Genomic DNA, 144,179 nt, shown 5'->3' with positions numbered 1-144,179 from the left:
TACTGGGAGTAGGTCTGATGTCTTAGGGCCTGATTCACAGAATGAATTTAAGACTCAATCCTAAACTTACTACTGTTTTGGTATTCACAGATTGCACTTTGTAGTGGTCACTTTAAGTTGCTCGCGCTATTCACGCGGCGCATCGCGTGAATAGCTATTCCATTTAATGTAATGTTTTGAAATGTGTGACCACGCGTGTGTGGTCGCGTGTCATGTTATGATTTAATATGGCATCCTCGTGCGATGCGGCCGTTCAGCTGGTTTCCCTAACGTATGTCCAGTCTCCGTTGGGATCTACTGCTGAACGGAAGCATCGCGCATCGGGTGGAGTTTATCTTATTTCATGGAATAAATCTAATCCATCTACTTCCAGTTCTCGAGTGGATTATTTATCTTTTAACATTTGGCGACGATCAGGAACTAAACTCCACGCCATACCCACGCAACATTTTCGTCTAGTTTTCAATTCTAGACCCACCTTGTCTTGCCAACGAAGCTTTTCTCTGAACCTTTCTGCTTTTACAAGGTACGTCGATTTCATTATGCGCGACTGACTCATACCAAGCGTCAGGATTGGCCATTTCAAGTTTTCTTCAATTATTGGTCAAAAGAAGACGTCAGCGAAAAAGACGTCAGTGAGGATTGGCTATTTAAATCTAAAACCTGCAAATCTAAAACCTGCAAGTCGTCTATATTTCCTTCTTATACGGTGATTTGCCAGCGTTTCATCCAATCACTGAGGCGCTTCAAACAACCCGATTTTGATTCGCCCCTACCTTCATCGACGAACTCACATTTCTTTGTTTATGTTGAGAGTTCAACTTGAAGTGAAAGACAGCTTACCTCGACAGAAATATACGGTAAAATTCAATCCTCAGCGCATTGCTTCAGCGATGCGCACGCTTTAAAATTTACTGTTTAACTATTCATTTTGGCAATTCAATCCTCAGCGCATTGCTTCAGCGATGCGCACGCTTTAAAATTTACTGTTTAACTATTCATTTTGGCGCATTGCTTCAGCGATGCGCACGCTTTAAAATTATCTATTTAACTATTCATTTTGGCGCATTACTTCAGCGATGCGCACGCTTTTAAACTAACTGTTCATTTCAGCCATTGTTTCAGCAATACGCACGCTAGAAAATCTACCTGTTTGACTTACATTTACTGCAGCGATGCGCACGCTTTAAATTAACTGCCTCATTTTACATTTACTTTTACTGCACACCTTTCAACGATGTGCCCGCTTTACTAACTGTTACTTAATAAGTTTAATTTGTATTTTTCATCTGTTTTCTTCGTCATATATTACGGTGAAACTGTTTTCAGTATGGATAATCTTCAATTACAACAAATCACACAACCTCCTCTTTTCTTAAATAAGCCAGGAAGCCCAGAGATAATTTGGAAAGAGTGGTTTTCATTATTTGAAAACCACATTGTTGCTATTGATGCGGTTGATTTTTCTCCTGAACGTAAATTTGCCATTGTGTTTGGCGTTTGGGCCAAGCAGCTCAACGTATTTTTAAAAGTATACCTCCTATACCTCCCCCTGCTGGCCAAAGTGGTGATCGTAATTGGAACTTATACATTGAAGCTGTAGCCAGGTTAAAAAAACAATTTGCTGAAGAACCGAATATTATGTTAGAAAGACATAATTTTTATTCTAGGAAACACAATGAGGGTGAAAAGGTTGAGGAATACATTTCAGCTCTCAGAGTCCTGGCCACAACATGTGAATTTGGTCCCCTTTGTGACAATTACATCAGAGACCAATTCATTTTTAATTGTTCATCTAGGAAGATTAAAGAGAGAATTTTAGGTTGTAAGAACCCTTCCCTTAATGAAGTAATTGAATTGTCTTTAAGTATTGAACGTTCCGCAATTACCAGCAAAGTTATGTCAGAGGCATCTAAAGGTAGTATTAATGTAATTAGTTCTCCTGAGTCCAAACCGGACAATGATGTATGCTCAGTAAATATTAGAAACAGAAATCCTAAATTTGGTCAAAAAAGGCAAACACCTATTTGTTACAGATGTGGTTCGAAGAATCATTTAGGTAATTTCCAGGGATGCCCTGCTATGAACAGACGCTGTACTTCCTGTAAAAAAATAGGTCATTTTCAAGGGGTGTGCAGGAATGTGAAGAAAAGTCCTTCTGTCAATTATATTGAGTCCAATGTATATGATGAATGCTCTGATGCTTTTTCTAATATTGTGGTTACGTTAGATGACAATGGACTAGTGGATGACATAAAAGGCCCTTTGTGTTCTGCTATTATTGACAATGTTCCTTTACAAGTCATGGCGGATTCTGGCTCACCTTTTACTATCCTAAGGGATTCAACCTTCTATGACTTGTGGAAAAGAGAAGTAAAGTTATGTAAGCCAGATGTTAACCCTAAAGCATTAGGGGAAAAAGACATCGACATGATTGGTTACTTTGAGGGTCTAGTACAATGTCTAGGCAGAGAGACGATTACCAAAATCTATGTAGTTAAAAAGGGTAAAAACATAGTTGGTTGGAAAGACCTAGCTCGTATGGGTCTATACTTAGTTCCTGGCGATGACAATCCAGTTAAGGTTGGTGAGTTACCAATTTCTAGAATTGACTGCATGTCTATTGAGCAACCTCTTGATGTGAAACTTCTAATGGAAGAATTTAAACCTGTATTCAGCGACAATGTCGGCAGCGTTGATGGTTTTGAACATAAAATAAGACTTATTCCAGGAGCCCAACCTATAGCTCATAAAGTCAGATCTGTTCCTTTGAGTGTACGTGCAGAATTGGATAAGTCTTTGAAAGATTTGTGTGCTCAAGGAATTATTAAGCCAGTTGATTCCTCACAATGGGTCGCCCCTATTGTAGTTGCTCGCAAAAAGACTGGCGAGATTAGACTCTGTGCCGATTTACGGGGCCTAAACAAAAATATTATTGTTGATTGCCACCCCCTACCGAAGATTCACGAACTACTAGCTAATCTGGGTGGAGCTAAGTGGTTCTCTCTGATTGACTTAAAGTCAGCTTACCACCAAGTACCTCTCTCAAAAGAATCACAAGAGTTAACCACTTTTATTACACCCTTTGGTGCATTTAAATTCTTACGGCTCCCTTTCGGCCTAGCTTCAGCTGGGAGTGTCTTCCAGAAACTTATGGATTCACTATTTAAAGAAGTACCCGGGGTTCAGGCTTACCTTGATGATATATTAATATTTGCTAAGTCTTTTGAAGAACATAACACGATTTTGAGGCGAGTCCCCACCATCTTGATGTCTAAAAACATGACTGTCCGTGGTGACAAATGCAAATTTGCAGTAAAAGAACTGGATTATTTAGGACATACCATATCTCGGGAGGGGATTAAACCAAAATTCTCTGTGGTTAGAGCAATAGAAGATGCCAAACCTCCATCAGACAAGGATTCTCTTAGATCCTTTCTTGGCCTAGCCGAGTACTACGCTAGATTTGTCCCTGCTTATTCTGAGTTGGTAGAACCCCTACGGAATTTGTTAAGAAAAGGCTGCAGTTTTACCTGGTCTCCTGATCTAGATAAAGTTTTTAACGATGTTAAGAAACTAATTGTGTCTGCCAAAGCCCTCCACGCATTTAGGGATGATTGTCTTTCTTCCATAACTGTGGACGCTAGTATGTCTGGTCTGGGCGCAGTATTAACTCAGAAAGTTGGAGGGAATGAGCAAACAGTTGCTTTCGCTTCCCGCTCACTTAAATCATTTGAGACTAGGTATAGCACAATCGAAAGGGAAGCTTTGGCTTGTGTGTGGGCCGTACATAAGTTTAGAACATATATTTGGGGGAGGAAGTTCGAACTTGTCACTGACCACAAACCACTCGTATACATTTTTGAAAAGGTTGATTCTTCCTGTATGTCAGCCAGATTAATGAGGTTAGTTAGTAAATTACAAGAATTTAATTTTGAAGTCAAACACATTAGCGGTGGCAAAAATTTTAGAGCTGACTGCCTTTCAAAACTTTCTATGATTAAAGATGATGATGATGACATGTCTCCGGAGGATATTGAATGTGTCGCTTTGGTTGACGCTGTAGGTAATCTTTCTTCTGTCTTGTCAGAGGTTGATTGGAAAGAAACTGGCACTAATGATCCTGTTCTCCAAAAAGTCATGCACTACACAACTCATAATTGGCCTGAACCCAGGTGCTTGGAAGGCGAATTACGCAGATTTGCACAAATAGCGGGTGAGCTTTCAGTTGAGAATAGCATTGTCCGTAGAGGGGACAAATTTATTCCTCCTTTCAAACTACGACCTTTAATTATTGAAGAAGCTCATAAAGGTCATTTAGGGATCACTAAGACCATTATGAGGATTAAGGAACACTACTGGTGGCCTTCTTTAGATATTCAGGTCAGGAGATTAATTGATTCCTGTCCCGAATGTCTAGTTTCTGATAAGCATTGGCACACGATGAAAATGCCATTATGCCCAACTGAATTTCCTCAAATGGCGTGGGAAAAGGTTGGCATTGATTTTTCAGGGCCTTACTCTATCCTTGATCAAGAATGTAAGTATGTCATCTTATTGGTTGATTATTATTCTAAGTGGATGTACCATGAATTTGTTAAATCCCCTAATTCTGATTCAACCATTTCATTTTTGAAAAAGATTTTTGACATAGAAGGATCCCCTAAAGTATTAGTTAGTGATAATGGTACACATTTCATTTCGGATAAAATGAAGGAATTTCTTGGTGGTCTTGACATTAAACAACTTAAGGTTGCATTGTATTCCCCATCTTCTAATGGTCTAGTAGAAAGAGGAAACAAAGTGATCAAAGAGGGTATACAGACAGCAATAGCTAGTGGTGCAAACGTAGTTAATTTCATTAAGGAGAAAGTTTGGCATTATAATACATCTCCCCACTGCACTACAGGAGTTTCTCCTTTTGTTTTGTTGAGGAACAGGAGTTCACATTCTAAATTGTTTCCCTCATGGCTCAAGAAATTGTCTGGAGATGAGAGTATCGATTTAGACACTGTTCGCAAAAATGTTGTTAAAAACCAATTGAGTATGAAAAAGAAGTTTGATTCTAAGTCTAGCTTTTCATCTGTGGATATTTCTACAGATGACTGGGTTTTGATCAAGAAACCTATTAAAGGTAAAAAAGGAGAATCAAAGTTTTGTCGTCCATTAAGGGTTCTCAAAGTCAGTAAGGGCGCTGCTTTTGTGGATAATAAGGGTTGGTGGAACAAACGTCACTTAGCTAAGGTTTCACCCCATCAAGCAGGCATTATCAAGGACTTTAAGAGGGAACCTAATGAGGAATTTGAGTGGTTTCATTGGTTGAACGATCCTATTTCTATCAACAACAGTGTTGATAATCAGGCTCAACAATCCAGCAACCACGTTACCGTTCCTGTTTCCATTCCTGACAATGCTCTCCCTTCACGTGTTATTTCTTCACATGGAAGAATTATCAGAGAACCTTGTAAATTTAACGATTTTGTCAGATATTGATTGTTGTTACACTTTTCTTTTATTTGTTCATTTCCATTGTTGTAAGGGGGAAGGTGATGTAGTGGTCACTTTAAGTTGCTCGCGCTATTCACGCGGTGCATCGCGTGAATAGCTATTCCATTTAATGTAATGTTTTAAAATGTGTGACCACGCGAGTGTGGTCGCGTGTCATGTTATGATTTAATATGGCATCCTCGTGCGATGCGGCCGTTCAGCTGGTTTCCCTAACGTATGTCCAGTCTCCGTTGGGATCTACTGCTGAACGGAAGCATCGCGCATCGGGTGGAGTTTATCTTATTTCATGGAATAAATCTAATCCATCTACTTCCAGTTCTCGAGTGGATTATTTATCTTTTAACACACTTACTACTTTTGGTATTCACAGAATGAACTTACTACTTTTGGCATTCACAGAATGCACTTACTACTTTTGGTATTCACAGAATGAACTTACTCATTTCGGTATTCACAGAAGTTAGGACTCCTAACTTTAGGACTCTTAAATGCCTTCTGTGAATACCGAAAGTCTTAAAATTAGGATTTTTCGAAATTTAGTTATCAGGTTGAGATTTTGGCAGTTGTACATCTAATTTGGCAATGAGTGGCTGCTGGTTGGTCTGATTAAAAAGCATATCAGTATCTCTGCAAGCTTGAGCTTGCTTATCGTAGAGACTAATTTAGAAAAGACAGATTTTAACTCCCACACTTCAGGCTTTAGTTCCTTGAACAGAGTAATACAATCCACACTTTGATGGGTAGGAGGATCCATTAATGTAACATAGGGCCAGATTTCCAGGGATGGCGGATAAAGAGGCTTCATAGGGGTGGGCGGAATTTGCGTAATCGTGTTACGCAAATCTCTGCGAAATGGTAAAAAAGCTTCGCGAACACGCAGAAATTCCGCGAGCATGCGGAATTGGTTGTTCGCAATGCTTTTTTACTGTTCGTAATCGCTGTTTGTGTGCTCGGGGGAAAATATCTCGCGAACACGCATTTGAGAACGCGAACAAGCAACAAATTTCACGAAGTCACAGAATGCAGAATTTGGGGCACTTTTGCGTTCTCCGCGGAACGCAAAATTACCCAAATTCCGCAAATTCAGTGAACGGAACGGAATTTACCACCCAGGCCTACTTCATTGGTCATTTCTATTAGTGGTAGAAACCGGTTACTACAATGTATGCTATCTACTCAAGAGGACAAATGGGAAGAGACAGTTGCAAACGAACTAGATGACCCACTCTAAGTAGCAGATACTAATGCAGACTGTTTCCCAATTTTTCCAAACATACTTGTTATTCTGGGTTGCAGCATAGTTGTAATGTTTGGAAGAGAAGGACTCAGAACAGGTAAAGAGTCCTGGAGCTCAGATGAGTCAGTTCGTAGCAAATCTTCACATGCAACAAAGAGGTTGGCAATCCGGTCAATACCACAATTCCCCCTGGTGGATTTTGGTATTCTTTTTGCGTTTTTTGTTTTTGTAATGCTGTTTAACCCCTCAGTAGCTTCCTTTTTTCCCACGGTTAACGCAATCATCGGGGAATTGATTTTAAATGAACTGCACAGACAGATCAAAAATTAGGAACCCTGCTGCCATGTAATAAAATGCATCTCCGCTATTAACAAAGGAAATAAAAACAATATGGTTACAAGCTGAGTCCCAGTGTCCTGGTTGGTAAATTACAGCCTTAAATCTACCAAAAAATAAACCAAACGCTTTCACAATATTGTTAAGCTTGAAATGGAAATTGTATATTTGAACCCCCCAAAGTCCAACACTTTTTGTACTATGGGTACACTTGGAGTGAGAAATGTAACTATGGACCCCCCAAAGTTCAACACTTTCATCTGTATCACTCTTATAAAGGCTACCTCATTTCCAACAGTCTTCAACTAAAGTCAAAGAAGGTTTTGTTTATTGGGTGTACTGTATTCTCAGATGATTCTAAGAAAGTGGATTTTGCTGGAGAAAATAGACTCAGTGAAGTGTCCACTTATTTATGGGCTTTACTCACAAAGAATTTGATTTGTTTTACTCTTGCAGTACTCCTGACTTATGAATAAAACAAAATTAAATCAGGAACACTACTGTCGTACTCGTAGAAGTCAGGAGTGAAGCGGGAGTACTACATGAGCAAGTCACACCTAATCAACTTCTATTAGGCCCATGCTTCTTTTTTAAAAAAACAGATCTACCTGAAATCATATGCTGCTTAAACATTCAGACTAGGAATGCAGTATGGGAAACTGCAGGGTAGACTATCTTGAAAACTCAAGCGCCTGCTTTTTAAAGTATATATTTTATTGTTCTGTATGTGTCTCCTAAGAATCTCTCTAATCTATTCTATGCAGCAGATACCAGCATGTGGCCATGTAAATCCCACTGACAAGCTATACTCACAATTTCCGATACCCATTCACCTAGACACTTTATATCCTTATCCATTTGTCGTCCATCCAAAATCTGGTTTAGCTATAAACATTCTGAAAATAAAAGGCATCCAGTGACCCCATGGAAGATGTTGTACCTAGATTAATTTGTTTTACGTTCAGCTACTAGCTCACATCTCACCAACAACTCCATGACTGTAATTGCCATATTTGTCAGTCTAGAGAGGCTGCAGAATTTGCTGAAAAAAACTTAGAGGTGGTCAAATGAAGGCACTGAATGTAAACATACACATTTGTGGTTTGTTTCAACCCAAAAGCTTTTTTTTTACTTCTTTTAAATATTAAGATCACAGTAAAATTAACACTTCATAGACATACTGTGCGTGCCCAGAGAACTTACCAGTCCATCATAACAGACGACTGCAAAGAAATAACTTGAAAACGAATATCTGCTGTAAGTTTCTACTTTTTACATGTATACCACCTTCCAGACCCACACTCACTGAGACTGGCAGAAGGAATTCTGCTGTTAATTCGGCAATATGTTTTTCTGGTTAGGCATTTGTGTTTTACATAAACGTTTAACTCCATAAAAAGGTAAAGGGCTGCAAGCACTGGAGGACACGCCATATCTCTTTGTCATAAAACAATGATCAAATATCAAACAGTCAGGAGAGAATGTCCACGATTATAAAATATCAAAAAATCAAGAGGGAATGTTCATAATACAATCTCATCTAAAATATTACTTTACAATGGAATCGTAACGCAATCAGGCTGCAAGAGCTTTACCCCCGTTGACATATTAAAATATTGTCAAAATATTGTCACATTGCTGTAAAATTGTATTGGCAACAGACTATGCTTGTCATGCCCCCCTTTAACATAATGCAGTTATAAAATATAAGTCAGTAAAAAACAAAGGTTAATGTTTAAAAACACAATCACTTCTTACATAACAATGCATATTTCATTCTTAATTTCAGTGCCAGGGTAATAATATTCGGAACTGAGCTGCATATCAAAGGAGACTCAATGCGCTGGAAAAAACATTATTCCTCCTAACGATTATTGAAAAATCTTCCAATAAGAATTGGACATAAAAACTGTATTCTAAACAAGGATAAAGTGTTTGGTTGACCAGTGTGACTTACTATCACATGGGCAACAGGGGAAACCAAGTGCCTGTACCAGGAAAGGCCACTATAACATGTATATTATTCCCTCTAAGCTCTCTGAGGTAAAATCTAAGCTCCAGCACCTTTATCTATGTTAAATAGGGCTCCGTGCCATTGGTTGTGGACAATGGCATATATGATTGGACCTTTACCAGGTCCAATGCTTTCGCAAACCTAACATCCTCTTTGATTGCAAGAAACTTTTCCTTGACTTGGGTTTTAAAAGGTGGACTTATCTTGTCTGGTTCTTCCAAAAGAATGTTAAATCCCAGGTCTTGGAAAGTATTTTTATTATACTTGAGCCAAGCTCTCAGCAAGACAATCTCCCACTATTCTTCATGTAAAGTCCAATTCAAGAATGGACCACATTTTGATTCACAGTTGAATAGGAGCCTGGCCTATGTTATCTTCCAAAAAGGCGTCCCCCAGTTTGTTATGAGTTATGAAACTTGTGGTAGATTTGGAAGTCCCTACCATCCTATTTAAAAATGCCCACAGCAGGACCACTACTGTTGTGGGTCCCCAAACACCCACCCCATATGTAACCACGCTAAGGGTTTTGGTTTTATAAAGCATAATCATTCGTTTTAGGGGTTTGTGTCCTAATTTCTGGGCAAACCTAAACATTTATTTGCAAGAGGCCTCCATTCCCTGAGACTTATGGGTTATTAATCTTTCCCACTATATATCCTTATCAAACATGAGACCTATGTAATTAAAAACCTTTGTCTTTAACATTCAGGTTTCTCGAAGAATTGTTTTTCCGACCAGGTATTTTTGGGGACACAGATCATGACGTTGTAGTGTAGTTCTATATTCCCAATATGCTCTGCGCATTGGAATAACATAAACGATAGTTTAGACGTAGGACTGAAGTCAACTAGGTCTCTATTGAATATGTTAGACTTAATTATGAATGCCAGCTAGCTCAGAGGTCACTAGAAACTTTCTTGAATACACAAGAAGGGATTAGTTTCTGACAACTATATACCATGACAACTTTGTTCCCAAAGAATAAGGAATATATCTCCAGAGTCGCGGAAACAATAGATGGCTATTTCACTCAGTCAATCGTGCGTGCTTAGTTTCACCAGGGTTTTTGCAGAGAAATAGAGAGACAGGCGTTTTCAATAAAAAGGTTATTTATTGAGCAGTCTTCTTTCTCATGCAAGAGAAGTGAATTGCTACAATCGTAAAACTTGCTATGAAATAAAGTACGTACAGTAAAAAGAATATTATGAAAAAATACTGTAAAAGCATGATATGGTTTCTAAACCATAAGATACATAAAAAAAATAAAATACATACAATGATACATAATGACTAAAAGTACTCAACTGGTGCATCTAAAATACGCCTACCCCGGTGTACCTAACCTAAGTCTAGTACAAGGGAAGAAGTAAGTGAGGTGTAGCTTGAGTTAAATAGTTTCTGCCAAGAATCTATCCAAGAATTCTCTAAGGGTCTAATCAGCTCCGTACCTTGGTTATAGAATGAAGGAGGTCTTGTATCTCTCTCTCAGGACTCAATCTCCCAGTAACCCGCAAGGGTAGCAGGGAAACACTGGAGCTGGATTTCTCAGCAGGAGAAAAGACAGCGTCTCTCTCAGTGCGTCAGCTGGAGGGTCGGCTTCCTTCGGCACTCGCTACAGCAGGGCGTCGGGTAAGTAGTTAGTCGATCTGCTCCAAACCACTGTGTGTTTGCTAGGGCAGATGTGGGCATATTTATACCTGGAAGGTGCCGATTTTGACGTAAGGGTGGACATAATAACGTCACTAAGAACTCAAAGTTCTTTACACGCTCCAGGAGTTCTGGGACAAATCAATACTGAAGCAGGGGGAAGTCCCGTACTGCTGAAGGCTGGTTGTCTTCAAGAACTCATTGTACTCTAGGAGCTTAGTGGAAGTAGCCATGCCGTATTTGGACGGAATTGGCTGTGTCTAAATATGGTTATGATTCTTATGCCTAAATGAGGATATGATAAGTTATACCTATATAAGGGCATGAATCAGGAAATTACACTAGAGCCCTAGATACGTTTACAACACCCACTCCACATAGAATGTCCATCTTTACTAAATACTAAGCAGTTATAACATTTCTAAGCATGTGTTTACAATCCCACCCCAAAAATACATAAAATGCATTTGAAATGGTTTGTACAAGGAAAATGAGTATTGTACTGTACGTTTCTAAGCAGTGGTATCATTCAAACAATGCATATAGGTTTACATTTGAAATGCTGGCTGAACGATTCACTAAGATTACATTTATGAAATGGCTCTTAATACAGAAGAGAAGGTCGAGACCATTTTATCACAGATTTATATAATACTGTACACGTGCTAGAGGCTAAGTTTAAATATTGTCTCTAGGTTTCAAAAATAGAAATCTTGTTCTCTAAGAATAGTTCTACATTAAGCAGAGTACTCTGTGCCAAAAAAAGTAAATATTTTGGTAATGATAAAAAATAATTTTGTTGTAGTAAAAAATAGTTCCAAATTTTAGAAGTTCTGTTTATCAAAACTGAAGGCCGAAATCAAAGTTCAGGGAAGGCAGTGTGCTTGTTTCTCTAGAGTTATTCTCGTGGGTAGGAGAAAACATTAACTCAGATAGGCTGGCAAAGAATTCGTCTACCACAGTAGGTGGAAGTTGGGCCATTTCCGAAAAAAGTAGAAATAGTGCATATGTGAGATGCATTACCGTCAGCGTTATCTGGATTAGCAATGTTCACAGAAGGTTGTACCTGCGTGCCGCTTTCATCTTGTACCTCACCGCCACCTAGTCGTAATGGTGAGGTCTCAATGAATGCCGTCATCAGAATTGGTAGCCGGTGGGGACAACACGTTGCATGAGCTGTTACCGAACCAAGCAAAGTATCGACATCCATAGGCACTGCTGATGGGAGTGAGAGACAGATGTCTAACACGCATTCTTCTCCGCAGAGCAGGCATCGTAGAACAGGTAAGATGCAATCTTGCCAGATTGGTCTGAATGATAGAAACCATGTGGTATTCAGATCTCCTAGACGAGCCAAGCCGAGGACCTGTGTTATCTTATTTCGGTACCGCATTGCCTGGATCGTTAGTTCCATGGTAATCTGGGTATCGCGGGTGACTGGACTTGCCATATAGGAGCAGAAGGAACAAAAATAGAATTCCTGCTACAAGTCGCAAAATGAGAGGCAGGCCGCCGAACACAGAGTGCACGAAATTCGGGAAAGGCTCAGGATTGCTTCAAAGGGTGCTAACAGTCCCGAAAAAAATGTCTTAAATACATGTGCAATGCCACTGGTATCTGACATGTTTAAAATTTGACCTAACATTTCTACGAAATGTACGGGGCAGTTTGTTGATAATAATGTATGTATCTCTGCTGAGGTCCTTGCAACTTGCAGATCATACATTTCTCTAGACGAGTTCAAAGGCACAGATTTTTGTAAAAGAATGGCTTTCATTCTGCTTAATGTATCAATTCGAATAGAAGAGATATTCAATAAAGGCCAAATCGTTGCCTCCTTGTCTGGCTTGCTATTTGGATACAATACTTGCATACAACAAGTGACCCTGGATGTAACACTGACAAGATAGGCCGTTCCTCCTGGCAACATGCCACAACAGCCGTGGTCACCTAACATAATGTAGCTGCCGTTGGAAAGCTGCCTGAAAACAGGTTCTATTTGTGTGGCTGGGGTGCCGTGTAATATGGTTATGATTCTTATGCCTATATAAGGATATGATAAGTTATACCTATATAAGGGCATGAATCTTGGTGTAGGCTTTTAAAAATATACTATAAAGGGGATCAACCCCTTTCCGGCCCATAATGTCCCATTGTTTGTCTCTGTCCACTAAGTCAAAGGCATAGGATAGGTCCATAAAAGTCATATGTATGGCCCCCTCACCTGGCCTTGACATATTTACCTTGTACCAGAGATACATTTAGGGCTTGGTTGGTAGTGCCCAGGCAAAATCAGTATTGGCTTCAGGGAAAAAAGATTTTTCTGCTGCCCAGTCTACTAATCTTGCCAAGATAACTCTACCAGATATTTTGACCGAGCTATCTTGGAGTGAAATGGGCTGGTAACTTGAGGGAGAATTTCTTTCACCTTTTTGAAAAATTGGGACTGTGATCAATTCCCTGCATGTCTCTTTAAACCCCAACCTTAACTGTCACTCCAAAAACATTTGTTTCAAAGGGGGCCCAAAAATCAAGGTTGTATTTAAAAAGCACAGCTGAGACACCGTCTGATCAGGGTGCTTTTCCTGTCATTGAACTTGAGACCTTTTTCTATACCGACCGAGATAGTTTCACTAATTTCTACAAGATCAAGAGACAAGACAGAGAGTCAGTTTTACTGGAGACTTGATATCGCCATTAGTCAGGTTAACAGTATGTGTGAAATGCTCGACCCATTCTTGTTCTAACTTGTGGCATTCTATACTTGTAGGCTTTTTTACAGAAAAGAAGGGTTGATTCACAATTGTTTTGAAAACCCTGTTATCTTTTAAGCGAGCAGCAAATTCCAGGTCCTTCCAAGCTTTTGTTCTAATCTCCGCTTTTTTTCTCAATTGCTTGGTTATACTCCTGTGTAGCTTTTTTAATGTTTTATAAGCATAAGTAAATTCGGAGTTGACCAAGGATTGCTCATGGCACTCTATCCGGGGCTTATCTGAGATTAGCATTTCTGTGCTACAACTCAGGGAAACAGCAAGGCAAGCCAAATATAGGCACAAGGATGATAGGAAGTGTCTGAAGTCAAACAGTGATCAGCCACACATCTGTCTCAACTTACTTGACATGTGTATGTCATCAACACAACACACATGGCTCACTGTCACACACCCTGACTGTCAAACACAAGTTGGATCCTTCACACATACCCCTCCTCCACCCACCTTACACCTGTACAACTCAACACCAGTGTTAAACACACAGAATGGTGCAAATAATGTCCTGGGAGTACACTGACAAACAATCACACTCCCTGGGGTGCATCCACAAACATCACACACACACTCAGGGATGCCTGAACCAATGCTGGCACAAACACAATAGCCAAACACAAACCTCACAAACAACATACACAAAAGTCCAACAAGCCCACATATCGCCAGTCAAACAGCGTAAAGGCGATGAGAACCCAGACAGAACAGGAGTACGCACCATTGTCACTCAGGACGAATGCACAGACACCATACCCCAACACAAACAAGAAGTTGCATCATCTCAAAACAATCATGGACACAAACTTGGATCAATGGGACAATAAGCTAACATAGAGAGAAATGCCACACTACCCATCAAGTCAACATGGTGTCATAGTGTACCACATGCATGCACATGCACAATCCTGACAAGGGACAGGTCCAAAATAGGAGGACAAACCACCAATGGGCACTCAAAACAAGTTCAGGAACAAGAATCCCACTTCATGCACGTGACAGACACACAAGTAATGCACACTACACCTGCGACACACATCTGAATGTATCACAATGCACAAACAACTCACACACAATGTCATGCACATAGAACATCACACACAGAGCATCTGTCAGCTGAAGGAGCCAACAGAGGGCAAACACTGCATACATCCACAACAAAAACTCAACAGATGCACATGCCAATTCATCACATTGCAAACTCAGCTGGACATCAGGGGATGCACACCAGGGAAGTACAAGACAAAATACACTCACAGTACTGCATGCACAACAGGCAGTGTGTGCACAACAACCAAATCAGTAGCACACACATCTCAGTGCCACAACATGCACTCCCACAACACAAATCAGCACAGCACACAGACAATATCACACTCAGGAAGGGTAGCAGTACCTCAGTAAACACACATACAGCTAAACCAACACCCACAGGTGCTCAACTCAGGGACATCCAGGTACAAACAACATGGCCAGACGACTGTGGTTCACAAATAGTTGCAGTGCACATGAACAACCATGACTGCAAAACAGTACAATAAAATCACACATAAATATTTGCGAAACTGTCATGAGTGGCACAATGGTCCTTTGCACAGATCAGCACCACAAAGCATAGTGTAACAGATGAAGTGGTGGGGAGGCACACACACTGCCAACCCAAGGGGATAGGTGACATGAGAGTGAAGTGGTGTGTACATCAGTAGTGGACAGGTCAGGAGTGTACCAGGGAAGGGAAGCTGAGGTAGAGGTGAGCCCTGACTCCCCCGCAGTGCCTGCCTCTCCTCCACCTGAAGAGACTCCAGAGGAGGCTGATACCTCTCTGTCTGGTCGAGGTCTATCCCAATACAGCCTGAGGAGAAACCCTGCACCCTCATCATGACTACGAGGCTATGTAATGTAAGACTGTTCTTTATTAATTATTTCGTTCCCTGAATGGCCTGCTACAGATGCAGGGAACGACCGTCCCCGTGGGACGATCCAAGTTTTGCACCTGGTGGACTAGAATGTGTAATGTCATGTTGTTTAAAACCTTGTTGGGGAGGAATGTAATGTCGCGATATGTGATGGTGTGTCTACGTCACGACGTAGAACACACGCACTAGCCAAGTTAATAAAAGGCCATGAGCACATCCACGTCGGCCTCTTGGCGACGGAGACAGCTATGTGCAGTTACACCTCATACAAGGCTCCTGTATTTATTAATGTGCTAGGCCCAAAGCCCCTGACCGTCTCGCCCCTTCATCATGTCTACACTCCCCCAGTGTGGACACAACAGAAGGCACAACATGTTAGAGGAGTACTGTTATACCTTTTCAGGGGTAATTCTGTAAAAGTTATGTGATTTCTTTTTTTAAGTTGTCCTTTACCAAACGCTCAATTAAATTAACTGTTAATTAGAACTCTGTGTCCATAATTACAGGGAGCTACATCTGGATAAAAAACCCTGTGATCATAAGGAGGAAAAGAAATAAGCATTGCTCGTGGTTCATAAATAGTCAAATTTGGTGAGTGTTGTGCTATAAGTATTTAAGTATTTTGTTAGATGAGAAAGACAGCTTATACAAACAACGTTTGTCAATATAATCTAGATCCACCTCTTTTTGATCCTCATTTGCATCTTAGTGAAGAAAAAGAGCAGCCCTTCATTAGAACAACTCCCAAGAGCAGTTAAAAGTAAATTATTGTCATTTCTGACCTAGGGGTTAAAGGCATCATTAGGGAGACTAGTGAGATTTCTCGATTCGGCCCAATATAACACCAATACAAGGCGGCTTATCTTCCTTAGCAAGCTCTACATCACAAGCAAAAAACAATGTAATCTGAACAAACAAGTGCAGTTGCCACAAGCAGCATACGTTAGAATGTGTGGTAGAACAAACCCTTGGAATGCCTATCTAGAGTCTATGTTAGAACTTCTGAAAGTTATAGATCATTGAGATTGAACTGAGGAATCTGCAATACTTAGATTTCTAATAAATAAAGCCCTTAGGGGAAGCTGGGAAACTTCAAACGGTTCGACTCGGTTCCAAAAGGCATTGGGAGTAACAGAGTCGGTCAAAGCAGAATCGTAGCGGTTAACGAAGCGCGCTTCTAGGCGAGCGATTACGATGTCAGATTCGGACAGCCTTTCCAAATCGGTTGTTGCAAAAGGAATCGGCTGTGGGAATCTGACATTAGGGGCCCATAGCAGGCCCCCTTCACCTGAGGCCATCTGAATGGAGTCCGTGGGGGTACCCATGGGCCCTCCTTTCCATCCATGCACTGTGTGGCAGACACCATTGAATGCCCGCCAGAGGGTGACTGATTTTCCCCAACCACCCCTTTTTTCAATAGGAGCCTGTGTATTTGGTCGGAACAAAGGCTCTCATTGAAGTCAATGGGAGTCAAACCAAATTGTATCCTGAAGCATAGGGATGCATCAAAATCGGTCGGTCTGACTCCCCGGCTCCGAGTCGTTCGGAAAACATTCTGAAGCCGATTCGTTCAGAATGCTTTCCTAACAACATCGTAATCGACCCCCTTAGTATTGTCTTTCCCAGCAAGGTTTAATGTAAAATTGATGACATTGCAATTTGATATAACACCAATATTTGATTTTTAACTGTCAGGCATTGAAACACGCATCCCAAAAACTTGTAAACAATGTAACTATAAAGATGATTTATTCACGCATATTTTTTGTGATTGCCTTGTGTTTTCACTTGAGGACAAAAGATGACGCAGCGATCCATTAAACTATCTACAGATGCCTACATTCCTCCATCCAGTTATTACGTGCCGGATGAAACAGCCATCTTCTGTTGACAACTAGGTTTGTCAAATTTATGAAAATTGCTGAGCAGCATTTCATTAAAAAGGGAAGGTGACAACAAGGGAAAACAAAACTGTAAAAAAAAGTGAGTTCCACCATATTACTAACAATATATTGGTATCGTTTTTTTTTCATGCAACCTATGACTAATTGAGTTTTTATTTTCTGCATTTTAGCAACAGGGCTGCGTGAAAGATATGCTGATTTGGTATTCAGTTTATAGCTTACTGTACTATCTGGTTTTAAGCTACTATGTATCATTGTTATTTTTAAGTATTTCTCACTTGCTGTTTTGTAATGAAGTTAAACAATTATACAAAAAATGTAATAATGTTTCATAGGAATAGCACAGTTGTGCATTTTGAAAAGCCAGCCCTATTGTACCAAGGAACATTTTTTCCTTTTCTTGTCTTACCTGCAGCAAAATAGTTTTGCTGAGATGAAACGCATGCCTCTAGGCGGTGAAGTTTGGAGGGTTTTTACTGTTTCCCATTCAGGATATGGATTTACTGAAGCCCATGGCTAGACTCAAACTTTGACCTTTTCCAGAGTGGAAAGGATCAGAAAAGAGTTTGTAAATGGTCACAAAACTGACATGAAGCAAGTTTTTAAAAACTAGCAAGTCTAGTCATGCTGTGAATTAGCCTTTCGTTACTTCTTGATTGAAATTTTCAACAACAAAATATTATGAAATCATGAACTACTGTTCCACCAGGGTATGTACAGAAATATAACACAAAGGTGCTGCTTGTGAATTTGTTTCAGTTCTAAATAAAGGCATTTACTCTTGTAAGTCTGATATAGGACCCTAAAAGGCTTTTTGATTGAAGTCTTACAAATAAGGAGTTTCTTGCTTAGCCTTTGCCTCTTTGTATGTAAGGAAGTTCAGATAAAATAGGAACATATGTCCCATCCTTTCAAAGTTCAGCCCTTACATTGACAAGGTTTAATAATGAGGACTCCCTTACATTGACAAGGTTCATTAATGAGGACGCCTTCTTTCTGCCTCTATGACTGGAGAACTTCAAAATGTTTGGAAATTGTCTGTAGACCCTCCACCAAGCCTCTGGTCCTGGCCCAGCAAAGTCTGCTACATTTGTACCCTATTTGCAAAGTCCTAGGGGCCCATTGTATGTCAGGCGGATTGCCACTGCCTGCATGGCGGTGGCGATCCTCCAGATATTTCCTCCTGCCCTCATGCAAATTCCCCCTGCCATGTTACTATGGCGAGGGGTACCCCGGCGGATGGAAAGTCTGTCCGCCGGTTTTCCGCCCGTACAATGAGTTGACCGGGCGGAAAAGCTGTTAATATGGTGGCAATGTCTGGTAGACACCTCCATCCATATTAAGATACATGCAGGGTTTTGCCTCGTTGCCGCCACGGAAAGGCATGCGGTCTTAAACATTGGGGGCCTGTAGCGGGCCCCCAGGTATTCAGTGGGGTGGAGTGTGCATATCGGGGGTACCTATGGTACCACTGGCATTTCAATGTACAACATGACAGGCACAGTGCGGTACCTGTCACGTTGTGCATTGAAATGCACAACTTGCATATTTGGCATTGCGTCGGAGGAGCTTTCAGCACTGCCCGCCGCAATGTTAAAAATGCCTGGTGCGTCCGCCTGAGTGTCGGGCACATCCTAATTGTAGTTGCAGGACCGCCGCATGCTTTGCGGGCTGTCCCATTTCCTGGGGGTATGGCGAGCAGACAAAGTCCGCCCGCCATACTAATGAGCCCCCTAGTGTTTTGTGCTGTGAAGATTCAGCTTGACTATTCTTGCGCTGTACCAACACCATACATTTTTTTTTACATATATCACACAAATATTTGTTTTCTAAATCCCTCTGTAAACCTAATGCCATTACTGAGCAGTTCACCTGCATAAAAATATGTTTGACTATTTAAAAGTTCTCCTTCCATTTTGACTATCACCTTTGACATGGAGTTTCAGCTAAAGCATTAACACCTTAAGTGCTGCGCCTATTCCAACGGCCGACGGCACCACTACCTCGGGAGTGCTGCCGTCGGCCGTTGGACGTTCCAACTGCACCTGCGCAATGGAACGTTCAGCACTGGAGCTGGACGTTCCATAGCTGCTAAGGTGTTAAGGATCGACAGGCAAAACTCTGACATTATTGCCTGCATTACATCTGAACAATGAAAGCCCAATGACTTTTCTATAGTAGTCATTCAGTTGGCATATGGGTAGACAAGCCACCTAAATATAAAAGTGGTGAAAAATCCATTACTAAAAGGAAATTCTTCTGATAGAAATGGCTTGTTTAGTGGGAGGATGGACCGACCATTTTCCATAAATTAGAATCAGCTTAAGCCTCCCATTATGTTGTAGGCATGCCAAGTAACAAAACGGATTGCTTTGCACAATGCCAGGTCTAAGTTAAGATCATTAGAGTGCATTTCCCGTCTTTTTCCAGTTTCACATAGTACAATGACCATGAATGTTTTACAATTTTGCTACCTAACACCAACATTTTGGTTTTTCTGCGGTTTGTAGCAATTTACAAAAATCACAGTAATCTCTCCATGCATCTTTTATGTACCACCCCAAACCTAGTCCAAAATAATTTAAATTCCTTACTTGTGAATTTAAAAATCATTGTCTAATGCAAGTTTCTCAGGTAAATTCTCCCTGCAAATAATTGTGTTCAGAAAGTCAGTTCAACAATTAAAGTCCACTCTTTCCACCATTCTTACTGCAGGCCATTTTGAAAATAATCCATCAAAACTTGATCAAAAACAGATCACTAAGGAAGAACAGTACAAGGGCCAATAATATCAATGCCAAATTTCCTCCATGGCAGTCCAATAGGTTCAGACACAACAGTATGTGCCTTAATAGCCTTTTGACTATCAGCATATGGTGCACACTTCTTCACCAATTTGTCAAATCATATTCTGCATTTTAAGCCACCACTAAAACTCTCAAATTCTTCATTTAGTAGAAGACATAATTAGATGCCCTTCATACACCAAACAGAAACTTTTCCTCTATAAAATGTGAGGTCGAATCCCTTTGTCACCTCATACAATAAGGCCATCGCTGGATATTAATTAATCCCTAAATTTACAAGGTTATCTTAATTCCTCACTAAATTAATTAATCAATTAATAAAAGTTTATTCATTTTTTCCAAACCATCAAAATATACAAAATCCATACATTTGAACAATCTCATTAACATTTTCATTGAGAAAGAAATGAAACCCTTTTAAATAACATCATAGATCTATATCAAAAATAGGGATAAAACATACAAAAGTCAAACTTGCATTAGAAGAATTCACAGCCGTATAGAAGTAAGAAAGAGTACAATTTAGGATGCAAAAGACAGTTCACTATTTCCCCTAAGCACAATCTTCCTCAAATATGCTTAGGCTCCACGGTTGTAATAAAAAGATTTACTAATACACCAGGCACATAACCATCCTAATCAGCCTGGGTTACAAGCTTCCGGTGCCTAATCCAGAAGTTGAATAGGAATCAGCTTACTGCAAAAACTATTGGCTCAGACGTTTTGGTCCTCAAAATTCAATAGGCATCCCAATATTATCTGATTCCTAAGTTCAAGCATTTTGACTGTATCCACCTCATTCGGATCGTATAGTATTTAATACGGAAAAACTAAATGTGTTTCTCAGATTATTGTACAAGGTCGCTTGCAGGACATATTTCTGTTGCTGGATCAATGACCTGGTTGTTAGGAGTCTTTAAAAGTAAGCTTCCCAGCCGAAACCTAACAAATAGACTTTTAGCTAGGGGCGGTGAGATCAAATCCAAAAAGGGTTTAAACTTGGGACAGGGCTTAAAACTTAAAAACTGGGTTATTAGGCAACTGTTGGTCATTCTCCCTGCATATTACTCTGCCACATACGCCCAATAATTGGTCCTTACTCTAATCAGTTTGTCTATGCTAGCCCTCTCTGTACAATCCCACAGACTTGGCATTCCCAATAAACTACACAAATGTGCAATGTGTTAAACCATGGTAAATTGTTTGTGGATCTCCCGTAGTGACACATTGTTACCTGTTGGCTGGGGCGTGGTCCACAACCATACCCAGTACATTCAGGATTTGAGCGAAACCACATCCCCAATTCTTTTCATCCCCAAATCAAAAAATAATGGATTCAGAGGGGTGGTAACTGGCACAGAGGCAAGTGATCTGATTAAAATATTTCTACACAACATCAGTTTGTGGGTATAAACATGGCCCCAGATCTCAACGCCTTCAATGCGCAACTTGGGCTTTAGCAGTGAAATCCTCCAATGCTTGGGTCAGAGGCCACAATCAGGACGGTCTATGGAATCTCACTATTGACTGTGACCTATGGCATACTGTAAGATAGCTTTTATCAAGTTGTCGCTCCAATCTGAGTGAGTCATTCAATCTTATCCCTAGATAGTCAGCTTTCTACCTTCTCAGGTGGTTCAACTGCGATCCTGACTGCTTGTGATTTTCCCTTTCCCTTCCCAAATACCCTGAATTTTGTTTTTGCAACATTAACTTTCAGGAATCTTTGCATGCAGAAGACAAAAAATGTGTATATTAGATTTTGTAGGCTCATTGCTGTTGGGGAAATAAGTAGGGAGTCATCTGCAAAGAGCAGGATCTGTATTTTCTTACCATTCAGGAGGGGGAAATCATTTCAACAGTACTTGAGCCTGTCAACCACTTCATTAATGAACAGAGAAAACAAAGTAGGAGCAAGTACCCACCCCTGGTTTATCCCACAATGTATTGGGATCTTGTTAGTTAGTTTACTGTGGTTCCCCCATCGTACACTGGGCATAAATATCCTCATGCATTCTTGCTATCAAGTTTACCAAATTGGTCGGAACACACATGCCTAGCATGACTCTCAATAGCTTTTCGTGGGGCACAAGATCAAACGCAGCCCTCAGATCAACAAATGCTACATATAATTTCTATTTGTTTAACAACACTTACTTCCACAGGAGGAATGTGAATCTGAAGGCCTGATTGCATGTACTTATCTTGGTGTGGAAGTCCGCCTGATAGGGGGACAAGATTGCACTTTCATCTATCCTGGCTTGGAGTTTATCTAAAACTTGCCTAGCAAAAACCTTTTGCAGATTATCGATCAAACTAACTAGTCTGTAATTAGAATGATTGAAACATCTCCCTTCCTATATATAGTAATTATCTCAGCTCCTTTCCAGGTTGTTGGGATATTTCCTGCAGCTAATATACAGTTTGACAAAAGATTTATATAAGTGGACCCTTACCACAGGTTCGGATTTATACAGGTCACCTGGTATCCGATCTCGTCTTTCCTGCTTTCAATCTGTGAATTACTGATATAGTATCATCTAGGCTAAAACCAGCTCAGTACCTGTAATATTAGAAGAAAAAGAAGTGTTTAGAATATTAGGATTGGTGCCTGTAATCTCTATGGAAGTATCCCCAACCCTACCATTTACAGCAGAGAAGTGGCTAAACCATTCCTCTTGCTGGATGTGATGACAGGGGGTCATAATACTGTCCAGATTTCCATGTGCGATGATATGCCACCTTGCTTCTAGTAAGTCTTGCTAATTTTTATCAGCTAAGTCTTGCTTGACATTAGCAAGCATAGCTTTGTATCTGCGTCATGCCAGAGCTATCCCAGGTTGACTATACTCACCAAAGGCTCTCTTTAGGGCCCTTTTTGTTGATTTGCAATTATACTGTTTGTGATTGTTTCCACAAATAAGTTTCTTACTGGCCACTTTTTTAAAAGAAATAACCTGTAATGCCTCATTGAAATCCTCATGAATTGATAATATTGTCCCCTGTGACGGGTGGCACTATCTAGGCCAGAAAGAAAATTCACAAATGTTTCATAGATCTTTGAATACAAGTCACTGTCGGCAAGGACACTGGGCCAGGTAACTCCTCCATGATTATTAGCTCCTGTTTCATTAGAATGTGGTTAAGTGGATTTCTTTTAAGAAGGACACCCTCCAGATTTAGAAGCAGGGGATTATGGTCACTATCAGACCTTGTGACAATCACCATATCCTCTATTAGTGACCAAATTCTAACATCTTCTAGGATCTAATCAATAACACTGGAGATGGAGCCCCATTTAAAAGTAGACTGCCAATTCAAGTCTGAGTATGTCCTGCCATTAAAAGCCCTTAGGCTCCTCCCCATAACTAGGAATGCAAGCTGGAGGGTTAAAGTTGTAGAATAATAATTACAAGCATGCAATGCTAAGTTTGGTATACCCCAAATCTCCTTTTGTTCTTTAAGAAAAATATTCAGTAGAGGGGACAGTTCAAAAGAAGCATTAAAATCCCCAGCCACCAAAACTTTTGAATCGTTAGATATACACCAATTTGATCTTCCAGCAGGGATAGCATCAAAGACTCATTACATGGGGATACAGACCTAGCATAAACATTAAGCACAGTCAAGATTAAACCTGTAAGAAAGGTAAGCTGAATCCATAGTTTTTCAGCAAGATGATTGTCAGCTCTTTGTTTTTACAGGCAATAGTATTATTCACAAAGATTGCATGTCCCCTGCTAGCTCTACCTGATTTCCTTGGTGCAATTGCTTCAATGCTGTAGGTTATATTACTACTAAGATGCACCCTGTCAATGGCCCATGTCCCCTGAGAAATGCTAATCTAATTTCTCTCTACAAAAGCAACCCATCCTGGATCAGAGGTTAAAGTGGATCCCAGCCATGTTCCAAGAAATCATAGATACACCTAAGCATGCTCCATTGTTCTGCATGGTACCACTTCTCGGGATTCCTGCCTCATTAGAGCTTACAGTGCCTGTACTGGATTGACACTTTCGAACTACTAATTCTGGTTTGGTCATTGCAAAAGAAGCATTAATTGCATCGGAGTAGCAGTTGAGTGGTACTTTAGCATTGGTTATAGTTTGCCTTGGAGGGGTAGGTTCTTCGTAACTAAAAATATTTTCTGTAGGAATACTAATGGCACTAATGTTGGCAATAGACTTCGATGAGGAAACAAAAACAGTGTAAGCTTTGTCCCTTTGGCTATATGGGATGGTGTTTAATTGGGTTTCTTCCCCTACAATACTCATGCATGGCAGAATTGAGATGGCTTTGTCTGACCCCAATACACACTTACTGCTGCAATACTCACATAGAAAGACTGGAATAGGGTGGGGGGAATTAATAGAGTTGCTAAGTCAATCTACCTCTGACACAACTCAACAATAAATCAGTTCCTTGTCTACAGTATTTAAACTGAATGCATGAGTTATTTGAAGGGTTTGTCCTAATATCTAGAGCCACTAAATCCTCCACAAACATCTCATCCTTTAAAGTTAATTCAATCATGTCGTACATTGGTCATGGACCTCCTGCAGGCACTAAGAATGTCTTCTCAGATTATCGAGCTCCAGCACCTAACCTGCCTGATCCAATGGATGACTTTGCTTTTAAATGAGTCTTCAGGCTCAGATTTTGCGTGGGGTAGCAGATTCGACACCTTTACTATCGCAACTTTTTTTTAAGCATATTAGTCCTACTACCAGTCTAGGTAACAGGCCTTTGACTCCACCCTCTGACAGTTCTTACATCAGGGCAGTAAGGGTTCCAAAATTATCCAATAACTGTGTGTGGCAATGGTAATTGTGTTATTGCTCCATCTCGGCTGTGGGTTGGAGCCAAAATTGTACTGGGAGTAGGTCTGATGTCTTAGGGCCCGATTCACAGAATGAACTTAAGACTCAATCCTAAACTTACTACTGTTTTGGTATTCATAGATTGCACTTACTACTTTTGGTATTCACAGAATGAACTTACTACTTTTGACATTCACAGAATGCACTTACTACTTTTGGTATTCACAGAATGAACTTACTCATTTCGGTATTCACAGAAGTTAGGACTCCTAACTTTAGGACTCCTAAAAGCCTTCTGTGAATACCGAAAGTCTTAAAATTAGGATTTTCTCAATTTAGTAATAGTAAAGTTGGACTACTAACTTCACTACTACTAAATTGAGAAAAATCCTAATTTTAAGACTTTTGGTATTCACAGAAGGCATTTAGGAGTCCTAAAGTTAGTAGTCCTAACTTTACTACTACCAAATTGAGAAAAATCGCAATTTTAGGACTTTCGGTATTCACAGAAGGCATTTAGGAGTCCTAAAGATAGTAGTCCTAACTTTACTACTACTAAATTGAGAAAAATCCTAACTTTAAGACTTTCTGTATTCACAGAAGGCATTTAGGAGTCCTAAAGTTAGGAGTCCTAACTTCTGTGAATACCGAAATGAGTAAGTTCATTCTGTGAATACCAAAAGTAGTAAGTGCATTCTGTGAATGCCAAAAGTAGTAAGTTCATTCTGTGAATACCAAAAGTAGTAAGTGCAATCTGTGAATACCAAAACAGTAGTAAGTTTAGGATTGAGTCTTAAGTTCATTCTGTGAATCGGGCCCTTAGAGACCCATAGCCAATACTCACCTCCTCTCGTGGGCGAGAGATATCAGGTTGACATTTTGGCAGTTGTACATCTAATTTGACAATGAGTGGCTGCTGGTTGGTCTGATTAAAAAGCATATCAGTATCTCTGCAAGCTTGAGCTTGCTTATCGTAGAGACTAATTTAGAAAAGACAGATTTTAACTCCCACACTTCAGGCTTTAGTTCCTTGAACAGAGTAATACAATCCACACTTTCATGGGTAGGAGGGTCCATTAATGTAACATAGGGCCGGATTTCCCAGGGATGGCGGATACAGAGGCTTCATAGGGGTGGGCGGAATTTGCGTAATCATGTTACGCAAATCTCTGCGAAATGGTAAAAAAGCTACGCGAATACGCAGAAATTCCGCGAGCATGCGGAATTGGTTGTTCGCAATGCTTTTTTACTGTTCGCAATCGCTGTTTGCGTGCTCGGGGGAAAATATCTCACGAACACGCATTTGAGAACGCGAACAAGCAACAAATTTCACGAAGTCACGGAATGCAGAATTTGGGGCGATTTTGCGTTCTCCGCGGAACGCAAAATTACCCAAATTCCGCAAATTCCGTGAACAGAACGGAATTTACCACCCAGGCCTACTTCATAGGTCATTTCTATTAGTGGTAGAAACCGGTTACTACACTGTATACTATCTACTCAAGAAGACAAATGGGAAGAGACAGTTGCAAACGAACTAGATGACCCACTCTAAGTAGCAGATACTAATGCAGACTGTTTCCCAATTTTTCCAAACATACTTGTTATTCTGGGTTGCAGCATAGTTGTAATGTTTGGAAGAGAAGGACTCAGAACAGGTAAAGAGTCCTGGAGCTCAGATGAGTCAGTTCGTAGCAAATCTTCACATGCAACTAAGAGGTTGGCAATCCGGTAAATACCACAATCCCCCCTGGCGGATTTTGGTATTCTTTTTGCGTTTTTTGTTTTTGTAATGCTGTTTAACCCCTCAGTAGCTTCCTTTTTCCCACGGTTAAGGCAATCATAGGGGAATTGATTTTAAATGAATTGCACAGACGGATCAAATATTAGGAACCCTGCTGCCATGTAATAAAATGCATCTCCGCTATTAACAAAGGAAATAAAAACAATATGGTTACAAGCTGAGTCCCAGTGTCCTGGTCTGTAAATTACAGCCTTAAATCTACCAAAAAAGAAACCAAACGCTTTCACAATATTGTTAAGCTTGAAATGGAAATTGTATATTTGAACCCCCAAAAGTCCAACACTTTTTGTACTATGGGTACACTTGGAGTGAGAAAAGTAACTATGAACCCCCCAAAGTTCAACACTTTCATCTGTATCACTCCTATAAAGGCAACCTCATTTTCCAACAAAGTCTTCAACTAAAGTCAAAGAAGGTTTTGTTTTTTGGGTGTACTGTATTCTAAGATGATTATAAGAACGTGGATTTTGCTGGAGAAAATAGACTCAGTGAAGTGTCCACTTATTTACGGCCTTTGCTCACAAAGAATTTGATTCTTTTTACTCTTTCAGTACTCCTGACGTATGATTAAAACAAAATTAAATCAGGAACACTACTGTCGTACTCGTAGAACTTCTACGAGCACGACAGTAGTGTTCCTGATTTAATTTTATATCCTTACCCATTTGTCGTCCATCCAAAATCTGGTCTAGCTATAAATATTCTGAAAATAAAAGGCATCAAATGACCCCATGGAAGATGCTGTACCTATATTCATTTGTTTTACGTTCAGCTACTAGCTCACAATTCACCAACAACTCCATGACAGTAATTGTCATATTTGTCAGTCTAGAGAGGCTGCAGAATTTGCTGAAAAAAACTTAGAGGTGGTCAAATGAAGACACTGAATGTAAACATACACATTTGTGGTTGGTTTCAACCCAAAAGCTTTTTTTTACTTCTTTCAATTATTAAGATCACAGTAAAATTAACATTTTATAGACATAGTGTGCATGCCCAGAGTACTTACCAGTCCATCAAAACAGACGACTGCAAAGAAAGAACAAACAAATATCTGCAGTAAGTTTCTACTTTTTACATGTATACCACCTTCCAGACCCACACTTACTGAGACTGGCAGAACGAATTCTGCTGTTAATTCTGCAATACGTTTTTCTGGTTAGGCATTTGTGTTTTACATAAACGTTTACCTCCATAAAAAGGTAAAGGACTGCAAGCACTGGAGGACATGCCATATCTCCTTGTCATAAAACAATGATCAAATATCAAACAGTCAGGAGAGAATGTCCACGATTATAAAATATCAAACAATCAAGAGGGAATGTTCATAATGCAATCTCATCTAAAATATTACTTTACAATGGAATCGTAACGCAATCAGGCTGCAAGAGCTATACCCCCGTTGACATATTAAAATATTGTCAAAATATTGTCACTTTTCTATTAAATTGTATTGGCAACAGACTATGCTTGTCATGCCCCCCTTTAACATAATGCAGTTATAAAATATTAGTCAGTAAAAAACAAAGGTTAATGTTTTAAAACACAATCACTTTTTACATCACAATGCATATTTCATTCTTAATTTCAGTACCAGGGTAATAAAATTCGGAACTGAGCTGCATATCAAAGGAGACTCAATGCGCTGAAGAAAACATTATTCCTCCCAACGATTATTGAAAAATCTTCCAATAAGAATTGGACATAAAAACTGTATTCTAAACAAGGATAAAGTGTTTGGTTGACCAGTGTGACTTACTATCACATGGGCAACAGGGCAAACCAAGTGCCTGTACCAGGAATGGACACTATAACATGTATATTATTACTTCTAAGCTCTGTGAGGTAAAATCTAAGCTCCAGCACCTTTATCTATGTTAAATAGGGCTCCGTGCCATTGGTTGTGGACAATGGCACATATGATTGGACCGTTACCAGGTCCAATGCTTTCGCAAACCTAACATCCTCTTTGAGTGCAAGAAACTTTTCCTTGACTTGGGTTTTAAAAGGTGGACTTATATTGTCTGGTTCATCCAAAAGATTGTTAAATCCCAGGTCTTGGAAAGTATTTTTATTATACTTGAGCCAAGCTCACCGCAAGACAATCTCCCACTATTCTTCATGTAAAGTCCAATTCAAGAGTGGACCAAATTTTGATCCACAGTTGAATAGGAGCCTGGCCTATGTTATCTTCCAAAAACGCGTCCCCCAGTTTGTTATGAGTTATGAAACTTGTGGTAGATTTGGAAGTCCCTACCATCCTATTTAAAAATGCCCACAGCAGGACCACTACTGTTGTGTGTCCCCAGACACCCACCCCATATGTAACTACGCTAAGGGTTTTGCTTTTATAAAGCATAATCATTCGTTTTAGGGGTTTGTGTCCAAATTTCTTGTCAAAACTAAACATTTGTTTGCAAGAGGCCTCCATTCCCTGAGACTTATGGGTTATTAATCTTTCCCACTACATATCCTTATCAAACATGAGACCTATTTAATTAAAATCCTTTGACTTTAACATTCAGGTTTCTCAAAGAATTTTTTTTCCGACCAGGTATTTTCGGGGACACAGATAATGACGTTGTAGTGTAGTTCCATATTCCCAATATGCTCTGCACATTGGAATAACATAAACGATAGTTTAGACGTAGGACTGAAGTCGACAAGGTCTCTATTGAATATGTTAGACTTAATTATGAATGCCAGCTAGCTCAGAGGTCACTAGAAACTTTCTCGAATACACAAGAAGGGATTCGTTTCTGACAACTATATAACATGACAACTTTGTTCCCAAAGAATAAGGAATATATCTCCAGAGTCGCGGAAACAATAGATGGCTATTTCACTCAGTCAATCGTGCGTGCTTAGTTTCACCAGGGTTTTTGCAAAAAAATAGAGAGACAGGCGTTTTCAATAAAAAGGTTATTTATTGAGCAGTCTTCTTTCTCATGCAAGAGAAGTGAATTGCTACAATCGTAAAACTTGCTATGAAATAAAGTGCGTACAGTAAAAAAGAGTATTATGAAAAAATACTGTAAAAGCATGATATGGTTTCTAAGCCATAAGATACATGAAAAAGATAAAATACATACAATGATAAATAATGACTAAAAGTACTCAACTGGTGCATCTAAAATACGCCTACCCCGGTGTACCTAACCTAAGTCTAGTACAAGGGAAGAAGTAAGTGAGGTGTAGCTTGAGTTAAATAGTTTCTGCCAAGAATCTATCCAAGAATTCTCTGAGGTTCTAATCAGCTCCGTACCTTGGTTATAGAATGAAGGAGGTCTTGTATCTCTCTCTCAGGACTCGATCTCCCAGTAACCCGCAAGGGTAGCAGGGAAACACTGGAGCTGGATTTCTCGGCAGGAGAAAATACAGCGTCTCTCTCAGTGCGTCAGCTGGAGGGTCAGCTTTCTTCAGCACTCGCTACAGCAGGGCTTCGGGCAAGTAGTTAGTCGATCTGCTCCAAACCACCGTGTGTTTGCTAGGGCAGATGTGGGCATATTTATACCTGGAAGGTGCCAAGTTTGACGTAAGGGTGGACATAATAACGTCACTAAGAACCCGAAGTTCTTTACACGCTTCAGGAGTTCTGGGACAAATCAATACTGAAGCAGGGGGAAGTCCCGTACTTCTGAAGCCTGGTTGTCTTCAAGAACTCGTTGTACTCTAGGATCTTAGTGGAAGTAGCCATGCCGTATTTGGACGGCATTGGCTGTGTCTAAATATGGTTATGGTTCTTATGCCTATATGAGGATATGATAAGTTATACCTATATAAGGGCATGAATCGGGAACATTACACTAGAGCCCTAGATACATTTACAACACCCACTCCACGTAGAATGTCCATCTTTACTAAATACTAAGCAGTTATAACATTTCTAAGCATGTGTTTACAATCCCACCCCAAAAATACATAAAATGCATTTGAAATGGTTTGTACAAGAAAAATGAGTATTGTACTGTACATTTCTAAGCAGTGATATCATTCAAACAATGCATATAGTTTTATATTTGAAATGCTAGCTGAACGATTCACAAAATTACATTTATGAAATGGCTCTTAATACAGAAGAGAAGGTCGAGACCATTTTATCACAGATTTATATAATACTGTACATGTGCTAAGTTTAAATATTGTCTCTAGGTTTCAAAATTAGAAATCTTATTCTCTAAGAATAGTTCTACATTAAGCAGATTACTCTGTGCAAAAAAAAGTAAATATTTTGGTAATGATAAAAATAATTTTGTTGTAGTAAAAAATAGTTCCAAATTTTAGAAGTTCTGTTTATCAAAATTGAAGGCCGAAATCAAAGTTCAGGGAACGCAGTGTGCTTGTTTCTCAAGAGTTATTCTCGTTGGTAGGAGAAAACATTAACTCAGATAGGCTGACAAAGAATTCGTCTACCACAGTAGGTGAAAGTTGGGCCGTTTCCAAAAAAGATGAAATAGTGAGATGCATTACCGTCAGCGTTATCTGGATTAGCAATGTTCACAGAAGGGTGTACCTGTGTGCCACTTTCATCTTGTACCTCACCGCCACCTAGTCGTAATGGTGAGGTCTCAATGAATGCCGTCATCAGAATTGGTAGCCGCTGGGGACAACACGTTGCATGAGCTGTTACCGAACCAAGCAAAGTATCGACATCCATAGGCACTGCTGATGGGAGTGAGAGACAGATGTCTAACACGCATTCTTCTCCGCAGAGCAGGCATCGTAGAACAGGTCAGATGCCAGATTGGTCTGAATGATAAAAACCATGTGGTATTCAGATCTCCTAGATGAGCCAAGCCGAGGACCTGTGTTACCTTATTTCGGTACCGCATTGCCTGGATCGTTAGTTCCATGGTAATCTGGGTATCGCGGGTGACTGGACTTGCCATATAGGAGCAGAAGGAACAAAAATAGAATTCCTGCTACGAGTCCCAAATGAGAGGCAGGCCGCCGAACACAGAGTGCACGAAATTCGGGAAATGCTCAGGGCTGCTTCAAAGGGTGCTAACAGTCCCGAAAAAATTGTCTTAAATACATGTGCAATGCCAATGGTATCTGACATGTTTAAAATTTGACCTAACGTTTCTACGAAATGTACGGGGCAGCTTGTTGATAATAATGTATGTATCTCTGCTGAGGTCCTTGCAACTTGCAGATCATACGTTTCTCTAGACGAGTTCAAAGGCACAGATTTTTGTAAAAGAATGGCTTTTATTCTGCTTAATGTATCAATTCGAATAGAAGAGATATTCAATGAAGGCCAAATCGTTGCCTCCTTGTCTGGCTTGCTGTTTGGATACAATACTTGCATACAACAAGTGACCCTGGATGTAACACTGACAAGATAGGCCGTTCCTGGCAACATGCCACAACAGCCGTGGTCACTTAACATAACGTAGCTGCAGTTGGAAAGCTGCCTGAAAACAGGTTCTATTTGTGTGGCTGGGGTGCCGTGTAATATGGTTATGATTCTTATGTCTATATATGGATATGATAGGTTATACCTATATAAGGGCATGAATCTTGGTGTAGGCTTTTAAAAATATACTATAAAGGGGATCATCCCCTTTCCGGCCCATAATGTCCCATTGTATGTCTCTGTCCACTAAGTCAAAGGCATAGGATAGGTCCATAAAAGTCATATGTATGGCCCCCTCACCTGGCCTTGACATGTTTACCTTGTACCAGAGATACATTTAGGGCTTGGTTGGTAGTGCCCAGGCAAAATCAGTATTGGCTTCAGGGAAAAAAGATTTTTCTGCTGCCCAGTCTACTAATCTTGCCAAGATAACTCTACCAGATATTTTGACCGAGCTATCTAGGACTGAAATGGGCTGGTAACTTGAGGGAGAATTTCTTTCACCTTTTTGAAAAATTGGGACTGTGATCGATTCCCTGCATGTCTCTTTAGACCCCCACCTTAACTGTCACTCCAAAAACATTTGTTTCAAAGGGGGCCAAAAATCAAGGTTGTATTTAAAAAGCTCAGCTGAGACGCCGTCTGATCAGGGTGCTTTTCCTGTCATTGAACTTGAGACCTCTTTCTATACCGACAGAGATAGTTTCACTAATTTCTACAAGATCAAGAGACAAGACAGAGAGTCAGTTTTACTGGAGACTTGATATCGCCATTAGTCAGGTTAACAGTATGTGTGAAATGCTTAACCCATTCTTGTTCTAACATGTGGCATTCTATCATGTAGGCTTTTTTTCAGAAAAGAAGGGTCGATTCACAATTGTTTTGAAAACCCTGTTATCTTTTAAGTGAGCAGCACATTCCAGGTCCTCCCAAGCTTTTGTTCTAATCTCCGCTTTTTTTCTCAATTGCTTGGTTATACTCCGGTGTTGCTATTTTAATGTTTTATAAGCATAAATAAATTCGGAGTTGACCAAGGATTGCTCATGGCACTCTATCCGGGGCTTATCTGAGATTAGCATTTCTGTGCTACAACTCAGGGAAACAGCAAGGCAAGCCAAATATAGGCACAGGGATGATAGGAAGTGTCTGAAGTCAAACAGTGATCAGCCACACATCTGTCTCAACTTACTTCACATGTGTATGTCATCAACACAACACACATGGCTCACTGTCACACACCCTGACTGTCAAACACAAGTTGGATCCTTCACACATACCCCTCCTCCACCCACCTCACACCTGTACAACTCAACACCAGTGTTAAACACACAGAATGGTGCAAATAATGTCCTGGGAGTACACTGACAAACAATCACACTCCCTGGGGTGCATCCACAAACATCACACACACACTCAGGGATGCCTGAACCAATGTTGGCACAAATACAATAGCCAAACACAAACCTCACTAACAACATACACAAAAGTCCAACAAGCCCACATATTGCCAGCCAAACAGCGTAAAGGCAATGAGAACCCAGACAGAACAGGAGTACACACCATTGTCACTCAGGACTAATGCACAGACACTATACCCCAACACAAACAAGACGTTGCATCATCTCAAAACAATCATGGACACAAACTGGGATCAATGGGACAATAAGCTAACATAGAGAGAAATGCCACACTACCCATCAAGTCAACATTGTGTCATAGTGTACCACATGCATGCACATGCACAATCCTAACAAGGGACAGGTCCAAAATAGGAGAACAAACCACCAATGGGCACTCAAAACAAGCTCAGGAACAAGAATCCAACTTCATGCACGTGACAGACACACAAGTAATGCACACTACACCTGCAACACACATCTGAATGTAGCACAATGCACAAACAACTCACACACAATGTCATGCACATAGAACATCACACACAGAGCATCTGTCAGCTGAAGCAGCCAACAGGGACCAAACACTGCACATATCCACACACAAAACTCAACAGATGCACATGCCAATCCATCACATTGCAATCTCAGCTTGACATCAGGGGATGCACACCAGGGAAGTACAAGACAAAATACACTCACAGTACTGCATGCACAACAAGCAGTGTGTGCACAACAACCAAATCAGTAGCACACACATCTCAGTGCCACAAATCAGCACAGCACACAGACAATATCACACTCAGGAAAGGTAGCAGTACCTCAGTAAACACACATACAGCTAAACCAACACCCACAGGTGCTCAACTTAGGGACATCCAGGTACAAACAACATGACCAGACGACTGTGGTGCACAAATAGTTGCAGTGCACATGAACAACCATGACTGCAAAACAGTACAATAAAATCACACATAAATATTTGTGAAACTGTCATGAGTGGCACATTGGTCCTTTGCACAGATCAGCACCACAAAGCATAGTGTAACAGATGAAGTGGTGGGGAGGCACACACACTACCAACCCAAAGGGATAGGTGACATGAGAGTGAAGTGGTGTGTACATCAGTAGTGGACAGGTCAGGAGTGTACAATACACAAATACAATGGAGGAGTCACTCACAATGGGTAGGCATCAGAAGCAAAGCTAGAGGATTGTGTAACTCCACAACCCACATACCATTCTGGAGCCTCAAATTGCTCAAGTGACAGCAATGCATGAGAATACTCACCCACAATGTCAGTGTAGCTGAGCAGGTCTGCACAGTGAGCACAAACCATAACATGATCCATGGCAGATCAACAAAACACAACACAGACTTCGTTGTCACACACTCTGCATACTCACAACTGGCAGCATCAACAAGTAGGTGTCCCCAGAAGTGCAAGAACATACCAACACACTGCACAGTGCACAACCTGCAACTACCACATGTGCACACAATGACAAGTACCGGGCCGACAAATCAAACTAACAGGCACTCAGCTCCTGGGTGACACATGTGCAGTTGCCATTGCAGGGGCACACACACATCAACGCTACTGACAAAGTCACCCCTTCACACTGCACACCTCATGACCACTCAAGTGCAAACATTCAAATGTACTCATGCCTAGGAAGACAGGCCATCACAAGATGACCATGCACCAACACTGCTGTTCATAGATCACGAAAGATCACACAGATATGATAGACCCTGGCCAGCCTGCCTGCAATCCTGTGGATAGAATCCCCCTCTGTGCTGGCAGTGCATCCAAGCATGACTTCTGTACAATTTAGTAAACCTAACTATAGAATGATTAGGATAACGGTAGGTCATCACAAACAACCATCATTGCACCCCCACGCCTCAGAGTCGAGAAGAACTGAAGTGCCTGTCACCTCTGCCAAACTCTGAAAAAGTGAACCAAGCCATTGGCAATGTTAAAGCTGGCATACAGGGTGTGTGTCACATTAAACCATACCCATACACAAAACCATTTATTTATCAAGGACACTGACAAAGCAAAGAACAGGAATAACTGTCTTAATTACATATTACACAGATGGGCATAAAAACTAGACAAGAGCAAGGCCAGTGGCCAGTCCACAGTTCAAAGTAGACACATGTGTGCATGAGAAGCTGCACAGGGAATGGGCATCGACAGTGATGAACAGCAAGGCCATTGGCCAGTACAAAGTGCATAGTAGGTATATGAGAACCTGAACAGGGAATGGGCAAACACAGTAATAAACAGCAAGGCAAGTGGCCAGTCCATAGTTCAAAGTAGGTACATGTGTGCATAAGAAGCTGCATAGAGAATGGGCATTAACAGTGATGAACAGCAAGGCCATTGGCCAGTACAAAGTGCAAAGTAGGAACATGAGAACATGCACAGGGAATGGGCAAACAAAGGAATGAACAGCAAGGCCAGTGGCCAGTCCACAATTGAAAGTAGGCACATGCGTGCATGAGCACCTGCACAGGGAATGGGTGAGACCGTACCCTGCCATGGTTAGCAACACAGCTAGGGGAATAACAATGGGCAGTCCAGGCGCCACTGTGGGAGAGACAGGTGTGTGAGGAGGACTTTGACTCAGACTTGGCTGTCAGTCGGACTGGCAGGTGGCTGAGTGTTTGGGCCAGTTGGAGGACTGGACCTGGGAGAGAGAAGACCAGCTGAGGTAGAGGCATCCGTGGCTTTCGGAGCCAGAGGGCTGCTTGGACCGGGTTGTGTGGTGGCACGTGAAGGTGGAGTCATGCTGCTGTGAGACACAGTGTGGGAGGGAGAATGTGGAAGGGTGCCTTTCCACTTCTTGGGGACTCGATATGGAATTATTGTCTCGGGCGGAGTGGGAAGTGGGGCGGGCACAACAGACTCAATCTCCACCACAGGTGAATCAGGAGCAGGTGGTGGATCTCCCTCTGGGGAGCGGCTGGTTCCGGCGGTACGCTTGGCCTGGCCTTGCCTTTTCCCCCCCATCCCCTGTTGACCAGGTGAACCCCCTACAGTGCCCTCCTTTCCCAGCTTCACAGGGGTGTGGATGGGAGTTGACGTTGTGGGTTAATCTGCCTTAGAGGGCTTTTTCTGCGAACTCATAGCAGACACCAGCTTCACAGCAGGCACGGCAACTGTTGGCTTGTCTTTGGTAGATACTTTAGGGACGGGAGTACCCATGGAGGGGGGTTCTCTTGAGGCATGTGAGCCTGAGGCCTGCTTCTTGGCTTGATGCCCCTGAGTGTCACCTGAAGGGTTTTTGCCTTTGCGCTCTGGGGTGACTTTGGTTTGTTTGGGGGTTGGTGTCTGCACTCTGGCCCGCTTGGGGGGCTGCTGTTATCTGCTGCGTGTGGTGTATCTTGAGCCTGAGGGCTGTGGTGTGTGGTCACTCTCGCCAGATGTAGCCACTGGCAGTGGTGTGGCAGAAGGGACTGGAGCTAGGCTCTGAGCCTGGGAGAGCGACTGGCTGCCGTCACTATGGAGGATAAAGACTGGACAGTCCTGTGTAGCCTGCCCACATCTGAATGAAAGCCCTCCGTGAAGACAACTACCTGTGCCAACATCTTGTCATGGACTAGTAAGGCATTCAGGAGAGTGGTCTGCACACAGCTGGTGCAAAAGGTCCACAGACTCAACGCTGAAGGCAGCAGGTAAAACAGGGGCGGGGCAGCGGTGCCTGGGGGGGAAGGACACTCTTCCCTTCTTACTGGTACGAGAACATGCAGCATTAGTGGAAGGAGCTGGGGGGGCGGGCACTGCACAATATGTGGTGGAAGAAGAGGCAGATTTCCCACTCTCTGTGCCAGCTAACATAGAGGAGTCACCACTGGGGTCAGATGGCGCTGAAGTTGGTGTCTCTGACTGTGATTCCTCAAGCAAACTCCTGTCCCCCTCCGAGGTGCTGGTCACATCAGTGTCAGTGGGCTCATGTGTAGTAGTCGTGCCTGAGCCTCACCACTGGTGTCCGTCCCCTGTCCTTCTGTGCCCTCTGTAGATGCTACGAGAGACAGAGACATAGGTTCATTTTAGTGCCATTCAAACAAACATCATATGGAAGCAAAGCACAAAACAAGATAATGATACCCGCATGGTTCACACCACCCTGCGCAGTCCCATTGTGCAAGCTTAATTCCAAAGTCAGAAATTGCTTGATATCATGCAACTTGGCATAATTGACCCATGTGATGTCCACACAGCCAAATCGCTTGCCCGTGCCTCTGTGTAACCTAACATACAAATCCCTCTGAGCATACCTAGGTCTCTGTGACTGAAAAATATGTGCCTCCCAACATGTTGTCACAGTCATATATGGAGTTACCATAAGGGGACAACACAGATACAGACTCCTAAATAACAGTTCGCAATGGCCATGAGCTTGTGTCAACCACCATGTCGTACTTTGGGGCACAACTACAGTGGCACATTGGTGTCAGATGTGTAGTTCTCTCAATTTTGAGGTCAAGCAATGCACACATTGATGAAAGCACACTCAGATGAGGCACACTCTCAATCACTGCCATTGGATGTCCCTGACTCCCTCAATGCAGCTGATGCCATTAGGCCATAACTCAGAATGCAACGTCAAGGGCCATTACATCAATGACATGAAAAAGTACATGTAGTGAATATGCATGACAGCTGCACCCAACAAAGAGGCCACTCACAAGCCATTGCATCACACTAGAAACATCACAGAGGTCTGCACTGGCTAAGGCTTGGAATACTTGCAGTCACTTCACACCCAAAGTCACCCTTCACTGAATACTCACCCCCAACGTGCTGCTGATGGGTCCTCAAACTACATCCAGCTCTGGCTGTGTCACAGCCAAGATGCGGGCCATTAGTGGTGTCATGCTCCTGCGCGTCAACCTGCCAGTCCGAGGGAGCAGTCCCAGCATCTTCTCTGCCATGTTTTTGCTCAGCCAGCAGATGTCATCCCATCTCTTGAGACAGTGTGTGTGTCATCGGTTGGAGACACCCAGAGCCCGCACCTTGCATGCAATGGCCCTCCATACGGCCTTATGCTGGTGGACTTTGAGCTGCAGGCATGGGAGACAAGAGGAGGAAATTTCAGTGACACTGGGCTTTTTTGTGCTACTATCTCTCAGTACAGGAGCATGCACAAACTCAGCACAACTTCACAGATATGTTTAGCAGAGAAAATACATGGACTCAAAAAACTTCACGCAGTGTGAGATGAATCTCAAATCCTCCCAACACGCAACCGCGTGTTAAAATAATGTTCGATAAAGTAATTTGTAATGTTTTTCCAAGGTTAATGGTTTATTTTGAACCACTCTTCAAAACTTGAAAACAGCTTAAATTAACATTGAAAATTTCGAAAGTAAAGTAGCTGCTTCATTATGATGTTTTTCAACAATTTAATGTGTACATATTATTCATAAATGCATCCCCTATGCATTTCGAGCTGGAGCTCTTCTTAGGGGGGAATATCTGTGGAAAAAATAGAGATAATGCGGGGGATATAGCGCAGGTAGGGGCTAAAGAAGTCAAACCGTGTTGATGTGAACAAATAAAACGGACCGAAAAAGGGGTAGGATTGCTACTAAGTTGTAAAAGATAACGTGCTTTAAATTAGACTGTAAACGTGCTGGTTCTTAGTGGGTCGCATGCCGATTAAGTGTGTTAACTATAAGGAAAAAACTGGTATATAAGTGAAGTACGAACGTTAGCCAAATAGACAGCAAGTACCACAAACGTGCAGTGGAACAGATTACGCTTCACCTGAACGTACTTAAAACAGTGCAGCGAAAGCTAAATTAAACATAGTGATTCCTCGCAGCCGTGTGTAACTAAAGATACCAGGCATATTCAGCACTGAAGCTGAAGCTTACCGCAAATACAAAAGATGTGAACACGAAATCTGTAGCACGGTGTAATCGCAGGGGTTGCCATACGCGCTAAACGCGTGTGCGAACCAGGAAGGTAAATGTAGGTTACGAGCTGGGGGCATTGAAAGCGGACTGTGGAATCTGTGTTGCACCGTATAAAAGAAGGTAAATAAAGGTTGAAAAAATGAAAAAAAGAACCAAAACAGCGTGATAAAGTGAAAACAAGATTAGTGTGCAAACTAATTGTACAATGAGCTAAAAAATTAAGTCAAACACAAAAAAATGTGAAAAACGGAAGAAATAATGCAATGAAGCAACAGAGTCACGTACTTAAAGTGAAAAAAGTAAATGACAGGTGGAAATGGTGTGTTGAAACTGAAAAGATGAGTAAAAACTAATGTACAAGAAAGACTGTCACAGGAAAGCCACAAATATGGCGTACGAAAAAGGTAGAGCAAATGTAAAGTAAAAAAAGGTAGAAAGGAAAAGGAAGGTCTAGTGGAAATGTATACCAAAAGATAATTCGAGGTGATAAAAGATAAAATAAAAGTAGAATAGAAAGGTAAACAACAGGGAAAGGAGGTGGAGCTGATAAACCAGTAGAAAACCCACCGGTGCATGAAAAAATTGAAAACCTTGGTGAAAATGCTAAAAGGTAGAAGTGAATCTATAAGTGAAAATAAACAAGTAAAACAAGCGTGCATAAGTTAAACTATGGTTGACTAGGGATCAAAACACAGAGGTATCTGCAAGTACAGAAAGGCATATCATAAATAACAACTATATTCTAATCTTTTGTTCTTTCAGGTGTATGGAATTTAGTTTATGCATCCAAAAGAGTTCTCTTTGTAAAATAAGTTTCTTATTGTCTTTGCCTGCGACTTTGTTCCCGACCTCCAAAACCAGGAAACGTAACTGGCTGACGTTGTGAGAACGGTTATTGAAGTGTGCTGATACGCAAGACTTAATGTTCTTAGTTCGAATGTTACTCCGGTGTTCAGTAAGTCTGGTCTTGTTTTTTCTTTCAGTTTTCCCTACGTAGGGTGAGCCGCACAGGCATTTCAGTAGATATACCACGTTGGTGGTATCACATGTGGCATTTACTTTAAGTTGTATAGGGGTGCCCTGTGTGGGATGATGTAGAACCGAACCTTTCATGATACTGGTGCAATTAGCACAGTTGTGACATGGGGTAGTGCCGTTATAGTCCATTACTGAAACCTGATGCTTCGCTTTCAACAACTGATGAAGATTTTTGCTGCGTTGGTACGCAAAGATAGGTTGTGATTGAAAAATATTTTTAAAATCAGGTTGTAATTGGAGTAACTGCCAATGTTTTTTGATAGCACCCTTGATTTGGTTACTTGGGGTGTAATACAAAGCATGGCCGACTCTCTTTATTTTCTGCATATGGTTTAATGATCAAAGGTTCTGTTCTAGTTTTCTTAGATGCACGTAATTCAGCTGCTTTAACAATGTTTTCCGGATATCTTCTTTGGTAGAACTTGTTGACTATATTCAAACTGTCAGATTGGAATGCGTCCATGGTAGATGCAATACGTTTAGCTCTGATGAGTTGTGAGTAGGGTAAATGTCTTTTCAGGCTCATCTGGTGAAAACTGGTGAAATGTAAATAATTGTTACGGTCTGTGGGCTTGGTGTAAATGGATGTAAGCAGCTGGTTATTCGCAATCTGAATGTTGACATCCAAGAATGAAATTTGTGTACGGTTGATAGAGTAGGTGAACTGGATGCTAGAGTCTCTTTGGTTGAGTTGATCGATAGATGTTGTCAATTGTGATTCTGAACCTTTCCACATCAGAAAGATGTCGCCAATATAGCAATAATAGCAAGTAAGATGATTAATCCAGTCTTGGTTATGAGTGATGTGGTCTGATTCGAAATGATGCATGAACAAATTAGCATATGAAGGTGCGGTGCAGTTGCCAATAGCTGCGCCGGTTAGTTGCATGTAATATTTCTCAAGACAGATGAAATACAGCATGACACGGGATAATCATACCAAAATGCATGCAGGTATGAGGATGGACACAGTACCTGCCATCTCATACACATGCAGAATGCCAGAACAAAAAGCAGTGTGAAGGAGGCCCACATCTGCTATCCAGTTTGTGAGTGAGCAAGACATACATTACATTGGAAATGATATGGTGGGGCAGACTCATTGTATCAAACACTGCACACCCCTCAATGTCCTTGCCCTGTGAAAGGCTCACTGTGTCATGGAGGTCAGATTTAGGGACATGATCTTCCAATTTCACACACTTCAAACAAGGTCTGTCTTGTGCAATCTACAGGCCTGAGATAGCTCTTTGATGGATAGGGTAGAAGACAACCCATGTGTCTCACTCTGTCCATTAAGTGGTGTCCTTGTAAAATTGGGCAGTGACTGTGAAGACCAGGGGGGCTCACACTGATGTTAAACGTGGGGCATCAGAAATGTCACATGTAGGGACAATATGAGAGGGCAAACAGTGCCGATACATGCGAATCAGCACTCATAATGATGAAAATGGAAGGGGACGTTTCAAAAGAACAATAATCTGCTGTGTCATAGGTTAATTTACACCAAGAGTGTGACCCTCTAGCATTTCACTCTTGTGCATAATGCTGACATATCCATGGTGAAAATATTAAGTCAGACAAACTTCCATCAGTACACTCTGGATGATGACTCTTGGTAACATCAGAGATGAGCCTGTGAAGTACCTCATGGAACAAAACATCCATTAGCAAAGGCAATTTTGTTCCTGACTCCAGCTTACCAAACTTGCAGTGTTACTGTATGGCTGCAACAACACTGCATGTCCCTCCTATCCTGATATGCAGAAAGGGAAATGTGTAAAATAGGCTACAAACCCCTTTCCCCTGAATTCAGTCTGATAGGCAGTGTATCACACAAAGCCATACTCTCAGACACATACTGCAGCAGATCAACCTCATGTGTGCACTCCCTGCACTCTCATTTCCACTATGAAACACTTACCATGACATCTGGAGCACCATATAGCCTCCCATACTGTGTGAGCACCTCGTCCACCAGGACCTCCAGCTCCTCTGTGGTGAAGGGACGGGCCCTGATGTTCTCAGTCTTCGCCATCACTGGGTCCATGAGACAGAAGCAGTAGCAGTTAGTGGTGAGGAGTGTCAGGCAGCAGTGTCTGGGTCCAGGAGACAGGAGCACCAGCACTTGGAGGTGAGGAGTGTCAGGCAGCTGTGTCTGGGTCCAGGAGCAGCAGCAGTTGGTGGTGAGGAGTGTCAAGCAGCAGTGTCTGGGCCCAGGAGACAGGAGCAGAAGCAGTTGGTGGTGAAGAGTGTCAGGCAGCAGTGTCTGGAAGCAGTGGAACTGTGAGGCTCTCTCCCATACATATATAGCCCACTGGGGTAGCTTCAGTGCTTCTAAGCTGCTGCAATTGGTGTTCCAGGTCCACTTTTTTCAAATGCATCCAATGACTGGCCCTGCGATGGCGGAGCAGGTCTTCCGCAATTTTCCAAATTGCATTAGGCTACCGCAATTGTGGTTCCCATTGGCTGTAAGGGCTTGGGCATTCGCGGTGACACACTGCAGCGGCCAGTCAGTGACTACTGCAATTTTGCATCTTTCAATTGCATCCAATGACCGGCCTGTGGTGGCGGAGCACACCTACTGCGATTTTCAAAATTGCATTAGGCTACCGCGATTGCGGTTCCCATGGGCTGTAAGGGCATGGGCATTGGCGGTTACACACCACAAGGGCCAGGCGGTCGCTACCGCGATATGGCTGCTATCCTGTGGTGCCAATGTCCATGATTTGGGTGGCGGAGCATGCCAACTACCCTTTCCCAATGTGTACATCACTACCTCAATTGCGGTTCCCATGGGCTGTAAGGGCATGGGCATTGGCGGTGACACACCACAGGGGCCAGGCGGTCACTACCGCGATATGGCTGCTAGCCATATGTGCCAATAACTGTGATTTCTGTGGCGGAACATGCCAACCACCATTTCCCAATGTGTATATCAGTACCACGATCTCCATTCCCATGGGCTTTAAGGGTATGGGCATTGCTGGTGACACACCGAAGGGGCCAGGCAGACGCTACCACGATATGGCTGCTATCCATTGGTGCCAATGACCGTGATTTGGGTGACAGAGCATGCCAACCGTCATTTCCCGATGTGTGTATTACTACCGCAATTGCAGTTCCCAGGGGCTGTAAGGGCATGGGCATTGGTGGTGACACACTGCAGGGGCCAGGCGGTCACTACCGCGATATGGCTGCTACCCATTGGTGCCAATGACCTTGATTTGGGTGGAGGAGCATGCCAACCGCTATTTCCCAATGCGTATATCACTACCACGATTGCGGTTCCATTGGGCTGTAAGGGCATGGGCATTGGCGGTGACACACCGCAGGGGCCGAGCGGTCGCTACCACGATATGGCTGCTATCCATTGGTGCCAATGATTGTTATTTGGGTGGCAGAGCATGCCAACCGCCATTTCCCAATGTGTATATCACTACCATGATCGCAGTTCCCATGGGCTGTAAGGGCATGGGCATTGGCGGTGACGCACCACAAGGGCCAGGCGGTCGCTACCGCAATATGGCTGCTATCCATTGGTGCCAATGACTGTGATTTGGGTGGCGGAGCATGTTGACAGCACCAATGGACACATCATGCAGTGTCAATGGCAATGGCCAGTTCTCAACAGTGCATAGTAGACACCTGATTCATGGCACAAGATAGTGCACACAATGCCAATGTAAAATTAAGACCCCTGCTGACTACAGATGCCATGTTGGTGCACATGATTGAAAACATTGGCATGTACTCATTCACATCTCACTTGTGATATTGCTGGGCATGCACACAGATCAGTGTTGTGATGGACTCTCCAATATGTACACATGTCAATAAGTGATATGGCTAAGCAACACACCGTGATGAATGTCTAACTACACAATGTGCATATTTCACTGTGTAGTTTGCTTTGCTCATGTACAAACTTGATCTTAATGCACAGACTGTGCTCATTGTTTTGTTGATGTGTGCCCTGTTCAACTTACGTAAGAAGGTGTGGCAGGTACTGCAGCTAGGTAGGAGCCAGTAGTGTTGCTGTTTCACACATATGCAGTATGAACTACTGTCAGGGCTGGTTATGCAAGATGTGGACATATACCTTTGGGCATTCACAGAGTCAGATTTTGTTTCGGAGGTACTCACTGTGTGAAAAGTGGACAAGTTCATGACTAGTGTAGCTGAATGTGTCCCTACATGTAAGTTGTGCTGTAAGCTGAAGTGTGATGCCAGTCATTGTTGACACTGTGGCTGTCAAAACATAAGATGTTCTACACATCTCATGGTGGATTGCAATGACATGTGTCCCCTTTCATCTAACCTAGGAGGCAACCAAATGTGCATATTCCCTTCACAGTGCTGGCGGACATGGAGGATGAGGACGTCATATGGAAATTCCATCTGGATCGACCCTCCCTACAAGACCTATGTGCTCTTTTGGAGCGCCACCTGCGGCCTCACAGAACGTATCCGACTGCTTTCACACCAACATCTAAGGTGATGGTGACCCTGCATTTCTTTGCTACTGGATCATTCGAGTGCACAGTGTCCATTGCAGGTGGGATGTTGCAACCTATGTTCCTAGTAACAAAGGAAGGGCTGGCTCTAATCAGTAAGGCTGAGCCTGGTATAATACAACACTCAGCCATGGGAGATGACCACCCGCAGACAGCATTACAAAAACTAGCGGTGTCTCCTATCTTCAACTTGTCCAATAGAATATTAACTGAAGCTGAGGAAAGTGTTCTTGCTAAAGGATTAACATTTGTGCAATCCACAAAAACTGATTTTGTGAAAATGAAAACAGAATTTATCAAATTCTGATGGAAATTAAGATTGACTATGTTTTTTGCTAACAGTCCTGCAACAACATCGCTTGAAGTCACAGGGATACGCAACAAATCTACTTTATGCCCTCTAGGCAGTAAAATACATTTTTCTATTTGAAAAAACTGTTCTGTCTGCCATCTCAGATATGGAGAAAAATAAAAAGTTTGTGAAATTTAACACCTCTAAAGAACAAACAGATGCCTTGATCACAATAAAGCAGGCGAATAAATGGGGATCTATAGTAGTTTGGGACACTGTTGAGTACACCGCCGAGGTCATGAGACAGCTTAATGACCCTGCCTGTTACCGAAAAATCCCCAAAGACCCCACTGCCGATCTCCAGAATCAATTATTTTCCAACTTGAAGGAAGGTTTTGAACAAGACTTCCTAGGTCGCAAAGAATTTGACTTTCTACAAAATAAACACCCTGAGATCACAATGTTTTACATCTTGCCTAAGATTCATAAAAATCAAACAAACCCGCCCGGAAGACCTATTATGGCGGGCTGTGAATCTTTGCTTGAACCAATTGCAAAATATGTGGATTGTTTCTTAAAAGAATTCATGAATCTCGTGGTCTCTTACCATCAAGACAAGACCGACTTTATAAATAAGTTGGATGAGGTCAGTTTCAATAAAGAGAAGGATCTTTTGGTTACATTGGATGTGACATCCCTTTATACTCAAATCCCCAGGACGAAGCAGTGGTAGTGCTTTCTCATTTCCTAGAAAAAAGTATTAGACCAGTACAGGTGCCAACCCAATTTTTAGTTGACTTGGCATCTTTTGCCCTCACAAAGAACTATTTTTCTTTTGGAAAGGAGTTCTTTTTTCAAATCAAAGGAGTGGCGATGGGGTGCCCATTCGCCCCAGGGCTGGCCATACTTTTTATGTCGTTGTATGAAGACACCTATGTCCACAATAATAATCCATTCTCAGAGTTCATCGGAACGTGGCTACATTAATTTAATGACGTGTTTCTGGTTTGGACAGGTGGTGAGGAAAAACTCAAACTTTTCCACGATTGGTTGAATTCCAGAATAGGGGATATTCAGTTTAGTATCTCGAATTCGGCTAATAAAATATCTTTTCTGGATGTTGAGGTATACCTTGCTGAAGGAAAGTTGGTGACTACACTTTATACCAAACCAACAGACAGAAACAAGGCCCTGCTATTTTCTAGTAATCACCCTAGAAGCTTAAAGGAAAATCTGCCATACGGCCAATTTTTACGCATTCGCAGGAATTGTTCCTTTAATGAAGACTACAACTTACATGCGGGAAACTTGGTAACTAAACTATGTGAATGAGGTTACCCCAAAAAATTGGTCAAAAATGCCATGAAAAGAGCTAGATGGACTCCAAGGGAATGTTTACTAGAACCCAAGAGTAGACCAAAGACACAGAGACAAGTCTGTGTCACCACATTCTGTCCCAGTTCTAACAAACTAAAGAGAGTCATTGGACAAAATTGGCATTTACCGCCCAATTCATCAATGAAAATAGCGCTCGCAAAGGGCCAGACTCTGAGGGCCCGATTCACAGAATGAACTTAAGACATTTGGTATTCACAGAATGCACTTACTACTATCTGGTATTCACAGAATGCACTTACTACTTTCGGGATTCACAGAATGAATTTACTACTTTCGGGATTCACAGAATGAACTTACTACTTTTTGGGATTCACAGAATGAACTTACTACTTTTCGGGATTCACAGAAGAGACTTACGACTACTAACTTTACGTCCGCCGCCGGGCCGTAATTTCCGCCACAGGGCCGGATAGTACGGCACTTTGGCGGACTTTACCGCACATCTGCGCAAATTCCGATTACGGGCCATAAGTTACGATTACGGGCCGTATATTACGATTACGGGCCGTAAATTACGATTGCGGCCCGTTTGTCATGTTAGCCAAGAGGAAACACCTGGCCAAGGTCCACCCATCCCCCAACATGGACCAGCTGACACACAGCAGCCAATCCCAGCCAACAGCTCCATTTTGCCATGGTGTATGCTGCCACTGCCTACCATCCCCCACCACGCTCCAGCTGAAGCTAATTAACACTAATTGACCAGTACCACAAAACACATAAAAGCAGCACACAGTGAAGAAACAGGTTTGGACACAGAGAGACTGTTCCTACAATGCTTTCAGTGACAGTGAACATGGAGCAGAGACGGAAAAAAAAATTCACTGCAGAGGAGACCACCATGCTAGTGGAATACATTGTAAGGCACCACAATCGCCTACATGGGCTACCACCATATTGCACCAGTGGGGCACAGAAGCAAGAACTATGGCAGCAGATAGCCACTGCTGTCATAGCCCTGGGGGTGGAGAGGCGAACCATACAGGACATTAAAAAAAAGTGGCAGGACGAAAAGCAGAGGGTCAAGGAAAAATATTCCACAATAGAACTGCGCAGAATCCTCCCTGCTGCATGCCCTGGACCCCGCATCCACCTCACCCGACAGGAGGAGGACATCCTGACAACAATACACCCCCACTTGGTCCATGGGCTGCCTGTCAGTGACGTCCGCCACGTGGTACCAGGTAAGTGGAATGAAAAGAAAATGTGCATGAAGAGATTGTCTGTGTTACACTGTCATAGTGATCATGGAAATTGTCCTAAGTGCATATAAAAATATGGTTAGTCAGAGACTCATGTGTCACCCACTACGCAGCACCACAAGTCCCAGAATGCTTTGCATCAGAAAAGGCTAATACCCCCCCACCCAATTAAAAACATGTGCACAGTACTGATGCCATACATACACAACCCAGCTAATTCAATAACTGTACATATTGACAGAAAATGTGCAATGACAAATGGAAATTTAAAAGTAAGTTTAATAAATAAATAAGCTAAAGACAAACATTAGCAGGGAAGCGCCAGTACCAATGTGACATGTGACCAATTCAAGCCTTGCGCAAACACTGATGTGTCGTGTACATATGGTTGTGCACTGTGGTGCAGGGATAGACAGATGTGTGTTGAATCTGATGGTGTGTAGGGGGGGCTTTGCTGAAGTTGTGTCGGAAGAGCTTTGCAACTCCAACAATATCCATGTACTGCCCATACCTAACGTGCTGTGCCACTCCTGACATCTGCCTCAAGCAGGCGTATGGTTGCGTCACAGCAGCCTCTGATAGGTGATACTGTGAAATAATGTAGATCAGTGTATCCCAAACTGTGCTTCGCAGAACCCCAGGGGTCCGTAACACATTACCATGGGGTCCATAGGCATCATTTTTTAAAGCACAGAAATTTTCTTGTATAATTAGCAGCTTACCAGCAACAATAAACGTGTCAAGATAATGCCAGTGATCAATGTACCTGCTGGAGCATGAGGAGAATGTTGTTCTGTGGCAGCTGCAATGTAACAAATGTAGCACAGAGTAGAAATGTGCCTACTGCAAAGAAAGTATAAAATTCATCTTGAAAAGCAGTATTGTATGTACCTAGGATTGTGGTTACTGCTTTTGTCACAGAGATTCATTTGTTACTGTGCTCTTCATGAGTGACAATCATAATCTAGCAGAGGGACCTATAAACTGTCATCAAAGAGCTGCTTGCAAATTGCATGGTACCAGTTTGTAACTTAAACATCTCCCAGTTATTATTTATCCTGATGCTGCTAAGAAGAAATTATTGGGTAGAAAAACGTTTTGTATGCTAAAGTCAATGCTAGCCCCTGTGTCATGTTCTGAATACTGAGTTTGTGCTTTTCCAGACCAAGAACTCTTAAAACACTTCATATACACACATTTACATGTACGATTCTATGTCTCTATATGTGTGTGCTGGAAAGTGCTCTGACATTCTACATTGGTATGAAAGATGCTATAAAACAAATGAAATACATTTGACAGAGGGCCTATTACTTCTACATAAAACACTAAGGGCCAGATGTACGATCGGTTTTCAAATGCGCAAACGGGTTCGCTAACCCGTTTGCGCATGCAAAAACCTATGGGGCCATGTACATAGCCAATTTAGCAAGTTCAAATTTGTTTGCAACTCTCTAAATAGGTTTAGCAACTTGCGATTTGGAAGCAGCATTCCCTTCCAATTAGCGAGTCTCAAAAACATGTACAAATGTTTGTGGTCGCAAAACAGTCACAATTACCACCTACTTCAAGTAGATGGTAATGCATTTGCTAATGGGAAGGGGTCTCCGGGGGACCCCTTCCCCTTAGCAAAAGCAAGCAAAATAATATTTTAAGGGCAGGCAGTGGTCCCAGGGACCTCTGCCTGCCCTTAGCAAAATGTAAAGACAACTTTACAGTTACTTGATTGATTTTACAAAATGCATTGTAAACAGGCAGCATTTTCTTTTCTAAACTGCTATATTGAAAAGTTGGCCCCGACATGGTGGCCTGCAGAGCCCAGCAGGCCACCATACCTGGGAGGGCTGACATTCCCAATGGGCTTGCAAATTGCGAGCGGCTCAATAGTATAAATGAACCTCGCAATTAGCGACCCCATTGGGAATCCCAGACAGTGTCAAACACACTGTTGTACATTTAATTTAGTGACTCGCAAATTACCACTTGAAAAGTGTAGCAAATTGCGAGGCGCTACATTAAATAGTCGCACATCTTGACCCAAAATACTTAGTACTTTGAGTATTTGTTTTGTGTGCACACGTGTGTATTTTTCTCAAATTACTGTTAAAATGATTGAAATTTAACTCATACTAATTGCATGGGGGTCCTCGGCTTCCAGTGGTGACTCAATGGGGGTCCTCAGGAGTCAGAAGTGTGGGAACCACTGATGTAGATTACACTGACTCACTTGGATGCGGCATACTCCAAAGGAGTGCACACCCTGCCACCTCCAAGCTGACGTAGCGCAGGGCCTCACAACATGACGATTCACCATAGTAGCGTCACGGTGCAAATACTCCTAAATGTGTTGTCTGTTGTACACCACTGTTGTGTCACAGGAGTGATGCAACCACAGTGTAAATCTATTTTCCCCAGGGGCTTGTAAACCTGCCACTAAAGTCTCCAAACAGTACATCACCCTGTGCTGGCCTAAATCACAAAGCAGATGGTGAGAGTATCCTCTGATGTAAACATGTTCAACACCTATCCTGTTGTCCAATTTCCAATATGCCACGCCATTACATCCCCAACACACCACTGCTCCTACCTGCCCAGTCTGCGGCAGTTCCACGCAATACTGTTATCACACAGAAGATATGGGCAAATCCCAGAAACTTTACACAAGCACATTTCCATTTGTCTACTTTTCTCTCTTCTCACCCATTGACACATCCAGCCAGAGCACCGACAACTTCAGTAGCAGAGGTCACCGCATCGCATAGGAGGATTCGGCAACGTACCGATGAAGGCATGTCAACCACACTAACTGGTAAGTCAAAGGAGATGGTCAAAAAGCATACATGGTCAGTAGACAACAGAGGGACAAATAGTGCCCAGCTATGTAAGACAACCATTTATGCTACATTTGCTGCATGACAATTGGAGACGTCAATGGACATTCACCGTTTACATATGACATTTGTGAACAGCGAAATACAAATTATAACATGTCTTGCCTCATCATACCTTTGTAAATGTGGCACACAACATGTATTACATCAACAGACCCAGAACGGGGAAAGCAATCCTGTAATCGAGGGCCACAACAAGTCAGAAGGGTGTATACACCATATTGTAATAGTGTTTGTAGACATAATCAAGAAGTAGCATTTGCACCGATACGGAAATGAAGACCAAACGGGGAGATAGCAGTCTCTGTAGTATTGACAATGCATACACTGTCCAACTTCAAATCTTTCATACATACTTTGTTCAGCACAGTCCACAGAGCTGATCATGTACTGCGTACATTGGATGGATAAATTTCGGACTTCAACAAAACACGATAGTGGACTTTACCTCTGGAGTCGTAGGCATGTCATTGTGCTATAGGTAGCATCAAGGTAGTGGGCCCAATCTAAGTTATATGTGGGATCACACATTACATAATGTATGACACACTACTGCAACGGTGGTGACCATGACTGCTTGTGCCCGTCCTGTGCCAGGAATCCAATGCATCACATGTGGCAGCAGGAATGTAAAGTTGCCAAACAAACTTATCATTCTAGGTACAATGCCGTCCTCCCATAACCCCAGACGCCCACTGACTCCTGCTACTAGGTTGGACTTCACATCTGCCCAGGGACCACAGACTGATCCGGTGCTGGGCCATGGTAAGTCAAGCTTGCTGAATGCCTATGAACTGTGCCTTTCACCTCCACCATATGTGTTGTACAACACTGTTATCCTGCATCACAATATGCTCACATGGGGCATTTGAACACATGGCCGATCAGACCCTGGTGGCAAATGAGATGCTGACACAAAATGTATGCCAAGTGTGTGCACAATGGACATACAATAGAACAATGTGTCATGAGAAACCTCCACAACACAACAGGCTTGCAAGTCAATGATATGCTAAATACCTAGGAAAATTAACATGCACAAATCAATATGAAATTGGCATGGCTGAGGCACACACTGGTGCCAGTTGTGTACCTGTGAGATGGGTGTAGGGGCTGCTGAGGTGATTCTTCATGCAGTTACACCTGCAAAATCATTTTGCTGAAGAGCAACAGGATAATCCAGTGCAGGTGCGAAGATTCAAAGCTTCTCACCTCCTCTGCAATGTGTGATCAAATCCAAATGTTGTCTTCTGCTTGCCTCCCTTCTACCATATCCACATGTATTGGTGAGTGTATGAAATATGAGGTTTGGATGTCTGCTGCACACACAAGACACTATCTGTTGTCATGTGAGTAGTACCATGATGTTGGAAATGGAGCATGGGAACAGAGAACACTCAAAGGATGGACATTAGTAATCTGCGTTCTCTCATTCAATAATGAGCTGTGTGACCTCATGGGTAGGGAAGCACATATGGGCAACATCAGGCCCCTGACAATTGCACATCTCACACATGAACTCCTTTCTGACTTCTCAACACACAACATTACACCCATGAAAATAGTCAGTCACAATGGTAAGGGTGAAATCAGTAACCTTCTCATACAAGTCTGTCAGTTGATGTGTCATCTAATTGATGTAAGTGCCGCATGGCTGTAAGGTTGCAAATGCTGCTTGTGAGCAGGTGCCCACTTGTTAAGTCAATGAGCTATGCATGCTGCACAGCGTCCTTGATTATCCACAAATGGCTAATGAGAATGTCATTTGTTCTCATAGCTACAATCTGTTGTACGAAAATATGGACATGTATTTCTCATCACAGGTGCTGACAGGATGAGACCACTGCAGCGGACACCATCCCGGGGGATGCATGACATCCTGGCTGCAGCTGTGAAACTGTCACGCACCTGTCCCTCAGGTAAATTGGGCATGAGGAGTGTCAAAAGCTCAGATTACAAAGCCATTACATAGATCAAGATCCCCTTCTACATGGAATCAACAGTTGTTGATTACTAAGTGAAATACAGACCAGGAGTGACACATATGCATGTCTGTCATTTGGTGAGGCAGATTGTTGATAATGTTGTTTCTACCCTCTACAGCTATGTCTACAACTACTATGGTGAGACAGGTGCAGCAGGATAGACTAGGAGGGAACACAAAGGGACAGAGAGTTGTGGCTGGAACTGGTGAGTTTGCTAGTATCATGTAGATCTCTGTGTAACACCTCAGGGCTATGGTGTGAGCGGCCATTTTTGGTGGTATCCAAACCAGATCACATGATCCTCATCTGCTGATGCAAGGTGCAGTAAATACAACCCTGGTGTTGCTGCACATGTAATACCTGGTCAATCACCAATACAGTTGCAACCTCTGTGTTTCAGATGATGCTGTTAAAGAGGCTGACAGACCGACAACCAGTAGTGGCAGACGGGAAATCCGAGGGGAGAATCCCCTGATCCTCCAGGCAGCAATGTCGGCTGCAACTCATGCCCGAGAGGAGGAGGATCAAGAGCAAGAGGACGTTGCCTTTAAGGAGGATGATGAGTACAATTTGTTAGACTCCGGGGATGACAATACTGACGTCCCCGCCTCACATCTTCTGACAAGCAACGCCCGTCTGCCTCCTCTCAGACTATCAATACCACGGCAAATATCAACACAGACACAGCTACCACACATCCACTCACAGACATCACTCAATCACAGCCCTCACGTCCGGGACCGACATGGTGGTTCCCCTACCCACTCTTCCCTATGCAGTGAATCCCTGCCATTCTCTCCACCATCTGTGGGAAGTGCCAGCCCTGTTGTGGACCAGGTATCCCCTGGGAACCCTTCTCCTGCCCACAGACTTCTACCTGCCAGCCTCCCTGTTTTTGGACCTGCTCATCTCATCCCTGGCAGACACCAGCAGAGGGGGCCTGCACATGACTATGGTGGCCAGTGGGAGCAGGACTTCTTCCAACAGCAGGCAGATGTGAGGCAGGACATTCGGGCCATAGGGGCTACCCTGTCTGACATATCTGGGTTCCTGCAGGACATGGCCCAATTCCCTCAGGGGGTGGACAGGGTGGGCCAAGCTTTGGACAGGATGGATAGCACTTGGCAGGAAATGTCTAGAAATACAAGAGACCTGATATCCATCCAAAGGGAAGAGAGTGCAAGACACCATGCCTTGGCCATGAAGATGATGGAGGGCATGGTGAGAGTGGTCCAAAGTCTACCTTCACAGCCAACGCAGGGAGGGGGACAATCATGTCGGCCTGTAGGACAGCACATCCCCACACCTGTAACACAAACTGCACAGCACCACAGCCAAGGTACACAAACACACCCGCACCCTGAACAGTCACTCCCACCACCCCCACTACCTGCCCAACCACCACCAACCGCTGCACAGTCACTCCCACCACCCCCACTACCTGCCCAACCACCACCAACCGCTGCACAGTCACTCCCACCACCCCCACTACCTGCCCAACCACCACCAACCGCTGCACAGTCACTCCCACCACCCCCACTACCTGCCCAACCACCAACAACCACTGCACAGTCACTCCCACCACCCCCACTACCTGCCCAACCACCACCAACCGCTGCACAGTCACTCCCACCACCCCCACTACCTGCCCAACCACCACCAACCGCTGCACAGTCACTCCCACCACCCCCACTACCTGCCCAACCACCACCAACCACTGCACAGTCACTCCCACCACCCCCACTACCTGCCCAAACACCACCAACCACTGCACAGTCACTCCCACCACCCCCACTACCTGCCCAAACACCACCAACCGCTGCACAGTCACTCCCACCACCCCCACTACCTGCCCAACCACCACCAACCACTGCACAGTCACTCCCACCACCCCCACTACCTGCCCAACCACCACCAACCTCTGCACAGTCACTTCAACCACCTCATCAACCAGCCCTTGTCCAGCCACAGACACCTAATGTGCAGACACCATTGGCACCTGCACCTCTTGATCAGCCTGGACAACACCCACAGACACGAAGGCGACGACCTCACCCCTCACCGCGTTCCTCCCCCCCACGATTGCGGCAACGCAAACATGACCGCCATTAAAATGGCTTATTTGTTTTGGGCTCCTTAGGAGTATTTTGACAATAAATATCTACTACTGTAATATTCTGTTGTGTAGTATGTCTCTTCTGACGATGTAGGCATGTGTGTGTGTGTGTGAGACAGGTACAAGTGTAACACATCATGGCAACACGTTGTAGTATGCATAGCATATGACTTACTAAATATGTGTCTATATTTGGCAATAGACATTCAAAATGAAGTCAAACTAGTCAGACAAAGTATAATACTGCAAAGTCATTTATGTAGGAACACAAAGAAACCGTCGGTTTGGAAGGGAGAAAGGAAAACAAATGATGATCTTAATGCAGAAGGAGAAGGGAACTTGGATTTGGGTGGGGCAAAACAAATATAATACGTCAGGTAGCGTCATGGGAACCAGTCTATTCACAAGGGGAGAAATAAATCATCGTCCAAAACAATGTCTCAGTCCAACAGTCAAGTGTCTTTCTGGTCATCATCCAGGAGCACAATGTCTAGCTCCTCAGGGTCAGATACATCCACACGTCTGGCTGATGCAGGAACAGGCACCACACGGGAACGTGACACACGAGGCGTATGGGGGGAACCAGTGTGGGCCAACGGACAGGGGGACACATTGACGGTGGTATGGGAAGGCACTTGGGAGATGAAAGAGGTAATGGCTGTGGTCAGGGACTGGAGTTGGATGCCGATGTTGTCCATAGATCGGACTAGGTCCGCTCGCATCGAGCGTATCTCCAGACACACCTGTAGCAAGATGCGAGCGGACATGTCTGGTTGACCCTCGACCATCCAACTCAAGTCCCCTGGCACAGCCACAGGAGGAACAGCACCAGCACTGGGGGGGGGGGGGGGGGGGGGGGTGACACAGAAGGGACGTGGTGCCTCCGGTCCGGAGCCGATGTGTTTGGCTTGGCGGCCAAGAGTAGAGAGACCGGTATCAGGGGATTGAGCAGGAGCCCCCGATGGCATGGGGGACTCTAGAGGTACGGTGGGGCAGATGGCAGGCCCAGATGGAATGTTGGCCTTCCCCGGGGACACCTCTTTGTGACCCACTGGTGATGTATGTGTGGGTGAGGGGCCATCCCCCACATCATGGTCCGAGGTGTCCGGTTCGTCACCCCCCCCTTCATTGTCCACAGCCTCCACCTGGGACATAGTACCGGTGTACTGTTCGTCTTTATCCCGGGTGGGTGAAACCCTCTGGCCTGCAGATGTTGATGGCTCCTCCCCCTCCTCCTCCTCCTCCTCCCCTTCATCGCTAGTGGAAAGAGGGTTTAGCCGTCGCCGAACAGATGGTCTAATCCTCCGGACTTCTTCCTGCGGATCTCCTGTCTCATCAACCGTGCCTGCAGAAGTATAAGCAAAATCTTGATGTGGTGGTTGTTCCATGCATGACGCTACACATACATAGAATAGCCTAGGTCCAAATTTGTTTAACTCTAATCACACTGTACAGTTATCAGGGGGCGATTTGCAACTTCTGGCGCATCTCCGCTAATCAGCAGAGGTGTGTCTGATGAGTTGTAACGCATCAGCCCACCCGTGCGTCACCCCTGTTGGACCACATGTACTAAGCGGCACACTGTGGCGCTTGGGTGGGCAGATGTGTGATGCATCCCCGGTGGAAGAGCCGAGCTTTGCTGTAGTGGCGTGGCAATTGCGGAGCCGCCTCCAGCAAGGCTCGGGGGTGCACGATCGCTGACATGCTGCGGCAATCCTAACACCTGCTTCAAGCAGGTGCGTAGATTTGACTTCGCTTGGCCCTAATAGTGACTGAGTGGTATCTTGTAGTTTCACTCAGCCACTTTTAGGATGCAATCCTGCACCGTATGCGTCACGTTGTAATAATCCAGCAGCATGGCGCTTTGTGTGCTCCGCCGCTGCGTCACTAAAGTGACCCAATGGCGGTGCAAAGAGGCGCAAGTGCCTTGTTGATCTGCCCATCAGTCCTTATGGACTAAGTGGTGGTTGGGAGCACACTGCCTCACAGTCCCAGCACAGTTTGCCCCTTTGCATCCGGGTATATGCTGTGTACAGTACTAACTAACTCCTGATTCATCTGTGTTTGCTGGGAATGCTGCCAAGTTATTCTGAGGTCACAGTAACACTCACAGGAACACAGCAAAGCAAGATGATTTACTTTGCTCTCCATGAAACTGCAGCTCTCTACTGATGAAGCGCTCATTCCAGGAACACGTGTCTAGGGATATACAGCAAAGTCAGCAGCAATTTTGGTGTATCACTCCAGATTATTCCAAAGTGAGTTTGGAATGTGTACTGCATTTACCAGGATGCAAAGGGACAAACCGTGCTGGGACTGTGAGGCAGTGTGCTCCCAACACCCATTCTGTCCATGCACTTACATTACATGTATGCACACTGTCATATACTGATTTGAGTTTGACATGGACATCTCATGTGTATTATTGTGGCTTGCGCAACTGAATTATCCAAACCTCAACCTTGGCATTGTTGTGATCTGTGTGTCGTGTCACTGCTGCATGTACCAGTTCAACTACAAGTCCACCAGAGGAGAACATGAAGAGTCCAGATATAAATGATATTGGCCATTGATATTGATTTGCAGCTATTTAACGTCTGGACAAGTGTCATCTGCATTGTAGCATTGTATGGGACAAGACAAATGTGGGTCACACATCCACGTGGGGTCTGGAGTACTCCTCTAGCTACATTGTGTGTCTAGCCTTTTGATGTCCCCACACATCTTCAGACAATCCAGTGCCACATAGTGACTTACTTGACTGACACGGTAGTGCAGTATCACCGCTGAACAGTGGTGGGCAGTTGTGTCAGCTATCTGTGCATGTGAAATGTCATACAGGCCACTGAGGGTCAGACGTCTGTCAGTGGTCACACCTTGCAGACCTATGAGAACTTGTGAGTGATGCAAGGATCTCAATATCTGTCTTGACTCCAAGGCACATGATGATCTGTCTCAATTGTAACACAACGCTACAGGTGCAATGCTAATCACAACATCCAATCCCCCATGGCCTGCCATGTGCAGACTGGACCGTCTCTGTACCATCGCTCATCCAATGCACACATCCGTTATGATGGACTTGGTACAATTGTAGTGGTGCTGGCAGAGCAGAATTCAATATGGATGCATGAGTGTGGCTCATTTACCCAGTTGTCATGAGAACATTACAACTCTCAAAGTGCACTCTGGCCTGTATAGTCCATATGCCACAGTGTGCCTATCAAAACTTGGTGACTGCTGCTTGGACATGGAATTGGCTAATGGAGGCATGGGACACACAATGGTACAGCACTGTTTCACTCACATCATACTCCCAGACTCATATTGCATATGATGAACTTACTAGGTCTATGCTGCTCGTGCTCCTCCAGCTGAGCATGGAGGGTTGGCCACGCTGCTCGCAGGACCCTCCTGTACAGTGGTGAGAGGCGAGGACGATGTACATGGTGCTGGGTGGACAGGCCAGCCAGCTCCATAGCCTTGTGACGGGCCCACCGCTTCAGGTCCTCCCAGCGCTTGCGGCACGTCCTAGCCCTCCTGGTGAACACTCCCACTGCACTGCAGCGCTCGGCGATGTTGGCCCATACCCTGCCCCGGGCTGCAGTGCTCAGCTGTTGCTCAGGGTCCCCATATAGCTGAGGGAATTTCTCTAGCACCCCCTCCACCAAGATGTCCAATTCCCTGTCTGAGAAAGGGGGGGCTCTCTCCTCATATTCCTCAGCCATTATGGGGAAATTGGTAAGATGAGAGCAGCAGGATGCCTGTGGATCTGATCAGTGAAAGGGGATGACTCTGAATGACCACAAAATGGCTGCCAAGTACTTCCTGTAAAGTATTTCCTGTCTCCCACTTGATGTATCACCTTGCCTGTATGCAATGATGTGGTCTAGTTTATTTTCGTAATTTACGGCCCGATTTCGTAGTTTCCGGTTCCGGAGCGTCGTTTACACGCACGCGCACTACGATACACAACCGGAAACTACGGTTTGGCGCCGTAACTTGCGAAAATGACCCGGAACACATTATTTCATACAGGAAATGTTATACAGGCAGTGGGAGACAGGAAACACATCACAGGAAGTATTTTGCTGCCATTTTTTATTCATCCTGGGCCATCCACAATCAGTAAACAAATCCACTGCCATCCTGTTGTTCTGATGTAGGAAAAAGTGAAAGGACAATGCAGGTGTTATGCATGATTATGTAGCAAAAGGGGGAACAGTTCATTTCATGTCATTTATGCACTGACAGGGGGTAGGGGGCTGACAACATCCATCCGACTTTCCTATTCTCATACTTTGCATTATGGGACATGTAGTTCATATTGAGTACTCAGTATCAGAGTTGCACGACGTGTCATGTAACATTGGTGTGGAGAAGTGTGGATATGTCAGATACATATGGGGGCCGCTGTGTGCCCCAATTACGCCACAGTAGCGTAAGTTTATTGGCGCAGCAGCGCTACGCCAACTCCATGCTGTGGGGTATCTTCAACGTGACGCATCTGTGAAATGTGTCATATTGTATGGCCCTGCACCGCAGTTGTGCGGCCTTCCAGCACACATACGCCACCAAACAGTGGGAGCATGAAAAGTACAAAATTACACTGTCATTTTCGTAGCCATGCTGCGTCCCAACCCTGCACCTGCTTGTAGGAGACGTGAGAATTGATGCTGCATGTTGGGCATCGGCTCGCCGCTTGCCTTGCTGGTGCTGCGTTGCGCTTGCGACCCAACTCCAGTGGTGCTTCACCTTTATGACAGCATAGGCTTCACACTTCTGTCTATACTTGGTCCACAGCGCACAGCTTTGTACATGCGGCACAGCCATGATGGCGCAAGGGATGTCTGCTGTGAGGCACAATTACTTGGCCATCCCTGCTGATATGCAGAGATGCAACTCTTATTGTAAATCTGACCCATGGTGCATGATTCTAACATGACATCATCACTCACATTCTGGGCCCATCATTTGTGGGGGAGTCAATTCTCTAGTGGTCCTAGGCCTGAGCATGCAAACTTTTGTGATTTGGTGACCCATCCTTATGAGGTCCAGGTATGTCTCTCAGGACATGTATTGTTTGTCATCAGCGTGAATAGTTTGTTTAAGGGATGTCCACTACGCTGATCGCTGACATGGGCACGTGACCTGAGGCACAATCCACCTTTTGACTTCTGTCAGCAGCTGTGATTTGCATGCAGTTAGTGTGGTTTGGAAAGTCGTCTCAGGGTAGGATTTATGGACACTGTTGTGTCTGTCCACATTTCATCATTGACAACAGACAGCAAACCACATGTTGTCCGTGGCACTACAGGTTGCTCATGCAAAATATGTGGCAACTAGCAGATCACGGACTTGCATGCCCTGACGTCGGTCATGTGCAATAGCTCAGGCTCCCACATTCAGAGCTAGTCGAGGGTCGAGAGGCATGTGTAAGCCATGCATTCGAGCAATGTTGTGCAAAACACAACAGGCTAGTATAATCTTGCACACAACTACTGGGGAGTACAGAAGCACACCCCCTGTACGGTCGAGACATCTGAATCGCGACTTCAACAGACCAAAAGTGCGCTCGATGATGGCTCGAGTACGTATGTGTGCCCTATTGTACCTACGCTGAGGTACAGTGTTAGCACGCCTGTAAGGGGTGAGGAGATGTGGAGAGAGTGCATACCCAGCGTCACCTGAGGAGGGAAGAATGGGAAGTTGTTAACATTTCACTCTTTGACTTTGACAGGACATGATCTATACATTCATACATGCAGTGTCTGTTGGGCCATGTTTCTTATTGTACAATCGTTACTATTGGGGGGCATTCATATATTTACTTGACGCATATCACCCATTTTCAGTGCTTGGTACTTACCCAGTAGCCACATGTTACCAAATTCTCCAGCATCCATACGCCGAGCAAGAGGTGACATGCGGAATATGAAGCTGTCATGTGTACTGCCTGGGAACGCTGCATGCACATTGATGAACCTTCCACTGGCATCACAGACTGCTTGAACATTGATGGAATACCATCTGTGTCTGTTGCAGAAGATGTGTGCAATGTGGCGGGGTGGCTGAAGGGCCACATGGGTGCAATCTATTGCACCCAGCACACGTGGAAATTGTGCAAGGAGATAAAAATCTCTTGCTGCCTTTTGTCTCATGTCCAGTGTATATGGCATTTTGATGTAGTTGGGGGCTCTCTCAGTGATGCATCTCAGTACCTGATGCAGGCACCGCGACTGGCTCGCCTGGGAAATGCCCACATGGTCACTAGTGACCCTTTGGAAGGAGCCAGTAGCAAAGAAGTGGAGGGCAGAAAGGATCTTGAGGTATGCTGGTATAGCATGTGAGCAGCAGGTCACAGAGTCAAGTTCCTGCTCCCACTCACATACCATTTCCAGGATTACTTCAGGTGGGAAACGGTACCTGGCCAAATAGGTTGATCCTCTGCCTGTAGATCCTCTGTGCTCTCCTCCTCCTCCTCCTCAAGTAGTTTTGCCGCATGGCAAGGGGTAGTGCTACAAACACGTTCAGTGACATCCTGAAAAGGGTTTTTTGTGTCTGCTCAGCATTCATACATGCTGCAGGGCTGGGATTGGCTGCTGTGTGTCAGCTGATCCATGTTGGGGGATGGGTGGACCTTGGCCAGGTGTTTCCTCTTGACTAACATGGCAAACGGTCCAAAATCGCAATTTACGGCCCGTAATCGCAATTTACGGCCCGTAATCGTACTTTACGGCCCGTAATCGCATTTTACGGCCCGTAATCGCATTTTACGCAAGTGTGCGGTAAAGTCTCCTAAATGCCGTAATATCCGGCCCGGTGGCGGAAATTACGGCCCGGCGGCGGACGTAAAGTTAGTAGTCGTAAGTCTCTTCTGTGAATCCCGAAAAGTAGTAAGTTCATTCTGTGAATCCCGAAAAGTAGTAAGTTCATTCTGTGAATCCCGTAAGTAGTAAGTGCATTCTGTGAATCCCGAAAGTAGTAAGTGCATTCTGTGAATACCAGATAGTAGTAAGTGCATTCTGTGAATACCAAATGTCTTAAGTTCATTCTGTGAATCGGGCCCTGAGAATCTGGCCCTTTGCGAGTGCAATTTTTGCATTTGGGATTCAACATCCCAAATACAAAAATCGCTATTTGCTAATTCGCATATTTGCGAGGATTTACATTTAAGGAATCTCTATTTGAGATTCCTTAAATGTAATTCATCATCCATTTTACAATTGCGAAATCGCAATTTCGGGCTGCAATTTACCGCGAGGTCAAACCTCGTGGTAAATTGCGAAAACTCAGAAAAATGCATTTCAATGCATTTTTCTGAGTTGCATGTTACATACACACATGTCCTTTGGACTTGTGTGTGTGCAACACCTGTGTTAATTTCCATTGCAGGGGTGCTACAGGGTGTCCTTTGGACACCCCTGGCACCCTTGTACTTGCAATCTCATTTGCGATTAGCTAATTGCTAATCGCAAATGAGGAATGACTCCCCGTGCATTCCTATGGGCCTTTTGGCCCATAGGAATGCATGGGGAGTTATTGCTTATTTGCGATTAGCAATTAGCTAATCGCAAATAAGGAATCAGTGGGAATCGCAATTAATATTGCGATTAATATTGCGATTCCTACATGAATACCGTTTTGCGAGTCTCAAATACCGATTCCTTATGATTCGCTATTTGAGCCTCGCAAAACGGCCCGTTCATGAATCAGGCTGTTAGTGAAGAACTTGGATACCAGCTTACAGTCACCACCTCTGTTTGCTTTAAAAAAAGAAAGCAATATTTCCAATTACGTCGTTAAGGCAGCAGCCCCCAAAGAGGTACAGCCCACACTAAGACAACAAATGGGCCTTACCCCTATCATCGACCATCACAATTACGGAACATGTATGTGTTGTGATCTCACAATGGAAGGCTCACTGTTTCAACACAAGGGGAATCTTTTGGAAACACGACTCCTATAGTAATTGCAAATCTAAATATGTCATCTATGGAGTACTATGCCTGTGTGGACAACTTTACTTCGGCAAAACCAACCAGGAATTTCACCACAGAATCTCTCAACACAAATCTCGTATTAAGAACAAAGTCGAGACTGCACCCCTGGTGAATCACTGGATGAGACAAAACCATCTAACCGGCGATCTCAAATGGACAGTTATTTCTAAAGATGAAAGAGATCTACGTGGAGGGGATTTAGAGCTAAAAATATCTCGAAGAGAGGCCCTTTTGATTGTCAAATTTGACACAGCTGTGTCAGGTCTCAACGAGTTGTCAGAAATTTATAAATTGTAAATATTTACAGCATTCTTGGTCGTTTATTGTGGTTCTGATTCTTGTGTGTTTTTTAATCTCCCGCAGATTGACCTCTGCCCGGTGACACTAGTCTTTTAACACTTGTGGAATATTCCCTGACCCCCTTTCCGGTCGTTTGAAGCTACAAGTACCCTAAGCATGGGCGGAAAATCCGTTTCGCTCGCGGATTTTGCGGATTTTCGGTAAATTCGCAATCCGCGAGATTCGCAAATCTCCCGCAAAATCCGCAAATCCGCGAGCAGCGGATTTTGCTCGCACTGCTCGCACTGTTCGCGTGAGTTCGCGGCTTCCCAGTACAACTTCGCGCCCCGCGAATAAGTGCAAAATTGCAGAAATACGATCTTAGCAAAACTGAAACTACTTACCAGGTTCAAAAGTTCAGGCTCATCATTAGTAGCCATTTCCTGTAGTGCTTCCTCAGGGGCCCCTCCAGAGTTCAGTTGCCAGTTGCAACTATTATGTGACCCTGCTCTGAACCTCAGAATAGTTACACATATGCCACAAAGGTCCTGAATTACAGCTAAGGGAGACAAGCAGGAGCCAGGCTGGAAGTTCAAATCCATTAATCAGCCCCTAATTCATTATTGTCAGTTGGGGCAGGGCAGGTGTTGTAACTAATTTTGCAAAAATGAAAGCACTTAGCAAGTGCAAAAGATCACTAATCAGGAAGCACTAAGGAAGCAGGTGCCAGCTAAAAAAATATTCTGTGACACATTAATCAGCCCCAAATTAATTCAGGTCACTTGAGGCAGGGAAGGTGTGCTTGCATTGCCACAATAATGTACACTGACTGGACAACCAGAGGGTGCTGTGATGAAACAGAGGGTGGCATGGGTGGGCCAGAGGGTGGCATGAGTAGTCAGAGAGTGGCAGTGGTGACAGAGAGTGGCAGTGATGAAGAAGAGTGTCCCAAACAGGCTGGACACGTAGAAACAACAAGTTTGCGAAACTTGCGACCCGACAGGTAAGTTCGCAATTTGCGAAAGTGTACAAAACCCTCGCGAACTGGCAAAAACCCGCGCAAACACAAAAAAAAAAATCCGCAAATTCGCGAGAATTCGCGGATTTTGCGGATTGCGAGTTCGCAAATCCGCAAAATTCGCGAACGCGAGATTCGCAAAATTCGCCTATGCTTAAAGTACCCTAGTCCTGGATGCCTGTCATACTGTATTTTCCATATGAGCGCCATTATTTTCATTTGTATTTGGCTGCTGTGCCTTCAAAGATATGAGCACTCAAGGTATACTCACATGTTTTGATCGTAAATATACACTCTTGGTCATAGCCTGTGAAGAAGTTGACTCTACCCACTGTCCATTTTTGAACTCCTCAATAGTGCCGGATCTTGTGTGAGGCACTCATGGACAATTACATATTCATTTGTGCTTATAGTCTTTCCCTGTGCATGCACAAATTTGGACTACATTACCCAGTACCCCTACTGGGTGTGCTTACATTTCGGGTTCGGTTCCCCATTCCGAATATAAAGAATACCTACAATTCCAATCTCTGACATTGCATCGTTGCAAACTCGGTAAGTGATACAGACCATTTAGTAACTTATGTAGGGACTTTCTGCCTCCATACAAACCTTCCTCACTACCTCCTTGTGCTTTTCAGCTCAGCGATTGAATCCCCGCCTGTCCGTCCTTCAAACTGGTAGTCGGAGCATTTTGAGCATCTCTTTACCCGGACGCACTTCCTGGAGTTTCATGGTAAGAGGCCTCCCGGGTTTTGTTTTATGACCCGGTTTTGTTTAAAAACCCGGTTTTGGCTAACTACGGGAATTAATCTCCGGTCTAGTATAACTCTATGCAAACCGTTCATTTCCTCACTCCGATCTCGTCCTTTGACATATCACCCTGGCTCTTATGGGGCCAGTGCCTACTTATCGAATATTGCGCACCACCTGGACACACGGTGGACTTTACTGAGGTAAGCCGTTAGTGCTCTTGAAATAATTATGATGACAGTAGGCTAACTAATGGGTACACTCATGGCCGTCTCTATTTTTCTTCCTTGTTTCCTTCTCTACTCTCTTTTCAGGATGACCTGATTATGAAGTCTATTATTTGTAAAGCTTGTACTGGTAAGCTGGAGTGTTTTCTTAAAGGTGTAGCACTGCTCATTTGGTTTTTTATTCGGTGTTGTCAGACACATGGTGTTTTTTTGTTTCCTTCTACAAAGTTGTTTGGCCCTGAGGAGAATCCCAAGATCCATAGGGATTCGAAATGCGTAGGCCGTTGGGTCTGCTGGTTTTGCCCTTTTGCTAATTTGTTTATGCAATTGTATTGGCAATATTACTCCCAAACCTTGTTGCATATGTCTATATTTAGTTATTCAACTGAATCAGATATGGGGTATTTTTCTTAATAATATATATTGTTTTTCATTCTGTGGCAGACCAAGTACTCTACATATTGGTGTATTCATTCTCCAGTCATTTGAGTACACTGTTTGAATGAATGGATGTCAGAGGTTTGATTGCGATATGATTGAAGATTTATGAGTGATGATATGTGTGATATTTTGGTTCATTTTTGTGTCCTGCTTTTCATTTTAGTCATATAAATTTGTCTGAGTTGCATTCTGTATTTCAAAAATTATTTGCATGTCAAGTATTTTTGAATAAATAGGTATTTAATAGCACCCAGATGTATTGAACTGTGGTCCATACATTTTGTACCATTGTTTTGCTGCAACGTATGTTCAGCATGGTGCTACCTGATGTCCTGTCTGCTATAATGACCTACAAGGACAGATATATCCATTTCCCCAGGAAGCATTCATTAGCGGCTGTGAAGGTGATTTGTATGCCCTTGGACACATCCCTAATGTTGTTGGTGCCATTGACTGCACACATGTTTGCCTGGTTCCACCACAGCCATGTGAGCACATCTACAGGGATAGGAAACATTTCCATTCCATCAATTTGCAAGTGGTGTCACATGTCTGTGCCAAATTTCCCGGCTCTGCCCATGACTCCTACATTCTGCGTAACAGCATTGTGCCACAGTTGATGGCAAATCTGCTTCCGGAGCATGCATGGATTGTGGGTGAGTACGCAGAGTCAAGTAGCGTGCCGTATGTGTGACATGCTGTCCTCTGCCACAGTTGTACCACAAAATCGGTATGTGTATCTCACACCTAGGTGACTCTGCATATCCCAACCGGCCTTGATTGCTGAGCCCACTATGGAATACCAGGACACCAGCTTAAGCCGCTACAATGATGCCCATGCGAGGCACGTCGTGTGGTGGAGCGTGCTTTTGGTCTCCTGAAGTCATGATTTTGATGCCTGGACAAGACCAGAGGTGCACTGATGTACCTGTCCAAAAAGGTTTGTCAGATTGTAGTTGATGCTGCAAGCTCCACAACCTGGCTTTGCGCAAGGAGATCCCCTTGCTCCTGGACGCTGATGAGAAGCCAAGGGCCCCGCCTGCAAACCGATACATGTCCAGTGACGACGATAGTGGAGAGTAGGAAGGTGTCGACCTGGATCAACAGCTCGTCAACTGCTACTTTCCTTGAAGGTGATTGAAAACGTACAACGGGGCCATTGTCTGCTGATGTTGTTGGTGAAAAGGCCTTGGAGAGCTTTGTGACTGCTGCCTGTTGCTGCCTCTGAGCTGGATGCTAATATTTCTGGGACAGGGTAGTTATGCACAGATACAGGATGTCTATGTCGGTACTGTTGCTCATTGTAATGTGTGCAGATTGGAGTACCTTGATGGCAAGTGTTATGTAATGGCTGTGATGCCACCGCCTGACAAGTGAATATTGTTCTCTTCTGTTTTCCTAGGTCCCTTCAGCCTCTCATTGCCTACAAACAATCCGTGCTCCTGGTACATTGTAATCATGGTCAACATTGCATATCCTGTGATAAACATGGAGCAGACATGAAAACATAGGTGTGTAAGGAGTGTTTATTTACAATGGATATATGTGAAAGGAAAGTGAATATTACAAAAAGGGGAATAGGGAATCAATGACTTGTCAGTGATGGAAAATGAGACAATCGAGTAGTCACCACATTGATGTAGTGACCCAGTCCAACAGATGGATGCCATGAAACCTGGCAGTGTGGGGAAGGACAGTCAACAAAGTCAATGCAATAGTGAGGAGGGGTGCCATCATGGCTGGCTTCTTGACTGAGTTTGGCTGATGCTTTGCCACAGGATCCTCCCTAGGATTTCCTTGGACGGCCCCTTGATTGTTTGGCAGGGGGGCCTCTGCTGTGGGCTCAGTGGGGTCTGAGGACTCCCCCCTCTCTGTGGCCGCAGGGGAGGTTGGGGAACTGTCATCCTGCGGGCCACTGGAGGGAGGTAGAGCTGGTGTTTGGGCGGCAGGCCTGTCTCTCAGAACCACAACAAGCTGGCCCAAGATGTCCACGATTTGGCCCATCCGGGTGTCTATGGACCTCAGCAGCAGACGGAGCTCACTTGAATCTTCCAGAGCCTGGCCTGTGTGTCCCTGGGCTCGTTCATAGGCCCTAAGGACTCTGGCGATGTTGGCCAGGGCTTCGGTCCCAGTGTCCGGTTGTGTTAGACTTCCACTTGCCCACCCACCTGCCTTGCTGTCACGGACCTGTGAAGTCACCAATCTACGCACCCGCCTATTCTCCCTGCCTTCCTCAGTTGATGGGGTGGGGTGGTCATCCTCTGCAGCACGGAGAGTGTTGCAGGTAGCACTAGAGGGGGTGGTGGGGGCAGCACAGGTCGTTACAGCAGTTACAGCAAGGGTCAGCATAGTTGCTGTTGCTGATTTGGTGGCGGGGGACAGTGGGGTCCTGGAACCTGTTGCGCCCTGGCATGCCTGATGGGACGGCTTCTTGCTCCACATTCTCGAAATCCAGGGAGTCATCATCAGAGAATCCATGTTCCGGGTTGGAGACTAGCTCTGCAGGTTGGTGTCATCATCTTCTGCTGTCAGTTCTTGGTCACCTTTGGGACAGAGGGGAAATGGTCATTGAAGTGCACCCCTCAAGCTTGGTGTTAGATGTATCTTATTTAAAGGTTATGCACCACACAGTTTACTAGTTATCACATTGTATGTTTGCACAGTACTGTGTAACATGACTTGATGTGGAGGTACATACATTACTTGTCCATGGTGTGACATGTCAAAATTAACCAATCACCACGTGCAGATTTTATGATTATAAGGACATGTTGTCATCTAACGACTAGCGGCACAACAACTTTATGTGAAGCATCTTTGTCAATTACTCTGCCTGGCAGACATTACATCTGAGCATGAACTAGACGTTGTTATCTCATGCATACCTTTGTCATGTCATGTGCATTGCTTTACTTGTACTACAGACCATGCTTGATTTGTTTTCATATGTTCCTTGAAGCTCTGCCCCCATGACACTTACAGATAGCATTCAGTGCTGTGCATTATTGTGCCCTGAATTTCTTCAACATGTGATTTGGTGAGTCACACTTTGGTTGCTGTGACAGTTACATAAGTTAGCTGTCTGCATACTGAAAGTGGCTATTGGACCTGTGTAAATTTTGGTGGGATGTGAGGGCTGGTGTTGTCATATGGCTCAATGCTTTTTGAGAGGAATGGTGGGGTGCATGAACTGTCTACTTACCAGTTCTGTTGTCACATTAGGGTGGAATTTATGATACATCTCTCTGGGTGTGTGGTGGAGTGCTATATCCTGCTCATGGTTGGGACAAGGGGGCCTGGCGGGAGTTGTGGTGCAGGCCTCCCACCCCCAAATACCCCTCCCTGTGAAGATGGCTACCTACCTGTTAGATGAAGGTAAAAAATACAATGGCTGCCAAATGCTTCTGGGTGGGGGGGAGTGCTACATCTTGCTGAGCTGTGGAATAAAGGTGCCTGGTGGGAGTTGTAGTGCAGGCCTTCAACCCCCAAACACCCCTCCCTGGGAAGTTAGCTTCCTATCTGTAAGTTTGGTTATTGTAATACAATTGTGGAGAAGTGTGGCTCAGGGGTTAGAGGCGGCAGACCCGGAAGCTGAGATCGGCCCTGGACCAGGGTTCAATTCCCCGCCTCGGCGGGTCTTGGGCTCAAAAATTCCACGGACTTGATAATTCTCGCTCCGGTGCCTTCTCGACTCACGGATTCACACTCTGCGACTCTGGGCAATAGCTTGCTTAATCTCCACAACGGCCCCTCGCGGCGGGATGCCTGGCTTTCACCTTGTGGATACCCTGCCGGGGTTATCTCACAGGGGAATACCAGGACGGGTTCCCTAAGCAAGCGCCGGGAAACCCTTTGTGGGTAGCTGTGCGCTATATAAGCTCAAATACATTTACATTTACATTTGCTGACACATGATTTTGGGAGGCGGGGATGCCACAACCTGCTCAGGGGTAGGACAGGAGAACCTGGTGGGAGTTGTAGTGTATGCCTTCCACCCCCAAACAGCCCTCCCTGAGAAGATGGCTACCTACCTGTAAGTTTGGTTATTGTAATACCATGGCTGCCACATGCTTCTGGGAAGGGGGAGTGCTCCATCCTGCTTCGGGGTGGGACAGGGGGGCCTGGTGTGAGTTATAGTGCAAGCCTCCCACCCCCAAACACCTCTCCCTAAAAAGATGCCTACCTACCTGTTAGGTGAAGGTGAACAATGCAATAGCTGTGACATGCTTCTGGGTGGGGGGACTGCTCCATCTTGCTGAGCTGTGGGACTAGGGTGCCTGGTGGGAGTTGTAGTACAGGCCTCCCACCCCTCCCTGGGAAGATGGATACCTACCTGTAAGTTTGGTTGTTGTAACATAATGGCTGCTATATTCTTCTGGGTGGGGGGAGTGTTCCATCCTGCTCAAGGATGGGACAGGAGGGCCTGGTGGGAGTTATAGTGCAGACCTCCTACCCCCAAGCACACCTCCTTGGGAAGATGGCTACCTACCTGTTAGGTGAATGTGAACAATGCAATGGCTGCCACATGCTTCTGGGTGGGGGAATGCTCCATCTTGCTGAGCTGTGGAACAAGGGTGCCTGGTGTAAGTTGTAGTGCAGGCCTCCCACCCCCAAACACCCATCCCTGGGTAGGTGTTTATCTACCTGTAAGTTTGGTTGTTGTAATACAATGGCTGCCACATGCTTCTGGGTGGGGGAGTGCTCCATCCTGCTTAGGGGTGAGACAGGGGGGCATGGTAGGTGCAGAAGTGCAGGCCTCCTACCCCCAAACATCCCTCCCTGGGAATATGGCTACCTACCTATTAGGTAAAGGTGGACAAGAAAATGGCTGCCACATGCTTCTGGGTGGGGGGGTGCTACATCCTGTTCAGAGGTGGGACGGGGGCTGGTGGGAGTTGTAGTGTAGGCCTCGCAACCCCAAACACCCCTCCCTGTGAAGATGGCTACCTACCTGTGAGTCTAGTTGGTCTAGGTGATACAATGGCTGCCACATGCTTCTGGGATGGGAAGTGTTCCATCTTGCTGAGCTGTGGTAAAAGGGGGCCTGGTGGGAGTTGTAGTGCTGGCTGCCGGTACACATGCAACCCTGGGAATGTTGTTGGCTACCTTTGGGGTGATTCAGTTGGAGTGAATGTTACATCTGTGAGACATGTGTTGGGGAGTGTGTGGTGTAGAAGAATGGAATTGGGCCTAACATGTGTAGCTTTGTAATTGTGTAAGACGGTACATAGTAGTGTAATGGTAGACATTTGTTTGTACTTACCAGCCTCCACTCCCCTGGCTATTCCTGTGAGACTCTCTGGATGCAGTATGGCAAGCACCTTCTCCTCCCAGGCAGTGAATGCTCATGGTGGAATGGGAGGGCCACCGCTATCATCTGAGCCAGCTGATGGTTCTTGTATTTCTTCTGTTTCACCATGCTCTTTAGGTCATGCCACCGCTTCATGATCCTGCCCCTGGATGTGCATTGTGAGGTTCTGGACCTCACCGCCTGTGGTTTTGGCACATGTACCTTTTGGCTAATAAGCCGGGACAGAGGTGGTGAACTGCAAAAACCAAAATTGGTTGTGCATTGAACATACTGAACAGACTAAAATTCACTGGTTAAGTATTATACCATTATTTGTTGCACATGTTTTTCTAGTTTTGTTCACATCGCTTATACTTTTCTATTACAGTTAGCTATATCTTTGACCCTGCAGAAGGCCGTGACACTTTTATAGGTCTGTAGGTCGAATCATGTTGGTCTTGATACAACACAGAAGCCTCAAATGTCGGCACCTGTGTTATCAGCAAGATTCTGTTTTTAATCCTGACACCGGGTAGTGGAATAAAAGTTGCAGCAGAGCTAACCCTGTAGTTAGTTTTAAATCACTCACATTATAGCACTGCACAATCTTACAACACACCAGGCTCACATAGGGTTTTAGTACACCCACTAAACTCACAATAAAACATCCCTGAGGTCCTCCCTCGCAGCGAGGGGTTTGTAGCCCACGTAGAGACTAGGTCTCTCATGTAATTAGTCACCCCTATGATGAAGCATGACACCTCTGGTGTGTGAGAGGAACCATCCTAAGAAAGGAATACTCTGTTGCTCGTAAAAGTACACTCAGCTCTCTGCTGAATAACCCCCCCCTTAGCAATACGGACCTGTGATCCTTTTTTGTGATAAGATTAATGATTTTGGAGCCTGTTCAGGCTGGTCCCCCTTGTGTGACTTACTGCTTCATGATTACCTGCTTGGTGCATTGGGTGGTCCCTACTGCATTGACCTTGTCGACTATCCTTCCCCACATTTGTGCTCTAGTGACTAATGGTGTCTGTTAGACCAGATGACCAAACAATTGTGGTTCTACTTTGATTAACACAACTGCCATGACTAGCAACTCACTATCAGTGAATTTGGACGTTTTCTTTTGTGCCATGGTGTGTGATTTGCAAATGGTTTGAAGTATAGTTGTGAGGGTGGTGGCGGTAGTGTAGGTGGTGTGTGTGTGTGTATTCTTGTACTGTTGAGATGTGTGGTGTTTTGCCCATTCAATGTGCTGCAGGGGTTAGTTCCTTCAGGGCTGGAGTAGTGCAAAGGATTCTGGTCACGGGGAAGGGCTTGTTATATACTCAGCTATGTGGGTATGTCAGAATGGAGTATTGCTGCCAGGTGTGTTGTGTGGGTTGTCCTGGCTTTGTATTTTTTAAGTTGCCATGGGGGTATATCATTGGGGTGTGTTAGGTGTTTTGGAGGGCTGAGCTAATTTGATGTGTGAACTTGGTGGCCTTGTTGTGTGTGTTTTTTTTGTCTACCAAAATATTTGTCACGGAGCCACCATGGCGGTGGCTATGAAACAGCCCTTCCGCCGGCTCTCCCACTGTTTGTGATTGCAGCGGTCGGAAACAGCGGATCGCCCTTCTGTCACCTCAATGGAATCCTAATTTTACATGCAGTCACACAGTTTTGTGTGTTTCTTCCGTGAATCAGACTGCCAGGATCAGATTTTCACCAGCTCTGCCCGCTACCGGCGGTCTTTCCTTACATTGTTCCGCCACAGTCAGAATTTTGCGGCGGTTGATCCTAATTGGACCGCCGGTTTTGCCGTGGTACCAGCGGACGGTTAATTTTCGCTACCATGACGGTCAGGATGGTTTTCTGACCACCATCCTACCAGACCCCTTAGTAAGGATCTTAAGAAAATGACATGTCAAGCCTTGTCTGGTTGCCACCAATACTTCTTTCCAAAGTACTGGTAATCTGCGGTACTCCCCATGCATGTAGGCGAGTGCCAAGTACACCACATTTCCTCAAGCATAGATCAGAATTACCAGGAAATAGTTTACCCCGTTTATCCAGAATTGGATACCAACTTATTATTTTAAAGAATGACTTCCTGTGATAGACAGCCACATTGTTTCCATATAGCACATATGGGCATATGCATCAAAAATCGGTAAAACAAGTCCTTATTAGCGAAAAATAAGGAATCGCATACCGCGATGCATCAAAAGATTCGGTATTAAATCCCGAATCCCAAAAAATGTCTAAATAAATCAGAAACCACGATTGCGAGACTCCAAATTAAAGAATAGCAAATACCGAATTAGCAAATACCGATTCGGTATTTGCGATTTCGGTTTTAGCGAATTCTCAAAAAAAATAATAATCGCATCGGAATCAGGTTGATAACATCACAAGCAGGAAGTAACCCAGCCCATGCTTCATTCAGTGCCCTAAGGAGCTCAGAGGAGAAGGCAGAGCACAGGAGCTGATGAGTGAGACAGTGACAGCACAAACCAGCTATTGTACAGCCAACCAGGATGGAGAAGGATGCACCCCAGGACAAGGACACAACCAGGAAGAGGAAGCAAAAGTTTTCTGATAAAGAACTTGAACTACTCATCGAGGGGGTGAGCAGCAAACATGACAGGCTGTTTGGCAAGCTGTTCCTAAAGGTGCCTGAGGCAGAGAAGCACACAATCTGGCTGGGCATCAAGGAGAGGGTAAATGCTGTATGAGTCACCCACCGTGGCATAGACGATCTGAAGAAGAGGTGGTATGACCTCAGGAAAAGGGCAAAGGAGAGGATTGCAGGAAGGGTGAAGGATGCAGCTGGCACAGGAGGGGGAACATCCAACGTTACACTAAACACAGTCCTCGAGGACCTCGTTGAGGCTACCATTGAGCCTGAAGCTGTTGTGGGGGTCACCTAATTGGACAGTTCTGGGTCTTGCTGCAGGAGGACAAGGTAAGATGCATGCCGGTGCAGATACGCAGTGTGTGTCTGCCCCTGTCTATTCCCCCAGGCCAAACACAGTGCACATGTAGCCGTGCCTAAAGCATATACCCTCACCAGAGTGTTGCATCATGGGAGTCGTAGTCATATCATGAAAGTGTGCATGTCTGATCCCTGTTGTTAATGAAATGAGACCAGCAGCACAAGGCCAATTGTCAGTCCAAATATGTCCTTTATGTAGATGAAAGTACGCACCACACATACAACCTGACAAAATAATAACAATGCACTGTTTCACACACAGATGCATCACCCCTGGATTCAGATGATAGAGGACGCCTCATCATCTCTGAAACCCCAGTAGTGACCGATGCTGAGACTCCGCAGGGACCTCAACCCAGGACACCACCCACACCATCACCACCACCACCATCACCACCACTGCGGACAACCCCACCATCACCACCACCACCACGGACAACAACACCACCACCACTGCGGACAACAACACTAAGCTGCAGGGCATATGTCCCATCCCTGCAGGTGATGGAGACGGAGCAGAGACCAGCAGCCGCAAATGTTCCACAGCAGTCTGTTGTCACTCCGCCAGCTCCAACACCAGCACGTGTCCGAGTTCAACAGTGGGGCAGGCCCCTGGGTAGAGCTGCAGAGAGATCTGAGGATCCAACACACTGCTATGTTGTGGTTGAGACATGGATGCTGCGGGTCCAGCGCCTGCAGGGGAGACACATGGGTGCTATAAACATTAATATATCTAAATTGGCAAACAAAATTGGCACCATGACTGACGCTGTGCGTGAGATGACCACAGCCGTTGCTGAGGGTAACAGAGACATGAAACTGTGCCTGCAGGATCTCACACATGCTGTCATAGCAGGGCAACAGAGCGAGGGCAAGAGGCATCGGCAGAACATGCTCAGTTCCAATGACTCCATTAGGGCCATCACTAAGCTGTGCAACAGCACAGCTGTACTATCACGCAGATCTGTGTCCCTGCAGGTCGACTTGGGCCATTACTGTGAAGATGTGGCAAAGTCCTTAGAAAGAGTGACCACTGCAGTGGAGCATCTGCAGTCTGGGACTTTTAGTGCGAGCAGTTTGGGAGTGGAGGAGGGGAGGGAGGCTGCTTCAAGCGTCAGCAGTGTCTCTGTGCCGGAGGCCAGCGAGAGGAGGCGCAGTGCGCGCAGCTCCACAGCCACTGACACACATCGCGGTGATGTGGAGGAGTCACGCAACAGGAGGCTGGGGGTACGTGGGAAGCTCAACTAGCCATGTTCCATTGGCTCAATGGCCATAGTGACATAACCATGGGCCACCTATACTACCACAAGATACTCCTGTGATGACAACGGACATGTATCCCAACCTATTATTTTGAATCTGCGTCATGTTGGCGTCTCATTTATATGAACCTGACAAGTGCTCACGTGCATTAAACATTTGCAAACAAGATCATGTTGTGATGGCTCATTCATACCTGTCTCAGAAGTGATGTTGTGTGATGTATGCCCGCCTCCTTTGGCCTTCAGCTGTGTTAGGCACATGTTATGTTATGTTATGTTATAAAACATTTTATTACGCGCTCTGCTACTACAAAGTATCCTGGCACGATATGTAAGCACTAAGCTGACCCAATCCAAAAGACAGAAAGAAACAGAAAAACTAAATACTGAGGTTGAAAAGATGGGTTTTTAGCCCTTTCTTAAATCCTACTAATGTAGTTGATGATCTCAAAAAAAGCGGCAAGGCATTCCAGGCCCGTGCTGTTTGGACAGAAATTGACTGACCACCCAATCTCGCATATCTGACTTTAGGCATAGACATCAGACGGAGATTGGCCGATCGAAGAGCACGATGAGGAGTGTAAAAGGTGAACCTCTTGTGCAAGTATTGAGGGCCTTGCTGATGCACGGCCCGAAAGGCCAGAACCAGTGATTTGAACAAAATGCGGTGTGCCACTGGGAGCCAGTGGAGCTCTCGGAGATGGGCACGTGCACTAGTTCTTCGTGGAAGATGGAACAGAAGTCGCACGGCCGCGTTCTGAATGATCTGCCAACGCTTAATGAGGTATTTAGGGAGACCACTGTAGAGAGCATTGGCATAATCGAGCCTTGACAGAATCAAAGCACGCAAAACAGTCTCCTTCGCCTCCCTGTGAAGAAGTGGAAGGAATCTCTTGAGTGACTTGAGGGTCGCAAAACAGGTCGCAGTACGTTTTTTTAGATGAGCTTCAAACTTAAGATCCTGTCCAAACCAGACCCCCAGGTTTTTGGCCGGGCCTCCGTGATAGCTAGGACATGCAAAATCAGTCGGCCAAATAAGCTCCCTAAAATTGGCCGGAAAATTGCCATAAAATAGTAGCTCTGACTTGTCCTCGTTGCATTTGAGCTGAGCTGAGACAAGCCATCGGAAGACATGGGTCAAACAAGAACAGACAGCCTGAGCGTCTAAGCAGTCCTTAGGCCAGGTGAACAACAGCTGTGTGTCATCAGCGTATGACATTATTTTGGCTCCCCACTGCTCAGCCAGATAGATCAACGGGGTCATATAAACGTTGAACAGCAGTGGGCTTAGCGTCGAGCCCTGTGGTACCCCGGTGGTGAGCTTCTTGGGTGATGAGGCAAATGGGGGCAGCCAAACTTGCTGCGACCGCTCAGACAGAAACGAAGACAGCCAGGCCAGAAACGCACCTGACAACCCCACCTCTGCCAGCCTAGTCAGCAACTGGCCATGGGGTACCGTGTCGAAGGCGGCAGATAAGTCCAGCAAAACCAGGACCGCTCTGCCGCCTCCGTCTAGACACTCCCTAATGGCCTCTGAAACTTCCACCAGAGCCGTTTCAGTGCTAAAAGCAGCAGGCCCTACACCCGATTGAGCCGGGTGTAGGGCCTGAGAAGACTCAATGAAACTATTCAGTTGCCTAAAGACGACTTTTTCAGTCACTTTCGCTAGAGCCGGGAGCAGTGATATCGGACGATAGCTGGAGGTAGCCAGGGGGTCCAGGCCGGGCTTCTTCAACAGAGGAAGAAGCTTCGCCTGTTTCCAACAGAGAGGAACTGAGGCAGAAGCCAGAGACATGTTAACAACCTGGGTAACCTCCTGATACACCACGCTAGCCGCTCCCCCCAAAACCCTAGCAGGGCACGGGTCAGAGGGTGAACCAGATTTAAGCGACTCCAAAATGGCCAGCACATCAGCTTGCTGAGCTGGTTCAAAGGTGGAAAATTGGCTAACATGTTGCTTCACATCCATATCAATGATAGGTGGTGAAAGCAGAAGAGGGCCAACGGAGTTTAAGAGCTCCTCTTGAATTTTTTGATCTTATTATCAAAGAAACATGAAACATGTGCCTGTTGGTGTTGTGGGGGGGGTTGCTGTGCACCTAAGTCGTCCTCTCCGTCCACCTCTATTGGTATCCCCCTTCTTGTGGCAATGTTGTGCAGAATGGCACAGACTGCTATTATCCCGCAGCAGGTCACTGGGTCATACTGCAAGGCACATCCTGTTTGTGCAGTATCCTGAAGCGACTCTTGAGGATGCCAAAGGTTTGCTCCACCACATTCCTGGTGCTGATATGTGCTGTGTTGTAGCGCTGCTCCTGAGGTGTTGCTGGGTTGAGGTAGGGAGTGAGAAGATATTCCCGCAAGGCGTAGGCGCTGTCACCTGCAGGGTGGGGAGCAAAGGGTTAGCAGCATGAATGCAATTACATATGTGAGGATGGAGTTAATCATGAGGCATTATTATGCACCTAGTAAGTGTCCCTCTCCAAATTCACCGTTGATCAGATGCCTGTGGATGCCACTGTGTCGGAATATGTATGCGTTGTGTGTGCTTCCTGGAAATTGGGCTGCAATGCCCGTTATGATGTGCTTGGCATTGCACATGACCTGCACGTTGATGTAATGATATGACTTCCGGTTGCGGAAGATGTATTCGTTGGCTGAGGGGGGACAGATGGGGACATGCGTGCAGTCAATGCATCCTATTTCATGGAGAAATTGTGCCACCTGGTAGAACTCCTGTTTGGTGCGGTTCAACTGCTCTGGGGTTGTGGGGAAGGTGATGTGGTGATGCATCAATGTCAGCATGGCATCTATGAATTTGTGTAAGTAGCGTGAGAGTGCGCTTTGCGACACGCCTCCGGTTTCTGATATGACCCCCCGGGAAGCTTCCAGACGCCAGCAGGTGCAGGCTGTATAGGACCTGGACATGGGCTGAGATGGCGTTGGTCCTACGGGTCTGGTGCTGCAGTAGTGGTTCCAGGTCAGCAATGAAGCGCATGATCATAGCCCGGTTCAGTCTGTACTTGTCGTAGATCAGTTCCTCTGTCTGACCCAGCAATGTGATGGGCACCCTGAATACCCTGTCCTTTATCATCCTCCTGCACTGTGCAAGAGCGTTGATTCTCCTCCTCCTAGCAAGCACGTAGGGGGCAGCCATTTTGGTACACATACAGGGTCTCCAGAGGCATATTTGAAGGGTTTCTGATTGTCTGCACCGGTCTTTTTTATTTTTTTCTTCCTTCCAACAACTTTACCTCCAGTTTGAGATTCCCCTTATTTTGCTCATGCAAAATAGCGATTTTGGGCATTTTCGGTATTTACGACTTTTGATGCATTTCGTTGCGATTTTTTAATAGCTCTTCGGTATTTCCGGGGTCTGATTTCTTTCTGGGTATTATCAATTAGCTAATTTGCGATTCGGTAATTTACCACGTTTTTTTTGCGAATCTTAATTCTTGAAGGAATTGGGGTTGATGCATTGGATTTTCAGGTTTTGCGTTCGCTAACGGCCTGTTTTACCGATTCGCTATTTTACCAGGAGCTATTTTGTTTGATGCATTTGCCAGATAGTTGTTTATTACGTTTGTTTATGTATTAAATGAATGCCTGTATCACGCATTAGTTGCACACAGAATTTATTTATTGTAGTGACTTTACCTTGTATGTGTCATCTCAGAAGCCAATGCACTCGACTCTAGCAATCAAATCTCAATCAAATCTGTAACTATGCTAATTGAATTATATTTTAAAACATCCCTGGTCTTTCTTTCTTGTCCATACTTTCTTCCTTTCAATTGTACCCTCTCCCTGCTTCATTAGGATAATATTCCTGTGCACAGTTTTCAGAAAAATCTGAAGATATGTTTTTAAAACGGGGTGGCAGCAGAAAATACATAAAAATGCGTAAGTGCGGGAAGTAGTACTCTTTTACGTCCTCATACATGTATTTGCGAATGGGCCCTATAACGTCCAAATACCTATTAGTACAACTGCAAAAATGGCAAAGTCCTGTCTGTTTTCCTAGTTGTGTATGAATAGTCCCTGAATATTCCCTTTTTTTATTCTAATGCTAGCTGTTTTGGGAGCAGTTCACAAGGCATGTAAGAGTATGCAAAAGAGTACTATATGGGTTCTACTGTGTGCTCTCCAAAATTCCCTTGTGAATACACCCTATGGAACCTTTATTTTTCCCATGTTAATGCCTTTTTCTCCAGCTTATTTATGTTTCTTAACACATTATGACTAGTTGTTGCTTAACACCTCATTTCCATGTTCTTCCAATCTCCTATCTAATGAACATTACTGAAAATGCCTATTAACTTGTACGGTACCTCATTTTGTATATATATTTTTGTGTGCACGAACACGTGTGTTCACCGTGGTTTCCCTAGATTACATGCACACTTGCTTAGTGTGTTTTAATTCTAGTACAATGGTTTATTGTCAGATCCTGAGCACCGTGAGAAGAAGGTCTTATTACACAGCCACTTGTTTTGGCCTCCCTAATAACGCCATATGGTTGATAGAGGACGGGGTTAGCCTTCTTAGTAACAGGAACACCAATTTTTCAGATCTGGTAATTTTCCTATCCTGACCGGTCATGGAACATTAACTGGAGAAATGTCCATTATTCAACCCCCTGCTAATTGCCTATTCCCAGGATCTTGCCTGCAAAATGACTTGCTGTGTCACATTTATGTCAGCTTCTCTTCAATAGTAATTAGTCAATGTGGCCCATTTTTACTGATAATTTAAAGATGGAGTTAGCGTGCTAACGAAGGAATATTCTGAAACTTTCAGACTTTCAATTTGGAAGTCCCTATCGAAAGAGCAATTTCTTATTTCCATCTGTAACATGATGAAATGTTTTGGCTCTGCTTCTGGCAGTATTTCAAACTATGGACATTTGAAAAATAATGTTGATCGCCAGTTGTATCACTGTATCTATTGTTAGTTTTTCGATTTACCTTCGTTTAGCAAAAGTGAATTTTGCACATTAGCAAATTGACAAATTAGATAATAAATGGTGTCTTATAAAAGAAATTACATTTTCACTGCTTCAGAACTCTAAGCAAATACATTTTGCGACGTTTTACTGTTTATGTAATATGGAATGGGCCATACCAATTTTAACTGGCCCATATTACAGAGATCCTTTTCAACCAGGACAAAAATTGAGAAAATTGGTTGTTGAAGAATCGCTAACTAGGTTTTGTTTCTAAATCATTTTAAACGTCCACCAGAGTCTTTAACGAAAAAATATTGGCCGCAGCAATTTTTTTTCAAGAATTTGCACTCTTTGCTGTTCACATGATAACAATGGTTCACTGTGGACAGTGGGATTTCTTCTCAAATGCAATTGTGCTCGCCTTCTACAGGCAATATCCAGCGTAGCTAGAACTTTGAGAAAACGAATCCATATTTCACCCATACTGATCTCACAGAAAAGGCTTCCCACTGACGCAGGGAGTATATTCAAACCGGAGTCCATTACAATAAAGCACCAAATGCAGCTGACCTGACCTATCTCGCCCAAAATGGATGGCTTCAATAGGACAACCTTAGGTACAGATTTACAAAGACTATGCTCTGGTGCAAAGTGACTCAAAGTGGGTCAAAGTCTTGCAAAAGTACGAATTTCCAGTGCAAAAGGTATTCTGAGGCTTGAAAGATGTCTGCTTCTGGGAGCAAAGATCAGTTGATGCTGCTTGGTGCCACTTTGTGTCAAGAGGGCATTACTTGGGGGTCATTGGGCGGATCTGGCAAAGCACCAAACGTTTTTGATGAAATGCATGATCTACAACGAAAGCTAAGGCCTTCTACAAGCAGGCGCGAACAGAAGAAATACTTCACTCCACAGCACACATACAATTTGCTGAATATTTGAGAATGTGTCTAGGTATAGGATTTTGTACTACAAGAGTATGCTTCCAGTAAAAAAAAAGTCCTGTGCTAAATATCGCAAAAATATCTCTGCACCATTGAGCAAAATTTGTGCGTAATACTAGGCATCCTTAGGGCACACAGGGAAAGAGAGGAGGAGTGGACCATTTTTATTAAATATATCTCTGTGCTACCTTCACCTCCTTGCACAAAGCAGCATCTTCGGTTGCTATGCTGAAAACATAATAAACCTATCCCCAGGATCAGGAAACGTCCACATATATGAACTTGAAATCAATAAAAAAACATTATTTTCAGGAAGTGTGCTTTAATTCTGGAACTCCATTCCATGTGACACCAAGACACTATCCTCATATGAACCAATTGAAAGCAAATGTACAACCCTATTGTTCTTGCAACATTTTGACTTAACACTGAATCAATGATCAAGGGTGTGCAGCATCAACATTAGTTCTGTTTCCAAGCCTATTGTACATGTTTGTGACTAGTGTTTTACAGTTGAAATGTGGATATGTTGCTCTAGCTCACTCCAAGCATTACTGCTAGCCAGTTTAATTGAAGAAGTTTTAGCATGCCCATATAGCTGTCTGTATGATACATGAAAGTATTTTCTGTAAGCATGGGTTACGATATATGGCTAGGGCCAGCCTTATTTAACTGCCAATATCCACAAAGTAACCAAAAGCACATCTTCTTTGAATATTCAGGGATTTTATAAAGGGCCTTAAGTGGGCTGAAAGGAGTGGGGGGGGGGGGGGGGTGTTGGACTTTGCCCTCTTGGCAGGGCCATACTCAAACATTTTCCCTTCACCTTTCTGTTTCCTGGACCTATTTCTATTGGCTTTTAGTACTCTGCACACTTTACCACTGGTAACCAGTGGTGCTAAAGTGCGTGTGTTCCCTCCTTTAAACATGATAAAATTGACATACACCCAATTGGAACATTTATTTTACCTAAAAGTCCCTTGTCAAGTGGTACTACATTTACCCAGGGCGTGTAAATTAAATGCTACTAGTCGATTTGCAGCACTAAACGTTCCACCCACTTATGTAGCCCTTTACCATGTCTCTGGCCTACATTTCAGAGCCTGTGTGCAGTTTTAAACTGCCATTTCGTCCTGGCAAAATAAACCATTTGCCTGGCCTTAACCTTTCTTTTTAATACATATAAATCATCCCTAGTTTATGCCCTAAATAATCCCTAGAGGAAGGAGCTGTGTATTTGACAAGTTGGACACAGACTGTTAACTTTTACATGTCCTGGCAGTGAAAAACTCTTAAATTCGTTTTTCACTACTGCAAGGCCTGCCTCTCCCACAGGATAACACTGGGTTCCTTTCTTGCATTTAATAAGTGGTAACTTTGAATTGACAGCGGATAGGAATGTTGAGTTTGGTGTCTAAAGAATTATAATTCAAAACTATCTTTAATGGTGCAATTAGATTTTGAGTCACAGTCCTGAAAATGCCACTTTTAGAAAGTTGCAATTTTCTCATCCTAACCATTTGGCCCCTGTATCCTGTGTCCTGGTTCACATGAACAGGCATAACTGGAAGTTGGTTTTTGTGCACTCCCCCTCGACAGTGAGACAAAGAGAAAATACGTGATGGCAGGATGGGCCATCTCTGACTCGATAGGAAGAGGAGCTGCCACCTATCACAGTTGCACAACACAAACTCTCTGTCTGAGTACACTGACAAAGGGTTTAAAACTAGTCTTTTATGGCCCCAGACAAGCTGGTACCAGGGCAGGGAGGCAAGAATTCCAAATACCTTTAGGGTGGAAACATTCAGAACCATCTCCTACTCCAAAGCTGGCACCAAGTTTAATTATTAGACCCAACTCTTCAGTGCACTCTGGGCTAGTGGAAGACTTAGAATGATGGCTGTGCTGCTCTGCAAGAAGGACGGCTACTCTGCTGCCCTGCTACCAAAGTGAGAAGGACTGGGCCTGCATTTTGAATCCAGGACCACCAGAGTGAGTCCAAGGGCAAGTAGGCTTGCCTCCAGATCAGAGTCTCAGGGACGGAAAAGGCTCCAACCACCTTTTACCCAGCACGTGAACTCTGCATTCTGTGAGTCCTGTCCCCCAGGTGGTGCCACCCCAGTCCTGAACCCATGGAAGTGGCCCTGAAGGTGTTCTACCAACCCAGCTGTGGTCCTGTGAGCAGAACTGATGCACTGCAATGCAACCCCTCCCAGCCACTTTGAAATCATTTCATCTGATGTAGGACATAGCATCATGGCTGACAGCCTCCTCGTAACGACTGCTGCTTGACACATCCTTGATGCAGACCTTCACATCGAAGGCACCTCATCAACAGCATCCTTGACAATGCAGGACTCCGCATCACAGCCCCGCAGCTTCCCAAAACCGCTGCTGTGTGACTGTTTGACCTGTAATTCTTAGGATGGTCTTTATCCCTTTTTGTCTCTCATTTTTGCTTATTTTTTTTGTTGCTCTTAGGACTCTGAGCACTTTACCACTGCTAACCAGTGCTTAAGTGCATGTGTTTAACCCCTAGACATGATGACTTTGGGGTATACCTGATTATCATATTTGTTGTACTTGTATGTCCTTTGTAAAGTGGTATACCATATACCCAAGGCCTGTCCTTCAAATACCACTAGTGGGCTGTAGCACTGATAGTGCCACAGTCAGAAGTAGTCTTTCAAATCTGTGTCAAGCCTGCTTCTGCAGTGCCTATGTGTGCAGTTTACGGCCACTTTAAATTGGCATTTAAAACTGCTTGCCATGTCTTAAACACCCTTTTTATTACATGTAGGTCACCTCTAAGGTAGGCCCAACCCTAAGTGCGGGGTACCATGTAAGTAAAAGGCAGGACATACATTTATATGTTCTGAATATCCTGGAAGTGACAAACAGCCTATTTCATTTGTCACTACTATGAGGCCTACTCCACATATAGGCCAGCATTGGGAAATCCCTAATACACTTTTATGCTGTAATTCCTGATCAGAGAGGAATAGCTTTTTCATGTTTCATAGGTTTGGAATGGTAATGATAATTCCTCCTTATTGGCGAAGTTGGATTTAACATTACTGTTTTAGACATGCCACTTTTAGAAAGTGGACATTTCCCCGTACTTACAGCTCTTTGTGCCTGATAGCCTGTCTCTGATACACGTCTGACTTGAGTGGCAGCTATACTTTGTGCATTCCTTCTAGACAGCCACAAACACAGGAAGGTGAGGATCATCTGCATTCTGAGCACTCATTTGCATTCTGATGGGTCTTCCTAGGCAGAGAGGAATGCAAGGGGGTGACACTTACACTTCAATAGGTAGATTACAGTTCACACACAAAGCACTGACTTACCCCACAGGGTTAGCCAAAGGGATCACTGACAGAACATTGACAGACAAAATATCGAGATGCCAAAATATCGAGGATAAAATATCGACTGACAGAATATCGACTTCCTATCTTCAAACAGGTAAGTACAAAAATATCGACTTCAAAATATCGAGTGTAAAAAATATAGAATGTCAAAATATCGAATTTTTTAAGTATGTTAAAAGTAACTTAAAAGTAATATAACAATAAATTAAATTAATATAAACATATTTAAAATACTTAAATAAACGTAAAATTAAGAAATAATTAATGTAACTTAAAAAAAAAAAATAATTATTAATACTTATCTATATATCTACATATTATTAACAAAACATATACAATATTTTTACCGTAGGATAGCGAGAGGGTTAAATGTACTCTAACGACTCCAGTAAGTGCAACAGTAGTGAAAGCGTTGGATAGCGTAAGGGTAAAACTTACTATTCCAACTCCAATGAGTGTAATAGTAAGGTAAGCGTTGGATAGCGTAGGGGTAACATTTACTATTCCAACTCCAGAGAGTGTAACAGTAGGGTAAGCGTTGGATAGCGTAGGGGTAAAATTTACTATTCCAACTCCAGAGAGTGTAACAGTAGGGAAAGCGTTGGATAGCGTAGGGGTTTAAATTACTATTCCTACTCCAGAGAATGTAACAGTAGGGAAAGCGTTGGATAGCGTGGGGGTTAAAATTACTATTCCAACTCCAGTGAGTGCAACAGTAGGGAAAGCGTTGGATAGCGTAGGGGTTAAAATTACTATTCCAACTCCAGAGAGTGTAACAGTAGGGAAAAGGTTGGATAGCGTAGGGGTTAAAATTACTATTCCAACTCCAGTGTGTGCAACAGCAGGGAAAGCGTTGGATAATGAAGGGGTTTAAATTACTATTCCAACTCCAGTGAGTGTAACAGTAGGGTAAGCGTTGGATAGCGTAGGGGTAAAATTTACTATTCTAACTCCAGTGAGTGTAACAGTAGGGTAAGCATTGGATAGCGTAGGGGTAAAATTTACTATTCCAACTCCAGTGAGTCTAACAGTAGGGAAAGCTTTGGATAGCGTTGGGGTTAAATTTACTATTCCAACTCCAATGATTGCAACAGTAGGGAAAGAGTTGGATAGCATAGGGGTAAAAATTACTATTCCAATTCCAGAGAGTGCAACAGTAGGGAAAGCATTGGATAGCATAGGGGTAAAAATTACTATTACCACTCCAGAGAGTGCAACAGTAGTGAAAGGGTTGAATAGCGTAAGGGTTTAAATTACTATTCCAACTCCAGTGAGTGTAACAGTACGGTAAGCATTGGATAGCCTAGTGGTAAAATTTACTATTCGAACTCCAGAGAGTGTAACAGTAGGGTAAGCGTTGGATAGCGTAGGTGTAAAATTTACTATTCCAACTCCAAAGAGCTTAACAGTAGGGAAAGCGTTGGATAGCGTAGGGGTTACATTTACTATTCCAACTCCAGTGAGTGCAACAGTAGGGAAAGTAAATACTTCTATTATAAATATAAATAACATAAATAGTAACATCTATTACAAAATATTTTAAATATTTTATAATTGTGTAAATTATATTAAATAATCTATTAAATTGTAAAATACAAATTATTTAATAATATAAATTACCTACTAATACTAATAATGTACCTATTAACAATCAATTATTTAATTTTTTTAATTATTTTACAAAATAAACTCAATATATTTAAAAATAAAATGTAATTACTTACAATTAAATTAATTCCAAAACTATTCCTCTATAAACACACAACCCAAAACAGAAATTAAATTAATTAAATTAACATATTTATCAATTAATCATTTAAATGTATTTACCTATTATATTGTAATTAATTACCAATTAATAATTATTGAACTATTAATTCTAAATAAATAACTTTTAATAATTTACATATTTAATTAAATATATTTAAATTACTTCCCACCCTATTCCCCTAAAAACCCACAACCTGCTAAATTATCAATTAATCAATAAAAATTAATTACCAATTATATTTTAATTACTTACCAAATAATAATTAATTAACAACATTTTTAAATAAATAACAATTAATTAAATAACATATTTTATTAATTATAATTAAATTACTTCCCACCCTATTCCCCTATAACACCAAAACCCGCTACAGAAAATAAATTACACAAAATATAATATATATCACTTAATCAATTAAAATTAATTACCAATTATATTTTAAATAATTACCATTTAATAAGTAATTAACAATTAATTCTTAATAAATACCAATTAATTAAATAACATATTTAATTAATTATATTTCAATTACTTCCCACCCTATTCCTCTATAAACCCACAACCCGCTACAGAAAATAAATTACTAAAAATAATATATTCATCAATTAATCAATTAAAATTAATCACCAATTATATTTCAATTAATTACCAATTAATAATTAATTAACAATTAATTTTAAATAAATACCAATTAATTAAATAACATATTTAATTAATTATAATTAAATTACTTCCCACCCTATTCCCCTATAAACCCACAACCCGCTACAGAATTATATTATACAAAATTAAACATTAATATTAACTTACCTTAAATTCGATTTTTTTGGTTGTCTATATTCTGTCTAGTCAATATTATGTCTATTCTATATTTTTGAATCGATATTATTGCTATTCTAGTCGATATTACATTTTTCTAGTCGATATTTTTGTAGTCTATATTATGTCTAGTCGATATTATGTCTAGTCGAAATTAAAAACTCAATATTATGTCTAGTCGAAATAAAAAACTCGATATTATGTCTACTTACCGGTTGAAAGGGACCATTGTGCACTTCAGAGAGATCTTTTGAAGTCACCCCCTACATCAAAGGCACTTTTGAGTATAAGTACTTGGTCTCTGACCACCTGAAATCAAACACTTCTGCATCTTGTAGTGAACCACTCTCAGAAGGACTGCTGTTCTTCTTTATGGACTCAACTGGATTTCTTTTCTGCTTTCTGCTTTCTACCCTGCCACTTTCCCTTCAAGTGATCTCCAAGGGATGGCTGACTTTCCCCCTGTTTTCTTCAGTCTCAGAGTTGCAAAAGGCTGCCTATAATTCTGCTGGTGCTGCTGGACTTTGCCTTCTATAAGTCCTACCCTTGCCTGAGGTGCCCCCTCCAAGTACTGGGCCTCATAAGTGGGTTCTCTAGCTGTTTTCATCAAAAACTGATGCATTGCTGTGACTGCATGAGAAATTCTGCACCATTGCCCTTCTACGTCGGCGCAGAGGTTGCCCTACAACAGTGGTCCCACAGCCTGTGTGGCTCAACAATGATGCTGTGCGTTACCTGGAGACAATGCATTGCATTCACTTCAACGGACATCAACACGGGACCCCTTTGCTTAGCTCGACGATGATGCAGTAGACTCTCGACGTTGGCAAAAGCTCCATCCAAGGTATTTCTTAAGCAGGACCTGTCAGATCCTATAAAAGGCCTGCCATCAATCGCAGTCACCCTGAACTTTGCATTTGTATTGGTCCTCGCAACCTCAAGTAAAGTTTTGACCGCTAGTGACTTCTAAGCACTAACTTTGCATTTAATCTTTAAAAATTCATATCTCGACTTCTACTGAATGGATTTTTGTAATTTTGGTCTCAATTTGCTCCGATACATATTCTCTATTTTTCCAAACCTGTGTGGAGTCACTAGATTGGTGCTTCTTGCCTGGTCTGGGTGCATACCTCAGTGATCCAGAAATCCCATTTCTAACAGTGACACACCCTCTATGCAAGATCTTGCAACACCCTGCATCCAGGATTTAAGGTATTTTGTTCAGCGAGCTTAAGTTGGTCCTTTTATATGGCCTACACTCCATTGTGATCAGCCTGAACTTGTGAGTGTGTCCCAGACTGGCATGACCAGATCACCACAGTTGGTGCTTTGTGCTTCTAGGCACTGTTTTAAATTAAATCTTTAAAGTTAAATATTTCTTGTTCCACTGATTGGAGTTTTGCTGTTTTAGTCTCAAATAATTTATTAGATGATACTCTATTTTTCTAAATTAGTGTGGAATTTTTCTTTGCTGTGTTTTCACTTTATTACTGTTTGAAGTGTTGCATAACTACTTTACACATTGCCTCTGAGTTAAGCCTGTCTGCTTTTGTGCCAAGCTACTAGAGGTTTCAGCACCGGTTAATATGAGGTTTGCTTGTATTCACCCTAAGGGAAAAGGTTCTTGCTGCTTGAATGGGGTTTCACGTCCCTCAACCAGTATCCCAATTTCTTAAGGTGTGCTCTAAATGGGGAGTGCCCCAATAAGCACTACAAATACATTTTTCTCAAAGGTGTGGTCTATGTTATTAAAGGTGCGGCTTAAAACGTGTAAACTAAAATCCTGGATTTTCCTTAGCATGCCACATGGTCCGTATTTTGGTATGTGGGGTTTCTGTTACTGCATTGAGGCATATAACAACAATGGAAATACGACACAAGCCAGAACTATTGACTTTGCCGGTGCTTATTAGCTGTATAAAGTAAATGATTAACAATGGTTTTGTTCTATGGAAAACTTTTCAATTCTGAAAAAAATTAGACTTTGAGGTAAACTTTAATATAGTCTGTGGAATGGTTAGTGATCTTTGAAGTATCAGTCACTCCCGTTCTTCCCTTCAAAACACTTTTCTCTGCAGTCTCTATGTTAGACAGGTTAACCTTATTTCTCCCCACATCTATCTGAAACCATACCTCTGCATAGCTAGCACCTCATCTCTTTCCTCTTCAGCACCCTCTTCTCACCCTCTCTTGCATTCATTTTCTTACATATTTTTCAGTTCACCACGTCCCTGTGCACATATCCACTCACCTGTATGCATTGACTTTTCTCCCACTTTTGCCCTGTCAATATTTTCCTACAGGCGTAGGAAATTAGGATCTGCTTCTATTGCTACCCCCACTTTTTTGCTTGATGTAATGCTGTTTAAGACTAGTCTGACTGGGATCCTGCTATTCAGGACCCCAGTCTCTCTGCTTTCTCCCCTGAATTGTTATGGTAAGTACTTAGGTACAACCCAGATTGGATGCTGGGGTACCCTTATCAGTCCCTAGTGTATGGTACTAAGATACCTACGGCATAGGTACAACCAGAGGTCCCCCATAGGTTAAAGCATGGATTATGCTACCAATGGCAGAGCATTCAAACTATCTCTACAGGCCTGCCATTGTAGCCTGTGTAATCTGGTGCTAGTGCCACTTACAAAAGATATAGGCTTCCCTATATCTAATGTCACTGCACTTAAAACCTATAAGTCACCCCTACAGCAGGCCTTTTCAATCCTGAAGGCAGGGTGCTCGGTTCTAAGTGTGAGGGTGCCTCTGCATGAGCAGGACACCCCTAAAGCCTTCGGAGTCCATTCTCCTGAGTTGTAAGTGACACAGCCATATAACACTGCACTGCGTCATTACGTGATGACCATCGTGAAACTGGCTTTAACAAAGCCTGTTGTGTTTGGTATCAAACATGTTGGAATCATACCCCCACATTGTAAACGGTGTGGGAGGTATGATTCCAAGCACTGTAAAGGCCCTCCGTTTGGTTCTCCCAGAACCTGTCTTCTAGACCCGGACAACAAACTATAGCTGCTGCTGACCAGAGACACGATTCTGCCCTCCTGCTGCTGAGCCAAGCTGGAGCAAAGGAAGGCAGAGCAAAAGGCATTCTGTTACAGGGAGGTGTGACCACCTCCCAGACAGAGTTTAGTGTATTGTGACAGGGTGGGAGTGCTTGCCAGAGCCACATAGTCTGCGTGCACAGCACATTTAGTGCCCTCCCTGCATAGTCCAGCTCAAACCAGTGAAAGGAGCCATTGACTCCTGCTCTGATGCAAAACTAGGCAAAGGACAGGGGAGTATCCTCCCCCTTGTCCAGCCCCTCCGTAGGGATGGACCATTGTGTTGTCACAACCCTTTCCTTAGGGTACTTAAGGGCTTACCTGAGGGTGGGTCCCTAGATTAATTGTGGGACACAATACAATTCAAACACCGCTTCAACTTCGACCGTCTGGGCACTCTGGACTTCGCTGGACTTCGCTCTGGGCATCAAGCAACCAGGAAGACTCCTGCTGCTCCTAATCTCTTCACCCTGCTTGTCTGCTGCAAGTTCTCTGACTGTGCTCCATACAGGAACCCGTCCAGGGCCTGTGGATATCCAAGACACCTGAAGAAGTCTCCCTTGAAATGAAGGAGTCACTTCCTTGCATCTGCAGGCACTGCAACCAAGCTGACCGGTCTGCTGATCCCGGGCTCCTACAAAATCTGGAAAACTCAGCAACACATGTGGTGGTTCTTCACATTCCTCAGGGCCTGCCCTGTCCTCTCACCAAGTTTGAAGCCAGTATCCCTCATCGGAGCTGCAGGAACCGAATCCCTGTGCATCGCATTGACTTGCAGTTGCAAAGACTTGTTGTGTTCCTTCCACCAAGATCTTCAAGCTCCAAGTAGCACCAACCTCAAGCATCTCCAGCAATCATGATTGTTATTATTATTAAGACAGTCTTGTATAGCGTGTGGTTACCCTGGAGCATCCCAGTGCTTAACCAAACAGAATAATGTTTAAATGAGTGGGAGGAACAGCGGTTTAACAAAAGAGAAAAGTTTTCAGGTGTTTACGAAAACGCAAAAGGCAAGGCTCTGAGCGCAAACTTAGGGGGAGTGAGTTCCAAAGGGTTGCAACCTTTACGGATAATCTCCTCCCTCCTGAACGTGCCTTTTTAACCCTAGGGATCTTAAGTAGATGTTTTTGGTCTGAGCTTAGTGTTCTACTTGCCTTGTAGGGAGTCACCAGCTTTTGTAGGGCGGGGGGGGGGCCTTTGCCTTGCAATATTTTATGTGCAAGGCAGAGAGATTTAAAAAACACCCTTTCTCGCACCGGTAACCAATGCAGAGCCCTCAATGCGGGTTTGGCCGATCGTGACATGGAGATGTTGTTAAGCATTCGTGCCGCCGCATTCTGAACTTGCTGTCGTTTGTTCAGAGTGACTTCAGGGGGCCCAGATAGATTGCATTGCTGAAATCCAATCTTGATATAATCAGGCCCTGGATCAGAAGCTTCCGAGATGGAAATGGAAGCAGGGGCAGCACTTTGCGCACCGATCGGAGAAGGCCGAAACAGACACCTGCCAGTTTAGTAGCCTGGGTCCTAAAGGAGAGATCTTGCTCCAGCCAAATACCGAGGCTCCTGATCTCAGCCTTGGGTTTGGGAGGGGATCCCAGACAACTAGGCCAGACAGACCAGGGGAGTGGGGGACTCTTCTTGCCCATAAGCATTATTTCGGTCTTTGAACCGTTCAGCTTTAGTGCTGATTCCCCCATCCAAGTATGGACTTTGGATAAGCAGGAGTGCAGCACCTGGGGATTTTCCATGGCCTGGGAAAGGGCAAACACCAGCTGGGTGTCATCGGCATAGCTCACGATTTTGATGTTAAATGGAGCCACCACATCCTCCAAGGAGGCCATGTACACATTGAATAATGTGGGGCTCAAGGAGGAGCCCTGCGGCACTCCACAATGGAGGTGGGTGGATGCCGATCGTGCGCCACCTTCCCAGACCTGAAAAGTCCGATCGCTGAGAAATGACCTCAGCCATTTCAGCGCAATCCCCCGCACTCCGACATATGACAGCCGTTGAAGTAACACTTGATGGTTAACAGTGTCAAACGCTGCACTAAGGTCCAGGAGGATCACTGCCACTGATCCTCCTGAATCCAAAATGCAACGTGCTTCTTCAACGACTGCCAGCAAGGCGGTGTCAGTGCCTTGACCCGGGCGAAAGCCCATTTGAGAACTTCTCAATAAGCCGTTGGACTCAAGGAAATTGGATAGCTGGAAATTAACCAATTTTTCTGTAATTTTACTGAGTCCCGGAAGTAACGAAATGGGCTTGTAGTTCGCCATGTCGAGGGGATCTTCATCCTCACCACATCACTAGCAACGTGGACCTGCTTCTTTGGTGAGCTGTTTGGAGTGTTCTGCAATTCCAGTGCCTTCAGCCTGTGGGTCCTCTTGAGGGTCACTATTAAATTATTTTGGTCCCCCCTGATTGCTCAATACCTGCATTGACTTCTCTGATTGTGGTGAGTCTCCTGGACCTTGCTGCTCACAACATAGTACCTTCTTCTACTTCCATGTTGTTTGCAGTTGCCAAGGCTTGTTGGTTCTCACGCCGGACACCAACCCCTCAGCTCTCGACATCCCATGTGGGGCAGCTTGTGAATGGCTCCTGATCCTCCACAGCGCCGCCTGGTCCTCACAGCTGCAGTTCCATGGGCATCGTCAACTCTTTTACAACATCCAATATTGGTAGGCATTTGTCTTCTGTGCCTCCTGGTCATTTGCAAGGGGTATAGATTCTGTTCTCTCTAATTTCAGGTACTTATCGACTTGAATCCACCTTTGGGTTCCACCAGACACTTTCACTTTCTCCAGCAGCGGCATCTTTCTGAAGTTCTCCATTGGGTTCCACAGCCCTTTCCAATGCCACTTCACACCTTGCACCCGGCTCCCCTGAGGCAGTTATCCTGCTTCCTAAGGTATCCATGAGTGGGGTTACTCTCTAACCATCTGTCTCCCACTGGGTTTTTTCAGGGTCCACTGCAAAGGGTCCTTCTGCTTTAAAATTGCAACCGCAATTTACAAGTTGATTTGTATGGAGAACGCAGTTGTGTTCCTACACTGCACACAACCTCCTTGGGGTTCCTAGACACTCACCTTGGGTGGTTCTTTGAGTCCCCAACACTTCTACGTCATCTGACCATTGTCTTGACCCGATTCATGGTTTGCATACTACTATTTTAGTATATGGTTTGGTCTCCGCCTGGGGATCACTGTGTTTTCTGTGCTACTTAACTGTTTCTATTGCAAAGTATTGTGTGTATTATGTATATCTCCGGCAAGGAGATATTTAAATGTGTTAGTGAGTGTCTTATAATAAATACATAGTTTTATAAATACACTGTGTGGTTCTTTTTCACTTAATCTATACCTATGAGATTATGTTCTGGTAAAACAAGCTGCTTTACACTCCTTCTGTACTAAGACTGAAGGCTGCTCTCCACAGCTACCACTTAGAGAGCTTCCCAAGGTTGTCTAAGACCACTAAAATCACCATAAGGGTTGCCTGGATCAGTGCAAGGTGTCCACTTACAATAGTGTTCATCAAATAATGAGCCAGCCTCTCACAACAGCTGTGCACCTCATTCTCACACTTTGACGTAGAATCACAATTACGATTGGCACACAAGACCATTGCTCTGTGCACTATGCACAAGGGCAAGTACTGGATAAGCACGTATTCGGATCACTTTTGTGGCCCACTAAAAGACACTGTGAGAAACTCTTATTCTTCAGCCTCAGCTGCACAGCTTTCAGACTTACCCTATGACGCCCAGCGACTACTCAATTCACAATACCCACTGTACAAGGACAATATGCTGCATAAAAAATACTATGGAAAAACAACATCCTGGAAAAAACTAACACGCTTAGGAAATGCCAGATTAAGTAAAAGAAGTGCATCACTGACATGTATTTCCTTAACGATTTTTACAGTCATTATTGATAAGTGTTTTGTCTGTAAAGATTAAGACAGGCACAGAGACCCAGATAAGGGCCTGTTTCAGGGTCAGTTTTTAATTACTTATGAGTCTGGGACATGGGTGAACCTCCCCACTTAAAACCCAGAGGATATAAGTATGTTCCTTACTTAAAAATGGGAAAATGCTTCCATTTAAGTTGTTTGCATAATACATTAATAAATATAGAAGCAAATAAATAAATATGTAAACAATAAATAGATAAATAAATAAATAGATGCACACTTTATATCAATCAACAGGATTTATAAAGCACAGCTAATGACCCGCATTAGTATTCAGGCTTTGAGGGCCTTGCTGCTTTCAGTATGCTCAGTTGAACAGCTAGGTTTTGAGTCCTTTCACAAATTCTGGAAAGGAGGATGAGGTCCAAAGAGTAAGGGAGAGTTTGTTCACGGATTTTGCCTGAAAGTAGGAGAAGGAGCATTCTCCACTGTTGCTAAGGCAGAGACCCAGTGCATGTGTGTGAGGGAGAGGGAGAGGGAGGAGGAGCACAGAAGCCTGGAGGGTTGGTGAAAGGTCTAGCTGTGGTTGATGTAAGCTGGTCCCTAGTTGTGTAGGGCTTTGCAGATGTAAATAAGCATATTGAATTGGCATCTTTTCTGAATGGGGAGTTAATGGAGTTTCTTGATGTGAGAGGTGATGTGGTTCCATTTCCAGAGGTCAAGGAGGAGTTTTGCTGCTGAGTTATGTATGATCTGCAGTTTCCTTAAAAGTTGAATGGCAATTCCGACATAGACTGTGTTGCCGTAGTCCAGCCGGCTGGTAACTAGGGCTTAAGTGATAGTTCATTAGATGTTTACAGGTAGCCATTTGAAGCTTTTCTGGAGCATGCAGAGAGTGAGGAAGCAGGCGGATGAGACTGCATTAATCTGGCTTTTTATGGTGAGCTTGCTATCCATGATAATGTTGTTGTTGGGGGCCTGGTCCCTCAGAGTGGATGAAGGTCCTTGTTCAGAGGACCACCAGGAGTTGTTGCACAGAAGGTTTGTTCCCAAAGACCATCACTTCCGTTTTGTCTTTGTGGAAGTTTAGGCAGTTGCTGCCCATCCAGTCCATGACGCTTGTCATGCATCTGTGGAAGCTGGCCTTTGTCGTAGAGGGGTCACTTGATTGTGAGAGGATGATCTGGGTGTCTTCTGCATAGGAAATGATGCTTAGTCATGTTGGCCAACATGTGTGTACATTTCCAAATTGTAATCATGATAGGGCCCCCGTTATCTACCAATCTTAAAAAGTGTGAATTTCGATATTTTACAGTTCAATAGTGTATTAATTGGAGAACTTTCTAAGCCACCTTTAAGGAAATTCAACAAAAAATTAATTAAGTTAAGACCTCCTTTTCAGCTGTAGAAAGCTCCAGAGTAAGCAGACCCATTGAACTTCTTAGACAAAGAAAAAGATAGGGCATTTTATTTTGGGTGCTATCTTTTTTGGAAGGTAATACAATCATATTCTTGTAAAACTTATCCTCTTTATATGAGATGCCTTGGAGATTATGGGCCATATATAGGTAATGAAGATTTACTGATTCTAATAAACTGAATTTTACCAATTCTGTATTTTAGAATCGGTAAATGGGATGTAGGTATTTATTCGGTAAGTATTACCGAATCGGTCCGATTCGGTATTTACCGAATCGGTATTTACCGTTTCGGTAATTCCCATTCATTCCTATTGGCCCAGAGGACCATAGGAATGAATGTGAATTACCGAATCAGTAAATACCGATTCGGTAAAATAGGGAAACATTCAAGGGTGGCAGGGTGTCACATTTACACCCTGTTGCACCCCTGAATAGTGCTTGTGTGCACATGTGGCACACATACATGCCCTAAGGGCATGTATGTCTGCCACATGGCACTGTTGAAAATGAACAGATTTGCATTTTCAAAGGTATTCCTTATTTACCACCAACTAATAGTTGGTGGTAAATAACGAATCCTTAGAGCACATAAGCACTCTTAAAAGGGCTTCCTACAAGCCTTTTAGCGATTCGGTAAATACCGAATCAGTAAATATTGATCAGGTAAATACCGAATCAATAAATACCGATTCGGTATTTACCGAATCATCCCCTACATCTGAAATGGCTCAATACCGGTCAGTAAGCCTGAAATTTACCGAATTTCAGGTTTACCGACCGGTAATGGGCCACCTACATCGGGCCCTATATGTTTAAAAAGCAAGACATAACACTTGGAAAGTTTTCTGACTGACTCCATTTTCACATTATATTTTGAAGCATTAGACCATTCTGTGAGACCAAGTAGCACCTGCCCCAATTTGCTTCACCTCTATTGCATAAATACGATAAAATAATTTAAAGGAAAGTTGCTTGAATCTTACATCGCCTTTAATATGATATTGACATTTTGAACAGAGATGATCATTCCTAGTGTTTAAAATGCCTCGCTTGAGTGAAATGCTTGACTAAAATTAAATCTGCATGAAGATGATCTTCCTGTGTGTGTGTGTGGTGGCGGGGGGGGGGGAGCCAAAGGAAGTTTTTATTTTTTTTTATTTTCACATGGTAAAACTGAAAAAAATGGACCCCGACTGCAACCAAAAAATGAATAAGAAGGATAATAAATATGAAATGCTTTAATTTACTTGATGGCAGTGCTTATGGTAGCTGTAATGCGTATAATATGTTATCATAGTGCATAAGCTTATGGCGAGCCAGAAGCTAAACATTGTAGATTTTGAACAATTTTTTGCAAAACCTCCTCTCACCGACTTTGTTTCATTTATACTAATGCAAACCAAGTGAGTAAAATGTTGGGCAAATCAAATTTGTAGCCCTGCTTTCAATATTCACTTGTCTAGCGAGTCCCCACCTGCTGGCATCTGTTAGTGTTTTTTTAAAAGCTTCATCGATTTACAAAAAGAGAAAGAAATTGCTATTGTCTTGCGATGTTTCATCTTTAAAGTGAAACCATTTGCAAGAAAATTATAGGTCCCCAGTGTTGAACTCCTTTGCATATTAATTTTGTTAGCCTTACCTCCCGCGGTCTTTAGTTCTTGAAGGCCTATTAGATACCAGAGAAGATAAACCCCCCTTGTATCTTCTGGCCTGTAGAAAACACATCCATTTTCCTTCAAATTTGAAATTTGCATTGCTAGTCACGCGCTCTTTGCAGGGTTTACAAACGAAAAGGTGTTTAATAAATTATTGCTCGCACTTTATTAGTTAATATTAGTTAGGGCTGTGCAAACATAACCCCTTGACAACATGTGCATCAAAACACCGCACCAGATAAATATCACAGTCTAAATTCTGCTTCAGTGCTAGTGCTGTGCCAAGCTGCAAACGTCTAAAGCTCTTTTTTTTTTCCTAGCGACACCGTGATAACATATTTGAGCATGCTGAGCCTTCTTAACTCCCCTCAGCTCAGCATGGCAGAACTGGCCCATTGTAATGTCACAGATGGAAAAAAAATCAAATTAAACTGCAGATTTTACTCCATAGCAGCTGAGAAGAGTGAGGCAGCTGTCAGCAGACTAGGTACATTGACATTTTAATATATATGAATGTTAAAGCAACGACCTCAATATGCTGGCTTATCCGGTATTGTAGTTGGAGCTTTATTGCTGTTAAGATCCATGCTGTCAGCTCTATACATTGAGATGGGTACGTATACACCGGCGTGGCATTGTGAGATCTCATTTGTGGTGGTGCTATGCAGTGAGAGTTGCAGGATACAGGTCACTCCCAGGTGGATTTTAAGCACTCAACACAGAGTTTTATCGAGAATATTCCAGACCGAGAGTTCCTGTCAACACTCAGCAGGTGTTGCTGAAGCCTGCTATATTACTGGAAGTGTAAAGTACTACGGATTACACCTGCGAGAATCACCTTATGACAATTGTTTTTCATAACAACACCCTTTGTGTCTGGGGAAGTGAAGTGAGAATGACCTGCCGGCCAAGGCCCCTGCAACAATTTTTTTCTGATCTTCCCAGTCATGTTTTTAACGTCAACGCTTCCTCTACACAACGCACATTGTCCTTTCGTCAGCAAAGTAGAGCACATTTACATGAAATGTGATTATAGCAAAAACGCATAACATTACCAAGTCCTGCCGATGTATGAAAGTTTGCTGCAGCGCCTCGGTTTTTGAGTTAAGATAAGTCTTGACACACGGAAAATCTAATGATTGCACAATAAAGCAATATGTTGTCATGGCTTGACTTAAATGTGTCACTAATGAATTCTCAGAAGCATGTTTGCTGCATAGAGTACCCCGCATGGAAAATGTGCTTGTGGACTAATAGCTCTGAGGAACAAGCCTGAAATAAATAAATAAATAAATAAATAAATAAATAAATAAATAAATAAATAAATATTTTCCAGACTATGGGCCAGATGTAGGTATCCAAATACCGGTCGGTAATGGCAGAAAATACCGATTTTCGGTCGTTACCGACCGGTATTTGGATACTGAGATGTAGGGCATTAAAAACACAGATTCGGTAAATTTACCGAATCAGTAATTTTACTGATTCGGTAAAATTACTGATTCGGTAAATTTACCGAATCTGTGTTTTGAGATGTAGGTAGCACTGTAAACAGTGCTACAGGGCTTTAAGGATTTGTTATTTACCACCAACTATTAGTTGGTGGTAAATAACGAATTCCTATGTAAATGCAAATATGTGCATTTACACCTGTGCCATGTGGCACACATACATGCCCTTAGGCACTAATCAACGGTGCAACAGGGTGTCAAAGTGACACCCTGCCACCCTTGAATTTTTCGGCATTTACCAAATCGGTAATTACCGATTCGGTAATTGACATTCATTCCTATGGGCCTCCAGGCCCATAGGAATCAATAGCAAATACCGAATCGGTAAATATCGATTTGGTAAATACCGAATCCTACTGATTCGGTATTTTTTACCAAATTATTACCTACATTGGATTTACCGATTCATAAATACCGAATCGGTAAAATTCGGTATTTATGAATCGGTAAATCCAAATTACCTTCATCTAGCCCTAAGAATCATACGGAGATACTTGGGGCATAATTCCGAGTTTTTGATGCCCTGCTAGGTAACAAAAAAAAACAACTGTGCTGGGGATGCAAGGATAGCCAGCAGACACTGACATTATACAAATGTATTTGACACGTCGCCATGAATGTAACATGATGTGCACCATATAGTTTTCTTTTTTTGTATTTTATAAACCTCATGTGCAACTATGGCAGCAGTATGGTTACTTAGAGAATGTCACTGGGCTTAACAAACACCACACCATTGCAAAGATATGATTCTTACGACAAGACCCAGGGTGGAAACATGCAGCCACAAATGTGAAGGTGCTAGCTGTGAGCCAAACCCTTGGTTCGCTCCCTCCATTGAGAGTTGGGCAGTCCCTCCGCTTTCCTTTGGCGGGGCTACCATTTACTCTATAGACAGAAATCTTACTCTGAATACCTACTGGAGTGATGGCTGTCCGAGGAAGGGCATAACATCACCCACCGTATTAAGGGCAGACAGTCTGATGTCCTTTTTTTTACTGGTCTTTTTTGACTGGCAGTCACAGGGAGAAAAATAATAAGAAATTTCCCCCGCACCCAAGAAAAATGTAGAGAAAAAAAAGGCATTTAGGAGAACCCTCTGTTCTCCAAATGACAAGAATTTGGAAGCCAAACATAGCCGTTTGTCATGTAGTGGTGGTGTAAGAAAATGACTCTTTTTTTGAATGATCGACCTCCAGTTATTGGACTTATGCTGCTTGTTTTTCGGTTCTGTTGCACATGTCCCAGTCCATGCTGTAACTGCTAAAATGTGTAAAAATGATGAATCCCTAATTTGCATATTTAACTTACTTTTAAGTGCCTAGTATTTGGTACCAGGTTACCTAGGGCCTGAAAGTTAAATGCCCTCTGTGAACTGAAGCACTTATTTTGCCATCATGAGCATGACAGAACAAAGCATGGCATCCCGGCTGCCATTGAAGACAGGCAGAGCAGTTTCCTAAACGCTACTTCAATTTGCCCTTTAACCCTTGACAAAGCCCTGGAAAGCGACGTAAAAGAGGGTTAAAAATGTGATCCCCTCTAATAGAATGGTGCCAATCTCAAGGCTGTAACCAAATGAATTATTAGCTCAAGTTAAAGCTAGGAATGGAATTTTTTTTCAAAAGCTATGATTTTATAAATGTAATTAAATGTATACTTGTGTGACCGGGGCTGTAATCTAATAATTCTTAGTTTAAGTTAAAGTTAGGAATATAATTTTTTTTTTTCAAATTACAATTTAATAAATGTAACTGTATGCATACTTGTCTGACCGGGAAAGGGGGGGAAGGAGGGCGAAAACTGTTGTTAAAAAACTGAATAAAGATATATATTTTTTTAAAAATAACCCTTGACAAAGCCCAAACCTTACTTTTTAATACTTTAAGTCAACCCTATTGAAGGCCTAACACAAATTAAACTCAAGATGCATTATATTAAAAAGAAGGCCATGTGCTTTGATAACTTTGCATGTCTTGACAGTGAAAACCCCACAGTGTAATTTTCACTGTAGTAAGCCTAGTAGCCCCATTGGTTAGTATGAAGGTACACACTGACAACCCAGTAGTGCTAACTTCCAGATGGGACTACTGAATCTAATCCTTCAAGTTATCAATAATTGTTGCATTAAACCCGACTCACTGCCCTAGGTAAATTTAAGGTAACTGTTTTACAAATGGCAAATTTAGAAAGTTGCCACTCTGTTGCCCACGTTTTCTAGTAGCTGTTTTCTGTTGCACACAGATGTTGTCCTCTGATAGTCAACCTGCCCAGGGAAGAGGTGTGACCTCCTCCTGGCAAGATCGCCAGAGTTAGCATATACCCAGGCAGTGAGAGGAAGTCAGGGCCGGACTGGCCGTAGCGGGCACTGGGCGTTTCCCTTTGGGTCGCCAGGGTGAGTGCCGGTTTTGGGTCCCTGGGAAGGCAATTTTGTTACCGGGGGCCGGCAATATCGGCCCCCTGTAACAAAATTGGCTAAAACAGGGCCTAGCAAATAGCTCGGCTGCACCTCCAACCCAACCCAGGGGGCCAGCCGAGCAGTTTGCCAGGACCGGTTTCGGTTCCTAGTCCGGCCATGGTGGAAGTTGCATTTGAAGGACAAAAGCTAGTCACACTAGGAAAGGGCTTCTCTTTTGTTCAGGTGGGAAGACTTGCATCTCGGGTAAGGCGGGAAAGCTCATGTCTAACTGGTTTTCCAAGGGGAGTGTAGTCCCCAGGCAGTCACACCTATGGTTTTGGCGAAGGTGCTTCACCCACCAAGAAGGGTTCTGGCCATGTTGGGGGTGGGCAGAATAATGCACTCTGGGATCGCTAGATGCCACACTTCACAAGAAGTAATCATCAGATGGGAGGGGACCTGATAACCCATTGGCTAGTTAGCCACCACCCCTCTAAGTTCATAGTGGGCATGGAAATGGGATTCCTGGCACCCAGACTTCAGATTAATACTGACCTGGAAAGAAGAACGAAAAAGGACTGCCCTGCTGCTCACTCAAACCAGCAAAAGAGAGCACCAAAGACTAGACAGCACCTGTTGAGGCTGAGGACCGGCAAAGAGCAAAATGTGCTTGCAGTGCCTTACTTGTGGAAATGTTGCCCACATGTTCAAGACAGAAGAAGTGACTCCAAGAGTCAGTTGGTTGACTCCCTGTTACAGACACAGGACAATCAAATCTGAGAAGCCTGTAGTCTTGTGAGCCGAGCACCAGGAGCTCTGACTACTGCTGGACACTAAGGTGCAGTCTGGGAGACCAATTCCTGACCCTCACACGGTGCCTGTGAGTTCACTGTACCAATGAAGCCATCAGAGTGTACTTTAAGAAAGGTATTGCCATTTAAAAAAAACCAATGGGTTTGCTGTAACTGGAGGCCAGTTGACCGGTGACATCTGGAACTGCACTGAACTTCACCTGGATACATTAAGAGATAAACCCCACTTCACCACCCAGCATCCCCAGCGTCCTTCAGCATCCGGTATCCCTTGCTTCAGGACAACACCAATTGCCTTTAATAGCAGTCCAACTTATGGATTTAGAACTGGACTGGAGATTGCTAAAAGTCACAGGTAACTGTTCCCTTGAACTTTTTGATCCCTGTGACTGGCTCCCTATCAGAGTTTGTCTGTCGAACAGTATCTATATAGCTGTTTTCCAGTTTCTTGCCATGGCCAACTCTAAACTGCTATTGCAGCTGATTACAATGATTTAATGCAGCAATTTATCAATTCTTTATAAACTCATATCTGCAGATCCTTCTAGTAGATTTTTCTCATTGAGGTTCCTATTTAAAGAAAAAAATATACACTTTTGACCCCAGTTTGGGGTAGAGGAAGATAGGGACCTAATGGGGTGTGAGAGAGACTGAGAGAGTGTAGTAAATAAGGAGAGAGAGAGAGGGCTTGGAAGTAAGGTGAGGTAAGGGAGGAAGGGTTGAGAAGAGAGAGGGAGGGATAGGGAGGGAATGATTGAGTGCAGGAAGTGAAAAGGGAGGAGTTATGATTGGTGAGAGAAAGGGCAGTGGTCTGAGTGAGTGCTGACAAAGAATGACAGAGAGAGAGAGAAAGAGAGACAGAGAGAGTGGCTTGGAAGTAAGGTGAGGTTTAGATAGGGAAAGCCAGACTGAGTTCAGGAAGTGAGTAGAGGGAAGTTATGATTGTGAAGGGAGGTGGCAGGGAGGGATATATGATGTTACAACACGGACTTTTACACCGCATACCGTTACAACGCGGTTTTTACAACGCGGATACTGTAACAACGCATGTATTTACAACGCATTTTTTTACAACGCAGGTACCTTTACAACGCAGACCATTACAATGTAAGTATTGGTAAGTATATATTAATATTAATAATATAATAGTAACTTAATTTTAAAAATATAATGTAATGTAATTTTAAATAATTTAATTTCCGTTAATTAATTTAAATTTAAATTAATATTACTTTATTTTTACCATGTACCCCTGTACCCCAGAAACTAAAAACTGACCCTAAACCCCAAAAATAAATTAAAGTAATTTTATGAAATATAATTTAAATTAATTATTGTAAATTAAAAAAAAGTATAACTTTATTTTTACCCTGTACCCCTGTACCCAAAAAACTCAAAACTGACCCTCAACCCCAAAAATAATGCAATGTAATTTAATTTAATTTATTTACTATTAAATAATTTAATTTAAAATTAAATTAAATTTTTTTTACCCTGTACCCCAAAAACTGAAAACTGACCCTGAACCCTAAAAATACCCCTTTACCCAAAAACTAAAAACTGACCCTGAACCCTAAAAATACCCCTTTACCCAAAAACTGAAAACTGACCCTGAACCCTAAAAATACCCCTTTACCCAAAAACTAAAAACTGACCCTGAACCCTAAAAATACCCCTTTACCCAAAAACTGAAAACTGACCCTGAACCCTAAAAATACCCCTTTACCCAAAAACTGAAAACTGACCCTGAACCCTAAAAATACCCCTTTACCCAAAAACTAAAAACTGACCCTGAACCCTAAAAATACCCCTTTACCCAAAAACTGAAAACTGACCCTGAACCCTAAAAATACCCCTTTACCCAAAAACTGAAAACTGACCCTGAACCCTAAAAATACCCCTTTACCCAAAAACTAAAAACTGACCCTGAACCCTAAAAATACCCCTTTACCCAAAAACTGAAAACTGACCCTGAACCCTAAAAATACCCCTTTACCCAAAAACTAAAAACTGACCCTGAACCCTAAAAATACCCCTTTACCCAAAAACTGAAAACTGACCCTGAACCCTAAAAATACCCCTTTACCCAAAAACTGAAAACTGACCCTGAACCCTAAAAATACCCCTTTACCCAAAAACTGAAAACTGACCCTGAACCCTAAAAATACCCCTTTACCCTAAAACCCCAAACTGACCCTAACCCCTAAAAATACCCCTTTACCCCAAACATATAACATTTAAAATATAACTATATACTTACCAATACTTACGTTGTAATGGTATGCGTTGTAAAGGTACCTGCGTTGTAAAAAAATGCGTTGTAAAAACATGAGTTGTAACAGTATCCGCGTTGTAATGGATGCGTTGTAACAGTAGTGCGTTGTAAAAAATGCGTTGTAACAGGTGCACACCGGCAGGGAGACATGGCGAGGTATGAGAGACAGAGGGACAGAAAAAGAGAGAGAGAGAGACTGAATGGGGCAGAAGGAGACTTAATGAGGGCAGGGTGCAGGCATAAATGGGAGCCAAGTAGGGAGGTGGGAACTAATGATGGGGACGATTATAAGGAAAGCTAATAGAGAGGGGAAGGAGGAGTAGGGCAGGGAGGGTGCAACCAGATGTGAACACATGAGAGGAACAAGGAAGGGGCATAGACTCCCACCTAATGCAATAATTCAACTGAGTAGAAACACGTAAAAACAAAGCAGTTGTTTGAGGTCAGTTGTGACAGGATAGAACTCATCCAATTATAAGCTGGTGAGACCAAAATACTCCAGAGCCAGAATAAATACATGAATGTAGATGAAAGCCTTTAAAGCAGGGCGCAGATTCAACACACACTGTTTGGGAACATTAAACGGATATTCACCCCTGCCCCGAGTGACCAGAAGGGGGTATCCTGATTTCTTGTGGCTCCAGCACATCCAAAATATCCATACACAGTGAGGCCTAGGTCTGATCTTGACCACAAGACCTATCACCTGGCTTTCTGGCCAGGAGGGTAATCAGAAATTGTACTCTCTAGTGGGCACAAGAGTACTCTCTGTGTCTATTGGGACATTAACTTTAGCAGTGGTGGTAGCATACCGTTTTTGAATCCATAGTCCTTAATAAGCCTTTTCACCTGACTCAAAGGGAGAACATGATGCCTGCTCATGTAAAGTTCCACTTACTTGTCGTGCCCTGGCCCTCTACTGATGTACCTGCATTTATATTGAGTGTGTGTGTATGTATGGTGAATGATAGTAGGACTTCATGTTGTTTGTGGGTGTGTGAATGCTGAAACCAGTTGGTTCCATTTTGGATTGCCCCTGGTTTGACATGGCACAAGATAAAAGCCATCTTGTCATTGTTATTGTTATTGTCTGGAGTCCTGAGCTGGAAAATAAAGTCCAAGACATTGAAGTGTAAATGTAAGAAAGTGATTTATTTTTGGTGTCGGCGGCAACCCACCTCAAGCAATAATGACACTAACTTGGCAGGATGACCCAGAGGTACTTAAATTAACCCGAGCTCAACTCACTGGTAGCTGCAGCATAGAGGAGACAGGCTTTTCTTCGGGCTATGAATGCAGTACTTATGTAATACCAAAGAGTGACAAATTAAAAAAACGAGTATTACGAGCTAAATTAGAAAAAAACATTACATTTAATTGACGAAATGACTCCAAAATGACAAAATCGAAAAAAGGCAACCAAATATAAGATTTTGTATGGTTTTAAGTAAACTTAGTGCCAAAAAAGCACTAAGCGCCAATGATGTTCTATGGAAGTGCAAGACTGGGAACAAGGTGCAATTTTAGGTTAACAGCGATGGAGTGCAGGTCAAATACACCAAGCAGATTTGACCTTCTCACCTTTTCTTTCTAAGGAGCTCAAACTCTTCCAGCAAGTCTGAAACTGGATCTGAGAAATTTACATCATATTTATGGGTGGGCAGAGTTCATGGAGTTGCACCATACAGAATTCTGTGGAGTTACATAAAAACTCGGTGAAAGTCCACTCTGTCCCAGATATCAGTCTGTCACATTGCATATTTTACTGACAAAGACAGCAAACCTCCATACAATGCAAGGTAACTAATGCTTCCAAAAGCACACCCAGGCATACACCGAGGCACAAACTGACACACTTACTCTAACAATGTTACAGTCATTGGCATATTAAAAACACAGAATTAGCTCTTTGGTTGACAGATGGTGGTTCTACAAAGGAAACATTTTTCTAGAAGGAGTTTCCCAGTTTTAATAATTTTTTATTCTTTATTTTTTTTAACAAAAACTAAACAGGGGAGTAAAGGGGTAAGGATGGGAAAATGCAAAGAAGAAGCTTTCTTCAGTTTTTAACAAACATTACGTGGTGACAGGAAGTACAAAAAACCCAACAAACTAACAGCAATGCTTTTTCACTGTATTCAAATATGCATCTAAAAAGATATTTTTAGAGCAACAAGCATGTGGCACTTTGCACAGTGGGTAACCATCTCACTCAATTCTTTGCAGGCAGCTGGTATTGTAATCACTGCAGCTAATGATGGTTCTGTAGAGGTGAACTGTCCTGCTGCAACTGTTTCTACCACGTCATGTGGTTGTAGGCCTTTTTATGAATTGTTTTTACGTGATTCCACAAGGAACTTGTACCATGCGAATACTTCTTTGCAGTGCCTCTGTATAACTGCTTGCTGCAAAAATTGCATCACACACATGTTTCTGTATCCTTATTTTTATTATAAAGTGCTTTCAGACATCGCCTTATATTTTTTTGAGGTCCTGTATCTTTCTGATCATCAGTTTGCGGATGTTCATCCTGCACAGAAGATGTAGCTTCAGTCGTTCTGTAAAAGCAGAGCACTCCTAGTTCTCAATCCTCCTTCTAGAGACTTCACTGGAAAACTAACTGGTTTTAGTGTGATTTTTCCTGTACATGGGTGGGGTCCTAATATGTTCAATCAAACGACAAAGCTTGGGTGTGGTTTTGAGCGAATTCTTGAATCTGGTGCACAGATTTGCAGATTCGTAAAACTTGTAAAATATGTAGCTTCGGTAAAAAAAACAGATATAAGGCGGTTTGTATAGAGGTGTACATATGTTCACACTGATGTCAATAATGAAAATGGAGAGGTGCACATATTTAAAATAGTTTATAAAAAATTTTGTGAATCCACAAATTTGGACTCGCGGAGTCATTCAGATCACATAATCAGGATTAAAAAAACATTGAGTGGTAGTCCTGTCTTTGTTTTCAGATCTGCAAAGGTACTGTAGTACCCCTAAAATAATTAACAAAAAAATGGATTTGTTTATTTATATTCATAAAAGCTTTATATATTTTACATTAAGTACATGTGTGATTTTCACGTCTTTAATATATAAATACTATATTTATAAAAAACTGCAGTAAAAAAAACTAAATTAAAAACAAAAAGAAATTGTAGCACACTTAGTATTAAAAATAAACTCTAAAATTTGACTAAAAAAACTGAACCTTACATGGGCATAACACTTTAGAAATGGAATTTGAAATACCCTATAAATTCACAAAAAAACTATTGTTACAGGAACAATATAGTTAGACTCAAGTTTCACTCATACAAAACCAGTGAATTTCAGCCAATATAGTCAGTGAACTAACTATTACTCGCGCTTCTGCTATGCACTGCTTGTGACCTTATGTATTGCATCACTCATGACATAGACAGTAACATCACTGATGACATCTCAAATGACATCTCTGCTGACATCATCAACAAAATCACTAACGCATCCACGCACACCCCATAGAACCTTTCATATAAATTCCCACTCTCAAACAACAATTCACAAACCCATACCAGTACTTATACACCCACTTAGATCTACACACACATCCCCTCACTTAACGATACAGCCACTCAATCACTCTCTAATACAGAAACTGATATATCCACTCATACACCAATACAGCAACACACACACATCGAGTCATTCCCATAAATAGCCACTCACAAAGCTACTTACTCACCCATACAGACAATCACATAGCTTCTTACTCACCCATATAGTTACACACACCCACGTACTTACTCATACAAATCCTAACATGTACTCACTCACCTTTACAGTCAATGACATAATCACACACTCACCCATAGAGCCACTCTCACATTAACTCACTCACCCATACAGTCACTCATAAGCCCCATCACTCACCTATACTGCCTTTCACATACCCAACTACTCACACATACACAACTGACACATCCACTCACTCACCCATACAGCCATACACACACTCATTCACCCATACAGCCCCTCACACATGCACTCACTAACCCATACAGCCACTGACTCATTCATGCAAGCAGTCATACACCCCATCACCCACCCACACAGGCGCTCAGACAACCATACAGGTACCCAGACAACCATTCACTCACCCATGCAGACAGTCACATACCCACTCACACACCCATACAGCCACTTACACACTAACTGACAGAATGCTACAGACATTCACACAACCTGTCACTAACCCATGCATTCACTGAGACACCTGATTACTCACTTATACAGTAAGTCACACACCCACTGAGTCATCCATATAGGTACTCATAACCCCACTAATTCACCATTACACATTGGTATATATATTTAACACTCATAAACTTTTTAAAAATACTCACAGTCACTGGTAGATGTCATTAGTAATGTCATCAGTGATGTCATTTGAGATGTCATCAGGGATGTCACTGATTATGTCATGGTTGATGTAATATATGAGGTCCTAAGCAGTGCATTGCAGGGGCATTAGTTGCTGAATTTCTCTCGTTTTGTATGAGTGAAATGTCAGCCTAACTATAAAGTCCCTGCAACCTTTGTTTTTTTCCAGTGAATTTCTAAGTTTTGATAACACGAGCTTGGTCCCTTCGTGTACTTTTGCCTTTTGTCCATATCCGGCTCATACACAATGAACACAGACAAATATCTCTAGAGCACAGCCAAGGGGGTTCTTATTCAGGATACTGGTGATTAAGAGACTCTGTACCATTATTATTAGTGACCTTGTTAATGTGTAGAAAATATGACCCTCTTATGCCATCACATCAAAGAGGGAGTGTGCGCATCTATTACCCTATCATTTGTCAATGCGCCACCTTATCAGACTATAATGTGTCAATTTGCCTACTGTCCACTTTGTCGATAAAGTTTTCAAACATGAAATTGAGAGTACACCTCTTTAAATACGGCCCTTATATGCCATCACATCAAATAGGTAGTGTGCACATTTTTTACCCCATCTCTAGTCAATGCGCTACCTTATCAGACTATAATATGTCAATTTGCCCGCTGCCCACTAGCCAATAAAGTTCTCAAACATCAAATTGAGAGTATATCTCTTTAAACATACACATCACGCCGCCGTGTTGACGGCATGCAAATTACGTGATCTCCTCTCCTGTACTTCTGCTTCCGCATTCTGCCCGTCCAGTAATATTCGGGCCGCGGAAGTGCATGGAACAGGTTGCTGGAACGGAGCCGCCGGGTCACAAGTAAGTGATTCTCTATCGGAAGACTGTAGGAGTTCCTTATGCTTTCCTTGTGACCCGCTCACTGCTTGTGAAAACAACGCGCTTACGCTTTAAAAGACACAGCGTGATTTTCCACTCTGCTTTATATTAAGAACTGCCTCGTGTGAAGAGTACCCCTGCCGCGGATCCCAAGAAGTAAAGCATACTTATTTTATAAGTGAGTGTCTTACTCTTATGCCAGTTTTTCTCTCATGTTGCGGTGGCCACTTTTTCTGTGAAAGGAGTGTGGCGTATTTTTAACCTATACAGGGTCAGCACTACTGTTATTTTACCTCAGACGAGGGACACAGTTAAATTCAATTGGTGCAACCGATTAGAGTAATTATCGACCAAGCAAATAATATGCACGCCTTAATATATGTGACTTGGATGAATTATAATCCTTGGCGCTAATCACGTGAGAAAAGTTTGGTTCATCAGTGCCAATTTTTATCTTAAATCACGTGATAAGATTTTGGTTCGCCAGTGCAGTACCAGTGCCTTACCTTATCTGAACAGGCACTGATGGGTGTTAACTGTGTTTTGCATGTATAAACCACCGCTAATGGTTTATGGATGATTTTACACCTTAAGCTTATGTTAGGAAAATGACATGAATGAATTGATATTTTGTTGTTTGTGCAAATGTTCTCTTCCAGATTCGGAGCCCTTGGAATTACCAGGAGAGCCCATATGGGTAGAACCGTGTGTTTTACCATCACACATACACATCCCCAAGTTTATGGTACACCTTAGCGTGCGTATACCGCCGGGGGTTTCTCTTGGTCCTGATAAAAGCTTTGCTGAATTAGCATTTAAGAGCAGAAACATGTCGACCTTTTCACTTCTCAATTAGGATACATTTGGTTCAAGTTTATAACCATTTAGTGTCCGACTCACCTGTTTTTAATGATCACTGGCTGACCCTTTATTAAAATTAGTTTTAGGAACACCCCGCCATCTTTTAAATCACTATTCACTTTTCTGGGCACTACCTCACAAGTCCAAAAAACCCAGCTCCTCTGTAATTCAGGCGTTGTAGTACACCGGGGAGATATTCGGTCTCTCTGGTGGGACCCCGATGATGAAGCATGTCACCAACCAGGTTGGTGAGTGAGGCTTCTTTTAAAAAACAAAGGTTTTTTCCACCAATCACACACCCTTCTCTTTCCTCCCAGCTTATATTTAGTCACACATTGCAGTGATTCTACCTTATCATGTATGTTGCGCCATTAGTCACTCTTTTGCTGTTAATTAAGTTGTTTGAACTCCATTTTCTAACTTTAACACTTCTGTCAACTTTGTTTGTTTTCAGTGAATTTCCAAAGTTTTTTAGATGTAAAATCCTAACTGTAACCCCGCTTGTAACCTTTAGTTATTTTCAGTGAATTTCTATGTTTGTTTAAGTTGTATTTGCATTTGCATAGTGGTGGAGACAGGGGGCTGGGGCTCTGACCAGCTTAACTTGAATCCCACTGTGTAGGTCTTACAAGAGGTACCAGGAGGGCTTCTTGGCCCCCAAGGTCCCTCAGGAGTTAAATGGACCTGATCCCTCAACCAGTAGTGCATCAAGAACCTTGTTTGTGGACTGGTGGAGGAAGGGGGCAGGGCCTCCGAACACCTCTTAGCAATCCCAATGTGTGAGACATACTGGAGGTCACTATAAAAAAAAGGTACCCCCTAGATATACTTTATAGGTCAAGGAGAAAGGGGGAAAGAAACAAGGGAAACAAGAAAAACTCCCACACTACCTGTGTTTCTTCTCTATAGGCTTACTAGAGCTCTATGGGCTGACCATTGCTGAATTTATTGAGTCATAACATAGGTATGTGCATACTTTTTTTGATTTTTTTTTTTTTAGATTATTGAAACTTATTTATTTCCATAGTAAAATATTTTTTAATTTAATTATACAAAAGTACAAAGTTAAAAACATTTTATTGAAACAGAAATGAGCTATAGAAACTTATATGCAGTTCTTACAAATGATACAAAATCAAATATTTGTCTTGTGCAAATAAAACAAATTGACAACTGTGCATGTAGTGAGATATATAGATATATTTATTTAGGTTCTATATAGCGCAAACCAGACCCGAAGATAGTGGGTATCAGAGTACTTTACATAGTACAAGTTTCGTTACACAAGGACACATTCATTTTTGTTAGGCACGGGGAGATTAAGTGATTTGCCCAGAATCACAGGATGTTGAGTGTCATTGCTGAGACTAAAACCTGGTTTCACAGCTTCAACGTCGACCGCTCTAGCCATAAGGCTACATCCTCTTTTCAATCATTACATGAAGTCTGCCCCCAATAGCCAACCACACATGAGCATTCTCACCTCACACACAACAAACCACTATCATACTCTCATCTCATACATGACCTTTCCAACCGTGATTACACCGCTGATACTAACAGAGAAGATACTTCAACTGACTATCCATTATTGTCTTGCTTGTTGGGATAAAAACAACCAGTTCAAACGCACGTTTTGGTGGGCACCTCGCACATTGCTGGAGCAGGCCCTGGAGGGTAGGGGTCCCCATGGCTGTCTACGGCTTCACATTGTGTGGTACATGGCCACCATCTTTCAAGAATTTAGCTCCAGGGAGGTGGTGGTCCCCAGATCCGGGGATCCACAATGGACCCCCTAAATATTCTGTTTGTGCCCCCGGCAAAGTGGCAGTTCCCAGGGCAGTGGGTGAGCCGTGTGCCTCTCCCACAAATATATTATTTCTGCCCGCGGAGGTGGTGGTCCCCAGGGCTGGAGGCCCACATTCTTTTAAAAATATTGTATGTGTCCTGGGCTGTTAAGGTCCCAAGGGCAGCAGTGGAGCTGTCTTCAAAATATCTTTATTCGATTTAGTTAAAAATCATACAAAGAGATAAAAACATTTCATACACTTTAAAATAAAAATAAAAACTATTTACAATATCATACAAATCAGAGCATACATAGGATTAATAAAAAAAGGCCAATTTTAGTTCATGTAATGTTAAGCCAGAGTCAAGTGCAATAATTCTCACAGTTTTAAAGGAGCCTATTATTCTGATATATATTTTTTGTTCTAACTGCTGCCACCAAGAAGTTAGCCATACAGAATGTGATATGTATGTTGTTCAATGATTGTAGGTAGAGCAGGGCGGGCCTCACTTGTGTGAAGCCAGCCTCCTTTAAAACGGGTAATAGATATTTTTTCCTTGGCTCTAAATAAAACCCACAAAACATAACAAAGTACATGGTATCTTGGGTAGAAAAGTGATCACAACAACAGGGAGGGGCTAATTCAGGTTTTTCCCATGTTTTAAAATTGCCCAAATAAAGATGTAACAAATTAAACCTAAACTTAGTCAGGAGAAACCTATGGAATGGGATCGTAACTAAACCAAGATAAGGTGCTAGTGAAAATGAATTTACAAGCAGATAGTGTCTCCTCACTGCTGGTTTCTCTAGTTCCTTTTCCTTACGACATGCTCTTGCCCTACCCATGAATTGCTTCTTGATCAGGTCAATATCCTGGGTCTTAATGTCCCGAGGGGATGTGAAGAGCTCTGGTCGTCCCAAGTCTGAAAACACCTTCATCAGATAGGCCAACCATGGCACCCTTTTAAAGTTGTCCAAAGACAAGACATCAGCCATGATCTTATGGTTGAGGGGCAGATCTTCATTAAGCCAGGTCTTTAACCAAAAAATCAGGGGTGCCATGTTCAGCCCGTCAGTGAGGAAATCTAAGCCCACCTCCATATGCATGGAAAAGGTTGGTGTAGACTGAGGGACAGACAGGAGGGTCCGTATAAATCTGTTTTCCGCCTTCTGAATTGGTTCCAAGTTTACATAACCCCAAAGGGGTGAACCATATGAAGCCAAAGCAACTGATTTACTTTTGTAGATCTTCAGCAGGGTTTCCATAGGCCTAGCGCCTAGCCTGCACGCAAAGCCCATAAGGGCTGCCGATGATCTAATCAACGCCAGCCTCTTTGCCCTGATCTGAGGTCCCCAAGATCCTCTCTGATCGAACAGAACCCCCAGGTAGGGGAACGTGGAGACTCTGGAGACGACCTCACCCTTACATTCAAAGATTTTAGTTTTCCTCTTGTCACTATGTCGCCCCACAACCATAGTATGGGACTTATTTGTATTTATTTTTAAGTCCAACTGGTCCATGAATGTGCCGAAAGCATCCAGGAGGCGTTGCAGGCAGACGCCAGTGCGGGCAATCATCACAGCGTCGTCTGCGTACAGGAGCGCGGGGATCTTAACTGCTCCTGCACGCGGAACATCGCCCTCAACCTCCTCCAGGTAGGCGCCCAAGCCATTAATGTAAATGGTGAAAAGCAAAGGGGCCAATATACAGCCCTGCCTAACCCCCCCGCATGGACTTAAAGCGGGACGTACACCTTCCTTCATTAGTGACTCTCACAGCCGCAAAAAGCTCTTGATGAAGAGACGCCATGAACTTGACCAGTGCCTCATCTATCCCCATCTTCAGGAGGGTCATCCATAACTTAGACCTGTTCACCAAATCGAAGGCCGAGGAGAGGTCCATAAATGCTAGGAACAAGGACCCCTCCTTGGCCACCGTGTATTTTGAGATCAACAGGTGTAAGTTAGAGCATTGCTCAACCGTTCCTTTGTTCTCTCTAAACCCATACTGGATCTCAGCCAACCCTCCACAACTCTCTACGTTATCCCTCAGTTTGGTCAGAAGGACTCTGCCTAAGATCTTTACAGCAGAGTCCAGTAGGGATATGGGCCTATAACACCCGGGATCGTCCCGCTGGCCCTTCTTGAAAATGGGACGACAGTAGAGGTGGGCCAGGTGGAGGGTATGGGGTTGCCATTTACGGCAGTAAAGCATTGGCCAAGACCCCCGCCCATAGTTTGGGAGAATGTATGAAAAAGTCGGCCAGCACCCCATCTGGTCCTGGTGCCTTATGCTTGGTAGTGGCCAAAATAGCTTTCTCCACCTCTGAACTAAGGAAATAAATGGGAGCGGCATCCGGGGCCACCAAGGGGCATACTTGACTCCATACACCCTTTTAAAGTGGTCCAGCCATTTATCGTCTGGGATGACGCAATCCATAACTTCATTATTTTGATCAGAGAAGAATGGCTGTTTAGTTATTTCCCAGAATTGCCGGCTATCCTTCAAGACGGCCACGGAAAGGAGACTCTCCAAGGCTTCACGTTTGATGTTATCTTGTCTAGTCTTGATAGCTAGCTTGTAGTTTTTCCTCAATCTTACAATGTCATCCCTTATCCTGGGTGTTTTCTTCAAGGCTGACATTAGGGACCTATGTGCTTTTGAGCAGGGAGAGTCAAACCAGCGCTGCTTGTTAGGCACTCCCTTCCTGGGTTTTGCCAAAAGGTCCTGCGAGACCTGCCCACAAATGATCTCAAAGGCCCCTATAATTTCACAGTCCTGAGCATATGGGTTTTGGCACACCGCCACCTGGGCCTCGATTTTCGGTAAAACTTCTGCATAGAAGTTCTATGGGACCACCTTGGTCCATTTGAGTCTTCTACCCTGGTCGGATGTGCGTAGAGTGTGCTCCAATCTAACTGGGCCCGGGATAGGCCCCATATAATCTCCCCAAGCTACCTTGAGTAAAACAGGATTGTGGTCGCTATAGTGGGAGGGTACTGTGCAATAGGTAATAACCCTGTTTAGGATCCCTGGAGTTACAAAAATATAATAAATTACTGATCCAGGGTTCGTACCCGTAAAGGTGGCTATTCTTGAGCCCCCCTCTGGCTCATGCAAGTTAAAATTAGCCAGAAAATCTTCTAGATCCTCACCTGCGATGGTATGCTCAAAGTGGGGACCTTCTGGCCTTCTCCCCCTCCCTTGTTGATTGCGCCACACACTAGCTTGCAAGGATGAATATTAAAATCTCCCAACAGTATGTACTCTGCATCGAAATGTGTATTCTGACTGATTGACATTAAAACAGCATCTAAACTGGCAATGTTACTATTGCTATTGTCCCTGTTCCAGGAATTATAGAAATTAATATATAAGGTCCTCCTGGTGGGGCTGATTTCCCTTTCAACAATGAGGGTGTTGGGGGAAACAGTACTAATCTGTCTTAAAGAACCCTTCAGTTCTAGGGAAAATAAAATTAGGAGGCCCCCCTTAGCTCTACCAGCACAGCTAGGGGTAGCCGCTTTGGCAAAGCTGGTGAACCCATCCATCCAAAAATTGGCAGACGTGTCCCATGTTTCCTGTAAGGCAATAATCTTGTGCCCAGAGACAAAGCTAATCCACCCCTTGTCATTGCGTTTGGAATTAATCCCAGCCACGTTCCAGCTTAGTAACTTGCATGCCCTAGCTTCGCCATTCGCTTTGCTCCCTACCTCGTATGTCGCACTGGTGGGGTCGACTGATAGTCAGTCTATATCCTCCAGACCCGACAAGGGGGCAAAACGGTTTGCAGTGGCCAGCACCGAACCCTCTCGAACGTTCTGGAGGTCACGGGGTTGGCTGGTCGATGGGGTAGTTGGGCACCTTGGGGGTTGTGGGAATGTGTGAGTGTTAATCCTACCCTCCCCTAAGGGTGGGCGCCCTCCCATCCTGCTGTTCCCAGGGACTCTAGATTGCAACATGCGCCCAGGAGGAGGGTAGAAAAAACCAAGCGGGACAGGTCTTATTTGGTCCATTAAGGATATTTCAGAACCATCCCAAAAAAGTATATCCGCTAGGTTAGCCCTACTAAAATTAACAACCACACAATCTCCTTGGATAAATTTCAGTTGTTTACCGATCCAACCCACCCTCCTTGCAAAGATGATCTCATCTGCAATGTTCTCGCCACAACATTTGTCCGCACACCACTTATTAGTTTTAGCCATAAGATCCGTGGCAGATTCAACCTCCCCAACCATTAAAGGAGGGACCCCAATAAAAACGGCAACCAAGGGGGAAGCTTCAGGTGGCAAGTGTAGTTTGTATTTACTATAGGATGCTCTCACAGGGTCGGGAGTGCAAGACAGGTGCTGCGGACATGACTGCCCAACCAATGTTAGAGGCGGTGCGCCCATGGCTGGGGGTAGTGTGTTGGTAACCCCTACGCTGCTCTTAAGTTGCGAAACCGCACATGGTGCCTGTACCAAATCCCCCCTCCCAGTCACCTTCTTCTGACCCTCACCCTCAGGACGCATCGCGCAGTCATGTGGGGCCATATGGGGTGGGGGCTTATTAATGAGTCTATCGATTAATGCACATTTCCTAAGTAAATACTTCTAGGCAGGTATTTAATTTGTCCACAATGTCTTTTGCAATCCCAACGAGTAGTGGTTCGATCCAGGAGACAAAAAGATCCTCTAAGTTTTCCCCAAAAAAGTCATTTGGCAAGTTTGATGGACATGTGCTAACGATGTTGTTATCCAGCGATCCCCTGGTTGGTTGGATGATTGTCTACTGCCTCAATACAGGCTGTCTGTCTGGCGGGGTAGGGGTAGGTTCCTTGGCTGTGGGGCATATGAGCGGAGGATTGGCAATAATCACAACGGGGTCTAATGGTACCGGGGGGGCCCATTAGGTGTAATACCGTCCAGGTCTGGAGGGGTGGATGGGACGGTGGTTGGTAAGGGGGTGGCCGACAAGCCCAGTTCCAACTCGGCATTGGCAATTTCCTTTGTTAGTTCGCCCACCACCGATGTTAGGTATGTCATGATGGAATTAGAGTGTCTTGGAACCTTAGCTTTCTTCCCACCCTCCTCCATATTTGTGGCTTTCTTGCTCTTATCCATTGTCAGCAACAGATGTTAATGGGGTGGCCCAGCCCGGCCTCCTTCGGCCCCGGACGGCCACAGATGGCCCGCCCTCTGCCCGGGCTCCGCCCGGCACCGTCCGCGGGTGTCCGCGACACAGAGGAAGCTGTTTTTGTCCGCCTCCGGTGGCGCCAAACAGGAAGTGGGCAGTGTTCTCCCGAGGCAGGCTGGGAGCTGTAGTCTCGATCCCGCTCCGCGGCCGAGCGTTGCCACCAGCTCGGCGGCGGGGGAAACCACAGCATCAGGGACCCAGCGCCGTCGTGATGCTCAGATGAGCCAGTGGGGCAGGTAAGCTCTCAGACCCCCTCGCTGTGTGCCTTCTTGGTTTTGCGTTGTCCCCCGCTCCTCCGTGGGAGCTGTCTGTTTTTGTCCGCCTCGGGTGGCGCCAAACAGGAAGTGGGCGGTGTTCTCCCAAGGCAGGCTGGGAGCTGTAGTCTCGACCCCGCTCCGCGGCCGAGCGTTGCCACCAACTCGGCGGCGGGAGAAACCACAGCGTCAGGGACCCAGCGCCGTTGTGATGCCCAGATGAGCCACTGGGGCAGGTAAGCTCTCAGACCCCCTCGCTGTGTGCCTTCTCGGTTTTGCGTTGTCCCCCCAGGGAGGTGACGTTCCCTGGGGCTGTGGGGGTGCTGAGAGAGCCCCCGCATTTCTATTGTTCAGTGCCCCTGGGGAGCTGACGGGTCCTGGGGCTTTCCAAAAACCTAGGAGGGAGTCCCGATAACCCTCCTCCTGCATTATAAACTCACATTCCCCGAGGTGTGGCCCACCCTGGGGCTTCATAAAAAAGGCATGTAGCAGCCTTTGTATCTTTTTTCTTTAGTTTTGACACGGTGCAACTCATACATTTGCGGGAAAATTCAATTTTAAAAAGTACCTTTTCGAAGGCACATCATAAAAGTTCCAATATGATGTACAAATTATGACATTCAATATTACAATAAAATACATGCCTTAATCACAAGCCTAATAATATCATTACAAGGTGCCCAATAATGTTGGTTGAGGTAGTGGCCATACATAAAATATACATTCATAAAATAAAATATATATAATAAAGACATTGTGTTTTACCCTTCTCAAACCTCCACTCCTCAATGCCACCCAGCAGTGTTTCTTGATGGTGGGAATGATATTTTACACAAAAAGTGCTACTCCAAAATATTTACCATAAATCTATGTAAGTAACCTTCGTAGGATGCAAAAGGTTGTTAGACCAATTAAAATCAGTATGTAAAATCAATTATCATTCAGCCTCTGGGCCCTACTTCTAATTGCCCACATTTAGCCCAGGAACTTTTCCACTGCAAATGCAAACAATGGCCTTGCATTGGACTTCAAGATTCTCAATGCAGTCCTGTGGTTGTCAATTCTTAACTGCTTACAAATTGGAGTCAGCCAGTTATTCCTTGTTGAAACATACAGTGGACAAATAATCATTACATGGCTTGGAGTACCTTGATGGATTTACAACCAGGCCAACTGCGTGTGGGCTCAGAGCCACTGTTCCATTTTCCACTGAAGTCATGCGGGGGCAAGGTTCCAAACCTAAACTGTATTTATAGTTCCTGTCCCTAGGGTGATCTATGAGAACTAAATAGCCTCCAAGGAACGATACAATGTATGGGTCATTAAGTCTAGCGTAACCTTTCCCCATGCACTACTGCTAAGTTCCCCCTGGATTATCGAATCCCAGTAGGTGTCCTTTACTTCACTTTTCCGGGGGAGAAAAGAGGGGTAATTGGCTTCCCAAATATAGTCAAACCCAATGGCATTTAACAAGTTCTTGATGCCTCTTGGCTAGCTGATTTTATTAGTAGTATCCCGGTAGAGTTATTACTCCTCCCCCCAGCATAGGTAGCATCAGTCAGATTTACTGTGAGGAATTGTGCAACATTGTTGAGAAAAGCATTGGAGCCAAGACACAGCATTGACGCACTCCCTTGTTAACAATGATTGGGTCAGTGAGCTGGCCTTGAGAGCCGCAATGTACCCTGGCAAAGTTTCCTTCATGCAGATGGATCAACATATTTAAAATGTCATCCAACTTATCTATGTCACCAAAAATGTTGCCACAGATTCTGCCTAGGAACAAGGTTGTATGCCCTCTTAAGATCTTTAAAAGCAACGTATAAGCTACCCTTCCCAATTATCACTGTTTTCCAACAAAGTAAAAGGAAGCGGGACACCTGATCAACAGTCCCTCTTTTCTCTCTAAACCCTGCTTGATATGGGGATAATATTTCATTTTCAGTAGCCATGTCTAAATTTTGTGCAAGAGTCCCATGCGAAAAACTTTCTGAATCTTGTCAAATAGAATGACAGGCCTATAATTGCAAAGGGGAGACTTATCAACTTTCCTAAATAATGTCACACCTTCTGCTCCTCTCAATGTCCGTGGGATAGGGGCACCATCAGCTACTGCATTAAATAGCACATAAATGTACTGAGTCTAGCCTGTAGTGTCCCAAAGAAAAATAACACCAGATATCCCATCAGGATACCTGGGATATTGCTCTAATGGCAATCGATATGTCCTTCTGTGTAAAATCAATTGTTGGTTTTGGGATGCCTCCTAGGTTGTACTGCCAGAGGGTTTAGGGCTTCTTGGTCGGTATACAGGGTTGAAATGTGGATATACCAATCAGACGGAGAAATTTTATTTTCTAAATCCACAGGACCTGATTGATTACCCCACACCACCAGAGACCAGAGCTTCTTACTATCCCTAGCTTGGCATGCGTCCTTGAGAGACTTCCACCTGGCAACTTCTCAGCCCTTGTTGGATTTCCACAGTTCTATCTTGTATGCTTTTCTAGTATTTCTGGTACCCTCTAGGTCATTTGATTTTACTTTTTACCCCAGTCGCGGGTCAGGCTGTTGCTACCCTGCCCCCTTTTAATTATTTTTGACTTTTTGTTTGGGACTCGCTTCAAGCCGACTCCCAAGATGGCTGCCAACACTATCTAGTTGAAGTGTTAGCAGCCAATCAAATTTTAGTAGTATCCATGAGTCCACTGCAAGGCCTTGCATCCCGAGATATCAATTCTCTAAAACTTTGATATCTCACAAACTACTGGATGGATTTCCACTGAATATCAAAGAGCACACTTTCCGGACCATCATCAAGCTTTCTGCCAAATTGGGTGTAATTCTGTTCATCGGTTCAGGCTGTAGTTGTGTTAAAAAAAGATTAAAAATCCCCAACGAAATAACAAGGGGAAAATGCATTTTGGGACCCTCTCTTTTTCTTGGTCTCCGCTTGCTGGATCGCCTGGAAACTTTCAACACAGCAGCTAAACAAAAAAGTAGAAGTTTTTTGAACATTTTGTGATGATTCGCCAAGTGGCGCTGAAGTTATTGGCAATAGGTAATATATGTATATATATATGTGTGTGTGTATGTATGTATATATATATTCACTGAAAAAACCATAGGTTATAGACCATATATAGTTAGGAATTAGCATTTACAAAACCTTGAAAATTCAATTAAAAAACCATAGGTTATAGACCATATATAGTTAGGGATTAGCATTTACAAAACCTTATTTTACTCACACAAAACCATTGAAATTCGCATATATAGTTAGTTCCACTAACTATATATCGCGCACCCGCAATCCACTGCTGATGATGTCACATATTACATCATTCATGACATGGTCAGTGACATCACTGATGACAACTCAAATGACATCACTGACAACATCACAGATGACATCATTCATGTGTTAATACGATGAACCTCTACAGACTCTGATATAACCTTAGATACACTCAGTGAAAACAGACACTCACAGATTGTCACTCATCCATGGAGTTACTCATACACTTAGTCATGCAAAGAATCAATCACACCTCCATTTCCTCAACTATACAGTTATACACACCTTACTTATTGAAACATATTCTTTTTTTATGTTTGAAAGCTTTATTGAAGAAAAGTGATCAATACAGTAAGGTGACATCAGCAATCAACAAAAGAAGGGAAGTTGTGGGAAGGTAAAATATAAGCGGCTGATGGCACAATGAAAAATCAAAGCATTTTTGCATTTTACAAGGGGGAAGGGGAGGGGGAGGGAAGGAAGGGAAATAAGAACCATGAGAATAAAATATTAGAATAAAATAGAAATAAGCATAATAACTGTTGATAATAAAGTACAGTAAATGCACAAATATCTAGCAATATATGGAATGCTAACATTAGAAAAACATGAATAAAGAAATAACTGCATCAGTGAAATTCTAAAACTGAAACTACAAGCAGGAGTATAACTGTTCAAGGAGGCTTAAAATAAATTTTCTGAAGAAAGTGGAACATACTGCTTGTTGGCGGATTGATCTAAATATAGAGTAAGAGGTAACCAATAAAGTTCAACATTGCGAGAAGGTTTGCAGGAGGATGCAAAAGCAACATCAAGTCTGTGGGAATGACAGAGTAAATTCCACCAGCAAGTCAAGGAAAGTTTGGTCAGAGATTTCCAATTAGAGGCAATATGTTGTAGTGCAAGGGCTAACATCAGATCAAACAGACCCTGAGAATGTGGAGGGAGGTCAACAGATTCTGAAAGGCTACCCAGAAACACCAAAGAAGTAGAACAAGGAATAGAAAGATTAAAAATACGGGAAAGACGATACCATATCTGTGTCAAAAAAGTCGAACTGAAGGACAGAGGAAGAAGAGATGAAAGAGGTCAGCATTGGGAGCATTACAGGTCCAGCAGTTAGCAGTAGAAGAAGATAGAAAATGAGAAAGAGAGACGGGAGAAAGATAAAGTCTATGATAGAAGAAAAATAGGGATTGAGTGAGAGATGCAGTACGGGAGGTTTTCATGGACTTAGCCCAGAGTTTGTCCCAGAGAGAAATCGGCCATGAGAGACCTAAATCTTTTTCCCAAGAAAGTTCCAATTTTGATTTGGAATTAGGGTCAGGAGCTGAAAAGTATTGATAAATAAGAGAAGCTTTAGGAGTAGTAGAGAGAATGGTGAGTAGAGGGGAAGGCAAAGCGGGTGATACATCAGAAATAAGGGAGTAGTATTGATCAAGAATAATTTCCATAAGAATGAAATATTTCTTTGCGAATGAAGAAGGGCAATTAAATTGAGATTGAAATTGAGGGAAGGAACAAGGAGAAGAACCATCGAAAAGATGGTATACCCAGATAATCCCCTTTGATCTCCACGAAGGCCATGCAATAGGTCTATTGCGTATTAAAATAAGTGAGTTATACCAAATGGGTAATAACAAGAAGGATTCCCGAGAAACCGAAACCATGGATATTAAGGGTCGCAAAAGGGAAGAAGTATGTTTGAATAATGGAGGATTAATACATGGGGCCTTAGTGGTAAATCGAATTACATCTTGAAAAGTATAGGGGAGTAATGAGTCGTGTTCAACAGAAAGCCAAAGGGGAGAGAAAGGAGAGATGTCTTCTGATAACCCGCGAGAAGCCTGGCGAAGAGAGAAAGATTTATGATAAAGACGGAAGTTTGGTAATTAACCCCACCATTTGTTTTAGACAGACACAGGGCTGAGAGAGAAATCCGAGCTTTCTTTTTTTTCTAAAGAAACTGAGATAAGACAGAATCAATGCGATGGAAATAAAGAGCTGGGATATGGATTTGGAGCATGGAAAGTAGGTAGATTAAGATCGGAGCAATCATCATCTTAATGGAATCGAGACGACCCCACCAAGAAAGGTATAGAGGGTTCCAAGAGGAGAGTAAAGATTCAATCCTGGAGATAACTGCATTCATGTTAAGCTGAATAGAAGATGAAATAGAATTAGAAAAAAGAACACCAAGATACTTTATCTGGATCTATGACAGAATTTCGACAGACAGAATTTCGAACTACACAAATATCGGCGTAATTTTAACGATAGCAAAAATATCGACGCCCTATGTACAACATGGTAAGTACCAAAATATCGAAAAAATAATATCGATGTTAAAAATATCGTTGTCAAATATATCGATTTTTTTTGGATTTAAAATAACATAAAAAATACTGTAAATAATACTTATTAATTACATATTTAAATATATGTAATGATGGTAAAAAAAAAACATTACATATTTAATTAAATCATATATAATATATACTTACTTAACAATAATTACTATTCCCACTCCAGTGGGTGCAACAGTAGGGAAAACTGACCCTGAACCCTAAAAATACCCCTTTACCCAAAAACCTAAAACTGACCCTGAACCCTAAAAATACCCCTTTACCCAAAAACTGAAAACTGACCCTCAACCCAAAAAATACCCCTTTACCCAAGAACTGAAAACCGACCCTAAACCCTAAAAATACCCCTTTACCCAAAAACTGAAAACTGACCCTGAACCCTAAAAATACCCCTTTACCCAAAAACTGAAAACTGACCCTGAACCCTAAAAATACCCCTTTACCCAAAAACTAAAAACTGACCCTGAACCCTAAAAATACCCCTTTACCCAAAAACTGAAAACTGACCCTGAACCTAAAAAATACCCCTTTACCCAAAAACTGAAAACTGACCCTGAACCCTAAAAATACCCCTTTACCCAAAAACTGAAAACTGACCCTGAACCCTAAAAATACCCCTTTACCCAAAAACTGAAAACTGACCCTGAACCCTAAAAATACCCCTTTACCCAAAAACCCAAAACTGACCCTGAACCCTAAAAATACTCCTTTACCCAAAATTAATTAATATTACAATTAAATTACTTCCCACCCTATTCCCCTATAAACCCACTACCCGCTCCAGTAGTAAAACATATAATTTAGTTAAAAATATACATAAATTATCAATTAAATATTCTAATAATCAATTAAAATAATTCATTGCCAATTAATATTTAATAGCAAAATAAATTAATCATTAAAAAATAATTATTTAATTACAAATAAATTACTTCCCACCCTATTCCCCTATAAACCCACAACCCGCTCCAGTAGTAAAACATATAATTTACTTAAAAATATACATAAATTATCAATTAATTAATCAATTAAAATAATTCATTGCCAATTAATATTTAATTGCAAAATAAATTGATCATTAAAAAATAATTATTTAATTACAAATAAATTACTTCCCACCCTATTCCCCTAAAAACCCACAACCCGCTCTGGTAGTAAAACATATTATTTACTTTTATATATTTTTTATTTATAAAAACATATTAAACACATATTATAACAATTAATTTAAATACTTAACTAAAATTTCTAACACATATTAGTAAATCGAAATTACTTACATCGATATATATGCTATCGATATAAGTAATTTCGATATTACTTACCTTAGGGTCGATATTCTGGCCATCGATATTCTGGACATCGATATTTTGTCCCATCGATATTAGCAACTCGATATAAGTGTAAGTCGAAATTAAAAATTCGATTTTTTGACTGTTTACCACTTTATCTTCTTAGGGTTCCAAGCAAAGCCGGTGGAAGCAAAAAAATGTGGGAGGCAAAATTTGGTAATAGGAAGAATCTCCGTCTTATCGGAATTTATTTTATATCCTGAAACCAGGGAGAATTTCTCAAATTCATTCAGTAAATAAGGAACCGAGTTAACTGGATCTGAAATAAATAAAAGTATGTCATCCGCATAGGCAGATAACTTAAGATGGTGATCACCGTATGCAAATCCAGAGATGGAGGGATTATTACGGATAGAAGATAGGAAAGGTTCAAGAGCTAAAATAAATAGAAGAGGTGAAAGAGGACAGCCCTGACGAACTCCACGTTTAAGTCTAAAGGGGGAAGTAAGTTGACCGTTAACGAGAACTGAAGCCTTGGGCATAGAATATATTAAAGAAACATAAGAAATAAATTTGGAGCCAAAGCCATGCCATTTCAGAGAGGCCATCAAAAAGGACCAGTCAACCCGATCAAAGGCCTTTTCAGCATCAACTGAGATGGCTGCCAGGGGTATAGACAGTGAGGGAGCCTTACTGAGAACATTAAGGAGGAGTCTGGAGTTGTCTGAGGTGAGACGGCCTTTAACAAAACCACATTGCTCCCTCCCAATGAGATGTGGCATGAGTGGGTCAAGACGAAGAGCTAGTAACTTTGCAAAAATCTTATAATCTACATTAACTAAAGATATTGGGCGATAGTTTTTACAAAATGTGGGATCCCGACCCTCCTTAGGAATGAGGCATATGGTGGCGTCTTGAAATGAGCCTTGGGCCCGACCGGTAGAGCAAAATGACTGAAAAAGAAAAAGAAGTTTGGGTAAGAGGAGATCGGAGAAGTGTAAATAAAATTCAACTGGAAAGCCATCAGGCCCTGGAGTCTTGCCTTTGGTTAAAGAAGACAAAGCAGTGGACACTTCGGAAATGGTGAGGTCTGTATCAATGCTCGAGAAATTAAGTTGGGAAGTATCTGGCTTAGGCAAGTTTTCAAAATATGAGTGGAGGAGATCTGGGGTAGGGGGGTTTTCAGGAGAGTATAAAGATTCATAAAAAGATTGAAATTGGTTCAAAATTTCTGCATCCGTATGCAGAAGGACATCAGATGGGGAATAGATAGTCTATGATAGTTCGCTCTTTACGCGATTTTAAGTAGTTAGCAAGAAGTTTGGCTGATTTATTGCGGCCTCCATAATACCGTGCACTACTCCGGAGAAGGAAGGAAGATGCTGAATCTGTAGTAAATTTGTTAAATGCAATTTTAGCTTGAAGGAGGTCAGGAGACATGTGATTTGGAGAGGAAGTGTAGAATTGATGCTCTAACGATTTAATATGCGGAAGAGCAACCTTACGTTTCTGAAGGAATTTTTTCTTTTTTTTGGAAACAAAATCAATAATAAATCCGCGGGCTGTGACCTTGAAAGAATCCCAAAGAACATGGGGCGGGGTATTAGGATCCGAATTAAAGTGGAAAAATTCAGAGGTGAAAGAGCGAAAAGAGGAGGAAAAAAGAGGGTCAGTAAGAAGGGAAGAGTTAAAGCGCCAGCGAGAAGACTTAGGAATAGGAGGAAGAAGGTCAAAGACAGTGATAATAGGAGCGTGATCAGAAATAACAATAGGTTCAATGGAAGAGGATAAAAGATTTTGAGATAAAGAGGAGGACAGAAAAATATAATCTAAACGAGAGAAAGAAGCATGTGGGGGAGAGAAAAAAGAGAAATCTATAGTGTCTGGGTGAGTGAGCCGCCATGAATCCACAAGGTGAACCTGAGTAATAGTATCAAGGAACTGTTTATGTGGTTTGTGAGGGGTAAACCTAACAGAGGATTTGCGATCTAAAAAGGGGTCAACAATCTGATTACAATCTCCACCTAATAAGAAAGAATCATCTTTGTGTTGGAAACATTTTGCAGTAATCAAGGGTCAAAAAGAGGAGTCAAATGATGTAGGACCATAAATATTGAATAAAGTAATTGGAATATTTTTAATAAGCAGTTTAGCCAGAATCCAACGGCCCTCATCATCTTTTTCTTCAAGGACCACTTTACATTTGAGACGTTTGTGGATCAAAATAGCAACACCATTCTATTTATGAGAAGCAGGAGAAAACAGGACAGTACCAACCCATAGTCTTTTTAATTTCATAGATTCAATATCTGAAAGATGGGTTTCCTGAATTAGAACAATATCCGGATTGTAAGAGGAGAGGTGTGAGAGTACTCTCTGCCGCTTAATAGGATGGTTAAATCCTTTCACATTCCATGAAACAACTTTGAAGATGAAAAAATATCAAACTGTTCAAAAATTTGCAAAATGCAAAAATATACTGTACAAGCAAGTAAGCAAATTGCAGAATTAGAAAATAAGCAAACCATTAAAGGATTGGAAGTAAGAAAAGGAGGAAAGAAAGGAAAGGGGGAAAGAAAAAGGAAAAAGAGAAAGGTAAAGGAAGGAGGGTCAGCAAAGGGAGAAGAAGAAAGAGAGAAAAAAAGGCATAGAAGACAGTACAAATCCATAAGGATGACTGAAAAGGACATACCTGAAGAGGGAAATAAACAAAGGGAGGTGGGGAAGTGGTGATGCGTTACAAGACGGGTAGACCAGGAGGAGAGTCACAGCCGCACCGAGACCTCACAATAATTACAAGGGGCGAAACATGACGATGAAGGGGACAGCGAACACATATCTGCATGAGGGAGGAAAGAAACTAATAATTAATACCATATGAAACATGTAGTGCGAAACAAATAACCATACAAAGGATAAAAATAGAGATGAGTCAAGAGAAGGAAGAAGACCAATGGAGAACATGTTCGGGGAAATACAAGGAGAAGAAGAAAGACAAGGCTACAACGAGGGAGCTTGTAAAGAGGCTTAGATAGAAATACAGGAGAACTAGAGAGAACAATTAGAGAGCATTACACAAAAACAACCTTGACAAAAGCCATGACAAGGAAGAAAAAGAAAAGAAAACACAACTAAAGACCAGTACAGGGGTAGAACAATCACAGTTTCTCAAGAACTAAAACAGTTATTAGTATCAGCCACTATTTGAAGGCGAAGAATCCATTCCATCGATGTGGTGCAGAAGAAGAAAGTTACGTAGTTCGCCCGGAACTTGAAAAGACCAAGACTTGTTTTGATGGGTGACTCTGAAGGTACATGGATGGAACAAACCATAACGAGCTCCAAGAGAGCGCAAAGAGGGTCGAAGAGCCAGGAACTCCTTACGCCTAGAAGCAGTGGCATTAGAAACGTCTTGGGATATGAAAATACGTTGACCCTGCCAGGATAATTGTCGTTTGGCTCTAGCTGCAGAAAGAATGGACAACAAATCTGTGAATTTCAAAAAAAGGATGATAACACCCCGAGGTTTCGTTGAGGTGGACGAGCGAGATCCAAGTCTGTGTGCCCTTTGAATGCTGATGGACGTGGAAGGCGGAATATCTAATAGTTTCGGAAGGAAGGAGGTAAAGAAAGTAACTGGGTCATCACCCTCAAGAGTTTCCGGCAAACCATAAATACGAAGGTTGTTCCTTCTGTTTCGATTTTCCAACTCCTCTGTGTGGCGCTGTAAAGATAGAACAGTCTTTTTCAAGGATTCAATGCGTTGCGTGTTGGAGTGGATCTCAGGAAGTTGTTGTTCCATGGAGGAGATGCGAGTGCCCATGACCTCCCACTTGTCCTTCAAAAGTTGCATATCTCTGCTCGTATCCTCAATGAATGGGCGCAACGCACGAATCTCCTCCAGAATTAATTCAATGGAAGGCGAAGGAGGAGAGTCCGGTGTAGGAGAATTTTGCTTCAGACGTTTGCTAGACGTCGCAGAAGGTGATGTTCTGGTTGATGGCGGATGACCTGAAGAGGAACGTTGAGAAGAAGAGGTCGCCATTTTGACAGATCGTGAGGAGGCAACCAAGTGTGAGGAATGCACAGGAGTATTCGTAGAAGGAGTGAACACAAATTTAGCCTTGCGCAGATTCACCATAGGAGAAATCAGGGCATAAAGAGTACAGTTGGCAAAGGTACATAGGCAGGACTCTACTCAGTGAGGGTTAGAAAGCTCAAGACACATATAATGTAATGGTTCTGGTAGCACTGGATGGACTACCCAGAATGATCTGCAGATAGCCCTGAAAAAGTCACGTAACAGTGTAGAGGCACATAACAGAATGCTTAAAATGGCGGAAAAGCATTCCACTAGGAACTGATGAAAGCTCGGGGGTCACAGTTCTTGGTAGTCAAAAATGTTGGAGGTCTCTTCATAAAGGCAGGTCACTATGAACAGTGGTGAGAAGGCGCATTACAGGAACCTGGGAGAGCTAACTGTGAAAAACATTGTGGAGCCTGTAGGAGGGAATTCCCCATGAAGACTGAGCCATTGGACAGTGAACAAGAAGGCAAACAGCGTTAATCACCTCATAAAGTAAGCAGACACTTTTATCAACTGCGCAGACAGTGTTTGTGAAGGTAAGTGTGCGAGAAAAAACGAGGAAAAGCTCGAAAATCAGCTGTGGCGCAGTCAAAATGGCGGACTTCTGACGAACGACAATCACGTCGTGAAGTAATAATAAAGGAGCATGAGAACAGTGCCAAAAGTATCGTAATGCTCACCGAAGTCTGTATTCCGAATACAGCAAACCGCCAAGACCAATTCACGATATTGGAGGAGAGCGTGAGGTCCGTTGGTGATGCTGCATGTGGGAAGTGGCGGCCGTTCAATACGCGACAGTCACATCGCGAGTTGAGATGAAAAAACGGCACCGGAAATGCTGCAGAAAGGTCCCGGGTGCTCACCGCCGGTTCCGCTGTTGAAATCTGCTGAGCCGAGATGAAGACAGTCCCCTTCACATCAGGAAACCTGTGAGGAGGCTGTTCGGTGCGGCGGAGGTCCGCAACTAGCCGGCCATCTTGCGCGGCAGCCAAGCCACGCCCCCCTATTGAAACATATTCTAACACATATTTACTCTCTTATACAATCACTGATACAAGTTTTCAATGATCCATGCAGCCACTCACACATTCACTGGCTCTTAAACACAGTAATTTATATATGTCAACTCTCACATGTACTGTGTTTTACATATGTACTTACTTTGACATGTAGCATTGAGATATCCATTCACTCACCAATACAATCATGCACACAGTCAACCACCCATTCAGCTGTTTCCACATGCAGTTTTGAACCTATACATCTAGTGAATCAACTGTTCACATATCTATGCACAGAGTCACACACCTCCCAGCCACCCCCCCACACACACTCACTCGCCCATACAAATACTTGGGCAACCATTCAATGACCCATATAGTTACTCATATAGCTACTGATCAACACATGCAGCAGTTTACAGAACAACAGATATAATGATGCACAAATTAAAACAGTTTAATCACTAACCCATGCACTCAGTGAGACACATTTAATCACTCTCTCATACAATCAGTCATGCACCTACTAAATCCTTCATCCAGACATTTATACATCCACTCATTCTTCAATATGTAAGACATATTTTAACTTTACAGAAACATACAGTCACTGGATGTTGTCATCAGTGATGTCATCAGTGATGTCACTGACCATGTCATGAATGATGTAATATGTGACATCATCAGCAGTGGATTGCGGGTGCGTGATATATAGTTAGTGCAACTAACTATATATGCGAATTTCAATGGTTTTGTGTGAGTAAAATAAGGTTTTGTAAATGCTAATCCCTAACTATATATGGTCTATAACCTATGGTTTTTTAATTGAATTTTCAAGGTTTTGTAAATGCTAATTCCTAACTATATATGGTCTATAACCTATGTTTTTTTCAGTGAATTTCAATGGTTTTTTAATAGCAAATATCAAAAGCTGTAAAATGTATTATTCTTTTAAATGAAAAATATATTTTATATGTTTTTAATAAAAAAAATGTATGCATCTGCCAAACCCTGACCTCTTAATAGTGCACTGTGGTGGAAATGATTTGGGCACTATGACTGGGGTTGGTCTGGAAATGCTTTTAAAGAACACCTTTCATCAATTGATGACACTTTTTCCCCAAACTGCCTTGGTATATTCCAATATATGCCAAAGACAGAAATGGAAGTGGTCCAACCAATTTTTTCCACAATTTGAGAAAGCACGGAAACATGTGAATAAATCTGTTTCTGCTTACATGAGAGACTATGGAATGGGTTTAATATACAACAATAACTTGCGTTACAACATTCAAGACATCTACAGAAGAGATGGTGTGCACTTCTCCGATGAAGGGAATAGAATATTCGTCCTTTATTTACAACTGTACATTGGAACCTACTTGTAGGTACCTAAATTAGCCACAGAACCCAATAGCTCTTTTCAGAGCTACCCTACCTCTGATCATTCAAAACGTTTATCTTTTTCTAACTTTTTTTTTCACCAAAGTACGCTCCCCGGTTCGCTTACCGGTGCGCGTACCGGGCGCTCCCCCCGCGAAATTTTCCAATTTTTATTTTTTATTTTTGCATATATCAGCGTCCTAAGCCCTATCAGAAAACCTAGAGGGTCACAAAGTGTCTACCGTGCCCTCTTCTACCCATTCCGAACATTGTTTGTCCTCCATCTTGTGTCTCAATTTTACCGATACACAAAATGGAGGACTCCCGTAACGCTGCCGGTTCGCGTACCAGGGAGCGCACCGGTATGCGCTCGATAAAAAAAAGTGGGAAAGTAATTTACAGAAAAACCACTACAGACACTTCATCAAATATAGAATAGGCCCTACTACATAGCAGTCCCTACCATTTACCCAAATTTGATGGAATTCCATTGAGAAAATTATGCTGTAAGCCTGACTAAATATCCTGAGGTAAATTACCTAACAAAAACACTTATGAGGTGTTAGAATTTGAGGTAATATGAATTTTTATGATCAATTGTGTCCCCGACTACGTACCCCAACGGCTCCATGTACGTGCTTCAAGTACATGTATGTTCCCTCCACAACCAGCTATGAAGACGCAAATACATTTGCGTCCAACGTTAACATGTCCTCTTTCAGATCCACCATGAATGGATCGATTATTCAGTTCCTAAGTATGCCGTGCCACCGTCTTTACATGGTGCACTTTCACGTTTTCCTGGCTCTGGCGAGCTAGGCCCTGATTTCTGCCATCAAGCCTTTTCTGTCTTCTGCCTCTGAAAGCTGCAGCCTGGATCTGCATCCCTGACCTTTAACTTACTCCCTGCGCGGCGAGCGGTGCCCGGCTCGGCCTGCTTGCCTGCCAAGACTGTATTTTGCCTTCAAGTTATCTGCTCCGCTCCTCGAAAATACATTCCTGTCTAGTGGTTTAGGTAAACATTCCCCCAGCTGCAGAGCAAAGGGCCCGGCCTTTCTGTCTCCATGCAAGTAATTCATTGCTCCTGTTACCATGGTAGGCCCATGGCCCCCTCGCATTACACGTAGACACGTAGTCGCATATGTACGCACTAGCAGTCAGTATAGAATAGCCTCTGCCCGAGAGACCTTTCCTTCTAGATAATACAGTTCCTCAAACACAAGATATCAGATATGATTTGGGTTTAGGTTGTTCTGACACGCCAGACTTCTGTCTCCACTTATAGTGCTAAATGTCAAGTCCCCTTCACCCTCCAGTTCCACGACAATCACACGTCATGCTGCTGCGCGCGCATCTCTGCCATATATTTCTGCTGCCACTGCAGGATTCCTCTATGGATCCACCCACCTGTGACACTTTTATGTGACGTTTCTAGCACACACCTCCGTGTACGCCCTCGTGCACGCCTTCTGTTACGCACATGTGTTCTTATCTCGTTTCTTTCAGCTGTTACGCCTTCTGTATCCATAACCATTATATGCATTTACTATATATATTGTACTCTGTTAATAAAGCATTGTCTAGCCCTTCCTGAACCCTCGCGGTGATGGAACATGATACCTGGTTTGAACCAATTCCATTTTATGGAATAAAACCCTTATAAAACTCAGATGCCACGGACTCTGCCTCTCATTTTTGATTGAGCTATTGTATCGAACTTTACCGCATAGAAATTCCGCCTAGGTAAATCTTTATTTACCACATAATTTGGCGCCCGAATAGGGACCCCTCCCCCACCTTACGCGCCGGCGGTGCGTTGCAGGCCTAGCCCCCTGCCACAGCCGTGACGGACGTTTACGCGTACCCGCAGGATTTCCTGTATCTCCCTCAGGCCAACGGAGGTGACTGAGACTGCGATCGACACCCAGACGAGGCGGTGAGGTGTGCGGAGGATCCCGACCAGAGCCCAGCCGAGAGAGCAAGGTCCGAGGTGTTTAGAGGCCCACCAGTTCCGAAGTTCCGAAGTACCTACGTCACGAGCCGAGTCGAGTCGAGTCCGGTCCAGTCCAGTGTTGAGTTTCCGAGGCCTTCTGTTCCGTGCATCCGGGTGAGTACCGTTGCTGGGGATGCATCAAGACGGGTGCATTAATTTGTGTCCGGTCAAGACGGGTTTGGGTACACAGACCCGGTCTGCACTGTTTTAGCAGTGTATCTGTACTGTTCAGCAGTATATCAAGTATCCAGTTATCGAGTTATTGTTCGTTCTGAAATGTTTAAATGTGTTTTCATGTCGTGGTATGAGTGATTGTTTGATCTTCATTACTGTGTTTATTGTATTAGTTGTGTTCGAATTCGAGTAAGTATCAAGTATCGAGTTACAGAATACCACTATTTACCAAGTTACGTCAGTTAGGAACTAGGAAAGGGATTCTAGAAGAAGCAGTGCCTGTTCCGCCTAGGGACACTCCTGGGCACTTTATGTACCACAAGCATGGCTTAAGTGCCATATTATATCTAGACTTGTGGGTGGAGTATACCAAGGACTTAGCAGAGAATCAGAAATGGCCCGTTACAGGGACATGGGATGCCGAGTGCATCATGAGAGTAGAGGCAGCATTATGGAAAAAGAAAGCCCGACAGTCACAGAAAGATGCCATTGAATTATGGCGTAAAGAATCGCACAGACTGACAGAGAAAGCACTCAGAAAGGTAGAGAAAAGTAGAGAGGATTCCGAAAAGGCTAAAGAAAAGGAACTACTAGAAGAAGGAGAACGAGTCAGAATAGAACAACACGAAAGACAGAGCAACGCAATTATGACAGGATTGTATCCGGTCCTGGCCGAGGGCCTGCCCAAGGCGACCCCGGAAACCCCGAAGAATCTGCCCCCTCCATTGGTTCCGACTAAATTACGTCACAAGACCGCAGCAGATATTTTTCTGTCTTCCTATTTAGATGATGTAGCTCCAGCTTATACTAATATACCCGCTCAGCCCGCTAATAATGCACATCTGCCCGCTCCGACTGCTCAACCTGTTGTTCACGTCACGACACCCCCTCATGTCCATATCACGCTTCCCGCTACTGGTCCCCCTGCAACTGTTCCTGGCGTTGGGCCTGGGAATCCTTTTTCCCGGGGCCTAACAACTGTACATACTATGCCAGCTACGATGACTGACAGTCAAGCTGACGGTCATGCTTCAGGTGGTGCATCAGGAGGTTACCTTACCCCGCCACCAGTACAGCGATTAACTGTTAGAGAACTAGCAATGCAACGTACTCCGAAACCAGTCACAACTGACAAGCTTAAAGAATATCTTACTGACTGTAGATATGATCCAGTACCAGGCAAAGACGGTTGCATGATATTAGCCTCAATACGTATAAGACGTGCTGCAAATTTTTTAATTCTATTTCCAGGAATGTCAGAATATCTAGACAGGATATATCATTTCATTCAAACAGGAGAGGGTTCTGAATGTATTCACGAGGCCATGGCACATCAGAAAGTAGACACTCAAAGTATGATTTTAAGATTCCTCATAAACTGTTTCATAAGAGAACGAGATCGGCCTGGTGTAAATAAAGAAGAGATGGAGGTACTAACTACATGGGGTCAGAATATTGCAGACGGAAAACATGATAAACAGAAATGTATAGAGGCCATGTACAGAAAGATCCGTAAAGAAATAACAGTATTTCATGAAAGAGAGAAAGATGCAAGGGAAGCAGAGACAGACAAGAATGAATCCTCAGAGGAGGATGAGCCAGATGCAGGAGTAATGGCATATGTAGGTAAGGGTAGACCCTTTAATAAAACGATACGCCCAGAAAGCAAGAGACTTTTCCACTCTGCTATGTCTAATCCGAGAACGCCTGAACATCTATTTCAAGCTACCGATAAAATACTTCAAGAACGAATGGGGTACCATGTACTCAATTCCATGGATGAACAAGAATTAGCCAGGTCAGCAGTACAATGGGCTGACAATTCCGACAGATATAATGATGACGCAGTAGTGCAAACATTTTTGAATCTTTCCCCAGACGAACAGCGACTAGCTGGTATGTATATGATACAACACCTCATTACGTTGTATAAAAGCCAACATTCTGATCCAGGTCCCTTACCTGATGTACTAATAGAGTTACTCATGAATAAATGGAGAGGCCTAGGTACCGATTTAATTAAAGTAATTTTAGAACATCGACACAGATATAGTGCCTTCTTGAATCCACAGTTTGTATCAGCTCCACCCCCAGAAAGAAAAATGTTTTACATAGACAGACAGAATCCTTTACGAGAAGTACATCCGGTCAGGAATGCTGATGATACCCTTACACGTGTGTATGTATACACGCCTATAACTAACATGGAATTATGAAGAAAATAGTGCCCAGTCAAAATAAAGACCCTGCAGGTTTTCACCGTGAAATAAAAGACATGTTACTCATGGGAGATTACACCTATCCCGACATTATGAAAATATTGAAAGTATTATTGCCTGCCGGTATTTACGAGAAACTCAAAGAAAAAGAATGGGAGGTGGGAGACCAAAAGATAGATTGGGCTGCATTAGAAAATGAAGAAATGACTCGAACCCCAGGTCTAGGGCTTGGGGGTAAAACTAAAGCACTGCCAGGATTATTAGTACAAGTTTTGCCAAGGTTGTTGTCAACTAAAAAGGAGGACTGGGATGCAATCTCAGCCTGCAAACAGAAACCCGACGAAGACACTAGTGATTTCTATTCCCAATTTGAGAAATGTTTTATTATTAATAGTGGCCTGAAACCAAGTAGCGAGTCATACCCACACCTTTTTGTATCCAAATTAGCCGAGAATTCCTTGCCCCAAGTTAAGAATCGTGTATTGAAGGTCGAGAGCACATGGCAAGCAAATACGCCTTCCCAAATGTTACAGATGCTACAGTACCACCAGAACAGAATTAGGGAAGAACATGATCACGAACAGAGACGTATGAAAAACACGAAAATGAAAATGTTAGTTGCTCAGTCAGTTCCAGCTGACAGTCAGAAAAAGAACATGACACAGTCCAATAATTCAGCAGCTCCTGTTAAAGGGACATGCAACTATTGTAAACAGCCAGGTCACTATGTAAACGATTGTGCAGTTTTGAAACACAATATATCTACAGGTAAAACTAAAGAGAGACCGCGTCAACCTAGACAGGACCAGGTCCAACAACACGTACCACAGAATGTACAGCCTATGCATGCTCCACAACAGACAGTACAGACCGTAGCGGTACCACAGCCACAACCGATTGCCGCAACACAACATGCAACACAGCAGATGTACCAATATGCACAAACTGACTATCCCGATTATCAGCGATACACATGAAACAGCCTAGAGAGGGAAGTTGGCTTGCCTCTTATTGAGGTTCCTGTAGATCAAGAGGGTCCTTATGTACATAGTCAAGTATTAGGAAAAGATAGAAAGTTTTTGATTGATACAGGGGCAAGCAGGACGACAATCAGTCACGACGAGGTTCCAGGGGCACCCCTCTCAGGCTCACAGAATGTTTCCCTTGGATTTTCAGGAAAGCCTATTGTTAATGAAGTATCGAAACCAGTTCCCCTAGCAGTTGGTCCATTGTCTCGCACTACAGACTTATTGCTCACGAAATCATGCCCAGAAAACTTGCTAGGTATCAAGACACTGAAAGCTCTCGGAGCTGTAATTTGTTGTTCTCCGGAAAGTGTAAGATTGTTTCTGCGTGACTTTAAGGGTCACTATGTGTTGAGAGACATTGATCCCAGATTATAGAATGTTCCTGCAAAGTTATGGGCACAAGGCCCCACTGATGTAGGTTGTATGCACATTACACCATATCGAGTCACACTCAAACAAGGTGTTGTTTTACCATGAATTCGACAATACAAGTTACCCCAAGATGCTGTAGTGGCTTTACTGAAAATCATTGACGAGCTCATTGCACAAGGAGTGGTTGTAGAAACCGACTCCAATGTTTGTAATTCCCCTATCATTCCGATTCTTAAACGCACTGATCCGAATGCACCTCCAGTTTATCGATTAGTTATCGATTTACGAGAATTGAATAAATGCATTGTACCACAGTACCCTGTGGTCCCAGACATCTCTTCATTATTGACAGCTATTGATTCTGAGGCAACGTTCTTTACTGTAATTGATCTGAAGAACGCCTTCTTTAGTGTCCCCATTGATCCGGAAAGCCAATATCTCTTCGGATTCTGTTTAAATGGCCGAAGCTTCAAATTTGCACGCGCACCTCAAGGATTCACAGAAAGCCCCAGCATCTATAGCCAAGCACTGAAAAAACAACTTGACAGTATCCACATGCCTGCTAACACTGCCCTACTTATGTCGATGATCTGTTGATCACCGCCCGAAGTGAATCAGATTGTGAACAAGCATCACTGACAGTCTTGTATTTCCTGGCTGACAAGGGACACAAGGTGTCCCCTTCGAAGCTGCAATTCTGTGTTCTGCAAGTGGTATACCTTTGGCACTTGCTGTCCAAATGGGAGAGACAGCTAACACCTGACCGTATCCAGTTAATTGCAAATATGTCACAACCCATGACACAAAAGGAGGTACGGGCTTTTATAGGCCTCACTTCTTACTGTAGACAATGGATCCCTCAGTATGCATTTCTAGCCAAGCCACTTATACAGTTGACAACCCAGGAGGCAGCGTCATCGACTGTCCTCCCCTGGACTCAGGAACACACACAAGCTTTTGACGATTTAAAGAAAGCCTTATGTCAAGCACCTGTTTTAGTGACACCATGTTACAGCAAGCCTTTTACACTTTTTGTCACAGAACGCGAAGGTACTGCATTGTCAGTACTCACCCAAGATCAAGCAGGTTCACACAAACCGTGTGCTTATTTTTCCAGTACATTAGATCCAGTAGCCCAGGCTCTGCCTGCGTGCTTGAAATCAGTAGCAGCAACAGCTCTAGCAATCAGACAATGCGATGCCATAGTGTTAGGACATCAATTGACAGTACAAGTTCCACATTCTGTGGAAGTTCTTTTAAACAGAACACAGACTCAGCACTTGACTATAGCACGACTGACAGGTTATGAATTGACATTGTTTCAACCACACATAGAAATCAGACGTTGCAACACGTTGAATCCTGCTACACTTTTGCCATTAATCGAGACAGACCCTTTGGCACATGATTGTGTTGAAGTTATTACCATTACGACGAAACCCAGACAAGACTTGACAGACATCGCATTACCAGATCCAGACCTGACACTTTATGTGGATGGTTCATGTATGAGAACAAGTACAGGAGAATTAGTGGCCGCATATGCAGTAACGACAGAAACTGAAGTCATAGAAACACATCGTATTGACACCCTGTCAGCTCAAGCAGCAGAGCTCATCGCTCTGACCCAAGCCTGTATTCAAGGCAAGAATAAGAAAGTTAACATATACACAGATTCCCGTTATGCCTTTGGAGTTGTACACGACTTCGGAGTCCTCTGGCAAGAGAGAGGTTTTTTAACTTCCCACGGTGCCAAAATCCAGCACGGTCCCCTCATTCAAGCTCTGTTAGAAGCAATACATTTGCCTACGGCCATAGCTATCATGAAGTGCAAAGCCCATACGAAAGTCACAGATTCCATTTCCCAGGGTAACGACCTGGCAGACCGAACAGCCAAGCTTACATCTCAGACTCACACAACTGACCTGACAAAGACAGTAGTACTGACACCGACTCACTGCATGACAGTTAGGGATCCCGCCCTAGATGTAATTGACATACAGACACATGCTACACCAGACAAAATCAAGAAATGGACTGAACTAGGAGGGATCCAGACAGAACAGGGATGGATGACGAAGGGAAAAGCCACATGGTTTCTCCCCGACTCTATGGTTCAAGTTATCATTAACACCGCACATAGTCCTGCACATTTAGGAGAAAAAGCCATGTTAGACAGTATTCAAAACCTTTGGTTCAACAAGCATTTACGAGCAGCAGCAAAACAGAAAGTGCATACTTGCATGATCTGTTGTCAGTTCAACCCAGGTAAAGGCATTCCCGTAGAGCAAGGTGGATTTCATCTTCCCGATCACCCTTTTGAAGTCCTCCAGATGGATTATATCCAGATGGAACGTTGTCGAGGATTTAAGTATGTCCTCGTAGTTGTATGTGCACTTTCCCGATGGACAGAAGCATATCCAGTCCCAGATTACACTGCTCCGACCACTGCCAAGCAGCTGGTACGTGAATTCTTCCCACGGTACGGTTTGCCCCGTGTCGTGTACTCAGATAATGGACAGCCATTCTCGTCCAAGCTTATGAAGCAGGTATCACTCCTGCTAGGCTATCAATGGCAGTTCCACTGTGTCCGACATCCCGAGGCAGCAGGTCTCGTGGAGCGCCATAATCAGACCCTGAAAATTTGTCTCGCCAAAATATGTAAAGAGAAAGGCGTTGATTGGATAGTAGCATTACCCGTTGCACTCTTTTACATGAGAATGGTAGCTCACTCTAGAACAGGGCTATCCTCGTATGAGGTGGTCTTTGGCAGGCCACCGAATATGTGGGGGACGCATCTGCCTCGTAAAATCACAGATGTTGACTGTAATATGCTGACAGATTTCCTTGCCTCCTTGATGTCTGCACTACAATCATGTCGTTCACAGGTTGCTGCAGCCTTTCCCGACCACTCCGAGGTGAAGCCACACCAGATCGTCCCTGGAGAACACGTTTTTATCCGAAATTTCGACAGGAGGAGTCCGCTGGAGCCCCGTTGGCAGGAGCCGAAGCTTGTGTTATTAACAACAAGGACTCCAATCAAAGTGGAGGGCCGTAAGGGTTGGCTCCACTCGAGTCACGTTAAAAAATGCCATGGACTGCCGCCAGATCCTGACTCCCAGCCCTGCCCCCTTCCAGAGACTGATACTAAACTCCCCCTGGTAGCGAAAACTCCTTCTCAAGAGTATAAATCAAAGTTGAGGTCTAGCAAGTCAGACAGTTTAATTGTTTAAGTCCTCCCCTAGGTGAATCGGTTAGACAAGTTCCTGACATGTACCAGTTAGACTCCAATAGAGAGAGAGATAGACAGAAACAGCTCAAGAAACGTGAATATTGTAAATCTCTCCGCAGTCACTGCATAGTGACATTATTGATTATGTTTTTTCTGAGTCTTATGATTATTGCTGCAAGTATATTGCTACACATGTATTTTCCTATTTTCACACGTGCACATTCCTCTACAAATGACACTGTCGAGCATACCTTCAGTGAATTACCCCCGCATGAGTTATCCTATCGACTTGCGCTGCGCAACAATACATTCATTAGTATGTTACACCATTCCCATCAGACCAGCAATGCTACCAATTGTTGAATATGTGGCCGACTCCCTCCCTATCAGAAGTACAAGGGAGTTCTGCCCCTCTTTCCGTATCCGTTCACACACAATGGTTCCTGTGGTGCATGGTTTAGTTTAATAAATTCCTTAGATTCTGATTCCATAGTTTACCAAGGCAATTGGGTATGGGGAAATCTGAACACAGTTCTGCATAGAGTATGTTTCCCTGACAAGGAGGGTCTTCCCCAAAGGACAGGGACCGATCTAGAAAACGAAGTGTATGGATTAGGTAATTTTACACTTAACCTCATGATTCTGAATGTCCAGTCCGAAGCCGAACCAGTCTTGCCAGCTATGTCAGTATTACCAGTCAAAGGCGAATTATGTGTCAGAAAGAATGGTTCAGTACACCTAGGTCATAGTGTATGTACTACTGTGATCGAATTCAGTGATAAAGGCAAGTCTACATTCAAAGCTTCCCGTCATTCCTATTTCATTTGTGGTCATACAGCATACATACGCTTACCCCTAGATTGGGATGGTACTTGTTATATTGCATTCCTTCTGCAACCTGTTATCCTAGCCCCACCCGATTATCATAGGGACTCCCATCTAGTACACAATAGACCCAAGAGAGATCTCCCGATTGTCGACTATACTGAAACAGCATGGGAGCAATACACAGACTTCAATAAAGGTTTCTTTCCCTATTTAGGTGCTGTCTTTAATAGTAAACTGATACGTAAATTGACCAGAACCCTTGAAGCAGTAGTGAATGAAACTACTTCCGCCCTAGGTAACTTAACAGAAAAACAGTCTGCTATGAGACTTGTTGTCCTTCAGAATCGTCTTGTTCTTGACGTCATCCTGGCAGATAGGGGCGGAGCTTGTAGAGCCATCGGATCGAGTTGCTGTGTTTTCATCCCAGAAAACGCACCATCAGTGTATAGAGCCATAACCCGTCTCCATAAGATTGCAAGTCAGATACACCAGAATCCAGGCACCTGGACTTGGTCCGGTTGTTCTGGAGTGTGTTATCAGCCTGGGGATGGAAAATCCTATCCTTCCTCGGAATAGCCCTTCTCATAATATTCAGTTGTTGTCTATGTCTACAGTGTGGGCCAGCGATTTGCGGCTTGTGCGCCACATCATGTATTCCTCATCCAAGTCCACGTTCAAAATCCGGCCTGAAAAAGGAAGAACAAATGATGTTATATGAACAAATAGATGGACTAATGAAGATTGATATATCATGAAGGGTCCGTAGGGGACAAGGAGGGAATGAGGTAATATGAATTTTTATGATCAATTGTGTCCCCTACTACGTACCCCAACGGCTCCATGTACGTGCTTCAAGTACATGTATGTTCCCTCCACAACCAGCTATGAAGACGCAAATACATTTGCGTCCAACGTTAACATGTCCTCTTTCAGATCCACCATGAATGGATCGATTATTCAGTTCCTAAGTATGCCGTGCCACCGTCTTTACATGGTACACTTTCACGTTTTCCTGGCTCTGGCGAGCTAGGCCCTGATTTCTGCCATCAAGCCTTTTCTGTCTTCTGCCTCTGAAAGCTGCAGCCTGGATCTGCATCCCTGACCTTTAACTTACTCCCTGCGCGGCGAGCGGTGCCCGGCTCGGCCTGCTTGCCTGCCAAGACTGTATTTTGCCTTCAAGTTATCTGCTCCGCTCCTCGAAAATACATTCCTGTCTAGTGGTTTAGGTAAACATTCCCCCAGCTGCAGAGCAAAGGGCCCCGCCTTTCTGTCTCCATGCAAGTAATTCATTGCTCCTGTTACCATGGTAGGCCCATGGCCCCCTCGCATTACACGTAGACACGTAGTCGCATATGTACGCACTAGCAGTCAGTATAGAATAGCCTCTGCCCGAGAGACCTTTCCTTCTAGATAATACAGTTCCTCAAACACAAGATATCAGATATGATTTGGGTTTAGGTTGTTCTGACACGCCAGACTTCTGTCTCCACTTATAGTGCTAAATGTCAAGTCCCCTTCACCCTCCAGTTCCACGACAATCACACGTCATGCTGCTGCGCGCGCATCTCTGCCATATATTTCTGCTGACACTGCAGGATTCCTCTATGGATCCACCCACCTGTGACACTTTTATGTGACGTTTCTAGCACACACCTCCGTGTACGTCCTCGTGCACGCCTTCTGTTACGCACATGTGTTCTTATCTCGTTTCTTTCAGCTGTTACGCCTTCTGTATCCATCACCATTATATGCATTTATTATATATATTGTACTCTGTTAATAAAGCATTGTCTATCCCTTCCTGAACCCTCGCGGTGATGGAACATGATACCTGGTTCGAACCAATTCCATTTCATGGAATAAAACCCTTATAAAACTCAGATGCCACGGACTCTGCCTCTCATTTTTGATTGAGCTATTGTATCGAACTTTACCGCATAGAAATTCCGCCTAGGTAAATCTTTATTTACCACAAATTGACAACCAATTAAAATGCTACTTTCAATATCTTCTATTATTTCATGGCATTTGATTGGTTATGTACCTGAATATATCTAAAGAGAAAGCGAGAAACACAGCCATTTTGACTACTACTTCCTGAAGTACATATCAAGTGCATTTCAACTGAGAACTTAAACTTCTTTTTGAAAGGTAAGATGTTATTTTAAAAACTGAAGTATGTTCTGCACTTTAAGTTAATTAGGAAAACATTTTCTGATAGTTATATACTATCCCTCTGTAATAGTTATAGAATAAGATAGACTTCTCTGTTTTATTTATGGATGGAGTTAGGCTTGTCTTGTATAATTAAGAATTTACTTAGGCTTTATCACATACATTTTTTTATATTTCTTCTTCCAGTCTGATACCATACACTGCCCAACGATAAAATCACTGTTTAAAAAACCAAACTACCTGTCTGTACTTAAACCCAACAGTGCCCTATCTGTACTGATATATTTTTTTAAAATTCAATTTACAGCACAAAAATGGAAGGAGAGCAAAAAAATACCATCGAAATTGTTCTGGAAAGCAACAAAGATACAGAAATTGAACCCAATGACTCTGAATTCTTTGATGAATCACGGGACTTTGAACTTCTGCAATGTGTACAATCAGTAGATTACCTGATTGAAAATGAGAACATTTCTGACAGTCAATTATTAGAAGTTCTTTTAAATTTTGAAAACGAATCAGCGAAATAAATTTATATTTAATAATTCAAAAATTGTTTGAGACATTATTCATTTTTATATGTATTTTTTAAACTAGTACCAAATTGATTATAATGTAAAATCAGACTTTAATTATACTGTGCAACTTTTTTGTGTTACATAGTAAGTTTGCTCATAGTTACTTCCTTTCTACCACTATATTATCTCCAATGTGTATTTAACACCTCTTTATCATCTCCTGCCTCCATGGTGTTTCTGCTTTCCTGACAGACTACGCTATGAATTCAATATACCACAATAACTTCTGAAACAACATGCAAGATATCTACAAAGGAAACAGTGTATTTTTATTTTTAGACTCTGCATTGGTACCTACATTTTGGTACTTAAATAAAAAAATTTAAAAAAAATACAACAAAAAGAACAATCAATATACATACATTATTTGAACATTATTTCATCCTATTTTCCCTATATTACGCTTCCCGGACCGCTTCCCGGTGCGCGTACCGAGCGCTCCCCCCGCAAAAAAAACGATAATATTTTTGTTTTCCCCGCGGGGCCCTATTAAAGCCCCCTCATCAAACCTAGGGGGTCAGGGAGGATGTACTCTGCCCCCTTATGCTCATTTCCCCCTTTGTTTTTGCCACATCTTGTGTCTCGATCCTACCGAGACACAAGATGGCGGCCGCTTCGGACTGTTTAGAATGTTCACAGTCACCGGGGAGCCAATCCGCTTCTCCTAGCGAAGTTCCGTTACGCATCAGGTACGCGAACCGGGGCGCTAACCGGGAAGCTGTCATAGACATATCTGTTTTTTAAAACGTTAA

The sequence above is a fragment of the Lissotriton vulgaris genome, chromosome 11 (assembly GCF_964263255.1).
Source record: "Lissotriton vulgaris chromosome 11, aLisVul1.2, whole genome shotgun sequence".
Lineage (NCBI taxonomy): Eukaryota > Metazoa > Chordata > Amphibia > Caudata > Salamandridae > Lissotriton > Lissotriton vulgaris.
This window is presented reverse-complemented; position numbering follows the sequence as displayed.